The 121,922-nt window shown below is 44.2% G+C and overlaps 12 protein-coding genes across 17 annotated transcripts in view; 11 read left to right on the forward strand and 1 right to left on the reverse strand.

Moving 5' to 3' along the window:
* Positions 1–3,883, forward strand: part of bin1b (bridging integrator 1b) — a 24,677-nt gene extending 20,794 nt beyond the window's left edge. Inside the window, exons 12-14 of the mRNA XM_083937618.1 lie at positions 204–257; positions 1,954–2,055; positions 2,158–3,883. Of these exons, the coding sequence (XP_083793744.1) occupies positions 204–257; positions 1,954–2,055; positions 2,158–2,259 (258 nt within the window). The 3' untranslated portion in view covers positions 2,260–3,883. The remainder of the gene's footprint in view (positions 1–203; positions 258–1,953; positions 2,056–2,157) is intronic.
* A 1,956-nt stretch (positions 3,884–5,839) lies between these two features.
* Positions 5,840–7,587, forward strand: LOC310964785 (tubulin alpha-1A chain-like; the record flags this gene model as incomplete). 2 transcript variants are annotated; one of them, XM_083938046.1, is made up of 4 exons in its annotated part: positions 5,840–5,949; positions 6,074–6,296; positions 6,380–6,528; positions 6,607–7,587. In XM_083938046.1, the coding sequence occupies exons 1-4, from the start codon at positions 5,887–5,889 to the stop codon at positions 7,585–7,587; spliced, it is 1,416 nt and encodes a 471-aa protein (XP_083794172.1). In that variant the 5' UTR covers positions 5,840–5,886. The 2 variants fall into 2 exon arrangements, with proteins under 2 accessions (XP_083794172.1, XP_083794171.1); XM_083938045.1 differs by having other exon boundaries at positions 6,380–7,587.
* Positions 7,588–8,903: 1,316 nt separating this feature from the next.
* On the forward strand, positions 8,904–11,405 carry LOC310964667 (tubulin alpha-1A chain-like). 2 transcript variants are annotated; one of them, XM_083937878.1, is made up of 4 exons: positions 8,904–8,998; positions 9,549–9,771; positions 9,855–10,003; positions 10,082–11,403. In XM_083937878.1, exons 1-4 carry the CDS (start codon positions 8,996–8,998, stop codon positions 11,060–11,062), a joined length of 1,356 nt encoding a protein of 451 aa, XP_083794004.1. In that variant the 5' UTR covers positions 8,904–8,995; the 3' UTR covers positions 11,063–11,403. The 2 variants fall into 2 exon arrangements, with proteins under 2 accessions (XP_083794004.1, XP_083794003.1); XM_083937877.1 differs by having other exon boundaries at positions 9,855–11,405.
* Positions 11,406–12,709: 1,304 nt separating this feature from the next.
* On the forward strand, positions 12,710–15,254 carry LOC310964827 (tubulin alpha chain). Its single transcript, XM_083938108.1, has 4 exons — positions 12,710–12,761; positions 13,612–13,834; positions 13,914–14,062; positions 14,193–15,254. Exons 1-4 carry the CDS (start codon positions 12,759–12,761, stop codon positions 15,165–15,167), a joined length of 1,350 nt encoding a protein of 449 aa, XP_083794234.1. The 5' UTR covers positions 12,710–12,758; the 3' UTR covers positions 15,168–15,254.
* Positions 15,255–17,171: 1,917 nt separating this feature from the next.
* Positions 17,172–31,310, forward strand: nhej1 (nonhomologous end-joining factor 1). Of its 2 annotated transcripts, none has more exons than XM_083938347.1 (9): positions 17,172–17,218; positions 17,687–17,826; positions 18,695–18,908; positions 18,993–19,217; positions 19,996–20,134; positions 20,224–20,282; positions 29,589–29,754; positions 30,613–30,722; positions 30,910–31,310. In XM_083938347.1, the coding sequence occupies exons 3-9, from the start codon at positions 18,723–18,725 to the stop codon at positions 31,021–31,023; spliced, it is 999 nt and encodes a 332-aa protein (XP_083794473.1). In that variant the 5' UTR covers positions 17,172–17,218; positions 17,687–17,826; positions 18,695–18,722; the 3' UTR covers positions 31,024–31,310. The 2 variants fall into 2 exon arrangements, with proteins under 2 accessions (XP_083794473.1, XP_083794474.1); XM_083938348.1 differs by having other exon boundaries at positions 18,700–18,908.
* A 2,327-nt stretch (positions 31,311–33,637) lies between these two features.
* On the forward strand, positions 33,638–43,141 carry LOC310964964 (indian hedgehog B protein-like). The gene is made up of 3 exons (XM_083938304.1): positions 33,638–34,285; positions 38,018–38,279; positions 41,368–43,141. Exons 1-3 carry the CDS (start codon positions 33,986–33,988, stop codon positions 42,048–42,050), a joined length of 1,245 nt encoding a protein of 414 aa, XP_083794430.1. The 5' UTR covers positions 33,638–33,985; the 3' UTR covers positions 42,051–43,141.
* Positions 43,142–44,018: 877 nt separating this feature from the next.
* Positions 44,019–53,847, forward strand: rpgrb (retinitis pigmentosa GTPase regulator b; the record flags this gene model as incomplete). The annotated part of the gene is made up of 15 exons (XM_083937973.1): positions 44,019–44,107; positions 45,501–45,626; positions 45,841–45,933; positions 46,972–47,034; positions 47,119–47,277; positions 47,359–47,508; positions 47,697–47,855; positions 47,982–48,137; positions 49,105–49,229; positions 50,592–50,783; positions 50,852–51,038; positions 51,128–51,222; positions 51,303–51,362; positions 51,862–53,007; positions 53,290–53,847. Exons 1-15 carry the CDS (start codon positions 44,077–44,079, stop codon positions 53,845–53,847), a joined length of 3,300 nt encoding a protein of 1,099 aa, XP_083794099.1. The 5' UTR covers positions 44,019–44,076.
* Positions 53,848–53,995: 148 nt separating this feature from the next.
* Positions 53,996–57,361, forward strand: LOC310964718 (uncharacterized protein; the record flags this gene model as incomplete). The annotated part of the gene is made up of 6 exons (XM_083937974.1): positions 53,996–53,999; positions 55,158–55,291; positions 55,496–55,663; positions 56,055–56,103; positions 56,418–56,503; positions 56,727–57,361. The coding sequence occupies 6 exons, from the start codon at positions 53,996–53,998 to the stop codon at positions 56,904–56,906; spliced, it is 621 nt and encodes a 206-aa protein (XP_083794100.1). The 3' UTR covers positions 56,907–57,361.
* Positions 57,362–61,138: 3,777 nt separating this feature from the next.
* LOC310964657 (dynein light chain Tctex-type 1-like) lies at positions 61,139–64,744 on the forward strand. The gene is made up of 5 exons (XM_083937866.1): positions 61,139–61,278; positions 62,281–62,322; positions 62,695–62,818; positions 62,969–63,046; positions 63,827–64,744. Exons 1-5 carry the CDS (start codon positions 61,243–61,245, stop codon positions 63,898–63,900), a joined length of 354 nt encoding a protein of 117 aa, XP_083793992.1. The 5' UTR covers positions 61,139–61,242; the 3' UTR covers positions 63,901–64,744.
* Positions 64,745–64,850: 106 nt separating this feature from the next.
* On the reverse strand, positions 64,851–74,114 carry cybb (cytochrome b-245, beta polypeptide (chronic granulomatous disease)). Its single transcript, XM_083937863.1, has 14 exons — positions 74,073–74,114; positions 73,255–73,354; positions 72,953–73,045; positions 69,980–70,090; positions 69,815–69,899; positions 69,557–69,705; positions 68,776–68,957; positions 68,560–68,692; positions 68,382–68,474; positions 67,354–67,607; positions 66,846–67,008; positions 66,493–66,639; positions 66,283–66,407; positions 64,851–66,100 (listed from the first exon to the last, which is right to left on the reverse strand). The coding sequence occupies exons 2-14, from the start codon at positions 73,297–73,299 to the stop codon at positions 65,983–65,985; spliced, it is 1,698 nt and encodes a 565-aa protein (XP_083793989.1). The 5' UTR covers positions 73,300–73,354; positions 74,073–74,114; the 3' UTR covers positions 64,851–65,982.
* On the forward strand, positions 68,875–106,288 carry crfa4 (cytokine receptor family, class I receptor 4). Of its 2 annotated transcripts, none has more exons than XM_083937865.1 (9): positions 68,875–68,949; positions 97,273–97,382; positions 99,410–99,548; positions 99,957–100,126; positions 102,513–102,691; positions 102,782–102,935; positions 103,014–103,101; positions 103,184–103,253; positions 104,051–106,288. In XM_083937865.1, exons 2-9 carry the CDS (start codon positions 97,292–97,294, stop codon positions 104,669–104,671), a joined length of 1,512 nt encoding a protein of 503 aa, XP_083793991.1. In that variant the 5' UTR covers positions 68,875–68,949; positions 97,273–97,291; the 3' UTR covers positions 104,672–106,288. The 2 variants fall into 2 exon arrangements, with proteins under 2 accessions (XP_083793991.1, XP_083793990.1); XM_083937864.1 differs by lacking the exon at positions 68,875–68,949 and adding an exon at positions 83,974–84,130.
* A 2,834-nt stretch (positions 106,289–109,122) lies between these two features.
* dusp27 (dual specificity phosphatase 27) lies at positions 109,123–121,606 on the forward strand. 2 transcript variants are annotated; one of them, XM_083938060.1, is made up of 7 exons: positions 109,123–109,168; positions 109,546–109,730; positions 112,356–112,488; positions 113,101–113,219; positions 114,295–114,526; positions 116,183–116,400; positions 118,578–121,606. In XM_083938060.1, exons 3-7 carry the CDS (start codon positions 112,373–112,375, stop codon positions 121,313–121,315), a joined length of 3,423 nt encoding a protein of 1,140 aa, XP_083794186.1. In that variant the 5' UTR covers positions 109,123–109,168; positions 109,546–109,730; positions 112,356–112,372; the 3' UTR covers positions 121,316–121,606. The 2 variants fall into 2 exon arrangements, with proteins under 2 accessions (XP_083794186.1, XP_083794185.1); XM_083938059.1 differs by lacking the exon at positions 109,123–109,168 and having other exon boundaries at positions 109,260–109,730.
* The last annotated feature ends 316 nt before the right edge of the window (positions 121,607–121,922 follow it).

Genomic DNA, 121,922 nt, shown 5'->3' on the forward strand with positions numbered 1-121,922 from the left:
CGGGGGGGTAGGGGGACACGTGCGGATCCCTCACATCCTGCTAAAAGTCACAAACGCCTTCGTCTTTTTTCTGCTTCCACCTCTTTTTTTCTGTTTAACGTGTCCGACCTTCTTCGTGACACATCGTCCCGACGCCATTTAACCATTTCTGTGACTTCCTGGATGATTCACGTGGATCTTCTCTGCTTGTTTTCTCGGTACAGAGTTCGGCGACCGACGCCTCGGACGGAGAACTCCCTCCAGGATTCCTCTACAAGGTTTCATGATTATTCTGCTTTTCCTGCGTTAACGTGACCTTTATTCTTGTCTCTACTTTATATATTTAACAAAAAGTTAATTGTTTACTGTCTTTCTTCACTTTCTGCATTTTATTTAGCAAAGAGTTTATTGTTATTTTTTTAAACCTCCTTTTTCCTCTAATTTTGACTCAAATACACCGGTTTTTAAACGTGGCGTGCACTTTTTAACGAGATTCTGATTCACTGTAAATAAAAAATAAATAAATGCATGAATAAATAAATTATGACGTGCCAAATATAATATTAAAAATAAATGTAGGCATTAATTCATAAATCTTTTTTAAATTTGTTTACCTCTGTATTTATTCACCTTTTTTATTTATTTCCCCGTTTATTTATTTATTTTATTAATTAATACATTTTCTGTATTTTTATTTATTTATTTTTACCTTTTAATTAATACATTTATTTCTGTATTTTATTTATTTATGATACTTAGTTATGCAAATAAGGGGGTGGTTTGAATAAATAATGTGAAAAGAGAAGTATAAAGAAAAGTTCAGTAATAACTAAAAATAAAAATTAATTATCATTAATAATAATAATAATAATTAAAAAGGAAGGTAAATAAATTGGGGAATTAGTACAATTAAAAAAGAAGCTAATCAATTCATTTTAGACAAAATAAATAATTTTTTCATTTATTAAACTAATTTAATTTTTTATACTTATGTATTTTATTTTGACGTGTGAAATAAAAATTAAAAGATCTGATTTATGCCACATTTAATTAATTAAAACCTATATTTATTTTAATTATTTTTGCACATGAAATGGCAATAATAATATAAACCTTTATTTCTGCTGCAGGTAAAAGCGATACATGATTAATTTATTCATTTTCTTTCTTTATGTATTCTTCATTATGCAAATAAGGAAGAAAACTACAGCAATAAATAAAAATAAAATTAAAAAGGAAAGTAAATAAAGTGGGGAATTAGTATAATTTAAAAAAAGAATCTAATCAATCCTTTTCAGACAGAATTTATTGCATTTTTCTTGTTTTTTTCTCTTATTTATTAAATTAATTTAATGTTTTATACTTTTGTATTTTATTTTGACGTCTGAAATAAAAAATATTAGATCTGATTTATGCCACATTTAATTAATGAAAAAACTGCATTTATTTGAATTATTTTTGCACATGTAATGGTCTATTTATTTATTTCTCCTTATTCAATGAAAGCCTTTATTTCTGCTGCAGGTAAAAGCGATACATGATTAATTTATTAATTTTCTTTCTTTATGTATTCTTCATTATGCAAATAAGGAAGAAAACTACAGCAATAAATAAAAATTAAATTAAAGAGGAAAGTAATTAAATTATTATTATTATTAATTATTATTAAATTAAATTGGGGAATTAGTATAATTTAAAAAAAGAATCTAATCAATTCTTTTCAGACAGAATTAATTGCATTTTTTTTGTTTTTTTCTCTTATTCATTAAACTAATTTAATCTTTTATACTTTTCTATTTATTTTATTTGACGCCTGACATAAAAATTAAAAGATCTGATTTATGCCACATTTAATTAATTAAAACCTACATTTATTTGAGTTATTTCTGCACATGTTATGGTTTATATAAACCTTTATTTCTGCTGCAGGTGAAAGCGATTCACGATTAATTAACTCATTTATTTCTGCTGCAGGTGAAAGCGATACACGACTACTCTGCCACCGACGGGGACGAGCTGGAGCTGAAGATCGGAGACGCGGTTCTGGTTCTGGCCTTTGAAAACCCGGATGAACAGGTTCAAACACTTTCTCTCTCTCTCTCCGCGAAATCTAAACGTTTTACACAAACAAAAGTGTTGGTTTCATGGTCCCGCGCTGAACTCTGTGTGCTCCTGCAGGACGACGGCTGGCTCCTGGGTGTGCAGGAGACTCACTGGCTGCAGAACAAAGATATTTCAGTTAAAGGCGTTTTCCCCGAGAACTTCACCCAAAAGGTTTGAGGTTCGGCTCCAAACGCCTCAGATAAACGGCCGAATCAGCACTAAACGTCTATTTACACTTCAAAACGTACAGAAATGTGCACTGACATACAATCTCACTGCATATGACACCAAACGATTTGTTACGGAGGTCTCAACCGACCAAATTAAACAATAAATACATAATAAATAAAGAACTCCATGAAGGAATTAACGTCTTTGCATAAAATGATATTAACAATAAATGTAGACAGTAATTAATTCATCAAATGTGACATAAATTGATATTTCTGTTTTTAATTAATTAATTTATTTATTTATCTTTGTATTATTTCTCCTATTTATTCACTTTCTTATTTAATTTTCCCTTTTATCTATTTATTTTAAATTAATTTTTAAATTTATTTAGTATTTTTAATCCTGTATTATTTATTTTATACTTTATTTAATAATAATTATTATTTATTTTAATAATTTAATAATTTATTTACTTTGTTTGCATCAAGAAATGTTCAAATAAATGTTTAAAGAAATTACAGAATTAAAAAAATAATAATTAATAAATTAAATTAAATTAATAATAATTAATAAAAGGGAAATTTAAATAGGAAAAGTAAATAAGGGAACGAGTACAAAGGTAAATAAATAAAGAAGCAATTTAAAACAGAAAAATCAGTGTATGTCAGTTTTATCAGTTAACGCCTGCATTGATTTTTAATGATAAAGATGTTTTTGGCACATTTAATGTCACATTTATGAAGTTATTATTAATTTACACCAAAAACTCAAATAATTAATGGTGTTTTTCTGATTTATTTATATTCTGAACTCAAACGAAACCCAAAACAACGTGTCAGTGGTTATATTTTAAAAAAAACAAGAGAAATAAGTCATAAATGTACTGTATGAATGTTTTGTCAACAGTTCCTTGCATGAAGCATTTGATTGTATTGTCATTTAATCTGTAACACAACAAACGCTGTGACACCAGGTCGCTCTATGGAAAGTGCAGGTGTCCTAGACTAGAGCCCTGGGGGACACCGCGGATACAAACAGGCTTTACGTTGCAGTATATTACAGTTTCTTGTAGGTTTATCAAAGGGAACAGTAGTTTTTCACTTGTTTTAACGCCATTTTGAGGACATGACTTGATGTGTGGCTTACATTTTCTAATGCACATACACTTATTTTATGAATTACGTTTTCATTAATGGGTGAAATGCAAAACCTTGTCATCAAATGCAGCTGCTTCTTTTTTTTATTTCCTTCATCTTTATGAGTTAACACTATTTATGACTGTTAACCACTAGTTTGGATGTTGTATTTTAAGACAGGAGATGTAAACCTCTAAAAATAATTTCCACTTCACTTCGATGGGACTCTCTAACGCTGGGTCACTTCTGTACGGATGCGTCTTCTTTAGTGTTTTTCAGGTTTAAACTGCACACTTTGAGCCCATGGAGCACAAAACTGCGACGCGAGCAGCGAAATAAGAGACTGAGGCTAAAACATTTAAACCTTTCTAACCAAATATCCCAAATTAAACCCATGCAAACTTGATCTTTACACTGTGTTGAATTAAAGAATAAGGAATCGGTCCATGTGGTAACTAATGAACCTTCTGTTGGATCAAATCAGTGTCATTAAAGATGAATGAAACGTCCTGTGTCCGTGTGTGTTTTGTACCTTTTTACTTGATCCTGATGCTTATTTTTAAAGTTGATTAAGTTCAGCAAACCTACTCTGTGAGGAGGAAAGACAAATAGATAAAATTAAGGATGCTCGATATTGGCTTTTCTGCCGATATCCGATATTCATCCGATATATTGTCCAACTCTTAATTTCCGATACCGATTTCTCAGTTGACTCTTAGAGCGACAACTGTGTGGTTTTTCTCTGTGTCGGCTGTTGCTTCTTTTCATCACTTTGCTGCACAAATGTAGCGAATAACTCCGCATGAATCTTCTTGAGGTGGGTGATCAAATATGATGTATTAAAGGAAGACGCCTTGTTTCCTCCTCTCATAACCGACGCCTTGCAGTCATTGCAAATAGCAAATTCACTGTTAGTAGGTGACACTTGGAAATACTTCCTATCCACGGACATCTCATGCACAGGGCGAGCAAGCTTGTTAGCCACGGTTAGCAACCTACGAGTCTAGCGTGTTGTTGTTGTTATACTGTATGTCATCAATCACGCGCCTGTAAACATCCAATGTTGCATTCATGCAGACTCGGAAATGCTGAAGCCTATAGAACACACATCGGTTGTAAAAACCCGATACCGATAATTCCCGACATTACATTTTTCACTCTATCGGCCGATAATATCGGAGGGCCGATCTTATCAAGAAAAGCGAAGAAATCAAAAACAGAAACCCTTAAAATAGTTGCAACACATTAATGCATCAGTTAAAATATGTTAAATGTAGTATTTCATGTTTTTATACATTAAGAAATACTTATTTTACGTGTTTTACGCTTTTAAAAGCCTGTGAATGTTCTCATTTGTCCAGGTCATCGGTCCAGTCCCAGCCTGGTCCCGGTCCTGGTCCTGGTCCCAGCCTGGTCCTGGTCCTGGTCCTGGTCCTGGTCCAGGTCCAGGTCCAGCCTGGTCCTGGTCCTGGTCCTGGTCCAGTCCCAGCCTGGTCAGATGCGTACATGAACTGATGAAGCCTCTTGGTTATTAGTCTAGGAAGACGTTTTACCTCTTAACCAAGTCCAGTTGCTTTTGACTGAAATTGCTTTAAGGATACGCATTAAAAGCATTTTTTAACAGGTCAAACTATATTTTTAATACATTTTAAGGTGTTTTCTTGATGTTTGTGCACAGATTCTGCCAGCAGGTGGAGCCTTTTACCTGAGTCTAGTCAGTTTTGAAGCAGTTTGTAGTACAAGTGTGGCTTTTCCAGCAGCAGAGAAAACAAATTCATTGCTTCTTGTTTACCTTAGGCTGCGTTACCATTTATGCTCAGTTTCTTTGACTTCTGGAGGCCTCAGTGTGATATCGAGGGTGTTCAACAATAGAATTACGCAGCAGCAGTAATCACACTTTGTGGGGTTGTGTTGCACGGCAGCAGCGTGACCTTCGGTGTTTCTATAACGACAGGAAAACCAATCATGCGGAAAACACAACAGAGCAGCCTGGATGTGCAGGCCTCACAGAGAGGGGGAGGCTGCTGTACAAAAGCCGACCTCCACAGCTCACCATAAAGAAACTAATGACAGTAATCAACAGTTACACATTGGTATTTACAGTTTATTTCGCTTTCTTGATGATTACATCTTAATATCTGGTTGATAGTTGCGTTATTCCGGACACTTTGGGAGTTCCCTGAATCTACTGATTGTTGTGTACCTCCATGGAGACCCCCCAAACAGAGCCTTGCGTTTGTTAATCTCAGTGTACTTCACAAATACTAAAACAATGCTCTGTTTGCTGTGTGCCGTACATTTGTGGGGGGTCCCAGTTAGTCAGGGTTATCCATTGTCTTGGTGCTGGACGGAGGGTTATTGATGTGTGGCAGAGCATGTTTGCATAATGTGTCCCACAGCTGAATTATTGACCCGGTTAACTTCCCTGTTTATGGGCAACAAAGCTTGTTACCATAGAGTTTGGAGGAACTATAAGTACCGGAGAAGTCCTCACATGAGCAGACAGCAGATTTCCCCTGCAGATCCTCGACGTCAGCAGCAGGAATTTATAATCATGGTAAGCTTCGCAACTTTAAAGTGTTACAAAGCATGCAAGGATGTTAGTGTTGCAGCTCATTGTACAAAAGCAGATGTAAACCTTCCTAACTTAACCTCTGTTTGTTGTGCTCTTGTTCCTGCAGCGTGAATGCCTCTCCGTCCATGTCGGTCAGGCCGGTGTCCAAATGGGCAATGCATGCTGGGAGCTCTACTGTCTGGAGCATGGCATCCAGCCGGACGGTCAGATGCCCAGCGACAAGACCATCGGAGGAGGAGACGACTCCTTCAACACTTTCTTTAGTGAGACTGGAGCCGGCAAACACGTCCCCAGAGCCGTCTTCGTGGACTTGGAGCCAACAGTCATCGGTGAGATCAGTGTTTTCTGATGCACCGTGGGTCAAACAGGATTTGTGAATTTCTGATTATATTCTTATGTCTTCTGATGACAGATGAGGTCCGGACAGGAACCTACCGCCAGCTCTTCCACCCCGAGCAGCTGATCACAGGAAAGGAAGATGCAGCCAACAACTACGCCCGCGGCCACTACACCATCGGCAAAGAGATGATCGACATGGTTCTCGACAGGATTCGCAAACTGGTGAGTTTGCCTGCAGTTCCTTCATATTTCAGTTCGGACAATACGAGTCACAAAGTAAAGATTATTGTTTTCCTGCAGGCGGACCAGTGCACAGGGCTCCAGGGCTTCCTCATCTTCCACTCCTTTGGAGGAGGAACCGGCTCCGGCTTCACCTCTCTGCTGATGGAGCGTCTCTCTGTCGACTACGGCAAAAAATCCAAGCTGGAGTTTGCGGTTTACCCGGCTCCGCAGGTGTCCACAGCTGTAGTGGAGCCCTACAACTCCATCCTGACCACCCACACCACCCTGGAGCACTCCGACTGCGCCTTCATGGTGGACAACGAGGCCATCTACGACATCTGCCGCAGGAACCTGGACATCGAGCGTCCCACCTACACCAACCTCAACAGGCTGATAGGACAGATCGTCTCCTCCATCACCGCCTCTCTGCGCTTCGATGGCGCCTTGAACGTGGACCTGACAGAGTTCCAGACCAACTTGGTGCCCTACCCTCGTATCCACTTCCCTCTGGCCACCTACGCCCCAGTCATCTCTGCAGAGAAGGCCTATCACGAGCAGCTCACTGTGGCTGAAATCACCAACGCTTGCTACGAGCCCGCCAACCAGATGGTCAAATGCGACCCTCGCCACGGTAAATACATGGCGTGCTGTCTGCTGTACCGTGGAGACGTGGTGCCCAAAGATGTCAACTCCGCCATCGCCACCATCAAAACCAAACGCACCATCCAGTTCGTGGACTGGTGTCCCACAGGCTTCAAGGTGGGCATCAACTACCAGCCCCCCACGGTGGTTCCTGGAGGAGACCTGGCCAAGGTGCAGAGGGCCGTGTGCATGCTAAGCAACACCACCGCCATCGCAGAGGCCTGGGCTCGCCTCGACCACAAGTTCGACCTGATGTACGCCAAGAGGGCCTTCGTGCACTGGTACGTTGGAGAGGGGATGGAGGAGGGGGAGTTCTCAGAGGCCAGGGAGGACATGGCCGCCCTGGAGAAGGATTACGAGGAGGTGGGCACTGACAGCGTCGGGGACGAAGGGGAAGAAGAGGGAGAGGAGTACTAAGATCTTGACATAAAGAATGAATGTATTCACACAATTATGCCAAAACACTACAAATATTAATTTTACTCTTGAAAGTACCACATGTAAAATAAATCGACACTGCAAAGCATTTGTGTGTTTTATTTGTGTTAAAATCTGTGAAGGTCGTAAATGCTTTCTTGCAACAATGAGAGGCCTAGCAGAAATGCTGCAACCCCCACCTCCCTATTATGTGCTGACAATGAGTTTCTCCCATTGTCTCTATGTGTACTGCCTTGCCTTAAGATCCCAGTGCAAACAAAACCTGAGAAAAGAGTACAGGGAAACTAAATGGGAGGTCGCTATGGCAATCCTGACTCGGCAGATGCAAGCTGCTTGTTGTTACGTCTCCAGGGTTACGTTCAGACGCAGAGGTGAAACCGATAACAGCCACTTGAACTCAAACAACAGAGTGCGTTATGTTTTTGTCTCTAACTAGCCTGAAGAGTTTATCTCTTGAAGGAGGAAACCAGCTCTGAAACTGCATCAGTTGGAGAAAGTGTGTCAATAACAGTCTAAATCTCTTGAGGGAAATTCCTAGGGAGTAATCTTAATCCTTAGTTAATCTCTCACTTTATGTGTTGCATGCATCCAGCTCCTTTTTCTCTAACTTTAGTATAGTAAAACTCAATAGAAATATGTATTGCATGCCCTGTAACCTGCTGCAAAGTCCTTGATCTGGAGAGGAGTGTGCTCTGTTGCCCAGACAGACGCCACCTTTGAATTGCAAATGAATCTCTGTGGTGCAACGGTGATGTGTAACAAAAGCCTATTCAGCTCACTCTGGGGAGGTATCTGCTTTCCTCCCTCTGCAAGAGGAGAATACTGAGGCTCCTAATCAGCCATGTTAACAGGAGTTTTCAAGTTTTAAATTGAACACTGCTGCATTAGAATAGTATTTGTTCCTTGTATACAACTTATTTCAGTCTGGAAACTGAGAGCCTGTGAATTTAATCCAACAGTAAACAGAGAAACCGCCTGTTTAAGTGGCCTTGGGCAAGTTTGAACCATCACCTGTTCACTGCTCAGCAACAACTAACATGCCTTAAATCTAACATGTGAAACTGGAGGAGAGGGCGGACAGTAGTGGGCTCATATTTCACAGCCCCTCTGGTCAATGTTGGTGGCTACTCATCTGCGTAAGAACAGCTGTCATTCCTTCGATCTGAGCAATGGCTGCACCCCGGCTGATTTTCTGTTTTGTGCTCTTCCTCCTCATCTTTCATCAGAGGAGATGGTGTTTGCTTCTCCAGCTCCTCCAGTTACCACAACATGCCAGGGCTGTTGCCTGGTGATGGTGCTCTATAAAGCAGCTTGGCTTCACTTGTAACTAACACAACATCCCCAGCCACTCATCTCAGGTGAACGAGGAACTAAAAGAAACGGAAACATGGTGAGAACCTTTTTATTTGATGGTGAATTTCCACATAAGTAACTTTACATTTGAAGTCAGGTAATGGAAACGTAGGGCACAGATAGACCCGTTTATGGCTAAGTTGGCTCTTGGGGGACTTTTTAAACGGTTCTTCTACACACCTAAAGTGAGATACAGTCTTTGGATTTGCATCAGCTGGTTGAAAATTGGTAAAAGTTTCCTCTTTAGCGTTTGGTTTAGTGCAGCAGCAAAGGAACAGCACTTTTGTTCCCTCAAGCTCTGCCCTCTTCCAAATATAGTCACTTCTGGCTCCAGAATGCCAAGATGGCGACGGCCAAATGCCGCTCTCCTGGCTTCTAAAGGGTAGTCCACAAGACAATTGGTGAGGTCATGTTGTCTGTGTCCATTCCTTTTTACAGTAAAATTGGTTTAACACAGGATCTTGATTTCTTACTTGTTGGAGCTGATTTCTCCCGATGTCTTCCCCCCGAAATTTCTCCAACCCTCTCGTAGCTTAAGGATGATATGTGACTATGTTTTTAAAAAATTGTTCCACTTGTTCCTGCAGCGTGAATGCATCTCTGTCCATGTTGGCCAAGCTGGAGCTCAAATAGGCAATGCATGCTGGGAGCTCTACTGTCTGGAGCACGGCATCCAGCCGGACGGTCAGATGCCCAGCGACAAGACCATCGGAGGAGGAGACGACTCCTTCAACACTTTCTTCAGTGAGACTGGAGCTGGCAAACACGTCCCCAGAGCCGTCTTCGTGGACTTGGAGCCAACAGTCATCGGTAAGATCAGTATTTTTTGATGCACTGTGGGTCAAACAGGATTTGTGCATTTCTGATTATCTTCTTATGTCTTCTGATGACAGATGAGGTCCGGACAGGAACCTACCGCCAGCTCTTCCATCCTGAGCAGCTGATCACAGGAAAGGAAGATGCAGCCAACAACTACGCCCGCGGTCACTACACCATCGGCAAGGAGATCATCGACCTGGTTCTTGACAGGATTCGCAAACTGGTGAGTTTGCCTGCAGTTCCTTCATATTTCAGTTCAGACATCACCAGTCACAGAGTAAAGATTATTGTTTTCCTGCAGGCGGACCAGTGCACCGGGCTCCAGGGTTTCCTCATCTTCCACTCCTTTGGAGGAGGAACCGGCTCCGGCTTCACCTCTCTGCTGATGGAGCGTCTCTCTGTCGACTACGGCAAAAAGTCCAAGCTGGAGTTCGCCATCTACCCAGCTCCGCAGGTGTCCACAGCTGTGGTGGAGCCCTACAACTCCATCCTGACCACTCACACCACCCTGGAGCACTCCGACTGCGCCTTCATGGTGGACAACGAGGCCATCTACGACATCTGCCGCAGGAACCTGGACATCGAGCGTCCCACCTACACCAACCTCAACAGGCTGATCGGACAGATCGTCTCCTCCATCACCGCCTCTCTGCGCTTCGATGGCGCCCTGAACGTGGATCTGACAGAGTTCCAGACCAACTTGGTGCCCTACCCTCGTATCCACTTCCCTCTGGCCACCTACGCCCCCGTCATCTCCGCAGAGAAGGCCTATCACGAGCAGCTGTCTGTCGCAGAAATCACCAACGCCTGCTTCGAGCCCGCCAACCAGATGGTCAAATGCGACCCTCGCCACGGTAAATACATGGCGTGCTGTCTGTTATTCCGTGGAGACGTGGTGCCCAAAGACGTCAACTCTGCCATCGCCACCATCAAAACCAAGCGCACCATCCAGTTCGTGGACTGGTGTCCCACAGGCTTCAAGGTGGGCATCAACTACCAGCCCCCCACGGTGGTTCCTGGAGGAGATCTGGCCAAGGTGCAGAGGGCCGTGTGCATGCTGAGCAACACCACCGCCATCGCCGAGGCCTGGGCTCGCCTCGACCACAAGTTCGACCTGATGTACGCCAAGAGGGCCTTCGTGCACTGGTACGTGGGAGAGGGGATGGAGGAGGGGGAGTTCTCAGAGGCCAGAGAGGACATGGCCGCCCTGGAGAAGGATTACGAGGAGGTGGGCACTGACAGCATTGGGGACGAAGGGGAGGAAGAGGGTGAGGAATATTAAAGCTTTAATAAACAAACCAACAACCTTAACTGTGGAAGGTTATTCTTCTGGTTGGCAGTAACACGTGCTAAATTCATTCTAACCTTAGTCTCCTTTCAGTGCAATGCTGCAAAACCTTTTACAATTGTACGACCACTACAAAAGAAGCACTTGATCAATCAAACCTGTGTACAAATTCCATCATACTGTCTATTTAACAAGCTGTGAATAATCTGCAAATGAAAATATTAAGAGGAATTCATTGTCAAGATATAATTGTTCCTATGTGTCTTTATGTTGAAGCAATAAACTGAGACGTGTTTCTGTTGGTGTCAATGTTGAGCTTTGAACTGAAGTTGCATATTAAATTGGGCCTAACAGCTGGGGCTTCCCAAAGCCTTTATCCATCATATGTTAATGTTAAACTTACTTCTGAGTTTTAAAAAAACAACAAAATTGTCATTTTACAGCTTACTCATCGATGAAAAAGATGTCGAACTGACGAAAGATGTGACCGTGATTGTTTTTTTTGTTTCAACGGAGCATTTGGACCCAGAAATCGTGTTTTGAAAGGGTGTTACGTCACGCTTAACAGACGGATAACCTGCTTAAATAAAAATATGACAAAGAGTCAAAGTGTTTGGTCATTGAGTGGAGTCCAATCCCAACCTTCAGGTCGATGCTTCAGAACCTGTGGAGCGGGGAAATCGCACATGTTCATAACACAACTTGACGGTAAACGCTACCACTTATTTATTCTTTAATTTATTCATACATTCGTACCAGTAAGCCGATCATTGTCATCCATGTTGTGTAAATATAGTAATTTATTTATGACACATGTCTCCCATGCAAATAATATGTTGCATTCATGGTAATGAATATTTTCAGACATATTAAAAACAAACAAAAAAAACATTGAAAAGATTATCAAACAATTTGGTGAGACCCCTGCAGTAACTCTGAGGACCCCCTGTTCAAGACAGGTACACAATATTTACAATATACACACTGGATTGCAATATTTACAATATATACAGTTTATTGCAATATTTACATTATATACACTTGATGCGATATATACAATATACCCATTGATTGCAATATTTACATTTGATTGCAATATTAACAATATATACACTTTATTGTAATATTTACAATATATACACTTTATTGCGATATTTACAATATTTACATTTGATTGCAATATTTACACTATATAGACTTTATTTCAATATTTTAATATACAGATTTGATTATAATATTTACAATATATACACTTTATTGCAATATTTAAACACATTTGATTGCAATATTTACAATATTTACACTTTGTTATATTTACAATATACGCATTTGATTGCAATATTTACCATATTTATGATCCTTGCAACAACTCTCCTTTACGCGATGAGCGTGATAAACACAATAGAGTTATTTGTCAAAAACAAACGTTTGTCACATTCAAGAAAACTTCATTTCTATGCTGACGACCTCCTGTTTTAGACCTCTGCTGTAGGATGTTGAATATTCCGAGGCGCGCCTGAACGCAGCAGCGGCTAACGCCCGTTCCCGCCGAAAGCGGATTCAAACCGCCGGTTAGGCCCCGCCCCCTCAGGAGGGCATAAATAGGGGCGGCCCCTCTCTCTCCTCACTTACTCCCTTCAGCAACCGATTCTTCAACGTCGGAGAGAAGAAGGAAAGAAAAGCGGCAAAAATGGTGAGTTTTAACCATAAAAACGCGTTTAAAAATAATTTTCTGGGGTTTAAAATGTCGCTAAAAAACTAGATTGGCGTTTTTGTCGGGAGAATTTATTTTAAACGTTTTTTTATAAAGAATAAAACGCGATTTATATTTAAAACCCGTGTTTTTTGGTGTTAAATTAGAGCGTGTTGATGTAAATCTCATTGTTCTCGGCGTGTTTTAACGGGGACGTGACGTAGATGGAGGGAAGCTTAAGTAACGGGCGCAGTTTGAGGATGATGGAGGCTTTGCGTCAGTTTAACGCCGTAATTTACGTTAATAATGTTTAAATAAACGGTTCTGAGGCAAAGCGTGTGTCCTGTGGTCGATGCTTTTGTAACGGGTCCGCGGTCTGAGGCTGAAACAACAGAGGAGCCATTTTCTTTAAAGCCTTTGAGCCTGAAGGCGCCATCTGATAAGTTAACGCCCTGTCCCTGAACGCACCATCTGGATACCCTGTCCCTGAACGCACCACGTGGATAACAAAAGGCCTTTTCTTTGCCTCTCCGCCCTTTTGGGTGGTGTTTGCGGCTGCGCAGTGGCGGTTTGGGCGGGGCAGGGGAGCATTAAAGCCGGTGCAGGTCTGCAGTCAGAGCCGGTGACTCAGCAGACGTGATTCAGGGAGAATCACCCCTCAGGCCGGGGATTAGTACACTTCCTGTTTAAAGCCCCTAAAGCCACAGTTATGCACATAAATACCTTTAAGTTTAACGTCTAACGCCTGTTGTTTATTTGCAAAATGGTACAAAAGCACATTCAAGGACACAGAATGAAACTGTTGTTCCCTGGAAACAAATTAACCCGGTCTTGTGTCTGTTCTCTGCAGCGTGAGTGTATTTCTATGCACGTCGGCCAGGCCGGGGCCCAGATGGGCAATGCATGCTGGGAGCTCTACTGTCTGGAGCACGGCATCCAGCCGGACGGTCAGATGCCCAGCGACAAGACCATCGGAGGAGGAGACGACTCCTTCAACACGTTCTTCAGTGAGACTGGAGCCGGCAAACACGTCCCCAGAGCCGTGTTCGTGGATCTGGAGCCGACAGTCATCGGTGAGACACGGGTGTTTTTACAGCGCTGCAGCCGTAAACCGTTAGAGCTCGCAGTGACACTGTTGTTGTTGCTCCGCAGATGAAGTGCGAACAGGAACCTACCGCCAGCTCTTCCACCCCGAGCAGCTGATCACAGGGAAGGAGGACGCAGCCAACAACTACGCCCGCGGCCACTACACCGTCGGCAAGGAGATCATCGACCTGGTGCTGGACAGGACACGCAAACTGGTAAAGCCACCACATAAAAATGCAAAATGACTAAAGATAGATGCTAAAGTTCTCTGCACATGTTTGGAGTTGTGCGTTTCCTGTTGTAGACACTTTTTGGATCCGCGTTGATCTCGTTCTTGTCCTGCAGGCGGACCAGTGCACAGGGCTCCAGGGTTTCCTCATCTTCCACTCCTTTGGAGGAGGAACCGGCTCCGGCTTCACCTCTCTGCTGATGGAGCGTCTTTCTGTCGACTACGGCAAAAAGTCCAAGCTGGAGTTTGCGGTTTACCCGGCTCCACAGGTGTCCACAGCTGTGGTGGAGCCCTACAACTCCATCCTGACCACCCACACCACCCTGGAGCACTCCGACTGCGCCTTCATGGTGGACAACGAGGCCATCTACGACATCTGCCGCAGGAACCTGGACATCGAGCGTCCCACCTACACCAACCTCAACAGGCTGATCGGACAGATTGTCTCCTCCATCACCGCCTCTCTGCGCTTCGATGGCGCCTTGAACGTGGACCTGACGGAGTTCCAGACCAACTTGGTGCCCTACCCTCGTATCCACTTCCCTCTGGCCACCTACGCCCCAGTCATCTCCGCAGAGAAGGCCTATCATGAGCAGCTGTCCGTCGCCGACATCACTAACGCCTGCTTCGAGCCCGCCAACCAGATGGTCAAATGCGACCCTCGTCATGGTAAATACATGGCGTGCTGTCTGCTGTACCGTGGAGACGTGGTGCCCAAAGATGTCAACTCCGCCATCGCCACCATCAAAACCAAGCGCACCATCCAGTTCGTGGACTGGTGTCCCACAGGCTTCAAGGTGGGCATCAACTACCAGCCCCCCACGGTGGTTCCTGGAGGAGACCTGGCCAAGGTGCAGAGGGCCGTGTGCATGCTAAGCAACACCACCGCCATCGCCGAGGCCTGGGCTCGCCTCGACCACAAGTTCGACCTGATGTACGCCAAGAGGGCCTTCGTGCACTGGTACGTGGGAGAGGGGATGGAGGAGGGGGAGTTCTCAGAGGCCAGGGAGGACATGGCCGCCCTGGAGAAGGATTACGAGGAGGTGGGCACTGACAGCGTGGGCGAGGAGGATGAAGGGGAGGAGTACTAACGCCGCCGTGACCACGGGGAACAACAGCAGGACACTGAGCTCCGGCCTCGTTCTGAACCACGCAAACCAATAAAGAAGCAGAACGTCTCTTTTGTCCTGTGTCTCTCTTTCATTTCTTTAGTTTGTTTATATTTTATTTACGGTTCTTTTTGTGTTGCATTCAATGACGTCACTCACCCAAACCTGTTACGTGTTTGGGTTTTATTGTTCTACTTTAAGAGCCTCGGTATTTACATTTAAATAAGATTTAAGATTTATTAATTTCATTAAAATAAGCGCTTCAGTATGAATAATAAAATCTAAAATGAATGGAATTTAATAGATACAAATATTTGTTTAAATGAGACAAAATCTTAATATAGAAAACATATATTTACATTAGTACATTAAAATAATATTAAATGAATGGATAAAGTTTACAAAATAAACATTTAATATAATTTATATTAAGTTTCCCTGACTTAATAAACAACACAAATGTGTTTTATATATAGATGGAATAACTTGCATATATTACAATAATGCTTTAAAATACTATAATTGTTATAAAAATAAATGCTTACAATTTAAATAAATTATATAAAAAATTTCAGCTGTGTTTTTCAGATAAAAACATTCAAATTAAAATAATATAAATGTATAAAAATGCTGTAAACATGTTTTAATGTTTAGTGCCTGTAGTTCCTGCTCGTGTCCACCAGAGGGCGCCATAGATACACCACACCACAGACCTGCAGCTGCTGCATCACATTTACTTCAAATAATATAAAAACTGATTGAATATCACAAAATAAAACCAGAAAATTTAGATTAATTATATAAAGAAATCCTTCCGTGTGTTTCACATAAAAACATTAAAATCAAAATAGTATAATTGTATAAAAAATATAATGTAATGTGTGTTTGCTGCCTGTAGTTCCCGCTCGTGTCCACCAGAGGGCGCCTTTACCCACAGACCTGCAGCTGCTGCATTACATTTATTTAAAATAAAATAATAAAATAATATTAAAACTGACTAAATATCACAAAATAAAATCAGAAAATTTAGATTAATTATATAAAAAAATCCTGCTGTGTGTTTCAGATAAAAACATTGAAATTAAAATAATATAAATGTATAAAAAATAATGTAATGCGTGTTTGCTGCCTGTAGTTGCTGCTCGTGTCCACCAGAGGGCGCCTTTACCCACAGACCTGCAGCTGCTGCATCACATTTATTTAAAATAAAATAATAAAATAATATAAAAACTGATTAAATATGAAAAAATAAAAACAGAAAATTTGGATTAATTATATTAAAAGACTCGCTTAAGATTTTCAGATAAAAACATTGAAATTAAAATAATATAAATGTATAAAAAATAATGTAATGCGTGTTTGCTGCCTGTAGTTGCTGCTCGCGTCCACCAGAGGGCGCCTTTACCCACAGACCTGCAGCTGCTGCATCACATTTACTTTCTTTAAATTAACATTAGAGGAAAAATCACTTTTAATAAAGTCAGTGTATACATTAAAATAACCGAATTACATATTACCATTAAATACATTTTGTATGTATAAAATAAATGCAAAACCACAACTTTATTGCAATATTTACACATTCATCAATATTATTATTAATAATACATTTTGTATGTATATTGAAATAATCGAATTACATATTAACATTAATTAAATGGATAAAGTTTATGAAATAAATGGATAAACATGATTTAAATGTAATTTAACGTGTATTTGCTGCCTGTAGTTCCCGCTTGTGTCCACCAGAGGGCGCCATAGACACACACCACAGACCTGCAGCGGCTCCATTACATTTATTATCTTTAAATTAACACATTATAAACAAAACTGCTGCAATAAAAGTTCAGATAACAATTCATAAATATATATTATTAATATTTTTATGGTTTAATTATTAATAACAGTAATGATGTGAATATGACGCCACTGCCTGTAAGCGGAACCTTTCTCCGCTGTTGTTTGACGTCGGAGTTGAAAGAATCACGAACCGTCAACAGGAACCGGCGGAGGAGCAGCGGCACCAAACAAACGTCGGTGGTTTTTAAGTGTTTTAAATAATATTTCTGTTGTTTTTCTTTATTTTAAAACGTATCCGCGTGTTTTAGCTACATTTATCATTTCAAACACGATGATTTTTGGCTTTTTTAAGATGTTTTGTTCGATTTTAAAGTTAAATTTCCTTATTTTCCTGAAGCCGAATGAAAGAGGAGCTGCTCAGGATGTAAACAGGGTTTTAAATAAAGGCAGTAAACCCTTAGAAATGCGTGCGGGGCTGCAAAAGCTCTTAAATACAGAGCTTTGTGAGCGGACTCTGGTGTGAGGCGCTTTGAACACAGTGGAGCCCTCTCAGCAGCGTTGCATCGCTGCACACTGGAGCTTTAAAGTCACTCATTTGGTATTTTTGCTGTTTCCAAATTGGCCTGAGTCAAACTCTGAAGCGTGCACTTTGTTTTAAAGTCCACTGACGGGAAATACCTCGTTTTATTCCCCGAACACAGCCCCAGCACCGGCCCGAGGAGAGCAGCCGGCCCCCTCTGCGGTCTCCCTCCTGCAGGGTGGTGATTATGCGGCCGGGGCGGCGTCTGTAACCCGGCTCTGACGCGTCTCAGCCCGGGCTGTGGGGCCACATTCTTTGGAGGTGAGTGATTAAGGAGCCAGGTTTGACAAGACAGGGAATTACTCTGTGTTTTTATATTTGGGTTTGGAAACAAGAAAATGCCCCTGCTGCACCTTGGATGTCACAAAGTAACACGTTTTCTAAAGAGTTTGCTTCATCAGCAGAGTTACAGAGTTATAAACATGTTTTTTCACGGTTATGCACAATAATTATACACAGTTCCTTTCAGTAAAGAACTATAAACAACTCTGCAACAAACAAAAACATGTACATTTGGCAAAAAGACCACCACAAACAGGTGAAAAATGACTAAAAATAGATGCAAAACCAGCACAAAAAGATGCAAAATGACTAAAAATAGATGCAAAACCACCACAAAAAGATGCAAAATGACTAAAAATAGATGCAAAACCATCACAAAAAGATGCAAAATGACTAAAAAAAGATGCAAAACACCACAAAAAGATGCTAAATGACTAAAAATAGATGCAAAACCACCACAAAAAGATGCAAAACCACCACAAAAAGATGCAAAATGACTAAAAATAGATGCAAAACCACCAAAAAAAGATGCAAAATGACTAAAAATAGATGCAAAACCACCACAAAAAGATGCAAAATGACAAAAAATAGATGCAAAACCACCACAAAAAGATGCAAAATGACTAAAAATAGATGCAAAACACCACAAAAAGATGCTAAATGACTAAAAATAGATGCAAAACACCACAAAAAGATGCAAAATGACTAAAAATAGATGCAAAACCACCACAAAAAGATGCAAAATGACTAAAAATAGATGCAAAACCACCACAAAAAGATGCAAAATGACTAAAAATAGATGCAAAACCACCACAAAAAGATGCTAAATGTCTGTTCCTGGTTCCAGTTTAGTCCGGTCCTTGTTTCTGGGCGGGATGGAGGCCAGACGAGCCCCCAATGACCTCCTCCTGCAGCTCCCCTGGCTTCCCGTGAGCATCGGCGGCTGCCAGCTCCTCGCCAAGAGCTGGTTTGGGGACACGGCGTACCACATCCTGCTGACGGACGTGGACTGTGTGTGGGAGGAGCGGATGGACGCCGCAGACATCCAGAGGAGAGCGCAGGTCCTCGCAGCGCCGAGAACACGGTTCACTCATTCATGACCCTCTGCTTCTGTGGACGACTTGACCCCGTGTTCTTCCTCCCAGGAGCTGAACAGACGTTTGCGAGCCCCCGTCAAAGCGTTCTTCTCCCACCTGTGTGAAGTGGTTCGGCCCTGTCTGGCAGGAAGTGACACGCACGGCGGCGGCGGCGAGGCGGACGTGTCCCTGACCCGACAGGAGGACGGGAACATCAGCATGAAGCTGAAGAGTGAGCTGGCAGGGCTGCCCTTCTACTGGGAGTTCCTCTGCGCCCCCAGCAACGTCACCGTGGTACGCTGCACCCTACTTCCTCCTCACACTTCCTCCTCACACTTCCTCCTCTCACTTCCTCCTAATACTTCCTCACCTCCTCTCACTTCCTCCTCACACTTCCTCCTCTCACTTCCTCCTCACACTTCCTCCCCACACTTCCTCCTCACACCTCCTCACATTTCCTCCTCTCACTTCCTCCTCTCACTTCCTCCTCACACTTCCTCCTCTCACTTCCTCCTCACACTTCCTCCTCTCACTTCCTCCTCACACTTCCTCACCTCCTCACACTTCCTCCTCCCACTTCCTCCTCACACGTCCTCACACTTCCTCCTCTCACTTTCCCCTCTCACTTCCTCCTCTCACTTCCTCCTCTCACTTCCTCCTCCCACTTCCTCCTCACACTTCCTCACCTCCTCACGCTTCCTCCTCACACGTCCTCACCTCCTCACTCTTCTTCATCTTCTCACAACTCCTCACACTTCCTCCTAATACTTCCTCACCTCCTCACACTTACACTTCCTCACACTTCCTCCTCACACTTCCTCACACCTCCTCACACTTCCTCACACCTCCTCACACTTCCTCACCTCCTCACACTTCCACACACTTCCTCCTCACACTTCCTCCTCACCCTTCCTCACACCTCCTCACACTTCCACACACTTCCTCCTCCCACTTCCACACACTTCCTCCTCACACTTCCTCCTCACACCCCCTCACACCTCCTCACACTTCCTCGCCCTTCCTCACATTTTTCACACTTCCTGACGAGTCAGTTGCACGTGTGTGTTCTCAGGCGTGCGTGCAGCTGGTGCGCCCCCTGCTTGTGATGAGCCGCCTGCTGCAGCGGCAGGTGGAGCAGCTCGCCGCTCTGCTGGGGCGGAAGGACGCCGAGATCCAGGACTACAGAGAGAACGGCGCCGCGCTCAGCAGAGGTAACGTTAACACGTTATAACGTAACGTTTATAAAGTTTTATCATCACAGTTTTGTTCAGAACCGAAACGTTTGTGTTTTTGAATCCAGAGCGGCTGCAGACGGACGCCTTTGAGGAGCGGACCTACAGAGAGGACTTCCTGTCAAAGGTCAGAGGTCAACATACACACACACACACACACACACACACACACACACACACACACACACACACACACACACACACACACACACACACACACACACACAGCCCCTGACGTTTTTACCGTCCTCTCCTGACCGGCTGTGGCGAGCGCGGCAGGAACCACATGATAAAACTCTGCGGCCGTCTCTCTCTCTCTCTCTCTCTCTCTCTCTCTCTCTCTCTCTCTTTCTCTCTGTCTCTCTCTCTCTCTCTCTCTCTCTTTCTCTCTGTCTCTCTCTCTCTCTCTCTCTCTCTCTCTCTCTCTCTCTCGTCCTGACACACGAGACACCGTGACACGCTTTCAGGTCAAGCCCGTGTGCATTTAAGGTCAGCCAATCAGATGAGATTTATATGTATTTAATTTAATATAGAAGTGTTTAGTGTGTGTGTGTGTGCGTGTTTGTGTGTTAAGTGTGTGTGTGTGTGTGTGTGCGTGTGTGTGCGTGCATTGTTGAAAAAATGTCAAGTTTCTGACTTCACGTGAAGGTCGTGGAAGTTTTTAAAGTTGAACGTCGGAGGGAGATTCTTTCTCCTCCGCAGGATCATTCGCGCGGTTTCTCTTTTTTTCGGTGGAGTGGGATGGCGAGCGGACAGTCAGAGACAGAAGAAGAAGAAGAAGAAGAAGAAGGAGAAGAAGAAATAATGCTGCAGCAGATCAAAGTCTTCTCCCTCGTGGCAAATTCCTCCGGGCTGCGTCGAGGCCGCCTCCAGACCAAAGTCCACACTGAAATAAAACTCACCTCGGAAAAATGTCGCGTCAAAGGGTGTGTGTGTGTGTGTGTGGGTGTCTGTGTGTGTGTGTGAGAGAGTGTGAGTGTCTGTGTGTGTCTGTGTGTGTCTGTGTGTCTGTGTGTGTGTGTGTGTGTGTGTGTGTGTGTGTGTGTGTGTGTGTGTGTGTGTGTGTGTGTGTGTGTGTGTGTGTGTGTGTGTGTGTGTGTGTGTGTGTGTGTGTGTGTGTGTGTGTGTGTGTGTGTGTGTGTGTGTGTGTGTGTGTGTGTGTGTGTGTGTGTGTGTGTGTGTGTGTGTGTGTGAGTCAGAGAAAACCAGGTGAAGGCGTTTGGCGTGTGTGTGTAGTATTTGTCTCTCAGGGCAGCGCCTTTTGCTCGTCCAGCCACACGTGTTTGCGTCCGTCTCCATGGCGACACTCAACGCTCAGGTCTTCGTTCGGTTATTATGTGTATTTTAATAAATGCATAAATTAATGTAAAAATGAATTAATACATTTAAAAAATGAATTAAGGTGAAAATTAAATATGAAAGTCAATGAATGAACAGGAAATAATGAATCTTAGTCGTAGAGCTGCAACAAGAATCGATGAGTTGACGACGAAAGTTGAGGCCGTGGCTCTCAGGAGGAAACCGGTGGATTGTTACTCCAGGTAACGAATGAGTCCTGACCCCAAGTGAAGGAGTTCAAGTACCTCAGGATCATGTTCACGAGTGAGGGGATGATGGAGCGTGAGTTTGGCCGGACAATCGGAGCAGCGGGGGCAGAGCTGCAGTCGCTCTACCGCACCGTTGTGACGAAAAGAGAGCTGAGGAAGGCAAAGCTCTGGATCTACCCTCAGTCCTGGTTCCTACCCTCACCTGTGGTCATGAAAGCTGGGTCAGGACCCAAAGAACCAGGTCCAGGTCAGGACCCAAAGAACCAGGTCCAGGTCAGGACCCAAAGAACCAGGTCCAGGTCAGGACCCAAAGAACCAGGTCCAGGTCCAAGCGTGTGAACTGTGTTTCCTCAGGAGGGGGTCTGGAGTCTCCCTTAGAGAGAGGGGGAGAAGTTCAGCATCCGTGAGGAACTCGGAGTAGAGCCGCTGCTCCTTTGTGTTGAAAGGAGCCAGTTGAGGTGGTTCAGGATCATCTGGTAAGGATGAACCCTGGGCGCCTCCCTAGGGAGGTGTTCCAGGCACGTCCAGCTGGGAGGAGGCCTCGGGGAAGACCCAGGACCAGGTGGAGAGATTAGATCTCCACACTGGCCTGGGAACGCCTCAGGATCCCCCAGTTAGAGCTGGTTAATGTGGCCCGGGAAAGGGAAGTTTGGGGTCCCCTGCTAAAGTTACTGCCCCCGAGACCCGACCCCGGATAAGAGGCTGAAGATGAGATGATGTTGTGGTTAAAACGAGATATTTGAGACCAAACAACTAAAGTAGAGTGTCATCGGCGTAAAGTGACAGTATCGCTGCGGCGTCCTCTTGTGTATCTGTGGGTGGGTTTTGTTAGTTTCCTGTCTTTATGCTAAGCTAAGCTAAGCTAAGCTAAGCTAACAGTCTGCTGACATGAAAGTGCTGTTTCATCAAACCCGAGTTTATCCCTCAGATCAGAGTGTGTTTGCGTCCCTTGTTCAGCTCATTTACTCAGTTATTTACGGTTCCCGGTTGCCAACAGAGAAGCGGCGCGGACAAATATCTTCATCTCTCACCGTTTCCACAAGCGTGTTTGTGCTTGCGCCATTCGTGGCGTCCGTTCCCGCCCACACCAAGGGCCGAGCGACAGCGAGAGAGCGAGCCGCTGATGACAGAACCAGCAGCTTTTATTTTCTCCCCTCCCCAGCCCGTCACCGCACAAACACCCCACCCAGCTCAGGTCAACATTTACATGGGTGGAATTAGCATGCGCTTCCCACTGATACACACACACACACACACACACACACACACACACACACACACACACACACACACACACACACACACACACACACACACACTTGGGCACAGGCTGAAGCTGGTCATGAAAAATCCTTCTCGGGTCACATCAGCTTCCCTTTGGACCTAAATTTGGTGTGTGTGCGTGTGTTTGTCCACACAGAGCGGGCTGTGACGCATGCTTTTGGTTTTTCAGAGCCGAGTGTGTGTGTGTGTGTGTCTTTATGCCCACATGCATGACTGTGTGTGTGTGTGAGGGTGACGCATGCTCTGCAGCTCTTGCAGCCGGACGTGCAGCAGCTGTCAACCCCTCGATTGAATCGTCACCGTGCGGGAAACGTCGCCCGCTTCCTGCCTCATGAGTCGGCGGCTTCACAGCTCCAGCCTCATTTTAACGACATCTAACAATTAGTGGCCACGTTTGACCAAAACACCTCGCTGGAGCTGCACGCACGTCACATCACTGCGCCAAACTGTGGCCGTCCAAATGCGGCGTCGCTTTCCCCGAGTTTCCTGCTTAAATCGGAGGTTTTTCAGGTCAGGGTTTGTGTGTTTTTGAGCGAGGAGCTGCTTCAGAAGCAGAGACGGTCGAGTGATTCTGCAGAAATCCTGCACGAGTTAAATCCTAATATCTGTTTGCTTCAACCAGAGGCTCTAAGTAAAGAGCAGGGCAGGAAACGAGCTCACCACAGAGGCGGGTGCATCCAAAATACACACTTTGACTGTGAGCAGCGGCTGAGAGACGCTGCAGATATCGACCATTTAACAGAATATTTACATTTCAGATGATCTGATGATTAAAGTCACAGCGTGACGGAGGAGTGAACCCGACCAGAGCAAAGATAAACAAGTTAATATGCCATTAAATATGTGAGAAATGATATTAAATATTAATGTGAGCAATAATTAACGGATTAAATGTGACTTAAATATGGTTTTGCTTTTATTTTAATAAATATATAATAATAAATATTTATTAATGCATTTCTTCTTTATTATTTGTTAATTATTATTTTAATAAATGCATTAAGTCATGTAAAAATGAATAAATGCCTTTTTTTAAAAGAATTAAATGGAAATTTAATAGGAAAACTCAAAGAATGAATTAATATGCGATTAAATATGGAGGATAATGTTAAAAAAAGGATGTTTTTCCATGTAACTTGGACATTACGGAGGATAATGTAATAACGTGCGTGTATGAAGCGTGTCTGCTGAGAGATGAGACCCGTGTAGACTCAACAGTCACCTCTTGACATCAGCCTTTTTAGATTTACGTCTAAAACACAGGACGTTCTTCAGTTTCTCTTTACACCCTCCTGCTGCGTGTTCCCGTCGCTGCAGCCGTGTTTCGTGTTCCTGCTCTCATGTCCTGTGATGTCTTTGCGGGACGCCGCACTCGGCCGGTCCAGGCTGGGGCTCGGCCCCGCGGCCTGCAGCTGAAGAAGGGGGGAGCGGCCCGGCCACAGAGGGCCTAATTACAGAGCCGGAGCGGGGACAACCCTGTGGAAACTGTGTGCAACTGACGGAGGGTGCACGGAGGAAGAGGAGGAGGAGGAGGATCCGCTGAGTGTAGACGCTGTTTTGTTTCACTCTAATGAACAAGATGATGATTTTCTTTATTTGTTGCGTCTAAAAAACGTCAGAAAACAGTAAAAATGTCTTTAAACGTCACAGTTTACTCAGAGAAAAGCAACAAAACCTCACAAATGTTCAATCTGTGACGAATTTGGTTCAATTTTACGTTGTTTTCTTCTCGTTTAACGGTCAAAATGTACTTTCTTTATCGTAGGTTGCAGAGATATTTATCCAAAAAGCTAAATATTGTGCGTTGGACGTGACATTCATGCCAATGTGTGTGATACTGCGTCTATAAAACATCAAAAAAACAGTTAAAATGTCTTTAAATGTCACAGTTTACTCAGAGAAAAGCAACAAAACCTCACAAATGCGACATATTTAGTGAGTTTTACGTCGTTTTCTTCTCGTTTATCGGCCAAAACGTACTTTCTTTATCGTCGGTTGCAGAGATATTTATGAAAAAAGCAAAATATTGTGCGTTGGACGTCACTTTCATGCCGATGTGTGTGATATCAAACCCCCTCCGGAGCCTCTCCTTCTTCCCACACACACTCTGAATTCCTCAGGTGTGTGAGATAAAGAGTCAATGATTCACGAGGAGACGAAGGAGAAACCGTTCCTCCTCTTCTTCAACTCTCTCTCTCCTTCTCTCATTTACTGTCACTTTACGCTGACGACACTCTCCATTACCAGACTTCATCAACTTAACGTTTATTCATTTATTTTCCTATTTAATTAATTTTTTTAAATGTATTTATTCATTTTTAAATTCATTTAATTAAACATAATGAAGAAAAAATTCATCAATAAATATAAATAACACAGAAATTAATATATTAAAATAAATGCGGAATAAATTAAATTTAGATTAAAAATCATATAAATTAATACATAAATAACATTTAAATCTAATTAATCTAATTAAGTCACATTTAATCCGTTAATTAATGCAAACATTTGTCTATTAATATTACTCCTGGCACGTTTAATCGCATATTAATTTATTTATTGAGTAATTTATTTATCTTTGATCTCGTTTTCCTATTAAATTTCCATTTAATTCATTTAAAAAAAGGCATTTATTCAATTTTACATGAATGTATGCATTTATTAAAATAATAACTTAACAAATAATAACGAATAAATGCATCAATAAATACATAATAATTCATTTAACTCTATAAAGTCTGAGTTATGGATAAGAAAGATGTTTTTAGACGAGGAAGAGTGTTTTGCGGGCTGATTACACGTCGTTGTGAACCCTTAAAAGTGCAATATAGATATAATTATTATTATTATTACAGTAGTAATGAGAACTATGTCTATTTCTCCCAGTGGTGTTTCCTGTTTACATCCTGCTAATGGGCTTGTTTCAGTATTCTGCATTTTTATTCAGGTGTAAAAAGTTAATTTGGACAAATGAAGTCGACTTCTCATGAGAGCCTCAGGTGTAAAGTCTCAGATACGCTTCAAACTTCAGTTCTATCTCCTGCAGCGCCGGAGAAATCAGTTATTTCAGCAGGCGTTGACACAAACGTCGGGTTTTAGGGGCATGTTTTCATCTAATTCTCCAAACGCCTTGAGTCCTTGTGAGTGGACGTGACTGCAACAGGACGTGGAACGACGGGATCTTGAGTTTTTAAACGTCTGATGCTCCAGATCTCGTGTCTCCGCTCCTCCAGGAGACGTTTAATCCAGGTTTTTTCCAAATGGCGTGACCTCCGAGTGCCTCTGCGGGTTCAAACGGGACGTGGAGGTGGAGGTGGAGGTGAGGTCACGAGGAGGAGAGGAATGAGTCAGAGTAAACATGAGGTCAGCAGCGGAGAGAGAGCGAGTGAGTGTGAGACTCTCCGGCACCAGGACCCGCGCCTAAACAACAACAACAACAACAGAGATGTTTACCTGACAATAATAGAGCCGCTCCACCACACACGCTGCTTTACTGTGGGCACGGAGGCGCCGCCACCTCCTCCTCTCTGGACTTTGTTCTCTTACAAGAGCACGGAGGAACTTTCCAGAACACAACGGGCCACAGGTCATTGACCTCGCCACGGTTTGAGCGGCGTGGAGGCAAATAAATAGGACGTCCATGTTGATTTACTGTCTGATCACGACCTCGTTTCTCTTTCACACGAGCAGCGAACGACACGAGAGTCTTTGCTCGGACGCTTTCTCTCTTACCGGGCCGGTTTGGGCGCGGAGTGGCGCCGGGTAAAGGCGTGCAGAGGGGCGTGCGTGACGTGGATGCAGCCTGTTTTTAGTTTGGTCATAAATAAATGAGGCGTTTGCTGTTTATTGAATTTGTGCGATGATTTCAGCGTCTTTGTGTGAATCACCTTCTTCTTCTTCACTGTTGGAGTTTGTTTTGCTTTTCTGTCGCTGAAGCGTGATTTAAACGCCATCAACACGCCCACTCGCTCCCCGTGAATATAATATACAATATACTTTTATTTATTTATTTATTTTAAATGTATTTTTTCATTTTTTACTTTTATTTTTTTATGTATCTTTTCATTTATTTAAATTTATTGTGTCATTTATTTCTTCATTTATTATTTTTTTATGTATTTTAAATACATTTATTTTTAATTTATATCTTAATTTATTTTTAATTCATTGGTTCATTTGTTACTCTTATTTTTTTTAATTTATTTTTTTATTTATTTTTCATTTATTTTAATTTATTTTTCATTTATTTCTTCATTTATGAAGTTTTACTTTATTTTAGATTTATCTTTTAAATTATTTTAAATGTATTTCTGCATTTATTATTATTTCTTTATTTTAAATACATTTCTTTATTTTCCTTAATTTATTTTAAGTGTAAACTTTCATTTATTTTTTCCAATTATTTTCGCTTTTTTCATCTATTTTTAATGTTTATTTTTTCATTAATTTTTCTCTTCATTTTTATTAATTTTAATACATTTTTTAATTAATTTTTTAATTAAGTTTTTTTCATTTATTTTTAAATCATCTATTTCTTAATTGTTTTCTTTTTACTTTTCTTTTTACATTAAAATAATAATAATAATTTATTTTAATGAGCGCCTACTTATTTGCATAATATAGAAGAATTGTATGAAGAAATAAATACATTTAAAATAAATAAAAATGCAAATATATATAAATAAACGTCAATAAAAAGGGGAATCGGTACAATAAAGGTAAATAAATAAAGAAAATATTAATTTATGTCACATTTCTTTAACATATTAATGCCTACATTCATTTTAAATCTTATTTTTGGGTGTTTTAATGTCGTATTAATGTTTTAATTTGGCGGGTCAGCCCTCCACAGAGACTTTAAACTGTTGAATAAGAGCCGGATCCAACCAATCGAAGCCTCAGATCAAATAACGTGAAGTGAGTCTGCAGCCGGAGCGAGGAGGGGGCGTGTGAGGGGGGGGGACGAGAGGATAAGGGGGGCTTTCTGCTGCACATTGCTTTCTCTGTGCCCAAAGCAGAAGCACGCCTCACCAGAGCATTTACATTTATTTTTACGATATTTAAACAAACAAAATAACAAAAATAAATCAATGCGAAACCTCGAGCCCTGACCGACGTGTGTTTAGGAGCCCCTCTGCCCCGACGGCGAGCGGGAGACCACCAATTTCTGCCCGTCAATATTTGAGGAGCTAATTTGGAGAGTTTGTCGTCTCCGTCGGGGGAAGAAGGGTTTAGTGAGGAGCGTGTGTTTTTCTACGCCGTCGGTCGTGCGTTTGCATAATGTCGCCGGAGGTTACACGCACGCTTATCTGTCAGGAGCGGGAGCCACGCTGCTGTCGCTGCTCGCCGCTCCACCTGGGGTCACCTGTGCTCCCCTGTGCTCACCTAAGGTCACCTGTGCTCACCTGGGGTCACCTGTTCTCACCTGGGGTCACCTGTGCTCACCTGGGGTCATCTGTGCTCACCTGGGGTCACCTGTACTCACCGGGGGTCACCTGTGGTCACCGGGGGTCACCTGGGATCACAAGGGGTCACCGGGGGTCACCTGTGCGCACCTGGGGTCACCTGTGCTCACCTGTGCTCACATGGGGTCACCTGTTCTCACCTGGGGTCATCTGTGCTCACCTGTGGTCATCTGTGCTCACCTGGGGTCACCTGAAGTCACCTGTGCTCAACTGTGGTCACCTGGGGTCACCTGTGCTCACCAGGGGGGTCACCGGGGGTCACCTGTGCTCACCCAGGTTCACCTGTGCTCACCTGGGGTCACCTGTGCTCACCTGGGGTCACCTGAAGTCACCTGTGCTCACCTGGGGTCACCTGTGCTCACCGGTGCTCACCTGGGGTCCCCTGTGCTCACCTGGGGTCCCCTGTGCTCACCTGGGGTCCCCTGTGCTCACCTGTGGTCACTGGGGGTCACCTGTGCTCACCGGTGCTCACCTGAAGTCATCTGTGCTCACCTGTGGTCATCTGTGCTCACCTGGGGTCACCTGAGGTCACCTGTGCTCACCTGGGGTCACATGTGGTCACCAGAGGTCACCTGGGGTCACCGGGGCCGATTTTAAATTCATGTTTTCTTCCCTTCACCTTGTGTTTCAGAGGTCACAGCTCTTTTATTTTGAAGGAAACCCTTCACCTTGTGTTTAGGAGGTCACAGCTCTTTTATTTTGAAGGAAACCCTTCACCTTGTGTTTCAGAGGTCACAGCTCTTTTATTTTGAAGGAAACCCTTCACCTTGTGTTTAGGAGGTCACAGCTCTTTTATTTTGAAGGAAACCCTTCACCTTGTGTTTAGGAGGTCACAGCTCTTTTATTTTGAAGGAAACCCTTCACCTTGTGTTTCAGAGGTCACAGCTCTTTTATTTTGAAGGGAACCCTTCACCTTGTGTTTAGGAGGTCACAGCTCTTTTATTTTGAAGGAAACCCTTCACCTTGTGTTTAGGAGGTCACAGCTCTTTTATTTTGAAGGAAACCCTTCACCTTGTGTTTAGGAGGTCACAGCTCTTTTATTTTGAAGGAAACCCTTCACCTTGTGTTTTAGAGGTCACAGCTCTTTTATTTTGAAGGGAACCCTTCACCTCTCTGTCTCTCTGTTCCCATCAGACTCTTCCCGTGCTGTGCGATGAGCAGCGCGGCGCTCTGGGCCTCCACGCCGACCTCCAGCAGCTCTACGCCGCCGTCGTCGCCTACGGAAACACGCGGAAACGCAAACTGTCTGAGGAAGAGGAGGAGAAGGAGGAGGAACCGGACGCCCCGCCCTCCTCTTCAGGTCTGTTTCACGTGTCCTGAAGCCGTTACCGTGGCTCTCCTCAGACTCAGCGATAAAAACAGGGATTTCACCTCGAAGAACGCCATTTAAACATTATCAGTATTGTTATTGTGTGAACAGGTGTCTTCACCTGCTGGGCTCTGGGCCTGACGCACCTCCACCGGTGCCCTTTACGTTAGCCGCGGGGTCATCAGCTGGGGACCACCCTTCACCGATGCTTCGCCCCTTAACCAGAACATCTCCTGGGGGCGGGGCAGTGAACGGGGACGTCTCCCAGTCCCCGTCCCCCCCCCCCCCCCCCAGCCCAAGCCAGACGCTCGTCTTCTCTGCCTCCTCAGCAGCTCTTTGGGGGTCTTGTGTAGCCCCTCACCCCCCAGCCCTGGGTCTTTCAGGAGGCCGGTTGGCCAGTTCGCTCTCTTCCTCTCGTAGGTTCCATCCGTCCCCTCCTCCCGCGGCACCGTCAGCTCCTCATTATTATTATTATTATTATTATTATTATTATTATTATTATTATTATATTATCATTGTGTGATTGTGCAAATCCTCACGTTGTAGAAGCTGCAACCAAAGAATAAGATTTATTTTATATTTTCTATTGATTTTTTCATTTATTTTTAATTTATTTTAATTTTATTTCTTTATTTATTTAATTTTTTTCTTAATTTTTTTTTTTTTAAGAAATCATTCATTTATTTTTCATTTATTTTAAATGTTTCTCCATTTTTCAATATATATAAATATTTTAAATCACAAAATATTGAATAAATAAATAAATAAAATATATTTTCCATTAATTACATTTTTTTTTTCATTTATTTTTTCATTCATTTTTCCAACATTTGCGTTGTGTTCTTTCAGGAGCGTCTGTCGTCATCAGTGAGGGCGATGAGGGCGGCGAGGGCGGCGAGGGCGGCGAGGTGGACGCGGCTGGAGCCAAGATGGCCGACACAGAACAGCAGAAACAACAGGTCGGCCTTTTTTCTTTAAAACAAATGAAAAATTAAACATGAAACAAACTAAAATCATCAGATTTTCAGTTTAAAAGCACTTTTAAAAGTTAATTCTGCAAAGACAAAAGGTTTTAAATGTAATAAAAACACAGTTCCTTCACACGGGTGATAAAAGCTTTTAAAAGTGTTGTTGTGTCGTCTGCAGGCTGCAGCGGTGCGCTCCAACGCCACGGTGCCGTCCAACGCCACGGTGGGCTCCAACGCCGCCGAGCGCCCGTCCTCCAAACCAAAGAAGAAGAAAGTGGGACTGTTCCGATGAGCGCAGCAGTAGGGACGCACACACTCTCTTATTTCAGGCTTTTATTTTGAAAAAGAGTCTTTTATCGTGTTTAGTTTTAGATTTAATCAAACAAAAGGCTTTTAGATTTTAAATACTCACAATAAATCTGTTTTTTTAAAGTCTGGGTTTTAGAAAAGTGAAACAAACTGCAGATTTAAAGATTAAAATGTCATTTTAAGCTCGTTATTAATGAAATAATTCACATTTTGATGGAGATTTGAGCTCAAAAACTCCAAACAGCCTAAAATTAAACATGTTTCTGCCTATTTTTAGTGATTTTTATTTGATTTTTATTGAAAATTAGTGAATAAACTGAGGTTTTGTCCTTGTTATAAGCATTTAAATCTCTTTATTTACAGTTTAGAAGTGCAGAATCTTGCTTTGGTAGATTTTAAATAGTGATAATAAAGATATTTTGCTCGTTATTCATGAAATAATTCACATTTTGATGAAAGATTTGAGCTCAAAAACTCCAAACAGCCTTAAATTCAACATGTTTCTGCCTTTTTTTAGTGTTTTTTATTGAAAATGAGTCAATAAACTGCGCTTTTGTCCTTGTTTTAAGCATTTAAATCTCTTAATTTACAGTTTAGAAGTGCAGAATCTTGTGTGTCTGTGTGTAAAGGCTGACTGAAGCGGCCCGGGGAGAATAATGGGCGGACGGCGGTGGACGCGGGGCTTTTTCAGAGCGCGGTGAGATGTTGACTCAAGGCGTCGCAGCATCTGGGGAATGCTATTGAAGCCTTTCCGATGCGGAGTCACTGTTTGCCCGCGGCATTTCAAGAGTTTCTGTGTGACAAACGTGACGGAGAAGTGCCGAACGAGCCCCTCCGTCTGCTGCGAACGCTCCCGACGGGTTCAGGGAACGACTCTGGAGCAAAACTCAGGGTTTTTAACAAGTTTCCTGCAGAAAAATGCAGCTGGAACGGGCGAGAAAGAGCCGAAATCACTGCGTTTGTCCACGAATCAACAGTTAAAGACAAACATTAGAAGTCTCTGCTCCCTTTCTTGGTCTCATGTGACTCTAAACCTCATATTTTGGGGGTTTATCACAAAAAAACAACATATTTAAAGATAAAAGACACATTTAAAGTAACTTTTAGTCGCGTCCCAGCTGCAAACGCTTCCCTCGTACGCTGTAAAATACAAAAATCTTTATAAAAATGTTTATTTTCCTGCAGCCGAGGCCGCGAAATAACAGAAAAATGACTTTCTCATGAAAATACGGTTATTTTACGTTATTAACATACAGTTTAGTCGTGATTTTAACACGATTTTCATTGTTTTCAGGTTGTTTTTAACGTTTAATTAGAACATAAAGAGGGTAAATGACATTGTAATATGAATATTAATGCTCTTTTGTAGATTTAAACTAAATAGATTAATTGTAATTATGATTTTTCTTTATTCATTACTAATGTGACACAGTGGAGAAATAAATAAATGTTAATAAAATGTTAATAAATGTAATTAAAGTTATTTTTTAATGAAAAAAAGTGTCAATTAACAAAGAAATTATATTAAAATTACAAATTAAATCGTTATTTTACTATTAATTCCTCAGTCATTTTAATTTTTCCTGTTTTTTAGAGTTTTAAAGTTGAATTTTTACGTTTATTCCTTTAAATAAATGAAATATTTGTGAAATTCTGAAACATTTAAAACATAAATATGTATTTCTATATTAAATATCGTGTGTTTTCACAGTCACACTTGTAAAATCCGTCTCTTTTTGCAAATTAAATGTTATTTTAGAGAAAAACATCTGTAAAAAAACTGTAAAATTCTGTTTTATCACAAATTATTTAACAGTTTAGTTCCTGGACTGTTGGAAAATCAGCCACTTTTGCACCTTTCGTCTCCGTTGTGCACAAAAAGAAGCTGTCATTCAAATAAATGATGTTATAAAAGGAAAAGTATGAAGAAAAGTATTAAAATAAACAGATAAATGAAGAAATAAGCACAAAATGAATGAAGGGAACTCAGTTTAGTGTCTCCTCTGTCCTGGAAAAGGTCCTGAGGAGGACATTTCCCTTAAAGAGGATGTAAATCTGCTCTTTTCTACACTTCAGGGTTCAAAGTTCACGCTTTTGTGAGATTAAACTCTGGAAAAGTGAAACTCCCAAAAATGTAGAAGGGGTTTTAAAGTGCGCGCGGGTGTTTGGTGGATCCCCTCCTCACCCTCACACTCTGATCTCTCTCCAACATCTTCCCGAGCAGGGCTGAGAAAGTCTTTACGCGCGCACCTGTGCTCCTGCTCGTGCGTCTCTACTTGGAGACGAGGGTCCAAAGGACAGAGGGAGCGCGCGCCAGCCGCGGACAGTCTCGTGGCTCGGTGTCTGTCTGTCCTCTGGGCTGACAGTAAACAGATGAAGGCGGCCGCGGGGCCCGTGCCACCCCGGAGGGAGGAGAGGACGGAGCAGAGGGCAGGTCCAGCAGGGCGCGGTCTCCTTCTTCTCCCGCGGCACCTCATCTGTTCTGTAGTAGGATCTCTTCCATTTCCATTTCTGCCAACGGCGCCGCGCCACAGGGACGCATTCAGAAGCAAGCCGAGAGGCAGAAACCGCTGCGGGGACACCCTTTGACCGCCGTGCCCAACAGGCGCAGCCAGACTACGCACCGCGCGCCTCCGTGTCTGTCTGCAGCGCTTTTCTCACAGCTCCGACACAGAGAGGCAGCTTTGAACCTGCATGCCAAGATAAACCCACCTCGCCTATTTATGCCCCTGCGTCAGAGGACAGGTTCAGGTCTTTGCAGCTCGGCTCCAGCGGCGCACTGCCCACTTTTACGCGCCGGGAATGGACACTTTCGGGGACTCTGGGCTGAGTCCTGCTCCGTCACCGACACTCTGAACTTATAAAGGGGGGACCCGCAGCTACAGAGATACAGCGGTGACAGTTTGGCCACCCGCCGGGGGGTGACATACCGGCCCCGGGGCGGAATGCTGCTCCCGACGCTGGTGACGTGCCTCGCCGGGTGCGCCTTCCTCCTCTCGCCGGTGAGCGAGGGCTGCGGACCGGGTAGAGGCTACGGCAAGAGGCGGTCACCGCGGAAGCTCGCCCCGCTCGCCTACAAGCAGTTCAGCCCCAACGTGGCCGAGAAGACTCTGGGGGCCAGCGGGAGATACGAGGGGAAAATAACCCGGAGCTCCGAGCGCTTCAAGGAGCTCACCCCGAACTACAACCCCGACATCATCTTCAAGGATGAGGAGAACACAGGTGCAGACCGCATGATGACTCAGGTAACCCTCCCGGACACTCTGCAGCCTTTAAAGCTGCTGTTTAAAGAGCGTTTCCTTCGGTGCCTCACCGACACTGCACTTTGCCCGGTCTTTAAACGCGTGGACGCCGTTATCTGTTCCGCACTTCTTGTTGACTCAAGGTTCGTCACTGCAGCAGAAAAGTGTCTTTACAGAGAAAAGTGTGTTTGAATTTTAACCAAATCTCCCAAAGTCTGTTGTGTCAGAGCCATAAAGGCGTCACTCCCACCCCCAGTCTGATGAATGTCCCTGATTTCAGGTTCTTGGAGGTGGTTGAAATCAAACTTGTCTGCTGTTTGGAGACTGATTACAAAAGTGTTTGCACAACTCGTCGTTGAGCGGATTCCTCGCAGCTGTTGACACACAGCGCGGTGTGTTTCTCCTCCTCTGCCCCGCGCGCTGCTGCAGAGGTTCACTGCGGGCAGCTCGTGCGTAAAAGAGGGCAACCCCGTCTAAAAATGTATGGAAAAGCGGTCGCTCTTAATTAAAACACTATGTCCTCTGTTTTACATCATGTTCTCGGTGGAAAAAGGAGCCAGAGGTCGTGTATGGTTAGAGCCCGGGTCCAGCGCGCCCCGGTGTTTACCGTTTTCCCTTTTAGCCCCAGTGGCCACACTTAACAGTCGCCTTTTGGACTGTCAGAGGCTTTTACGACACCGTCATTGATGTGGCCCCGGCTGGAATTTATTTGACTCCCAATTTCCCCAGGAATAAAGTATTTATATCTGGCTCTTGTGACCGCGGGCTTCCTCTCTCGAGCGCTTATGTCCACAGACCCACGTGGGGGGAATGAAAGCGCGCACTCCCGTCTGGAGCTGTCACCTCGCTGCGCGCACTGCAAGAAATATCCACACTTTAGCCGAGTTTGAGTGGAGAGACGTGCGGGGTGAAGGGTTTAGGTGCAGGAGAGTGGATCAGCACGAAGGGATGAGGTTATTGGAGTTGTTTTAAACCTGATTCAAGAGTTTAAACTTTAGAGAGCGTGACCGCGGGAGAGCCGAGGAGGACCAAATGTGTCAAACGGCTCCAAACTGGGCATTTTTTGCAGCGCGCACCCCCCGAGCCGAGCCGAGCCGAGGCGCGTCAGCGGCGCAGACCTGCACACAATTTATGGGCTCCAAAGCCGCAGGAGACAGCCCCGTGTTTGTCTTTTACTATTCCGTGTTACTTTTTGTTTGTTTTCGCAGCGCACATGTGCAAAAATAGCCCACTTCGCTTGTGTCGAAGCCTTAATTATACGGGTTTGATCCGCTTTTTCCTGGGCGCTGCGCGCTGCACACAGACGCGACTGTTCCCTGCACAGAGCGCCGTGCTCCACATTCACCCGGGCCTCTCTTTAATTCACTCAATTCTCTTTTAAAGGAACGTTGAATTCAGTTGTTTCCGGGGTGATTTCAGGGGTTTCCTGCACGTGAATGGCGCTGATCCTCAGAACAATCTGGGGTCAGGAGAAGAGAGCCCATTCTGTCCCCTCAGCTCGTGAAAACAAGACTTTCGGGCGCCACCTGAGACTCAGTGACCCGTTCAGAAGGACACGTTCTGCCGCGTGAAGGTGCGCACAGGCGCGTGTTGTCAGCCTGCGCGACCAATGTTTGTGCAGCCAGCGGTTTGGTGCTGCTGCAGAGACCCCCGTCCATCTGTACACCTTGAAAGGAAAACCAACAACATGTATCGTCTGATTTATGGAGTCCAGCTCGTGACCGTGACCGCAGAGAAAACACAAGACGTTCAAACCCCACAGTGCACACCGTGAAAAGGCATCTGTGGCCCCCGAGACACGAGCTATTCTTATCACAGCCGACATGGAAAAAGACATTTATAGGGTTTAATCCCACTTTCACTCTTAAATAGCTGAGATTCATGGAGCTCTCAGGGGCTGCAGGGACACACAAGGGGTCCTGTAGTGCTGCAGCTGCAGGGACCTGGACTTTTCCATCTTAATTGAAGCATTTATGTCTTCAGAAGCTCTTAATTGCCCAGTTCAACAGTTGAAATGAAGGAGAAATGTTGGGTTACAGTTTATAAATAGACCCAAACTAAAGAATAAAGTCCAACACGTGGTGGCTTTAATCCAAACAGCCCCTAAATGGTCCACTGATTCCCAAATATATGGATGTTATCCCGTTAAATCAATCCAAATTTGGACCCGCTTGATCTTAAATAATAAATACGTCTTCTTTAATTCACCTCAAACTGTTTTAACGTCACACTGCTTCTCTTTAAACCCATCAAACTTTGTCCTTCTGGCTCCTGAATCTCTGACGTTATCTCAAATTTAGCTTAAACTTTAAAGGTTTGTTCACACGCTAACGTTCCGCGCAGCACGAAGTCGATGCGAAGACGCGAACAGATGCAGAGTCAAACCAAATCTGCATCAAGATAGAGTTCTTTCAATTCGCTTCAGACAGCTGATTCATTTCCACGCAGACACGATTCGTTTCTGCGCAGACGCCGATTCATTTCCGCGCAACACAAAGTCGACGCAAAGACGCGACCGATCCAAACTCTACTGCAAAACAAGTGTTTTAACAGCTGTTCGCCCGTCGTCTCGTGGACGGACGTGGCAAAACATAAATCCAGACTTTTTAGTTCTTTCAGCTCGCGTTTGATCCGTTTGAACAAAGCAGCAACAGCGTAGTTAGTGAAGCCAGAGTTTATTAAAGAGTGTTTTAAAGACTTACCTCCTGGCCCCTGTACCAGCTCCTCTCATAGTAAAGTCCATTACAGTGGAAGGAGCCCATTGGTGCTTTGTTGTGTGTGTAGGGACTCTTCTCATGCTGCTGCAGAGGTTTGCTGTTATTTTCAGCAGCATTAGTGGTTAAAAAAGACCTTTGAATGCCTTCACCGTGCTGCCCAGAGCTAACCACTGTTAGCCACGTACGGTTGTTAGCAACTCCTGGATTTCTCCGTTAATAGTTCATACACGAAAAATGACGGATTATTTGATGCGTGCACGTGAAGAAAAAGACCGTGGGATGATTTTCACGTTGGGATTTCACTGTAACCGCATGATTTAATGTCGCAAAATCAAACAAAACCTGCGAACGTTGAGTTGCGTGTAGGTTTGGTGAGGTAACCGTCCCCCCCAGCTGAAGGCCTGCTACGCCCCAGAGACCTGGGCGAACTCAGCGCCCCCTTCAGGCCGGCTCTCCCCCTTTAACTTTAATTTGAAACCACCACACCGGGTGTTTTTTGAGCCGTTCCGCTGCATAAATCCCGCTCGCCGCCGCCCTGACAATGCGGCCTGGGTGTGGATGAGATTAACGGAGCTGACTGGAGGATTTATGTGGGAGAGCTGCAGGGAGGTGAATGAGTCCTTCAATCGGCCCTCTCACCTTCTGTTTGCTCACGCTGACCAGACTCCGCGTTTAGAGGGGACGCTGAGGACCTCTTGTTCATGTAGCAACCCCCCGCCACCACCCCGTAACCTCACAGCCCCCCCCTTCACCCCTTCACCCCTCTATCCATCCATCCTCTGCTCACCACAGAGCAAACATCAGGCCCAGCCGGGACAGCAGGGGTGCATTGTGGGAAGGCTGAAGCCACAGGCGAGGGGGGCGCGGGGGGTCGAGGGTTGACGGGGTGTAACGGGGATCTGGTGAAGTGGATTTCTCCGCTCCGGCCTGATTGGTTTAAAAGTTCTGAGAAGTTCAGAGGTCAAAAAAACCGTCAGCTGTAAATAAATGTGCTTTTTTTGTGTCTGTCCTGCTTCAGCGCTGCAAAGACAAGCTGAACTCTCTGGCCATCTCGGTGATGAACCTGTGGCCCGGGGTCCGGCTGCGGGTCACCGAGGGCTGGGACGAGGACGGCCACCACTCGGAGGAGTCGCTGCACTACGAGGGCCGGGCGGTGGACATCACCACCTCGGACAGAGACAGGAACAAGTACGCCATGCTGGCTCGGTTGGCGGTGGAGGCCGGGTTCGACTGGGTCTACTACGAGTCCAAGGCCCACATCCACTGCAGCGTCAAGTCAGGTGAGGGGCGCCACGCTGAGTCACACACAACGTTTTAAACACTTTCTGTGCATTAGAAATGTTTCTACCAGGGAAGATCACGTCTGCCGATGAGATTCAGACTCAAAATCATCTAAATTCATCATAAAACACCATTTTTTTGGATCACATTGGCAGAAACGGTCCTCAGTGTCACACCACTGATTTAAAAAACACGTCTTTGAGAGGAAATGCAACTCTGCCTGGACTCAGTTCCTGCAAAACGTTCATTTTGTTGCAACTAAAACGGACGAATGTGTTGCGTTTGTGGAGCTAAACACACGCAGGAAGTAAAACACTCCCAGTCTGGTGCTGGGGCTGAACGGGACTGAGCCGGTACACACGACTAATCCACCTGCCGGCTGTGTGAATGGACTCTTTTGCAGCAGAGCGACATGCTTGACATGTTTCTAACAATGCCCAGCCCTCCAAGTAACACGTGGACGCTACATTCAGACGTCCACGTCGACGCCAAATTCATTTTGTGCAAACTTTCCCTTTCTCTCTCTAACCCTCCTGATGATCGCTAACCTGCATCTGAACTCTCTGTCTTACTCCTCTGTCTCCTCTGCCTCTCACCCCTCAGTCTCCTCAGGGTTCAGCGCTACTACATCCGTCTGACATCTTGCTTCTGGGAGCTTTTTTTTTGCTTTTGCAGCTACTCATCGACATATAAACGACGTATTAAACCTCTGAGATGCACCTGAACGCACAGCAGCAGCGAGTTCTGTGCAAAAATGAGGTTTGAAGTCTTTGTTGGTGAAGTTTACACAACAAAAGGCGACTTTACTGCTTTGCTGCAGTCATTTTTGCAGGTGTAGGTCCATGTTTGAGCCGTGGATGAGGTCCTGCAGGCTGTAAATAAAGACACTTTTAAAATCCCTGCAGAGTTAAAGAGGTAGAGAAGCACTTTACGTCCTTCAGGGATTAAACGTCTGGTTGGTTTTCTGCACTGACGAGAACAAAAGCACAAAAGAAGAACAATGGCGTCTGATTTTCACAGTTAAAAGTCAGTTTGGGATGAATTTGGCGAACGTGGCGCTTGGTTTAGTTTCCCTTTTTCAATCCTTCATCTGCTCTAACCCGCTGAGGCTCATGGGTAGTGTAGTTTTAACACCATCTACACACTCAGATTGTATTTGACACTGTTCAAAAAGCCTTTTCCCGTCCAGAGACGACAGAAAGAACAGATTTCACGTTAATCCAAAGTGGAAAGTGTCTCCTCTTCTTCTTAAATGAGCCGCTGACGGCGTCACGGCTGCACATCGTGTCTCTTTAAAGGCACAGCGTGAAAAGTAACACACACGTGCCGCCCTGAAAGTCACACACTCCTCACAGATGAAACACCCTCCTTACACATTTGACACTGAGTGGTAACTGAGATGTTTCCCTTTCTCTTTCTCCTTTTTCCGGCTTTTCCCTTCCTCTGTTCTCTCCTTCCTCTCCTCCCCTCCCAGATCGGGTTGCGAGGGCCCAGTCCTTGACTTGATCAGAAGGGCAACCAATCAAGTTGGTATTTTTTACATCATGTTCCTATTTTTTTACTTTAAATTCTCCTTAAAAATAACTCAAAACAAGCTGAAGCTGTTGGGAAGACAACAACAAACCCCCCAGATCACTTTGATCACCAGGAGGGGGCGTCGCTGCACCAGGACGGGACGGGAACAGGCTCAACTTTGAGTTTTTCATCAGAAAATCAAAGTATTTTTGCTCATTTCGCTCCATCGTGAACAGTGTGAAGGGATTAAGTAGATTATATCTGAGGTAACAGTGCAGTAGGTTCAGTATCAAAGGATTAATAACAAATTAAATACAAATATAAATAAACAACATGTTCACTATCAGTGTATTTATTTATTTATTAAGTTAAATATATAATTAATAAAATAAAAATCTAAATAAGCATCATGTTAAGTATTAGTTTATTTATGACAAATTAATTAAATAATAAATAAAAAATTAAATTAAAATATAAGTAAACAACATGTTCAGTATCAGTTTTTTTTGACAAATTAAATAAATAATAAATTAAAATTAAATAAACATTAAGTTCGGTATCAGTCCATTTATGACAAATTAAATTAAAAAATAAATAAAAATAAACTACAAATCTAAATAAACATCACGTTCAGCAGCAACATATTTATGACAAATTAAATAATTAATAAAACAAATCTAAATAAGCATAATTTTCCATCCATCATTTATGACAAATTAAATAAAATTAAATAAAAATAAATATAAATAAATAATAAATAAAATAAAATAAAATAAACACCAGGTTCAGTATCAGTATATTTATGACAAGTTAAATAAAAAATAAATAAAAAATATAATAAAAATCTAGATAAACACCAGTTTATTTGTGACAAATGAAATAAATATAAATAAAAATATAAATAAACATCATGTTCAGTATCAGTCCATTTATGTCTAAATAAAAAAATAAATAAATATTAAAAATAAAAATCTAAATAAATAATTCAACCTCCATTTAAATGAAAAAAACTCTCTTTGACATCATTGTTTTCCGAATGATCTGTTCTGTAAAAATGTTTCCGTGTCAGAAAACCCGTGTGCTGACGTCTGACGGCGTCCGATAAAAACAGAGGAGGCGTTTTAACGTCCTGAGGTCGAGTTTCGTCCGTTTGACCGATGATTCACCTGCTGCACGGTTTTCCTGCTCTGCTCCTTCCTCCTTCAGGCCACTTATCTTATCACCTGGGCTTTCCTACCTTCCCCAAATATTTATACACACACACACACACACACACACACACACACACACACACACACACACACACACACACACACACACACACACACACACACACACAGCTTTTATCTGCGTATTGTTCCTTTACGTCCAAGAGGAGAGTCAATATTTAGCCAGAGGGAGTTGAAAAGAGTGTTTTTATGGACGTTCGTTCCCGTCAGGACAAAAAAATCACACAAAAATAAATAATTTAAAGACAAAATAATAAAATAATAAGCAGATTTTTAAAAAGCGGACTGTTTCATCGTCCAGGAGCGTCCTGTTTACCCTCTTGCCTCCCTCCCTGTCCTTCAGATCACTCCGTGGCGGCTAAATCTGGAGGTTGTTTCCCCGGCGAGGCCTTGGTGACGTTGGCGAGCGGCGGTCAGAAGTCCATCAGTGACCTGCGCCCGGGTGAGCGTGTCCTGGCGTTGGCGGGCGGCGACGACGGGAAGCTGGTTTACAGCGAAGTCCTGGACTTCCTGGACCGCGACCCCGTCTCCTGGACGCTCTTCTACGCCCTGCACACAGAAGCCGGAGCTCGCCTCTCGCTCACCGCCGCCCACCTCATATTTGTGTCTGAGGGGAACTGCTCAGAGGGGGCACTGCCGGCCCGTGGCGCCCTCAGGACTGCGTACGCCAGTGACGCCCGGCCGGGACAGTGCGTGCTGGTGTCGGAGGGTGAAGGGGGGCAAGTGCGTCTGTCTCGCATCACCCGGGTCAGCACCAGGGAGAGCAGGGGGGTGTTTGCACCGCTGACTCAGCAGGGGACGCTGGTGGTGGACGGCGTGGTGGCGTCCTGCTACGCGGTTGTGAACCAGCACGCCCTGGCTCACTGGGCCTTCTCGCCGCTCCGCTTCCTCCACAGCTGGACTGGATCCACCGGGAGCCGCGGGGACGGTATCCATTGGTACTCGCAGCTTTTACACTGGCTGGGGAGGAGGCTGCTGGACTCGGGGCGCCTCCACCCGCTGGGCGTGGCTCCGGACGACAGGTGAGGGAGGGGGGAAAGGTGGACGCTTTAATCAGAAAGGAACCTGAACCCCTCGACTTTTAACCGGGAGGATGCAACCCGTAGAGCCGGACGGGACCACGATGGACCTCCTGACCAGGAGGATCCCGCTGAGGCATGATGGGAGTTTTTTTTAGGCGGGACGGCGAGGAGGGGAGGAGGAGCTGTGAACGGACACACGTGGAAATATCACTCAAAAAAAGACTTTGAGTGACGTTTTTCCTTTAAGATGTGGAAGAAATGAACCTGCCAAAATCAAACACACGTGCTTAAAGACACAAATGACTCCATAAATAAGTTAATATAACATTACATTTATTAATTTATGACTTTAATTTTTTATTTTGGCAGTTTCTTTCCTCCATATTTAAACACTATGGGACCCTAAATATCCCCTTAACTCAACCCATAACTTCTTAAAAAGGTCTGAAACATCGTCACGTGCAAAGTATTGATGTTTAAGGGGTTTTTATTTAGTAATCTCAGCTTTTTAAAGCATTTTCTTCATTGTTTTAAGTGGTAAAAACACCTCAACACAACATGAAAACCCTCCTTTTATGTCCAACTTAAATAATTAAGGCACTTTTAAGGTACACTGTATATTAAGGGGTGTTTTCATGTTGTTACGGTGCATTTTACCCCTTAAACGACCCTTAATCTGTGCAGGAAACCCATTAAAAACCCCTTATTATGGTACTATCAGGGAATTTCCCTTTAATCTGGAGTAAGACCTTTAAATATCACACATTTGCACCTTAAAAACACCTTAAATTGATCATTAAATGATGAGTCAGAGGTGTAAAATGGGTTTTTTGGTCAATTTAAAGGTGTTTTACTGCTTTCAAACATCAGATATTAATGTTCCACATCACGGTCCCATGAAAACAGCTTTAAAGGGTGAATAATGTGAGATCTGAAAGTGACGTTTGACAGGATTTAGTTTCACAGTGAAGTCTGAGGGATGTTGTTCTGTTTGTAACATTACTGCTTTAATATGGAGACTTTAGAGTAAATGAAAGTGTATTTAAGTGTTTTTTGTTTACAGAAATCTAATAATGTTTATGTTTATGAAGTTCTTATGGGTGAAGAGATGATAAAGAAAAGATTTATTTTTGAAATTAAATTATATGGAAATGAGTTTCGTGTTGTTTCATTTGTGCCTCGATGTTTTCTTCATTACGCAAACAAAAGGGCGGTCGTACAAATAAGAAATAAACAAAGGAAAAACAGAAATAAACACATGTTTAAATTCATTTAAAAAAAGGAAAATAAATAATAATAAAGTAAAAATAAGAGAAACAATTATTAAAGACGTTAAAATTAATAATAAAAAGGAAAGAATAATTACAATAATAATGAATAAAAGAAAAATAAAAGAAAACAGAAATAAACACATGTTAAAATAAATGATAAAACAAATTTAAAAAAAAGAAAAATGAAATAGGAAAGTAAATGAATTGGGGAAGTAATAAAAAGGTTATTACATAAAGAAGCTATTTAATAGATAAATATCGATTTATGTCACATTTGATCAGTTAATCTTATTATTTTATTATCTTCGGCACTTGTAATGTCATATTTATTATTTAATGTTTTAATTAGTTATTTTAGCAGGTTCAGTCCTTCATGAGTATATTATGGGCTATAAGTTATAACATAATATTAAATGTAGTAATATAATATTTAACTACAAGATAAAATTAAACATATTATTGAATATTTTAAAAAATGCTCTTTAAATAAAGTTTATTTTCAAAAATAATTTTCTGCTGATCACAAAAAGAAGAAACATTTTACATTATCCATGTATTTAAAAATTAAAAAAATATGTGAATAACTTTTGTTGTTCAGCTTCAAAACAGACTTCCTGTCTCTTTAATTCTACGTCATCAACGTCGTCAGCGTCATCACCTAGGAGACGTTTTGTTTACTTCCGGGTTATGAGAGTCGAAAACAAGAGGGGCACAAACGCACCCGTGACCCGGAGCAAAGCGGATTAAAGTCCCGCAGAGATGGCAGGGGAGACCGAGGACGAGATACCCGGTACATAAGGACTTATTTTAACATTTTATACTTTTTAATTCTCTTATTTACCGAGCTAAGATGCTAACTTAGCTGTTAGCACGCCGCTTTAGCTCCCGGCTAACGTAAATAACGTCTTATATCGGCTTGTTCTTCCTCATGTTGATGTTTTCCTGTGATAATATGATATAATAATGTTTCGTTTGGCTTTATTCATTTAGTCATAACATAATTTACACACTTACAACACTTTTAGGTACTTTGCTCATGAATATTCATGCTGCTTTCTCCTTAAACTCCTCTGTGTTTGAAGGAAAAGTGTTGTTTTTCTTCTGAACTCAGTTATTTTGATCACTTTCACTTATTAAAAGTATCAAACAACAGTGTGGATTCACTCTGGGACAAGGAGAAGTACAAAAGTATAAACATCTATATATTAAAAGCACCAAAAGTGCTTTTTATTTCAGAATAAAGCACATTATATATTATTATTTGTGTTGATATATTATTTTTTTTTGTATTCTCTAAAAATGTAATAAAATAAAAAATATATTTAAATAAAACATGTCAATATTAAAATCATTCAACATTTAGATTATAAATGAAAAATTAAACAACATTTAACAAGTTAGAAAAAACATCAATGACATTTAAAATATTCCTGATAAATAAATAAAAACTTAACATTTAATAAATGAAAAATAATGAATTAATAGAAAGAAAACCGAAAACATAGAGAAGTACAAAGAATTCTCTAAAGATGTAATGAAAAAAAAAATAGTTAATTAAAATCAATATTAAAATCAATCAACATTTACATAATAAATGAAAAATAATATTAATAATTTTATTAATATATTGTTATTTTTACTGATACATTATTGTTTAGTTTAGTCTAAATAATCATCAATAAAATAACCCATAACAAGCAGATACTCAGTGGTCAAAAACAAAAAATACAATATTTAAATTTAAATGCAACCTGCACATGTTCCGTCTCTGAGCACTGATCTGCTTCTTTAATTTTAATGTTTTATTTTGTTGTTTTATCATGTTCAGTTGTGTGTTGTTTGTGTTTGAAATGTGACACTTGTGTGTTTATGCTGCTGTCTTTGGTCAGGACTCCCCTGGAAAAAAGATTTTAACTCTCAACAGGAACATTTCTGGTTAAATAAAGGGTAAAAAAACAAACAAACATCAGTCTTAGCTCTTTATTATTCCTCAAATTATTATTCCCCCTTATCCTTAATTCGCTTATTTTGTCTGACCACCAGTGAAAGACAGTGAAGGTAATGAGTTTATAATATTTAAGAAGCTTGTGTGTTCTCTTCACACACACCTGAAAGTGATCATTTAATACTCGAGCTTGTTTCATCGCTGCTGCTTTTGTGTGTTTGCTCTTGTTTTCCGTCAGAGTCAGGAGCAGTTTTTACTTTTGGAAAGAGCAAATTTGACGACAACATCCCGAGTAAATTCTGGCTCAAAAACGACGTCCCGTCAAAGATCGCCTGCGGGGACGAGCACACGGCCTTAATCACAGGTGAGAGACGCTTCTTAGCTTCACAACGTTCACAATAACTGAGATTAGCTGCTTCTGTCTGATGCTGGAGGAGGATTAGACGTTACTTTGCTTCCCATTTATTAAAAATACAAATAGATAATTCTGATTTTAATGATACCAAACCCTAAATTACATGGTGAGCTGAACCTGCCAGAATAAAAACACTTCATAAATGAACGTTTTTTCTCCACAGAAAATGGGAAACTCTTCATGTTTGGCAGCAACAACTGGGGTCAGCTGGGTCTGGGGTCCAAAGTGACCGTGAACAAGCCGACGTGCGTCAAAGGTTGGTCTCTGAACAGCTCTTTGTTTCCTCTTTGTTTCCCTAAAGAAGGGAGAGTGTCGTGTGTGTAACCTGCCACTGACAGCTGCCCTCAGCCTCCTCAACAGGAAGTGAAGAGCGGCGTCGCCCCCGTCACTTTTAAAACACTAAACGTTTTTGTTTTTCATCAGATAATGTGGAAACCGCTCTCAGGCTTTTTACGACTGTGTGTAACCGTTGTGTTGTGTTGCGACGTTGAGGAAAGAAGGACCGTGGTTCTCTTTTCGACCAGCGGGGGAGATTATTATTCCGCGTACTTATTGTTTGCACACCTCTCTCCTCACCATATATCCCAGACTGAGAGAAACGGCGCCACGTGCACAGGATGCTGATGGAAAAGGCAGGGTTTCGTTACCAAAATAAAAGCCCCCAAAACCGAATATTGAAGGAAAAACTAACACTCATCACTCATCTCACTCATCTTCAACCTCTTGTCCCTGTCGGGGTCGCGGGGGTGCTGGAGTCGATCCCAGCTGACATCGGGCGTGAGGCGGGGTACACCCTGGACAGGACGGCAGTCTATCACAGGACACATAGAGACGAACAGAGACAGACAACCATTCACACCTACGGGCGATTTTTAGAGTCATCACTTGTAAAATAAAGTGATTTTTGGTGAAATTAAATAAAAAAAGAACCCATCGGTTACATGTGGGAACTCTTTATTTAGAGCCCGCTGGAGGGGAAACCCCGAGATTTGAATCCCAATCTGGAGCGTCCGTAATCTGGAGCGTCCGTAATCTGGAGCGAGACGGAAAGGCGATTGGACGCTAATCACATTTCTGAGAGACCACACAGAGTTAATGAAACTCAGTTAAATCAAACGTACTCAAAGCATCGTACGAAACATTTGCACGTTTCTGTACTTTGTTAAATATGTCAGAGTGTGACTTAAGTCCAGAAATGATCTGAGAAAAGGACGTCACCTGTGTAACCGCTGCAACATCTCATGAGAGATGTTTGTTACAGATTTAAAACTAACGCACGTTTGTTTCATTTCAGCTCTGAAGTCTGAGAAAGTGGCATTTGTGGCCTGTGGGAGAAACCACACCCTCATCTGCACAGGTGAGGCGCGCTCGCTCCGGTGAGAACGTCACGTTTGAAACGCTTTGCTTTATTAAAAGTGGGCGTTTGTTTCATTCTTCGTAGCTCAGGGGAAAGTGTTCTCCTCGGGTGGGAACAGTGAGGGTCAGCTGGGGCTGGGCGACTGCGAGGAGAGGACGGCCTTCCAGAGGATCGCCTTCTTCGACTCCCGCGGGCCAATCAAGATGCTTGCCGCCGGCTCCAACACCTCCGCTGCGCTCACGGGTGACTCTCAGATACACAAAGGCATCAGTTACAGACGTTAGATAGGATAAAAACAACCTCTTTAACCGCTGTCCTCCACAGAGAGCGGTAAACTGTTCATGTGGGGCGACAACACGGAGGGTCAGATCGGTCTGGGGAAGGAGAGCCACGCCTCGTCCCCACAGGAAGTCGGCGTGGGGCAGCCAATCAGCTTCGTGGCCTGCGGCTATTACCACTCTGCCTTCGTCACAGGTGAGCACAGAGGAACGTTAGCGGCTGCCCCTGCCCGAGTGTAGGTCCTCGAGGCGGCGCTTTGCTGCATGTTTCCCCCTCTCTCACCCCATTTCCTGTCCGTCCTACACAATAAAAGCTTGAAAAACTGCCCAAAAAGAAATAAAAAGCTTCTGTATTTCTTCACCTTTGTGTTTTTTGTGTCCCAGTCGACGGAGCTCTGTACACGTTCGGGGAGCGCGACAGCGGCAAACTGGGTCTGGGCACCGACCAGCTGCCCCGACACCGAGTCCCTCAGCTGGTGAAGAGCATCAAGGAGCCGGTGACACAGGTGGCCTGTGGGGGCGGACACACGGTGGCACTCACAGGTACGCAGCCTCTCTTAAAGAACTACAAAAATGGCCGAAGAGTGTACAGAGTAATAACAGTAAAACTGAATTAAAAGATCAGATGTGATGATTGAACCCTTCGTGTCTTTGTGTCTTCTCTCTCAGAGGACGACGTGCTCACGTTCGGGCTCGGTCAGTTCGGACAGCTCGGTCACGGGACGTTTATCTTCGAGTCGCGGCTGCCGCGGCCAGTCGAGCACTTCAGGAAGGGTCGAGTCCGTCAGGTGGCGTGCGGAGAAAACCACACGGCTGTCATCACAGGTGCCTCTTTAGTCATCTTCAGTCCTCCTTAAGGTTTCAGTGCTCTGGAATATTATTAGATACTTCATACACGACCATATCCTCTGGGGCTGTCCCAAGTTACATGTTTTCTGAGGGCGCCCTCCCACTGTGCCTCCGTCCCGTGCCCCGTGCTTTAGGGTCCTTGTCCCCCCCTCCAGGCCCGTTTGTACTCACACTACCTGGGCCTCGGAGAATGCTTCTTGCTGCCTATACGTCATCACGCCGTAACACGTCACACGCATTGATGACGTCATGGCGATGCGTGGCTTTGTTTCCAGATCTTTCCGTAGACCTCGGAGTTTTTGTGCGTCTTGTCGACTGTTTTTGAATCTTTTCATCGACCAAATCTGCAGTAAACACTCCACCTCCGCATCACACCAACGTGAACCTTTCACCGCCATTGTTTGAAATGTCCGCGCATGGTCCCTCCTTCTTTTTTCTACGTCCCAACAGGCGCACAGGAAATGACCTCAGAACCGCCGTAGGCCTCGTGCTCGTACACGTGCGCACGCTCGTGCTCGTACACGTGCAAACGTGCTTTACTAAAGCCCACCTCTCCCAAACGGGCCGTGGACGGCAAGCGTGCCGCTCCTAGACGCGGTACGGTTGCACTCACACTGGTCAAAGGAACCAGACTTTAGCCGTGACACGCGCTGGGGCACGGTACGGAGGTACAGTGGGAGGGGGCCCTCACGTCTGGTACTGGTAGGGAGGTGATTAGTGGGATTGGAAGCTTGTCCGGAAAACCACGTCTCCCGGCGACACCTACAGGGAAATGCAGACAGAGGGAGACAAACACAGGACGACGCTCTCTTTGGACTCCTCTTCCTGGATGTCTGGTGCTGCGTTCTGGAAGGACACGTGTTTTTATTTATTCCAAATGTTACTTTGCGAGTGTCCGTTCCTGATTAAGATACATTGTTTTTGTGATGTTTTTCATGTTGAGATGGCGGTTTGCTGTACACGTTTGGAGACGGCCGCCACGGGAAACTGGGCCTGGGAGAAGAGAACTTCACCAACCAGTTTAAACCGACTCTGTGTCCACGCTTCCTCAAGTACCACGTCCAGGCAGTGAGTGTTTGACATAATAAAGATTATTATTATTATTATTATAGCTACACGGAGCAGACCTGTCCCATGTTTAGTCCTGACTCTGGGGACACAGAGCCGACCTGACCCATGTTTAGTCCTGACTCTGGGGACACAGAGCAGACCTGTCCCGTGTTTAGTCCTGACTCTGGGGACAGGGAGCAGACCTGTCCCATGTTTAGTCCTGACTCTGGGGACACAGAGCAGACCTGTCCCGTGTTTAGTCCTGACTCTGGGGACACAGAGCAGACCTGTCCCATGTTTAGTCCTGACTCTGGGGACACAGAGCAGACCTGTCCCATGTTTAGTCCTGACTCTGGGGACACAGAGCAGACCTGTCCCATGTTTAGTCCTGACTCTGGGGACACGGAGCAGACCTGTCCCATGTTAAGTCCTGACTCTGGGGACACAGAGCAGACCTGTCCCGTGTTTAGTCCTGACTCTGGGGACACAGAGCAGACCTGTCCCATGTTTAGTCCTGACTCTGGGGACACAGAGCAGACCTGTCCCATGTTTAGTCCTGACTCTGGGGACACAGAGCAGACCTGTCCCATGTTTAGTCCTGACTCTGGGGACACAGAGCAGACCTGTCCCATGTTTAGTCCTGACTCTGGGGACACAGAGCAGACCTGTCCCGTGTTTAGTCCTGACTCTGGGGACACAGAGCAGACCTGTCCCATGTTTAGTCCTGACTCTGGGGACACAGAGCAGACCTGTCCCATGTTTAGTCCTGACTCTGGGGACACAGAGCAGACCTGTCCCATGTTTAGTCCTGACTCTGGGGACACGGAGCAGACCTGTCCCATGTTTAGTCCTGACTCTGGGGACACAGAGCAGACCTGTCCCATGTTTAGTCCTGACTCTGGGGACACGGAGCAGACCTGTCCCATGTTTAGTCCTGACTCTGGGGACACAGAGCAGACCTGTCCCATGTTTAGTCCTGACTCTGGGGACACAGAGCAGACCTGTCCCATGTTTAGTCCTGACTCTGGGGACACAGAGCAGACCTGTCCCATGTTTAGTCCTGACTCTGGGGACACGGAGCAGACCTGTCCCATGTTTAGTCCTGACTCTGGGGACACGGAGCAGACCTGTCCCATGTTTAGTCCTGACTCTGGGGACACAGAGCAGACCTGTCCCATGTTTAGTCCTGACTCTGGGGACACAGAGCAGACCTGTCCCATGTTTAGTCCTGACTCGTGGGACACAGAGCAGACCTGTCCCATGTTTAGTCCTGACTCTGGGGACACAGAGCAGACCTGTCCCATGTTTAGTCCTGACTCTGGGGACACAGAGCAGACCTGTCCCATGTTTAGTCCTGACTCTGACTGTGTCTCTGCTCAGGCTCCGTGCGGCGGTTGCCACATGGTGGTGTTGGCTCGGCCGAGGGATCAGAGCTGCACTGACGTGACTCTGGAGGAGGACGACGTGACGGACGATTACCTGGAGAAGCCGTACGTGGAGCTGCTGGGGGACACGGCCGACTCCTCCGCCCTGCAGAGGAGCCTCTCTGCTCGGGTCCGCAGGAGGGAGAGGGTGGGTACAGAGCATCCACGCATCCACCCACGTGTAGAATACACTCTTGACTAACCTCTCCCCCACAGGAGAGATCGCCGGATCAGTTTGGCATCATGTTGCGCACGCTGCCCGCCTCCACGCCAGGCTACCTCCACCCTCCGCTGCCCGTCTCCAGCCACACCATCCCGTCCAGACTGGCTCCACCTGAGCTGACCCACAAAAAGGCGCTCAATGGCACCCACCGACAGCGGAGCGCAGGGTCGACGCACCAGGGTACCTCCACCTCATGTTTCCTCCAGGAGTTTACATTTGGTTAAATAGCAACTTGAGATTTATTGCCGTCGTGTTTTTTACCTCGTCAGAGCAGACGGGAGGCGAGACGGACAGCGCTGTGGAGAGCCTGACCGACACCGACAGCGTTAGAGGCCTGGGAGAAACCTCCGACTTCCTCAACATGGTGAGGGATCGGCGCAGACTCAGGTGTGACGGAGCCGGGCGCCTGTTGTTCATCGTACTCTTGTTTTTTCGTCCTCACAGACGCACGTGATGAAGCTGGACCCCGGGGATAAAACGCTCACTCTGTCTCCGGTTCAGAAGGTAACTCACTGGTTTTAAAGCTTCCTCCCTTCGCCGTCATTCTCCTCTCCTTCTTTCACAACTCTTCTCCTACACGGCAGCTTCTCCTTCATCAGGTGACGTCTGAGGTTGTCTTTTAAAATGAGGACTTCCTGCTGACCTGGCTGAATACAAGACACCTAAAACAAACCATGATTCAACATAAACAAACTCATTTAAACATAAAAATCTCCCTAAAAAAGGAGCAGATTATAAGAATTAAAGGACTGAATAAATAAATAAATGATTCAATAACAACATTAATGACATTATATGTGCTAAAGTTAGTAAGTCATTTGTTTATTCATGCATTTCTTGTTGCTTCAGTCTTGAGTCTTCATCATAAAAGAAGGAGAAACAAAACAGCTGCAGGGAAGAGTTGTGGAGCTCCCTCACACATTTCTGATTTTCTTCTGTCTCTTGATTTTCCCGCTCTAACTCGCGCCTCTCTTTCACCTTCTTCTTGCTTTCCGGGGGACAGAGGAAGGGTGAGCACGGTAAGACCGCTAAAGGGCCCAAACAGAGCCCAAAAAAGGAGAGAGAGACGCGCAATCAGAGCTCTTTCTCTCCGAGGTCTCGTAAGAGCGAGGCTGTCTCTCCTCGCAGAACAACCGGTCAGAACAAAGAGAATCGAATCATGGCCTTGGAGGAGCTGCAGAGGAAACCCAGTAAGAACAAACCGAGCGTCGGGGACATCAGGAAGGCGGCGTCCAAGCAGCGGCTCAGGCTCGCTCAGGGGAAAAGCCAGCTGATGGAGGTCGGCAGGAAGTCGGTGCCGGACGCCAAACAGAGTCCTGGAAGAGGAGACGCAGTTGCAGTGAAAGTGAAGTCGACTAAAGCTGTCAGAGTTCAAAGCAAAGCCGCTGCGGCGCAAAGTCAGCACGCAGGAGTTGGCTCGCCGGGTAAACGCAGCCACTCCCCCGTGTTTCTTCTGGGTGAGGAGAGCTCAGGGCGTCCGCGGCGAGCCGGCGAAGAGCGCACAGATTTATCTAAAAAGTCTAAGAACGAGAAAAACAAAAAAGAGGCGCAGTCAAAAACAGAAACGTCAAAGCTCGGCCTCCTCGCAGGGGCCGCCTCTCTGGCAGCAGGGTCGGTGTTGATGCATCAGGTGGCGTCCAGAAGCCGTTTGAGCTTGCCGTCCGAGAGCAGCCGTGGCGTCCTGAAAGACAGCGCACTGAGGTCAGGGAGCGAGGAATCAGACGCCGCAGATCTGAGCATCAACGCCGTACCTGAGAGTCCTGAGAGCCGGAGGAGTCGGGAAGGAAAAGAGGAGGAGAGGAAGGACACACAGGAGGAGGAAGAGGAGGAGGAGGAGGATGAAGGGCAGAGAACGGGCGCAGCTGTAAGCGAGGAAGAGGAGGATGTGAGTCATAGTAACGAGAAAGTAACAGAGGAAGAAGACAGCAGCACTCAACCAGAGGAGGAAGAGGAGGAAGAGGAGGAAGAGGAGGGAAGCAGCACAGCAGGAAGTGAAAGCGAAGATGAGACTGAGTCGAAAGAGAGCAAAGGAGGGGACGCAGAAGAGGAAAGCGAGGTAGAGGAGGGGGATCTGGAGAGCGAGGAAGAAGAAGAAGAGGAGGGTGAAAGTGAGTCCTTGAGGTCTTCGGAGGAGAGCAAAGAGAGAGATGTAAAGAGTGAGACAGAGGGAGGAGGAGAGGAGGAAGAGGAGGAGAGTAGTGCTGAGGAGGAAGAGGAGGAGGAGGAAGAGGAGGGGAAAGAGAGAGATGCTGAGGAGGAAGAGGAGGAAGAGGAGGAGGAGGAGGAGGAAGGGAGTAGTACTGAGGAGGAAGAGGAGGGGAAAGGGAGAGATGTAAAGAGTGAGACAGATGGAGGAGGAGAGGAAGAGGAAGAGGAGGAGGAGGAAGAGGAGGAGGAAGGGAGTAGTGCTGAGGAGGAAGAGGGGGAAGAGAGTAGTGCTGAGGAGGAAGAGGAGGAAGAGGAGGAAGAGAGTAGTGTTGAGGAGGAAGAGGAGGAAGAGGAGGAGGAAGAGAAAGAGAGTCGTGCTGAGGAGGAAGAGGAGGAAGAGGAGGAAGAGAGTAGTGCTGAGGAGGAAAAGAAGGAAGAGGAGGAGGAGGAGAGTAGTGCTGAGGAGGAGGAGGAGGAGGAGAGTGAAAATGAAAAGCAGGAAGAAGAGAGTGCAGAAGAGGAGGATGAGGAGGAAGAAGAGGAGGAGGAGGAGGATGAAGAAGAGGAGGAGGAGAAAGAGGAGGAAGAGGAGAAGGAGGAGGATGAAGAAGAGGAGGAGGAGAAAGAGGATGAAGAAGAGGAGGAGGAGAAAGAGGATGAAGAAGAGGAGGAGGAGGATGAAGAAGAGGAGGAGGAGGAGGAAGAAGAGGAGGAGGAGGTCGTGGAAAAGCAAAGGTCTGCTGCAGTGAAGAGTGTGAGGTCAGGGGTCAAAGGTCAGGCTGTGGACGGGGTGGAGGAGTTCTGGGACGACGTGTTGCCGCGGTACCTCGACCTGAAATAACGCAGACACGGAAAATACGCAAACACCTCGTCACTCAGGCCGCTGCCTCTCTGCTCTTTATCCTTTTTATTCCATCATCTCACTCTTTCCTCCTGACGCTTTATTTTGAAAGGCTTTGTTTACTTCCTGTCTGTGGCAGCTTATAAAAATGGGTTTACTGAGTTTACAGAATACTTTTTATTCTGTGTTTGTTTTTAACTTTTGGGTAAAAAAACAACTTTAATTTGTATCTGAACGGCTGTTTTTATTAATTTAAGTATTTACGTTTGTTTATTCCTACTTTCTTTTTCTGTGTTTGTAATAAATTATTGTTTTTTTATTTATTTAAGTTGTTTATTTGCATTTTTCATGCGTTTCCTCTTCAAAACGACAGGAAACAGATGTTTTCTAACGTCTTGTTTTGCAGAAAAACATTTAAAAATGTGTCAAAAATAATATTAAATTCAAATAAATCTAGGCATAAGTATTTATTTCTCTATTTTCTTGTTACATTTCTTGTTTATTATGCAAAAAAGAATCTATAATAACATCTGTAAAATCATTTTTATGTTTTACATTTATGTTTGAATCATTTTATTAATTTCTAAAATGTATTTACTTCTGTCTTTTTTCTTTTTGTGCACCATTTATTATTTATTTGAAAGACACCTCCTTTATTTGCTTCATAAAGAAGAAACATAAAAAGTATATTTATAAATTTATAAAGAAAATTCAGACATAAATGAATAAATAAATGTTAAAAATACATTTTAAATAGGGGTTAGTAAAAAAATGTATTAATTAATAAATGTAAAAACAATTAATTTTAAATAATGGTTAATAAAAAACAAATAAATAAATAAATGTTAAAAGATACATTATAATAGTGGTTAATAAAAAAATGTATAAATGACTAAATAAATATAAAAACTACATTTTAAGGAGTAGTTAATAAAAAATAAAATAAATAAATAAATTATGTATAAATTAATAAATAAATGTAAAGTAATACTTTTTAAATAGTGGTTAATAAAAATAAATAAATAATGTGTAAACGCATAAATAAATGTTAAAAAATACGTTATAATAGTGTTTAATAAAAAAATTAAAATGAATAAATAAAGCATTAAACACAGAGAAATAGGAAATGACACGTGCCAAAAACCATATTCAAAATAAATGTAGGCATTTATTAATAAATGGATATTTCTGTTATAATAAAGTCCATCAGCTGAGTTCGCTGGAGCGTGAGCGTGTGATTGGCCGGTTCCAGGATCAGGTGGGACGTCTCTGTGCTTATGATCCCTTCCCATGATCCTTTGCTGCTGTAGAACCCGCGGTGCTCGTTTTATTCCTTTCCTCCTTTAACCCTCGAGACTCAGACGCTTTTAATCCAGTGGTGTCAAAGAGGTCAGGGGTTTGGAAGTGTGGAGGTGTGGAGGTGTGGAGGTGTGGAGGTGTGGAGGTGTGGAGGCCTGAATCTGACAAAACAAAGAAATAAATAAAACATAAATAAATAAATGACTCCACCTCGTTCACTTCCAAACGTCTGAACTGCCCCTTTAATGACGTCACTCTTGATGCTTTTCACTCTGTCTGTCAGGATCTGACACAAGGGTCTGCTCCGAAAAGGGAGGAAGAGGAGGAGGAGGAGGAGAAACAGGAGGAGGAGGAGGAGGAAGAGGAGAAACAGGAGGAGGAGGAGGAGAAACAGGAGGAGGAGGAGGAGGAGGAAGAGAAACAGGAGGAGGAAGAGGAGGAGGAAGAGGAGGAGATTGAGACGGAGGGAGCGTCCTCCAGTTTGAACGATTCAACAGAGAAGCCGACAGAGGAGACTGTGAGTGAGCAGAGCCGTCTGACGTTCATCCATTCATTCATTCATCCATTCATCCATTCATTCATTTGTTAGTTTATTAATTCATTCTTTTGTTCACTCACTGATTCACTCGTTCACTCACTCATTCACTCACTCCCTGATTCACCCGTTAAACCCTGATTCACTCGCTCACTCCCTGATTCATTCATTAACCCCCTGATTCACTCGTTCACTCCGTGATTCACTCGTTCACTCCCTGATCCATTCGTTCACACCCTCCCTGATTCACTCCGTGATTCATTCGTTCACTCAATCACTGATTCACTCACTCATTCCCTGATTCATTCGTTCACTCCCTGATTCACTTGTTCACCCCTTGATTCACTCGTTCACCCTCCCCTGTTGTTCTCAGACGCCGGTGGAGTCGACAGAAGAGTTTGTTCCTGGTGAAGCTCAGAAAGGTGACGTCTGCGTTTCTACCTTCAGCTGTTCACTCGCATCACGTTCATGTGTTCATGTGTTTACATGTTCATGTGTTTACATGTTCATGTGTTCATGTGTTCATGTGTTCATGTGTTCATGTGTTTACATGTTCATGTGTTTACATGTTCATGTGTTCATGTGTTCATGTGTTCATGTGTTTACATGTTCATGTGTTCATGTGTTTATGTGTTCATGTGTTCATGTGTTCATGTGTTCATGTGTTTATGTGTTCATGTGTTTGTATGTTTATTTATGAATATGTGGATCACCTGAACGTTTTTGACGTCATCAGCTGAAATCACAGAAGGGGGCGGGACCAAACCGGCCAATGGGACGACAGACAGCAGCTCCAGGAGCCAATCAGGATCCAGCAAAAAGGTACCGGAGAAAACTCAATAATACAAACATTTAAAATAGTGCGGTGGTTAAAAGATGAGATAAAGAATGTATAAAATAATGAATATAAATGAAAGTACATAAATTGGGCGCTCAAATCAAAGGTAATTATAGAAAAATGAATTCACGTCACATGTTAATGAATGAATGAATGGCTGCATTAACTTTGACTATCACTGCCACTGCTGCTCTGTCGTGCTCTCAGCTCTCTCTCTTCAGACGCCTCTCCTTCTCCAGGCCGAAGCCGACCACCGACAGGGACCAAGCCCCGGCCGAGGGCGCCGGCCAAACCCCCTCCAGCGAGCCAGAGACGGGCAGAGGCGCAGCTCAGCAAAGACCCTCTGGAGCCAGGGGCCCTCGCTCCGGAGCCTGCGCCCTGCTCTGACCCCCAGGTGGGGTCAACGTCAGGTGGAGAAACCGAACCAAAGGCAGAGTTAAAGTTGCTGCGCGGAGTTTTAAATCCAGCAACCACGCTCAACAGCTCGCAGTCTTCCTCTTCTTCTTCTTCTACGCCTTTGCTGCAGCATGAGTGGAGAATCCCAGGTGTGATACTGTAACTGTGTTTCCTCTCTGGTGTCTCATGAAGCTGCGCGTGCGTTCATCCTGCTCCTTTGTGGGGTTTCAACCAAGCGAGAGACAAAGGTGGACAAACCGCGACGCCATGGAGGACTGAAGCCGCCACTATCACAATAAATACATGAATAAATACATAAATACAGTCATACCTTACCAGATGATCCTGAACCACCTCAACTGGCTCCTTTCAACACAAAGGAGCAGCGGCTCTACTCCGAGTTCCTCACGGATGCTGAACTTCTCCCCCTCTCTCTAAGGGAGACTCCAGACCCCCTCCTGAGGAAACACATTTCAGAAGCTTGGACCTGGACCTGGTTCTTTGGGTCCTGACCCAGCTTTCATGACCACAGGTGAGGGTAGGAACCAGGACTGAGGGTAGATCCAGAGCTTTGCCTTCCTCAGCTCTCTGTTCATCACAACGGTGCGGTAGAGCGACTGCAGCACGAATGACACTTTCCCCGGGTAGAATCCACCCAAACACCTACTTTACCTTCCATCACTATTGCTGGGTGAACGAAAAAGTGAGTTTTTGTTTTAGTAAAACACCCTCAAAGATGTCAAAGACGAAGCTGAAGCTGCAGAGACCAGGACACTCAGATGAACGCGGCAGAATGAAAATCAGATATTTATTATAAAAAACAACAGAGATTTATCATTTACGATCACAGAAGACGAAGGAAACCAGAGGATTTTTTTTACATTTTTCTGCTTGAAAATGACTCAAACAGAAGTGAATTCTCCATAAATCAAATAATCTTTTTAATGAACTTTTCATTTCAGCGTTACAGAAGTTTTTCTGTAGACGTTTGGATTCATTTCAACATCGCACCTCTGTTCACAAGTGACCTGCAGCTGAGCCTCCTCCTGCAGCTGAGCCTCCTCCTGCAGCTGAGCCTCCTCCTGCAGCTGAGCCTCCGCCTGCAGCTGAGCCTCCTCCTGCAGCTGAGCCTCCGCCTGCAGCTGAGCCTCCTCCTGCAGCTGAGCCTCCTCCTGCAGCTGAGCCTCCTCCTGCAGCTGAGCCTCCTCCTGCAGCTGAGCCTCCGCCTGCTGCTGAGCCTCCGCCTGCAGCTGAGCCTCCGCCTGCAGCTGAGCCTCCGCCTGCAGCTGAGCCTCCGCCTGCAGCTGAGCCTCCTCCTGCAGCTGAGCCTCCGCCTGCTGCTGAGCCTCCGCCTGCAGCTGAGCCTCCTCCTGCAGCTGAGCCTCCGCCTGCAGCTGAGCCTCCGCCTGCTGCTGAGCCTCCGCCTGCACCGGTTCCACTCTGGACTCTTAAAGTTTGTGGTTTTTTAGTGTGTGGCACATATTTCCTACTGTGTGTGTGTGTGTGTGTGTGTGTGCTCGGCGTGTGTGTGTGCGTGTGTGTGTTTTAAACTGTGAGGATGTAAATAATCGTATTTATTGTGACACGACCCTTTGAGCACGTTTGCACTTTGTTGATGTGATCTGTCGCCTGTGGAGGAGATGCGTCAGTTTTTATATTTTGACCTGATGATCTCATGTAAACTGACTTTTTTTAATAATAACTTGGATTTTTGTGATATCAGTAAAACATTTTGATATAAAGCTGAACCTGACTCATGTGTTTTTATGTCACATCAGCAGTTTTTACACCTGTCACTTTCAGACACACTGAATTTTTAAATCTTTATCTGTTCTATAAATGTTTACAAACAGGATATTTGATGATTTAATATTATTAAGAAATAGTTTATACACCATCTCATAACATTATTTGCAAAGTTTTACATTCGTTAATGTAATTTTGCAAAAGTTAAACCTCACTTTAATGTGTTTAAAAAAGTTATATATTAAGATAATTACTTAAAAATACCAGAACTGTAAGATGTTTCTCTGTATTTAATGTTTTTAATTCATTTATTTTCAATTATTTACCTTTATTTTCTGCTTTTCTTCTTGTTTTTTTGTGAATGTATTTATTTATATATATATTTTTATATTTACTCCAAAATAAGTAATTTATTTTACACATATTAAGAAGAAGAAGAAGAGGAGCAGCTGCAGAAGAAGAAGAAGAAGAAGAGGAGCAGCTGCAGAAGAAGAAGAAGAAGAAGAAGAAGAAGGAGAAGAGGAGCAGCTGCAGAAGAAGAAGAAGAAGAAGAGGAGCAGCTGCAGAAGAAGAAGAAGAAGAAGAGGAGCAGCTGCAGCAGAAGAAGAAGACGAGGAGCAGCTGCAGAAGAAGAAGAAGAGGAGCAGCTGCAGAAGAAGAAGAGGAGCAGCTGCAGAAGAAGAAGAAGAAGAGCAGCTGCAGAAGAAGAAGAAGAGGAGCAGCTGCAGAAGAAGAAGAAGAAGAGCAGCTGCAGAAGAAGAAGAAGACGAGGAGCAGCTGCAGAAGAAGAAGAAGAAGAAGAAGAAGAGGAGCAGCTGCAGAAGAAGAAGAAGACGAGGAGCAGCTGCAGAAGAAGAAGAAGAGGAGCAGCTGCAGAAGAAGAAGAAGAAGAGCAGCTGCAGAAGAAGAAGAAGAGCAGCTGCAGAAGAAGAAGAAGAGGAGCAGCTGCAGAAGAAGAAGAAGAAGAGGAGCAGCTGCAGAAGAAGAAGAAGACGAGGAGCAGCTGCAGAAGAAGAAGAAGAAGAAGAGGAGCAGCTGCAGAAGAAGAAGAAGAGGAGCAGCTGCAGAAGAAGAAGAAGAAGACGAGGAGCAGCTGCAGAAGAAGAAGAAGAGGAGCAGAAGAAGAAGAAGAAGAAGAGGAGCAGCTGCAGAAGAAGAAGAAGAGGAGCAGCTGCAGAAGAAGAAGAAGAGGAGCAGCTGTAGAAGAAGAAGAAGAAGAGGAGCAGCTGCAGAAGAAGAAGAAGAGGAGCAGCTGCAGAAGAAGAAGAAGAGGAGCAGCTGCAGAAGAAGAAGAAGAAGAAGAGGAGCAGCTGCAGAAGAAGAAGAAGAAGAAGAGGAGGAGCAGCTGCAGAAGAAGAAGAAGAAGAGGAGCAGCTGCAGAAGAAGAAGAAGAAGAGGAGCAGCTGCAGAAGAAGAAGAAGAAGAAGAGGAGCAGCTGCAGAAGAAGAAGAAGAAGAGGAGCAGCTGCAGAAGAAGAAGAAGAAGAAGAGGAGCAGCTGCAGAAGAAGAAGAAGAAGAAGAGGAGCAGCTGCAGAAGAAGAAGAAGAAGAGCAGCTGCAGAAGAAGAAGAAGAAGAAGAAGAAGAAGAAGAAGAGGAGCAGCTGCAGAAGAAGAAGAAGAAGAGGAGCAGCTGCAGAAGAAGAAGAAGACATTAACGGCTACAGAGGTGAGTTTTGACGGTTTAAACACATATTTTTTAAATTCTGCCTGAAAACATGACGTAGTGTTTGTTTGCGTGTCTTTTTTTAACTTTTTGTGGCTGTTTAATCAAATAAACGCGAGTTAAAAAGTTATAAACACGTAAATTAACGGATGCTTCCGGCAGGTGTCAGCCGTTAGCCGTTAGCCTCTTCTTCTTCTTCTTCGCCGCTCTTTAATGGAGTCTGTGTACAGCTCACCGGAAGTCCAGAGCAACTCACCGGAAGTTCAGAGCAGCTCCGTGTTTTTTCATCCAGAAAACTCGAGTTTTCTTCTGTTTTTATACTGAAAATGTCTTTAAAAAAGTCATATATGTTATATATTAAGATAATTAGTTAAAAAATATCACAACTGGAAGATTTTTCTCTATATTTAATGTTTTCTATTCACTTATTTTCAATTATTTACCTTTATTTTTTGCTTTTCTTTTTGTTTGTTTTTGTGAATCTATTTATTTATTGATATTGTTATATTTACTCCAAAATAAGTGATTAATTTTACTCATATATGGAATGAATCAAGTTTAAAAATACAATAGAAGAAGACATTAACGGCTACAGAGGTGAGTTTTGACGGTTTAAACACATAATTTTTAAATTCCGCCTTAAAACATGACGTAGTATTTGTTTGTGTGTCTTTTTTCACTTTTTGTGGCTGTTTAATCGAATAAACGCGAGTTAAAAAGTTATAAACACGTAAATTAACGGATGCTTCCGGCAGGTGTCAGCCGTTAGCCGTTAGCCTCTTCTTCTTCTTCGCCGCTTTTTAATGTAGTCTGTTGACAGCTCACCGGAAGTCCAGAGCAGCTCACCGGAAAACGCGCTTTTTCTTCTGTTTTTATACCGAAAAAACAAACATTGTGACTACTGTGGACCGCCGACAGATGCCAGGAATGGAGGACTTTCATAACGGCAGCGAGGTTTGTCCCTAAATTTACATATTTAGTGATTTATCACAGTAGACGTCAGCTAGCTTAAAGTGGCTAGCTACCTTAGCTAGCCACTCCTAACGTTTTGACTGAGATAATTTTAGATTCAAACGCTGTATTTTGTCTTGAAATCATCATTATTAAGTGTCGCATGTCATATTCTGAATTAGCTAATAAGCTGTTCCTGCTATAAACAAAGGGTTGAAAGTGACATTGTATGAATCCTACAGAGAGTTAAAGGTTAAAGTCTGTGGTGGAGGAAGTATTCAGGTCATTACTGCAGTACATGTACTCATACTGTGCCACACAAAATATTGTGTATCAGTAAAAGTACTCATACCACACAAAAATACTGTGTATCAGTAAAAGTACTCATACCACACAAAAATACTGTGTATCAGTAAAAGTACTCATACTGTGCCACACAAAAATACTGTGTATCAGTAAAAGTACTCATACCACACAATAATACTGTGTATCAGTAAAAGTACTCATACCACACAAAAATACTGTGTATCAGTAAAAGTACTCATGCCACACAAAAATACTTTGTTACACTAAAGGTTTTCAAGTATTAAAAGTATGAAAAGTGACTGATTATGAGTTTATTATGAGTCATTTTTCTGTATGGATGTTTATTTTCTGTTGATGTTCTGATGTTATTTCAGTTTTTTTTTAGCACCAATCTGTTTCTGCAGAAACCAGTGTTCTCTGCAGTGTCTCACCTTCACTATGTTTGTTTTGATGTTTGTTTTGAAGTTTAATTTACAACAAAACATATTTTTTAAACTTTTCCTATGATTTGTGTGCATAAATATGAATTTGTAAAGTAACTAAAGCCGTCAGGTAAATGTAGAGAAGTAGAAAAGTGAATGAAGACTCAAGGAAAATACTTACACTGTTACTTAAACTTCCACTGTTTCCTTATTATTTCCTGTAGTTTGTTTGTGTACAGAAACCTGCATGGACTCATATTTGTCTGCTGTTTTTCAGGGCTCCTTCAACTCTGAAGAGGCTGATAACATTGTCAAAGAGGTAAAGTGAACCCTTTAACATCATGTTTCCACTTTTAAAATGGCTTTAAATGAGTATTTTTACACCATCACATCGCTTCTATCATTTCAGCCTTCTGTAGTTCTCTGTAGTTCTTAAAAGACTATTGTTTATTGTGTCATTAAGTCTGATTTTTGTCATAGTTTCACCTTCAGAGCTCTTTCACGTGTGCGCATGTACGTTTTTACAGATCGTGTGTTCTGGAGGTCGTCAGGATTCACAATAAAGAGAATAATCTGAATCCATCTGGGGTTTTTCAGCCTCCTCAGGCTGAAGCAACACCCAGTGACTCCCACATGACTATAACCACTATGTTGTTCTCTCATGAATGTGCGTTTTGTGTTTTTATCTCAGTGCATCGAGAGCGTCGTCGGTGGTGACGACTACAGCCAGAGTCAGGTGAACAAATGGACCGCCAGCATCGTGGAGCGCTGCCTCACGCAGCTGGTCAAACAGGCCAAAACCTACAAGTACATCGGTACGTCTGCGTCTGTGAAACCTCCTTTTTCGTTCTCTGTCTTTAAAAAGCGCAGAAAACAAGTTTCAGGTGTGACCGTATCCGAGTACAACGTTAAAACTAGAACAGGAAATGGAATAAAGTTCTTACTGTGACCGTTTCTCCGCACAGTGACGTGTGCAGTGATGCAGAAAACAGGAGCAGGCCTCCACACAGCCAACTCCTGCTACTGGGACACCGCCATGGACGGTAAGCAGACCGATGTGTCACAAAAACTGACATTTTGATGCTGAAAGCTCGCTGACATGTCTGTAAGGGCGCACTCCCACTGTGCCTCCGTGCCGTGCCCCAGCACGTGTCACGGCTAAAGTCTGGTTCCTTTGACCAGTGTGAGTGCAGCCGTACCACGTCTAGGAGCGGCACGCTTGCCGTCCACGGCCCGTTTGGGAGAGGTGGGCTTTAGTAAAGCACGTTTGCACGTGAACGAGCACGAGCGTGCGCACGTGTACGAGCACGAGGCCTACGGCGGTTCTGAGGTCATTTCCTGTGTGCCTGTTGGGACGTCGAAAAAAGAAGGAGGGACCATGCGCGGACATTTCAAACAATGGCGGTGAAAGGTTCACGTTGGTGTGATGCGGAGGTGGAGTGTTTACTGCAGATTTGGTCGATGAAAAGATTCAAAAACAGTCGACAAGACGCACAAAAACTCTGAGGTCTACGGAAAGATCTGGAAACAAAGCCACGCATCGCCATGACGTCATCAATGCGTGTGACGTGTTACGGCGTGATGACGTATAGGCAGCAAGAAGCATTCTCCGAGGCCCAGGTAGTGTGAGTACAAACGGGCCTGGAGGGGGGGACAAGGACCCTAAAGCATGGGGCACGGAGCGGAGGCACAGTGGGAGGGCGCCCTTAAAGTTCTGTTCTGTTGAAAGTCTTTCATTGCATTTGTTTCTGTTTTCTTTAGTTGTTCTTCGTTCTCTTCCTGTTTTCTCTCTCATCCCTCACGTGTTTGTGTCGTCTCTGCAGGAAGCTGCACTGTGAGATGGGAGAACCGCACCATGTACTGCGTGGTCAGCGTGTTCGCTGTGGCCATCGCATAAAACCCACTCAGTGTCCCACACAGTAAGAGTGCAGTGTGCTCCTGTGACCAGCAGGGGGACACAAAGTGCCATACGGCTGCGGACGAACCTGGAAGCTCGACCTTTGACCTCTAGAGGAAAAGCTGCAGAACAGAAACCAACAGTATTTTCAGCCTTCAGATGCATGAAGACACCTTCAGCTTAATGTGTTTATCTCCTCTGTCACTGCAGTGCTTTAGTCGTGTCACGTTTAGCCTGTGGAGCACTGAAGCCTCTGAAATCTGAAACAAACGCATGAAAACGTAAATAAATGGCTCCATAAACACATGAATATGACGTTACATGTGCCAGAAATACATGCAGGTGTTAATTAATTGTTAAAATGTGACATAAATTGATATTTCTCTTTTAATTTTCTGCTTTATTTACCTCCATTTGTTTACATCCCCCTATTTATTCACTCTCATATGTATTTTAATTGTTTGTATTTGGATTTAAACATTAGTTTTTTCATTTAAACATTAGTTTTTGACATTTATTTAATTACTTCTGTGTTATCTTTATACATTTCTTTATGCGTTTCTCCTTCAGTTTGAGAATCAAGAGGCTGTCGTTCAAATAAATAATGTAGAAACGTAAACAATATAGAAATAAATACATTTTAAATCAAGTAAATGAATAAAACAGGAGAGTAAATCAATAATAAAGCAGTTTATAACCAAATTTCTGTCACATTTTATCAATTAATTCCTACATTTATTCATATTTGTGGCACACGTCTGTACGGAGTCATTTATTTATCTATGTGTTATTTTTATTTCACAGGTTCAGTCCTCCGCTGTCAACACTCTTCTTCTTCTGTTTATTTTGTGTATCATGTCAACATTTTTGTACTCCAGCAGCAGAAAATAAAGATTAAACAACAGTTTATTCTGTTATCTTTAAATAATAAAGGCACATAAACATTTAAACAAACACAACAGCTTAATTATTCCACTTGTTTGCTGTTTTAAATACGTTATTTAAAGCAGAAATATCAATGTTTGTCACTTTTAATCACTTATTCAGGGCACGTGATGTCATTAATTCATTAATAGAGTCGTTTATTTTTATTTATCTGCACATTTACATAAAAAATAAGCCACTTTTTTGGTTTGGTTTTCTCTGTTTAGTCATTTTTCACCCTAAAGAAACTAAAACAAACCCGTTTAGCATCTGTACGACCCTCCTTCATGAGCGCTGAGCTGGTGCTCGCTGGAGGAGACGCACGTGAACTTTTATTGTGTCGACAGAGAAAAGCAGAAAGCGCTGAAGCAGCTCTACCCGCAGTAACAGACAGAGCTTTAATGCCTTGCTCGAGGGCGATTCATTTCCTTCCTCCCACAGTTTGGGAATTGGAACCATCTGGAATCAAACACGCGGCTCAGAAGTATGTGACCACATGTGCACGAGCGGCACGAGCAGAAAGAAAACTACATGAAAATCAGGAAGGAGCGTTTTGAAAGTTTCGCTTTTTGATGTAACGTTAAAAAGGAGAAGAAGGTAAAGTGGAGAACACCGCACGGTTATTTCCTCCAGTTCTGACGCAACAGCGGCACTTTTGCAAAACGCTTGTGGTGATGAGCTGCCAGGGGTTCGTACTAGGGATGGGAACCAGCAACCACTTACAAAACCATCGATGCACATTACAAAACAAACATAAATCTACGCAGAAGCTTTTCAGGCTTGGTTTGTTCTGTCAGACACGACACACGTGATACTCGGGGGCATTAAAGTGTGGACCTCGTCTCTTGAGAAGGTCAAAATTCAGCTCCAGAGACCAAGAGTGTGTTTTGATGCAGGCTGTAAACATGTTTAACACTTCACCTTATGTTAGCTTTAAAGAAGGAACAGGAAAACATGGAGAAACAGCTTCTCATGGGTGAAGTTTGCCTGTTTCAGACGCTGAAAATCTTCTTTTTCCGCACAGAAGAGTAATAAAGAATCAGATGAGCAGTTCCCCCCCCTAGTGAGGACATTCAGTAACGTGAGATAAGACACGTGTGGTGTTTCTCCGTACTCTCTCTCTCTCTCTCTCTCTCTCTCTCTCTCTGCTGCGTGTCGTTAGAAGTTTTCCTTGTTGAAGATGAACTTGACGTCGGCCTCCGAGTGAGAGAGACTCTGCTTCTCCAGAGACTTGCCCAGCTGCGGCGGGCCGCACAGAAACACCCCCACTTTGGTTCTGACGACACAGAAACACAGAGGAGTCAGAGCTACAGAGCAGAGACATCTGCGGAGACCACCTTTAAGAATCAGCCATCAGTCATCAGCAAACGTGCAGCACTAACGGCACATGTGATTCAAACACAAGAGTAATACGGTGAATGGCTGTTTTGGCGAGGATAACGCGGTGTGCAAGCTCACCCCGGGTGCTTTGAGGCGATGTTGGTGAACTCGTTGTCCCAGTTGGGTTTCCCGTAAAGAGTCTTCTGTTTGAGCCCCGTGATGGGATCGTTCTCCGCCTCGTGGTGAACACGGAAGTGAGCCGCCTGACGAGAGGAAAGACAGAGTTTAACCTGGTTCACATGAAGGAAAAGGCCGCAGAGACGTGTCAGAAGCTGGTGGAGTTCCTACCTCGGTCTCCTTCCAGCGGGTGAGGTAGATGTTGTAGCTGAGGAAGTCGGTCACGCCCTTCTCCGCCATCTGACCCTCCAGAGACTGCAGCAGGTCTGCGAACCACTCGAAGGCCTGCGTCTCCGGACACAACCAGTAGAAGTAGATCTGAGGAGGACGGCAACACGCAGGAGCTCATGTTCACTGCACCTTTTAGATTTTATAGTCCCCAAATATACCTCAACATTAGACAGAAGAGTCCTACAAGTCCAGCTGAAATCACTCTTCTCTGGTTCTTCTCGGGTGAATGAAGACCATGAGAAAAGTGAGTAAGTGGACCTTGAGTGTGCCGCCGGTGTTGGGGCCTCCCTCACCTTCTTGGTGAAGACGTCCTGGTTGTTCTGGATGCGTTTGTACCACACAGACTTGAGGATGGAGGCGAAAGGAGTCACGCCGATCCCCGCGCCCACCAGCATCACCACCTCGTAGCGAAACACGTCCTCACTGGCTGTGCCGAAGGGCCCGTCGATGGCCAGCCTGAGGAACACGCAGGAAATTACAGACAAATGTAAACGAGGACATTTCAAATATCAATGTAGCTACATTTTCCATATTTTCATGCATCTGCAGCATGTTTCTCCCCTTTAATAATCTGACATATTGAGTCATTTGTGTCTTTTAAACACCTGAAACACTGATTTTTCTACGGTTTAAAATGTGTTCAGCAGGTACGGCTGTGGCGTGACCTCGTCTGAGGCTGCGGCTGTAAATGTGACACCCATTGGCAGCTTCTCAAAGGAGCGGCGGGTGCAATCAAACATAATCACGAGCAATTTCAGGCACAGCTCTCCTCTTTTATCAGCCCTGCCACTGTGGCCGTACTTGGGCAGTTTCCAGGCCTCCTGAGGCTCCGTTTTGTCCCCTCCGCAGGCCTCGTACAGCGCCTGAGTCCAGTCCCCGACGATGCGGATGTGGGCGCTGAAGGTGTCCTCCTCGGGGGCGGAGGTGAGGGTGAAGGGGTGCCACTCCAGCCTGGAGACGGACGGACACTGGATGAAGACGTACTGACCCACCTCCATGTGGAAGCCCTTCTTCTTCATCTGCAGCTCCAGGGTCTTGGACGGGTGCATCACCACCTGCGTGAGTACATCATTATAATCCAGACTACACAGGAAAGGACTTTCAGTGAAATCTAGTCCTCCTCCTCGTGTGTGGAGCACTGAAGCCTCTGAAATCTGAAATAAACGCATGAAAACGTAAATAAATGGCTCCATAAACACATGAATATGACGTTAGATGTGCCTGAAATACATGCAGGCGTTAATTAATTGTTAAAATGTGACATAAATTGATATTTCTCTTTTAATTTTCTGCTTTATTTACCTCCATTTGTTTACATGCCCCTATTTATTCACTTTCATATGTATTTTTCTGGGATTTAAACATTAATTTATCTGTTTAAAATTCATTTTTTGACATTTATTTAATTATTTCTGTGTTGTCTTTATACATTTCTTTATGCGTTTCTCCTTCAGTATGAAAATCAAGAGGCTGTCATTCAAATAAATAATGTAGAAATGTAAGAAATATAGAAATAAATACATTTTAAATCAAATACATGAATAAAATAGGAGGGTAAATAAATAATAAAGCCATTTATAACCAAATTTCTGTCACATTTTATCAATTAATTCCTTCATTTTTAATATTTTTGCCGTATTTATTTCTGTTTGGAGTCATTTATTTATTTATTTACGTGTTTATTTTTTATTTCAGGGGTTCAGTCCTCCACGTGACGTCACGCAGCAGCTGTAACGAAGCTAAAAGGCCACTTCCTGTGTGACATTTACGCTCTTTCATCCCAGAACACACACACACACACACACACACACACACACACACACACACACCTTGGTGATGACCACCTTCTGATGCGAGCGGTAGAGGCGGACGAGCCTCTCGCACACGTAGAGGATCATGGGGCCCACCACCCACTTCCACGTCTGCAGAGAAAGGTACATGTGAGATGAAGATGTGTCGCGCTAAAAGTGTTCCCCCGTGCACATCCTGCGGTCTGGCGCAGCTCACCATCGGAGGGTTTCCAGCAAACACCGGCACGGCACACTGGGACCCGTTAGTCCCCCAGTCTTCAAACTGGTCGGCACAAACGTCGGGTTTGTTCGTCTGCAGGCTGGCGGGCGTTTGTCCTCGCACGATCCGCCTGCGGCCATTAAAGGAAATGTGGTTATGATCACATCAGAGGAGGTTAAACGCCGTGGCGCTTGATTGTGAAATCTTCTCTACCCGTAGCCGTGGAACACCAGCCCGATGAAGAAGACGACGAAGAGGTGGTGGGTGTACCAGAACACCTCGAAGTAGGACCTGCGGATGACCTCCATGGACGAGGTGATGATGAGGATGAGGGCCAGCGTGATGGCCACGCCCGTCAGCCCGGCGATCCTGGTGAACATGACCACGGTAGGGTTCTGCATCCAAACACAGACCAACGTTAGTGACGGCGTGGGTCGTAGTCACGGCGTGGGTCCTAGTCACAGTGTGGGTCGTGGTCACGGCGTGGGTCCTAGTCACAGTGTGGGTCGTGGTCACGGTGTAGGTCCTAGTCACAGTGTGGGTCGTGGTCACAGTGTGGGTCGTGGTCACGGCGTGGGCCGTGTTCACGGGGTGGGTCCTAGTCACCGCGTGGGTGGGTCGTGTTCACTGTGTGGGTCGTAATCACGGCGTAGGTCTTAGTCACATGGGTCGAGGTCACAGCGTGGGTCGTGGTCACGGTGCAGGTCGTAGTCACAGCGTGGGTCGTAGTCACGGCGTGGGTCGTGGTCACGCCGTGGGTCGTGGTCACGCCGTGGGTCGTGGTCACGTCTGTTGCCTGACTTGTTTGGACCTTGAAAACTGTAAAGAGGAAGTTTCTCAAATGAAATCGTATCTGAGGACAAACGCCTCCAAAGAGGAACTTTCTCGGATGAAGTAATTCATCTTTTTTTCCTCGTTGACACCATTTTTGGCCGCGGGGACTTCACAGACTTGAGCAACACCAGAAAGTCCACGCGTGAACGCCGCGGCTCACCGTCTCGTTGGTCCTGATGGGGTTCAGGAAGGACGCGTTGTCCGCGGTGCCGATCTCAGACAGGACGAAGGGCAGGAAGCTGCTGTTGCGGTTCAGCTGGGCGTCCATGAAATACTCAAAGTTGAACAAGTGTGCGACGATGTGCACGGCTACGAGAGGGCGAGAGAGGAGAGAGTTCATGAACAAAGTCACTTTAAATAGTCCGAACTGACACGTTTAAGGGATGCTGATGTGGGCGAGCGTAAGAGGAAGTAGCACCTGTGTGGAAGGCGATCATGTACGCCACCAGCTTGTGGAAGGTGAGGTTTCGGTCCAGCTGGCGAGCGGCTGTGCGGCTGCAGCACTGAACACAAACGGGGCAGATGAGATAATAACAGATGCAGAAACAGCAGCAAACAGACGAATGGAGAGGTGTCTGGATACCTGGATGGTGCCGCGGAGGAACGACAGCAGGTTTCTGCACACCGGCAACAGGATGAGCATGCAGTTGAAGTTGAGGCAGGCGGCCGGCGCCCTGGCCCACGACAGAGCTTGCTGATGGGTCAGAGAGAGAGTAATCTGATTACTTTATCGTGCCGTTGAAGCTTAAAGGCTCTGGGAATAAGTTCAAAGCTGCAGCGTTGAACATCGTTCCTCGTCTCTCTTGATTTCTGATATTTGGTCCCGTTTAATGAGGAAAAACACTTTATTTTCAGGGTTAAACGGTGCTGGAAACCCTTGAAAATGCTTGAATTTTACTGTTTCAAGGAAAAGTGCTTAAATTTTGGATAAAATGCTTGAAATTGTCCTAATTTCTTACACAGAGTTAAATCTTTTATCCTTCTGCTAGTACGAAACAATTGTAGTTGTTTTTAACGTGATTTTAATATAATTTAAATATGTAACGGCTGTAAAAGCTTGAAAATGGGCATAAAAAGTGCTTAAAAATTGACCTGGAAAAAGTTTTTTTCGAGCCTTCGATATCAACGTCCTCGTAATTTAGTGTTAATAAAGTTTGTATAAGATGTTTATTATTATAAGACTATATATGTGTCGTTAAATCGTCATTAATAAGCACTTATAAGGTGCATTATTATACATTTATTAACATTTCTTGTAAGTGCTTGTGAACGTTATTGTTTCCGATGCTTTTATTCACACTTATAAAGTCTTTTAATCACATTATAGTGGAAATAATCGTCTTTTAAAGCCCTTTTTACCCGTGAACTAGACTAGGATCTTAATATAAAGCGTCACTGATGCTTTCACTTCTGCTCTCGTGGACGCAGCTGTGCAGACGTGCAGCCGTGCAGTCGTGCAGCTGTGCAGCCGTGAGGTCAGCTGTGCAGCCGTGAGGTCAGCTGTGCAGCCGTGAGGTCAGCTGTGAGGTCAGCTGTGCAGCCGTGAGGTCAGCTGTGAGGTCAGCTGTGCAGCCGTGAGGTCAGCTGTGCAGCCGTGCAGCCGTGCAGCCGTGCAGCCGTGAGGTCAGCTGTGCAGCCGTGAGGTCAGCTGTGCAGCCGTGCAGCTGTGCAGCCGTGAGGTCAGCTGTGACCACAGAGCAAACTTGAGCCCTGACGTCAGACCCGTGGGCCCTTCAGAGGCGCAGATAAGGTGCGATTAGCGCGGGCGTGGACGTGTTTGGTGTTCAGGACGCGTTCAGGGTTTCCTCCTGTGGCGCTTTGTTACATGAATGAATCACACATCTGCACCTTTCAAACACACCAAACTTTACTTTAAGCTCTAACAGACGAGGCCAAACGCATCTAACGTGTCATTTAATTAATAATAATTCATACAAACACAAAGTTTCAGTGAATAACAAGAATAAATCAAACGTGTCTGATACATCTGTCTCCTTTCTCCTCCTCTCTTATTTCTTGTTTGCATATTTTCTCTGTTTTATAAAGTGTTTACAGTTTAGTCTGACAGGCACTTTAAAGCAATTTAATATCTTATATTAATATGAACTAAAAAGTAGTAATAATGAGCATTAATCTGCTGAGAAGCAACGAAGAGCAGTTCAAATAAACACAGTTTTTAAATCGCAACGGAGAAAAATCAGGATCTAAAACATGAGCAGAAGAGTTATTATCCTTTTTTACATTGATTTTTATTTATTTATTAATTAGAAAATGCATAAATAATTAAATATATATATAAATTAATAAATATACATATATAAATATTATTTCATATTATTTTGCATTTGTAATATCATTAATTTATTTATCAAGGCATTTATTTATTAATTAGAAAATGCATATATAAATAAATGTATGTATATATTAATATATATTAATAAATATATATATAAATATTATTTTATATTATTTTGTAATATCATTCATTTATTTATCGAGGGATTTATTTATTAATTAGAAAAACCTTAAATAAATAATCTGTAAATTCAAAAATAATTAAATGTATTAATATATTAATATATATATAAATAAATATTATTCAATATTATTTAGGCATGTGTAATATCAATGATTTATTTATCGAGGGATTTATTTATTAATTAAAAAAATTCATAAATAAATAAACTGTAAATGCAAAAATAATTAAATGTATGTAAATATATATATATATAAATAAATAGAATTTTATATTATTTTTGCATGTGTAATATAATTTATTTATTATTTTAAAAAAACTTAAATAAATGATCTGTAAATGCAAAAATTATTAAATGTATGTATATATTAATATATATAAAACAATATTATTTTGGCATGTGTAAAATTATTAATTTATTTATTGAGGAATTTATTTATTAATTAGAAAATGCATAAATAAATAAATTTACGTATATATTGGATGGGAAAAAGAAATGTTATTTTTGGCATTTATTTATTTATGCCTTTATTCTGTGTTTTGTCATCTTCAGTCCTCCACGTATATAAAGAAGTGTGTTTATCGTATGAACCCGGTGTTTCCACTCTGAGCTCATTCAGGCTTTTCCTTCAGTGACGGTGGAAAACCTCAGAAAATAGGGAACTCAAACAGCTGCTTTCGCTCCGAAAACCCAAATATCTTCAGTTTGATATGATGAAAGACGGAGAAAACACCCAAATATTCACTTTAAATGAACATTTTAGGTGTTTTTTGCTTAAAAAGTGCCTCAGACGATCATCAGGTGATCAAAAGCAGCTGTGTGCGCGCAGAGTTTCAGGGTTTCATTATAATTATAATTAGACAGCACCCTCTGCAGTTTGAGGAAGTGAGAGCGAACCGGGTCCTGTTCTTATTCAAATTAATATTTCCATCTTTAATAAGATGTTTGATGAGTTTGTGGAGAGTTTTCTTGTTCTCTCTGGAGATGAAGAGGACCAGAAGAGAAGCCTTTATACTTTAAACATGAGTCAAAGTTTAAAACAGGTTAAAAAGTGATGAATAAAACGGGGTCGGACTCACCCCGAGCAGGACTCTGGTGTAAAACCACCTCTCCACCAGGAACGCCATGTAGAAGTGCACAAACAGGAACGCGTTGATGGCGAGCCAGACCAGCTGCAGCATCCAAACACAAAGGTTTCACTCCAATAAGTCCCAACTATTCACCTCACTCATGCAGAAATATCAGGATAAAATACCCTTTTTAATTCTGTAAAGTTTAATTTAATGTTTTTATAGGAAACTCAGAAACTCCAGTGCTGTTTGCAGACACAGGAAACACAAAAAAAGGAAATTATTATGGTGTTTTAAAGCAATTTACTCACAATGACGAAGATGGAGAGTCCCTCGTTGGCAGCGAAGTTCCCCATGGTGAAACGTGGAAATTAAAAAGTGTGTGTGCCGCTGTGATAATAGAGAAGGAAACTGTGGAGGAGAAGAATAAAGAGTGCAGCGGACTGATTACTCACTTTATAACCTTTGTTAGAAGCAAATAAGGAAGTGGCCCGTCGTGTCACAGCGAGCGCTTTCTTTTCAGTCATTCCTCGGGTCATAAATCAAGCTGAGCGGCTCCTTATCCACAATAAAATCTGACTTCTCTTGAATCATTTCATCAGAAGTTGATCTGAGGCCAAACACTAAACAATAACGAGCCTTAAAAACAACTTTCAGCTTTAAATTCAGACGTTTTCTGCTTGTAACTGCGTTTAATTTACATTTTTGATGCTTCTTAATAAGCTACTTTATTCTGCTCCTCTACAATAATCTGACAGCTTTTGTCACTTTGCAGATTCAGATGAATAAATAATGACGTAGAATTAGAGGTTAAGGCAAGACTTTATTGATTAAAAAGCTACCCAGCTGTGTATAAAGTCATTTAAATGCTATAATTCAACATTAAAGGGATGCACGCATTAACACATGAGCCGTTCTGCAGGAGGAGTAGGTTTTACTTTTGTACTTTTACTCTGAAATGTTGACTTCAAACTCATTGGAAATGACTAAAATTGTTCCAACTCTGGCAGAAAAAGGCGTTTAAATGGATATATTTTACTCCCAGAGAGAGTTTTCTGCATTTTAAGGAGTAAACGTGAAACCCAAAAAGCAGTTTAACAGCGATAAGAACAAACGAAGCTCCACTTACAAACACGTAAGAGTCCTCAACCTCCCGCCTGTTCAGTTGTGGATGTGCTAACACTCGACGCCAGGTGACCGTTTAGGAGGAACTCGTTCTGCGATGGTGACATCTTCAGTTTTTAAGCGGAGGAAGTGGCAGATTTCTAAACGTGAAGTTAAAAGAGAAGATTAATTGCCACATGGTTCCTGTTTCACGCTAAACAGCAGAAAGGGAAACACCTGAGCCGACTCTGAAACAGCAGCAGAATAGAAAAGCACTCGCCGCATCTCACTATCGCAGGAAGATGGACGGCTGTAAAAGCAGGGGTTAGGGGTAACCTGCTGATCATGAAAGGGTTTCAGGGTCCTTGAATGGTTCCAGAGACCCTCTAGAGGGGTTCAGAGGGCTTGAAACAGATCTAGAGATTGTTGCCAGGCTCCCAAAGGTGATTCACGTTCCCAAAGCTGATTCAAGGACTACTTTAGGGGCAGTTAAGGTTCAGATGTTGTTGAAAAGGTTTCAGGGTCCTTGAAGGATTTCAAAGACCCCAGAGAACGCTTCAGATGTCTTGAAACAGATCTAGAGATCGTTGCTGGGCTCCCAGAGCTGATTCACGGTCCCAAAGCTGATTTGAGGAGTAGTTTAGGGACGGTTAAGGTTCAGATGTTGTTGAAAAGATTTCAGGGTCCTTGAGGGATTTCAGAGACCCTCTAGAACGTTTCAGAGGTCTGGAAACAGATCTAGAGGTTGTTGCCAGGCTCCCAAAGGTGATTCAAGGACTACTTTAGGTGCGTTTAAGGTTCAGATGTTGTTGAAAAGGTTTACAGTGTTCTTGAATCTTTCCAGGGAACCTCTAGAACGGTTCAGAGGTCTTGAAACAGATATAGAGATTGTTGCTGGGCTCCCAAAGCTTATTCACGGCCCCAAAGGGGATTTTAGGACTACTTTAGGTGCGTTTAAGGTTCAGATGTTGTTGAAAAGGTTTACAGCGTTCTTGAATCTTTCCAGGGAACCTCTAGAACGTTTCAGAGGTCTTAAACAGATCTAAAGATTGTTGCTGGGCTCCCAGAGCTGATTCACGGACCCAAAGTTGATTTGAGGAGTAGTTTAGGGACGGTTAAGGTTCAGATGTTGTTCAAAAGGTTCCACGGTCCTTGAATGGTTCCAGAGACCCTCTAGAACGCTTCAGAGGTCTTGAACCAGATCTAGAGATTGTTGCCGGGCTGCCAAAGGCGATTCAAGGACTACTTTAGGGGTGGTAAAGGTTCAGATGTTGTTGAAAAGGCTTACGGCGTTCTTGAACCTTTCCAGAGACCCCCTAAAATGGTTCAGTGGTCTTGAAACAGATCTAGAGTTAGTTGCTGGGCTCCCAGAGCTGTTCCAAGGTCCCAACTGGGAATTGAGGAGTACTTTAGGGGCAGTTAAGGTTCAGATGTTGTTGAAAAGGTTTCAGGGTCCTTGAAGGATTTCAGAGACCCTCTTGAAAGCTTCAGATGTCCTGAAACAGATCTAGAGATTGTTGCTAGACTCCCAAACGTGATCAGGGGCCAAAAGGGTGGTCCTCAAGGTCTGTTAGGAGGTTCTGCAGATTTGTGCGGGTCTTTCAAGACTTCTGGCACGCGTGTACATGATCATAGACACCAACAAACGCACGTAAACCCACATATTTAAGATATAGTTTTATATTTTCCTCCGACAAGACGTTAACAGCGCGGAGACTGACGAGAGGCGACAACTTGCTGTTGTGTTAATAACAGTCTGCAGTGAGAAAAAAGAAAAGGAGAAGAGTAAATGAGCCAGGAGTCGGTTTGAATATGTGTCAACGGGAGGAGCCGTTAGCCACGAGGGCTTTATGTTCAGCGCTGTTTGTTAACACCATCAGCTGCTCCAGGACTCTCTCTCTCTCTCTGGTTATTGTGAGAAAACACAAAGAACACAGCATGTAACACAGCTTTTTTCACTGTATTGTTCATAATATATAGATATTGTAACATGCATCAGGGGGTAAAGGCCCCATTGATGGATTTAAGAAACATTTATTTAGCTTCTTTCTTCTATTCCAACTAAAACCAGCTGCGTGTCTAAAAACCTGTCTGCAGCGCTGAAGCTTTCCGCACAACTGCATGCACTGAAATCCACTCTGGATTATTGTGAATCAGATCACCGGCAGTCTGGAGGGATTACATCGCACCAATTGAAGTTAAAAGGCTGTGTTGTGCAACATCTACTTAAGATCCTGACTGGAGACCTAGAAAAGCTTTAGTTTTTCCTGGAAATAGCCGCCTTGTGATTTCCAGGACCTTTTCCTGCCTGTTTTTTCTACAGTTTCCCCTCAGTGGTGCTTTACTAATGAAGTTTGGTGAAGTCTCTGGTGCAGGAGGATGATTTAAATGACAACAGAAGCAACGTTGGTGTGTTACTGCCACCTAGCAGGCGAACACACAGAGGTGTCTGCTGTGTTTTAGTCCTGTTTCCTCTGCATGAGGTGCACGATCAGTGGAGCTTTGTGCAGTTATTTCACCCTTACCTTGTAAAGACATTTGTGCGCACACATGCACGGCACAGTGTGTTTTATCCGTGTGCGTCACTTCGCGGTTATCGAACGAGCGGACAGATGGTTGTGGAAGCGAGTGGGGAGAATGCATTATTCAGCCTGAACATGGTTGAAGTTTAATTGCAGAGTGACAAACACGAGATGTGACAGAATGAGTCCAATACTGCACACACACACACACACACACACACACACATACATATACAGACGCGCTGCTGGGAAAACATGAATGAAAGCATGCACTTGTCACCCTGTTGTCATAATTTTATAAGCCTTTCTGAAGCTATACGTATTCTTCTGCACACGTCAAACTCTTTTTGTAGTTTTGTTTTAATAAAACATTCATTAATGTCTCAGATCTAAAGCCTAATAATAAGATTCCTTTTTAATCAGATATTCTTAAAGATGCAATCATGCAAAAACTGAAATAATGAGGCAGCTCGTTTAGGGATTACTGTAACAATCTTAAATGAAAGTGAGATTTGGAAACAGGAGGAGAGACAGACCACTGTGCCTCTGTACCGTGCCCTGTACTTTAGGGTCCTTGTCCCCCCCTCCAGGCCCGTTTGTACTCACACTACCTGGGCCTCGGAGAATGCTTCTTGCTGCCTATACGTCATCACGCCGTAACACGTCACACGCATTGATGACGTCATGGCGATGCGTGGCTTTGTTTCCAGATCTTTCCGTAGACCTCGGAGTTTTTGTGCGTCTTGTCGACTGTTTTTGAATCTTTTCATCGACCAAATCTGCAGTAAACACTCCACCTCCGCATCACACCAACGTGAACCTTTCACCGCCATTGTTTGAAATGTCCGCGCATGGTCCCTCCTTCTTTTTTCTACGTCCCAACAGGCGCACAGGAAATGACCTCAGAACCGCCGTAGGCCTCGTGCTCGTACACGTGCGCACGCTCGTGCTCGTACACGTGCAAACGTGCTTTACTAAAGCCCACCTCTCCCAAACGGGCCGTGGACGGCAAGCGTGCCGCTCCTAGACGTGGTACGGTTGCACTCACACTGGTCAAAGGAACCAGACTCTACCCGTGGAACCTGTTTAGGCACGGGACGGAGGCACAGTGGGAGTGCGCCCTAAGGTACAATAGAGGGGCGTTCCCAAAAGTTGTGAAAATGTTTCGTTTTATGTTCTCCACAGTCTCCAACAACATCACATTTTGCATATTTTTAAGCACTCGACCTCCTTTAATGTCACGTTCCTTCTGTTCAGTTTGAACGTATTTAAAGTCGAAAGCTTGTTGTGAGTATCTGAGCATCAACGCTTTAGTGTGTGACGGTAAAAACAGCTACAAAAGAACAGACGAGGTCTCAATAAAACCAGTCTGACTGATCCAGACTCTTCATTTCCTTGGTATTTTTTATCAACAATAATCCAGCGTGCAGACGTGCAGACTAATAAAATGCACCATGAGACAGGACTGAAGCTCAAAGTCACTTCTGTGTATTCAAAACCATCTTAAAGCCTCATTGATTGATTGATACGTGCATGCTCTGCTGCTTTATTTTAATTATTTCAGCCTTCTAATATTATATGTACTTCACCCTGAACTGAGGAGCAACCATGCGTACTATTGTATGACAGTCTTTAGATTATAACCCTTAAATTGTGTATAATCCACGTGCGTTGATAGTTTTTAATTCATGTTATTATTGCTGTGAATTACGTCCACATTGCATGGATTTACAAAAGTACACCCGCGGATTCATATTCACGTCCACGTCAGTGCAGATTGCTTCTAAATGGGATCAATCAGCCGAGTGTCAGGGCCGTCTAAGTGACATTTAATCAATAATCAAGAGTCTCTAAATAGTCCTTTCAGAGTAAAGCGCTCTTGGTTCGATATGTTCAGCGTCTGAGGGGAAAAAAAGAAAAATCCCCCGCGCTGGAGCAGCCGGCAGTGAAGCACGCACTTTATGTTAAAATGTCAAAAGTGAACATATTGTAAAAGATGAAGCCCGGTGCTGCGGGGCGGGGATTAAAGCAACACTCACATGCTGTGTAATTTAGACGAAAGGCCTTCAGGGGATTTTCCCTCCTAATCTCGGGGAAGGGGATTAGATTAACTCTGTTGCATAGCGACTGTGACATTACCACCGACCCATTTCACAATGGATAATCACAACCATCGTCTCCCGAACACAACCGGGGCAGGGACGTTTGGGGACACTTTGAAGTCAAAGTCACCACCAGAAACGCTCGTAAATGGCGCTACACGTTCCTGTGATGTGTGACCTGGGTGTGTGTGATCGTAAGAAATGATTCTGACTGTTTCTGAGTGAAGTCATCAGCGTCTGACTTTGACAACGTCCAATAAACTCCTCGGTTTGTTAAAGAACACCTGGAAATTCATTCATTCATTCATCTTCAGCCTCTTGTCCCTGTCGGGGTCGTTGGGGCTGGAGCCGATCCCAGCTGACATGGGGCGTGAGGCGGGGTCCACCCTGGACAGGACGCCAGTCTATCACAGGACACATAGAGACGAACAGAGACAGACAACCATTCACACCTACGGGTGATTTAGAGTCATCAATGAACCCAACACCTGCACGTCTTTGGACTGTGGGAGGAAACCGGAGAACCCGGAGAAAACCCACGCACACACGGGGACAACATGCTCACTCCACACAGGCCGGGATGCGAACCTGTAACCTTCTCGCTGTGAGGCGACAGTGCTAACCACTACATGAAAAATGGCTGACTTCCTGTTGGGGTTAGGGTCAGACTCCCAAAGGCTTTTTTGTTGGGCTCCTCGTGTTTTATACGCCGACTGATTTCCATTCATCCACCTCTAATTTAGAAGGTGGGGGCTTTAAATTAGGGGCTAAAATTCTGAAACCCATTTTAGATGTCAATGTTCCCCATTTTTTATATATTTCATACGTTTTTGAGCAATTCAGCCCCTCAAAATGGGATTAAGTTCCAGAAAGTCTTCCTTCATGTAATGTGTAACATGGGTTATGTGCTCTAAGGTTCATCTCTGGGTGGGTTTCTTCATTAAGCAGTAAATGATCATGAAACAGACCATTTGTTGTTTGTCGTTTATTCAGTTGTACTTTATTCAGTTGTACTGTCACTTACTTCAGTAAGTAATGCTGCTATACTACACTGTCACTTTATATCACCACTACATCACTTTATTTATTTATTAATGGTTTACTGTAACTATCTGCTGATACACTTACTGTGCTTTAGGACATGCTGCTACATTTCACTGTGGTTTACTGTAACTGACTTAAGTACGAAATGCTGCTACACTCCACTGTGCCATACTGTCACTTAGTTCTGTAGGACATGCTGCTACATTTTTAACATTTTTAACACTTATAACTTATCGCTCCTTCTCACTTATCTAGTTTGTACTTATTTCATTTCAACATGCTGCTAAACTGCACGCTGCGTATTGCTGTATATTGTATAAACCTACGCTTAACCACGACGTCTGTTGCACTCTGTCACACTTGGTTCATTGCTTGATTTATCTGACGTTAGCTTTATTTTGATTTGATTTATGTTTATGCTTATTGTTACTCTGATCCCTTTCCGCCTTTGTATGAAACTGTTGCACAATAATTTCCCTCGGGATAAATAAAGCTTCTTGAATCTTGAATTTTGAATCTTGAATTTTGAATCTTGAATTTTGATCACTATTAGTCGTTGATTTATCGTATATCCGTTCACCTAAATGGATTCACGGGAAAACCATGCATGCATCTTACCCCGAGCTTGGATTCACACTGAATGCATTCAGCGCAGGTTTGCTTTTATTGTGAAGAAGCTACAGGAAACGCAATTTGTGTGTTTGCACTGTATTTGTTGTTTCCATGGTGACAAACCTGATTTAAGAAGGGAACAGCACAACGATTCCTTCGGTGTCAGAGTTCTCAGGCACCATTCTGGAACAGACTTTTAACTCAATCTCATACTTAATTAAATACACTGAACACGTTTCTCCAGGGGAACGTTTCCCCCCCGCAGTAAGTGTCAAGAAAAAGTGTTGAAATGGCAGCGAACGCCCCGAGGTTGGACTGTCGTGTGAAGTCCTATATCAAAAAATGGGAGCTGGACGTCAGCAACAAACTGATGTCCACCAAGACGAAGCTCCTGTCGTGCACCAAACGTGATAGATCCTTCCTGAAAGCCGAGGCGGAGACCCTGGGCGCGGTCCTGGATCTGCTCCAGGGTAAAAGAACCAAAGACATCTGGGGCATCGACCAGAGGGACGAAATTGTGACTCTGAAACTAAAGTTAAAAGCGTCCGAAGCCAAGAAGAAGGAGACCGCCGACAGCCTCCTGGCCCAAAAGCAAATAAACAGGGACTTGAGACACCAGCTGAGGGAAGTTGATGAAAGGTTTGTACTCTGCAACGAAGACATACCTGTCGCCGAGAGTCACATTGAGGCTGCGCTGCGGAACAAGATGGTGAAGATCGCCCGGCTCGAGTCCGTTGTGAAGAGGACCGCGGAGCAGCTGCAGGCTCAGCGCGACGAGGCGACCAGAGTCCTGCAAGAGAGGGAGCGAGCCTGGGCGCAGAGGGTCGAGGAGCTGGAGGTCAGGCTGAGAGAGGAGGGCAGCAGGAGGCCCAGGAGAACCAGCTGGTTCGCCAGGATGATCGCGGACCAATAGATCGAGGGTTCGACCCCCGGCTCCTCCAGGTGTTATTAACAGAACAGATTTCAAAAACCATCCCAGTCTCTATTTCTTGCTTTCATAAATCTTTTTAGTCTTTGGACACTACGCGTACGACGCAGAAGAGGTGAGATTGTGTAGTGGAAACCTTTCTAGACTGGTCAGGATCACTGTTTCCACTGTTTCCATGAGAAATCTTCTTCTTCTTTGGAGCAGAACTTCTTGAGACCTTGATGCAAACACAAGCCTTTATTTCCTGGGTATACCGCAGGGCGTCACCCGCTAACACGTGCACAGGCAAATGTCAGGTTATGGCGCGCAGAACACAAGAACAGGGCGTTTTTATAGGGTTCTAATACGTTGGTGTGTATGTGGAGTACACTTCAGATGATCATGCGCCCAACGTAACACCTTACAGAGGAACTACGCTAGCAGACGTCACACACACACACACACACACACACACACTAGCTGAACAGGCCGTCTCTGCATGTGCTTTCTCAGATGTGCCTGGTACTGGAGAAGTGCAAAAAGAGTTCATAAGGTCACAAGTACACGTCTAAAGGTCGTGCTACGTGCACATTTGTTCCACAGGATGTTGCACAGACGTAATCAGAAGCAAACATGGTTATTAGTTATTTTACAAGCATCACATCTACTTATAATTTCAGCGTTACAGTTGTTCATTGCTGGCGTGGCTGCAGACTAAACTCAAAGTATCAGACGACCACAAGTGTTGTAACATTCACCCTAACTGACATGTTTACGTCGTCGTCTGTTTGAAACCGTTTTTAAACGCACGCCACTTGTCCTGCCCCCCCCCTTCCCCGTCACATCAGCTTGCATTTCGCTGCCTCGTCACCTCGGCGGCGTCCTCCCCGAGCTCCGGATCTGTTTGATGAATCATTCAGAGGACGATGCATCTGAGCTAATTTGAGTCATGCTCCTCCGCTCCGGGGCGCTGAGCGGTCACGCTGCTCTCGTTGGTCAAACATTAGCGAGGAGACAGTAAATGAACACGGCGACGTACACTGGAGGCCGACCCAGCAGACAAAACGCTCTGGACAATAATCTGGTTATTTGTGTCTCGGGGGGGCGGCGCTGATCCTGATGTGAGGCGACTGCTCTTTCACACGGATCATGAGGGATTCATCCTGAAGCTCTGCAGTGTAATGTTCACTATGACTCCTCTTGTTATTGGTTTCACATGTTTTTATGTGACGTACGGTCGGCAACAACAAATGCCATCATGGAACGAACATCGTTCTGTAACAATCACCTCATTCTTTATCGTGGAAACAGCAGCTTCGCTCTCCTTAGTCCAGGGGTCTGCAACACGCCGCTTTTGGACCCTTTATCAGCGGCTCCCTGAAGCTTTGCCAAAAAATTATACAAACAATGTGTCAATAACGAGTTTTTTGCACAGTGGAAAAGGGAAAACATTTGATCTTAGAGTTGAAAAAATATTAGGTACTTCACACGTTTAGGCTCCTAGAGGTCACTTTAACACACGTTTATGCTCCTAGAGGACACTTTAACACACGTTTAGGCTCCTAGAGGTCACTTTAACACACGTTTATGCTCCTAGAGGACACTTTAACACACGTTTAGGCTCCTAGAGGACACTTTAGCACACGTTTATGCTCCTAGATGACACTTTAACACACGTTTATGCTCCTAGAGGACACTTTAACACACGTTTATGCTCCTAGAGGACACTTTAGCACACGTTTATGCTCCTAGAGGACACTTTAGCACACGCTTATGCTCCTAGAGGACACTTTAGCACACGTTTATGCTCCTAGAGGACACTTTAGCACACGTTTAGGCTCCTAGAGGACACTTTAACACATGTTTATGCTCCTAGAGGACACTTACACAAGTTTATGCTCCTAGAGGACACTTTAGCACACGTTTAGGCTCCTAGAGGACACTTTAACACAAGTTTATGCTCCTAGAGGACACTTAAGCACACGTTTAGGCTCCTAGAGGACACTTTAACACACGTTTATGCTCCTAGAGGACACTTTAACACACATTTATGCTCCTAGAGGACACTTACACAAGTTTATGCTCCTAGAGGACACTTTAACACACATTTATGCTCCTAGAGGACACTTTAACACACGTTTATGCTCCTAGAGGACACTTTAACACATGTTTATGCTCCTAGAGGACACTTTAACACATGTTTTGACTCCTAGAGGACACTTTAACACACATTTAGGCTCCTAGAGGACACTTTAACACATGTTTTGGTTCCTAGAGGACAATTTAACAGACGTTTATGCTCCTAGAGGACACTTTAACACAGGTTTATGCTCCTAGAGAGCACTTTAGCACACGTTTATGCTCCTAGAGAGCACTTTGGCATGTGTTTTGGCTCCTAGAGGACACTTAAGCATGCATTTAGACTGCTGGAGGGAACTTTAGCACATGTTTTGGTTCCTAGAGGGCACTTTAATATGCGTTCAAAAATGAGTGGGGAGGCTCAACTTCCCCACGGGCTCAAATGATCCCGCTCTCCCCTAATGATCCCTCCTCCAGCCGGAGGAGGAGCAGGAGGAGGAGGAGGAGGCGGAGGAGGTCGGAGCTCCAGCTGGTGCTCGGGGGACCAGGTGGAGGGAGGTGGTAGAAAAACACAGAGGCGTCAGTGAACGCAACACACGGCTGACAGCGCACCAACAAACAGCTCCTCTATCAGCGCCTCTTCACGGGGAGCTCGCCCGGGATACCGCCTGTTTCCTCCGTCTACCGGCCGCTCCCGCTCCCGGTCCCGCTCCCGGTCCCGGTCCCGGTCCCGGTGTGGGTCTATGTTGGAGGACTCGCTCTGCAGGAGGCTGTAGAGCAGCTGCAGGACACTCTGCAAGCGGGTTATCGACTTGAGGTGAGACGGGCTCATGTTCTCTAATCTGACGCTAGGACGCTGCAAAGTTTGGGGGAATGCCTCATTAATGAAGGAACCGTCGGTTAATTAACAGCATGGCGGGAGAGTCACGCTCATGCAGCTTCTTCACGTCTGCACGAGCCTGAAATAAAGTCATTTACCTGCAGTTTGTTTTCAGACTCGTCTACAGCTGAATTATCTTCCATCCGGAACATTTCAAAGATGAAAACAGACCAAAGAAACTTAAATATTTAACATTTATTTACTGAAATGCAGCGGAAATTAAAATGAAATTAATCAAAAACAGGATCTGTGTCTGAGAGCAACAGTACAGGGCAGTGAAACACGTTACTGCTGCACTAAATTACCTTTTAACTTTTGCATTTGTCCAGTAAATAAAGTATGAACACAGGCAGCCTGACCATGATAAACAACAAATACACCTGTTTAAAGCATTAACGTGTTAGAAATGTTTGGTTATGATTCAAATAGAGTGAATTTAAATGATGTTTAATCTCCTGGGAGCAGCTGAGGGTGGAAATAAGACATGATTGTAGTCTGTGAAGTGTGACTGGTGGGTCCAGCCTCTCTGACATGTGTCCTGACAGATAAGAAAGGCAGGCGTGGGAATCAGACCGCACCTCCAGTCCAGCCGGGTCCAGATGTGGCGTCTCTGGTGTCCTGCACTTCTCCACAGTGTGGTGAAGATCTGAAATAGATGGATTTGAGTTGTTCTGCATGAGGGAAAGTGGACTTTTGGTTTTAATCGCATCCTGCAGGAGACTTTAAAGCACAGGAAGGTGAAATGCACAGTTTGTCTCTTGTGTTTAATATAAAACATGCAAATTAAAGTGAACACAGAACTTTTGGACCCACTCTTCCTCCAACCGTCCGTGCGTTTTCTCTTTTGCCTGTTAACGTTCATTCTTTATATATCTAATGTTGTTAGTACCCGGTGTCAGACAGGAAACCACACACCTGTGCCTCTATTTCCACTTTAAGCATTTGGTATTTGCTTCATCTTGTGACTATTAAGTGTGACTGCAGTTACCTGAGATCGTGTTTCACGTCGAATCATGATTCAAAGACCAAATTAACGGTGTAGTAAATCAAAAAGACATAAACCTTGATCCTTTTGTGAGGTCTTTCTTTGGTGGGAACTAATGGAGCTGCAAAGATCAGATGATGAACACAAAATGATAATCTGCAGCCCGAGCTGAAAGCACTGACATGAGTAGCTGTGATGAACTACTGTGATGACGTGAACGGGTCCTGGTCCCTCTGAGCGGTTAACGTGAAAGCTAATTAAATAAAGTGGACGTGAAGTTTGTGTTTTGGCTTCTATAGGGCACTGTAGCACACGTTTAGGCTCCTAGAGGACACTTTAGCACACGTTTAGGCTCCTAGAGGACACTTTAACACACGTTTATGCTCCTAGAGGACACTTAAACACATGTTTATGCTCCTAGAGGACACTTTAGCACACGTTTATGCTCCTAGAGGACACTTTAACACACGTTTATGCTCCTAGAGGACACTTTAGCACACGTTTATGCTCCTAGAGGACACTTTAGCACATGTTTATGCTCCTAGAGGACACTAACACACGTTTATGCTCCTAGAGGACACTTTAACACACGTTTATGCTCCTAGAGGACACTAACACACGTTTATGCTCCTAGAGGACACTTTAACACACGTTTATGCTCCTAGAGGACACTTTAGCACACGTTTATGCTCCTAGAGGACACTTTAGCACATGTTTATGCTCCTAGAGGACACTAACACACGTTTATGCTCCTAGAGGACACTTTAGCACACGTTTAGGCTCATAGGACACTTTAGCACACGTTTAGGCTCATAGAGGACACTTTAGCACACGTTTATGCTCCTAGAGGACACTTTAGCACACGTTTAGGCTCATAGAGGACACTTTTCCTGCATTTTGACTCCTAGAGGGAACTTGAGCACACGATTTGGCTCATAGAGGACACTATAGCACACATTTTGACTGCTGAAGGGCACTTTAGCACACGTTTAGGCTCCTAGAGGGAACTTTAACACGTGTTTTAGCTCCTAGAGGACACTATAGCACACGTTCTGACTGATGGAGGGCAATTTAACACGTGTTATGAGTCCTGAAGGACAGCGTTGTCTCTGTTGGACGCAGGTTTGCGTCACTCTCTGCAGCTTAGTTAAGTATGAAATCAGAATTAAATGGATGTAGAAGCTGCAGGGATTTTTCCTGTTCCACATCATATGACGGGGCTTTCCTGTTTGACGTACACTACAGTGGAAAACCAGTTCAAACACACACGTTCAGCACTGTACGGCTCATCTTATGACCTTTAACGTCATGTGGATTAGCATCAGTTCACAGAAAGCTGCAGCGTTCGCTCCATAACAGTCACAAGATCCCAAGCAACGTATGTCTTATATGTATGCATTACATTTAAAGGTTTTCCAAAGCAGCAACTGAACAAATAAGTAATAAACGTACGCAAAAAAAAACAGCATCTGATTCTGCAGTATACTGTTTCTGGCTGTTCTGACCCACAATGCTTTGCAGCATATATGAGCCCGCGGGTCACAGTTCAAGGCTCAGTGCTGCAGTAAAAGTACTTAAAGCCAAAGGAGGGAAAACGTCACGTTAAAGGCCGTCACTGTCATTTCAAAGGTCTTTATTGAGAGCACATTGTTTTTGGGCATCAAACGCACGGCAAAGTGACCCAGTCAAGCGCTAAACAGGAAGTAGCCGGACGTCTCTGGTGCTCCTGCTCTACGGGAAACACAGTGAGGACGTAGCGGCGATTAACGGGGATTTACGGGCGCACACGTTGGTATTTTTGTGGCTTGAGCAGCTTTCATAGGAATGAACTAACCTGACTCCAGGAACTCTCCGTTAGAGATCTTTGGGGAAGGGGTGAAAATCCTGGTTTCTGATTGGATGAACCATCTGTCTGTCACCAACATACGGGCCAAACCAACCAATCAGATGACTGAAATGTGTGACGTGCTAACAGCGTGGAGGCAAAGAGTTAACCTTTTTTTTTAGTCATTTTGCATCTTTTTGTGCTGGTTTTGCATCTATTTTTAGTCATTTTTATCTTTTTGTGGTGGTTTTGCATCTATTTTTAGTCATTTTGCATCTTTTTGTGGTGGTTTCGCATCTATTTTTAGTCATTTTGCATCTTTTTGTGCTGGTTTTGCATCTATTTTTAGTCATTTTGCATCTTTTTGTGCTGGTTTTGCATCTATTTTTAGTCATTTTGCATCGTTTTGTGGTGGTTTTGCATCTATTTTGAGTCATTTTGCATCTTTTTGTGGTGGTTTTGCATCTATTTTTAGACATTTTGCATCTTTTTGTGCTGGTTTTGCATCTATTTTTGGTCATTTTGCATCTTTTTGTGCTGGTTTTGCATCTATTTTTAGTCATTTTGCATCTTTTAGTGCTGGTTTTGCATCTATTTTTAATCATTTTGCATCTTTTTGTGGTGGTTTCGCATCTATTTTTAGTCATTTAGCATCTTTTTGTGCTGGTTTTGCATCTATTTTTGGTCATTTTGCATCTTTTTGTGCTGGTTTTGCATCTATTTTTGGTCATTTTGCATCTTTTTGTGGTGGTTTTGCATCTATTTTTAGTCATTTTGCATCTTTTAGTGCTGGTTTTGCATCTATTTTTAATCATTTTGCATCTTTTTGTGGTGGTTTTGCATCTATTTTTAGACATTTAGCATCTTTTTGTGGTGGTTTTGCATCTATTTTTAGTCATTTTGCATCTTTGTATGGTGGTTTTGCATCTATTTTAAGTCATTTTGCATCTTTTTGTGGTGGTTTTGCATCTATTTTTAGTCATTTTGCATCTTTTTGTGGTGGTTTTGCATCTATTTTTAGTCATTTTGCATCTTTTTGTGCTGGTTTTGCATCTATTTTTAGTCATTTTGCATCTTTGTATGGTGGTTTCACGTCATCTCTTCTCATTTCATCACTTAAATCCACCTCTAAACCAACGCTGATGGGTTCAGTCGCTGCTCAAACTTCTCCAGATTTTCTCCGACGACTGATCTAAGAGTAAAACACGACGCAGCTCAGAGATCAGGACGGACTCAGGAGGCTAGGCATGAACGGCGCTCCACCTCCAACGCTGTGTCCAGTTCTTTTCTACATCTGTGATCTCGAGTTAAAACAAACCAAAATGACCTCAAACTTCCTGTGAATCCTCATCAGCAGCACGTCGCAGCACACACACGCGGTGTGACGACACAAACCTTTAGGATGACCTCAGTGAACTCTTTTCTCAGTGTGTTAACGATGTTTCTCTGTCAGCACGCTTCTGATAAGTGTTAATTAGTAACACGCAGGATTATACAACGCCAACACAAACCCCGGCTGGCGTCACTGCGACTGACTGAGAGCATGTGACTCCCTGTGGATCGAATGCTGCTGTCCGCTCAGATCTGTGTTTCCTTTCTGTGTGTCGCCTGAGGCCCCGTGTGTGTGTGTGTGTGTGTGTGTGAGAGTGTGTGTGTGTGTGTGTGTGTGTGTGATGGGTGGATTCTCTGACCAGCAGCTGGTATAAAGCTGCACATCCTTCAGATAAGACTTATCGCCGCTCAATCTGCACATGACGGTTGAAGTCGCGGCCGCATGCATGAACTGCTGCATGAACTCAGACTCAACCACTTTAAATGCAGCTCGTTTAAAGGGTCACGTCGCTGTTCCTGCAACAGTTCAAGAGCATTTCCTTATCCCCACTTTCTTACTTTCCTCACGCTCCTGACTTCTGATAACTGTGTGCGTGAGCGTGATGAAGTAACTTAAATAAGCAGAATTAACTCCTTAATAATACAAAACAAGGCTACGGGACTTTTGGAGAGACATGAAGGACAGTTTTTCATTTTAAACCTGGGGTAGGCTCCAAGTACTGTACTCCAAGACAAGACTTTAGCACACTTTAACACACGTTTATGCTCCTAGAGGACACTTTAGCACGCGTTTTGGCTCCTAGAGGACACTTTAACACACGTTTATGCTCCTAGAGGACACTTTAACACACACGTTTATGCTCCTAGAGGACAATTTAGGACGCGTTTTGGCTCCTAGAGGACACTTTAACACACATTTTGGGTCCTAGAGGACATTTTAACACACGTTTATGCTCCTAGAGGACACTTTAGCACACGTTTATGCTCCTAGAGGACACTTTAACACACGTTTATGCTCCTAGAGGACACTTTAACACACGTTTATGCTCCTAGAGGACACTTTAACACACGTTTATGCTCCTAGAGGACACTTTAGCACAGGTTTATGCTCCTAGAGGACACTTTAACACACGTTTTGGCTCCTAGAGGACACTTTAACATACGTTTATGCTCCTAGAGGACACTTTAGCACACGTTTTGGCTCCTAGAGGACACTTTAACACACGTTTATGCTCCTAGAGGACACTTTTAACACACGTTTATGCTCCTAGAGGTGACTTTAACACACGTTTATGCTCCAAGAGGACACTTTAACACACGTTTAGGCTCCTAGAGGACTCGACAAACTACTGTAGCAGCGTTATGTTGAGTGTGGAGGACTTCTCAGATGTGTTTTAAATTGTGTAATCCTGCAAAAAGTCTCCTAAAAACTCAGAAATAATAAAATACATGAAATAGGATTATCAGTTAATCTCCAGAGTCATTGATTTGTTTATTATTGTTTACAAAAGTTCAGAAAACAGTGAAAAATATCCAAGAATATAAATAACAACGATAGAAAAGCAGAAGGATTCTCCTGAACGAGATCGTTTTGTCTTGAAAAGCGACTTAAACTATTAAGCAATTATCTAAATAGTGATGGATTTCTGTCGTCCACTCAGCGGAGAGAGATAACGGTGATGTGATGTGGGGACACATTTAATTGCAGCTGAATGTCGTTTAAACTCGTTAGAGTTTGAAGCGAGGCCTCTTCTTCCTGTTTGTGTGTCGGGGCTTAATTGGAGTCTTTGTTGTTGAAGGTCAGAGCTTCGCCTGTGGGGACGCCAGCGACAGCGGCGCTCGTTACATACGCGTTAAATATCTCCATTGTTTTAAATTGCTCTTTAAAAGCTGAACATCTAATTATTTATTGGAGCCTCTGACGACTTCAGGAGCAAACGAACGATCATATTTAAATGTAATTAATTAGTTTCATCGACGTGTTCCCAGGAAAAGAACTTCATCACCTGACAAGATCAAAAACTAATTAATTACTAAAGAAATAAATAATAATATGCCATAAAAATTAACCAAAATAATATTAAACATAACTGTTGGCATTAATGAATTAATTGAGTTTATTCCCCTATGTTTTACTTTCCTATTTAATTTAATTAATATGTCAGGAAATTTCCCCCATAATATTATTAAATATGCTTTTATGGCATAAATTAAATAATTTTATTAATTCCCATATTGTTACTTTTCTATTACATTTTATTAATATGTCATGAAATTAACCAAAAATAATATTAGAAATAAATATAGGGATTAATTAATTTGTAGTATTAATTCTCCTATGTTTTAATTTCCTATTTAATTTAATTTAATTCATTTGCCATGAAATTACCCCAAAATAATACTAAAAATACAGTTTTGGCATCAATTAATTAATTGTATTAATTCCCATGTTGTAACTTTTCTATTTAATTTGATTAATATGCCATTTACCAAAATAATATTATTTTTTAATATATTTTAATTAAAGAATTAATTAATTGATTGTCTTAACTCCCCTATTTTTTTATTTTCCTATTAAATGTTATTAATATGCCATGAAATTAACCAAAAATAATATTAAAAATAATTTGAGGCATTTTAATAAAATTAAATAGGAGTTTTTACTTTCCAATTAAAATTATTATCAATGTATTTATGTTTTCATTTATTCTTATTTATTTATTCTTCTTAATTATGCAAATTAGGGGCTAATTAAAAGTGTGTTATTGGGCTTAAATCTGACTTTTACAAATAAATAAAAAATGTAGTAAAAATAAAATAAAAGGAAAAATGAAATTTAAAGGAATCAAAAACAAATAAAGAAAGTTTAAGAAAAGTGAAAACAGGGAAAATAATATTAATAATAATAATAAAACCAAACTGATAAAAATACTAATGAAAATTAATATTTTGGTAATTATTGAGTGTTTTTTTTTGTTTTATTTTGGCGGGTTCAGTCCTCCAAGACTTTGACCGTCCTGAGGTTCATCCCCAGTGTCTCTTCACCGCCGTCACGCATGCACGCGCTCGCTGACTCTGTTAATGATAGAGCGGCGTCAGTTACTGTCCTACAATAATAAACTACAGTCAGTGAGAGGTCGGAGGGACGAGGGCGGCTGCAGCTTTGTGTTTGACTCACAATCATAGACAACTAAATACAGATTCACATGTTTCAGCTCGGGGGAGGTTAGAAATGCGTGCACGGTGCTTCTGCAGCTGGAAAACAGTGAAAAATGGTGGAAAAGGTGGCGCCGACATGCAGCCGTGTCTCCCGCGGGTCAGGAAAAAGGTTCTTTTGCCTTCCTGCAGCAGCGTCACCTCTTCTCTACATCCACCTGTCAGAAAAAGCTCCCCAGCAGGAGCTCGCTGCTTTCAAACGGCGTGCGGGGAGAGTGGACGGATGGAAATTGATCAGCCGCTGTGACCGGGGAGGGGGGCTGGTTGTCAGGGGCAACAGGAAAGCGCTGTGCTGTGATTGGTCGTGAGGATCAGATAGCGAGGGACGCTGCGTTCATGTATCAGATGGACCTTTTAGACACGTGGAGGCAGAACGATGATGGCATTTCTGCTCCGGTTATTAATGTTAATGTTATTTATTATAAAGGTTCACGCCTCAGGAGGATTTTTGTGCAGCTTTCTCTTTTTCTATTTAGCGAGAGGGTTCCTGGTTTGAATCCCGGCTGGGCCCTTCTGTGTGGAGTTTGCATGTTCTCCCCGTGTCTGCGTGGGTTTTCTCCGGGTTCTCCGGTTTCCTCCCACAGTCCAAAGACGTGCAGGTGTTGGGTTCATTGATGACTCTAAATCACCCGTAGGTGTGAATGGTTGTCTGTCTCTGTTCGTCTCTATGTGTCCTGTGATAGACTGGCGTCCTGTCCAGGGTGGACCCCGCCTCACGCCCGATGTCAGCTGGGATCGGCTCCAGCCCCCCCGTGACCCCGACAGGGACAAGAGGCTGAAGATGAATGGATGAATGAATGAGGTTTTCAAAGAAGCATCGCGTTGATGTTATCGTGACGCCACGCTTCGGACCGGTTCTCCATCCTACGCCATGACTCCTTCTCGTGGCGAGTTTCCAGCAGCCTAGACAAAAAAGAGGGGCGGCAGGAGCTCAGTCCATAGGTGACTTGGCTTGGAACTGGAGGGTCGCCGGTTTAAGTCCCTGTGTTGACCTTGAATGGAGCATGGACTGGTGGCTGGAGAGGTGCCAGTTCATCTCCTGGGCACTGCCGAGGTGCTGTTGAGCAGGGCACCGAATCCCCAACTGCTCGGGGCGCAGGTCACTGGCAGCCCCCTCTCTCTGACGTGTGTGTGTGTGTGTGTGTGTGTGTGTGTGTGTGTGTGTGTGTGTGTGTGTGTGTGTGTGTGTGTGTGTGTGTGTGTGTGTGTGTGTGTGTGTGTGTGTGTGTGTGTGTGTGTGTGTGTGTGTGTGTGTGTGTGTGTGTGTGTGTGTGTGTGTGTGTGTGTGTGTGTGTGTGTGTGTGTGTGTGTGTGTGTGTGTGTGTGTGTGTGTGTGTGTGTGTGTGTGTGTGTGTGTGTGTGTGTGTGTGTGTGTGTGTGTGTGTGTGTGTGTGTATTTCGGGCCTGTGTGCGTGTGTGTTAGGTGAATAATAGCGGGACTAATAAAGGAGTTCTTCTTCTTCTTCAATTAACTCGCGAGCGCTGAAGCGTACGGCTCCGGTTCTTCTTAAACTACTCAAATTAGATTAATCAATGGAAAAACTGAAGCAAATGTTGAACTGAGGGCAGAAAATTCAACTGACACATCTAATTATGTTCATTTACGGAACAAAATGAAGAAACAAAGACGTGTTTGGAAGAACAGGAAGTTCCCTTGAATCCGTTCGACTGTTTCTAGAGTTCAAGACCTTTTTCCAGGACTTGTTGATAATTAAGGAAACGACTTAAGTCCCTAAATTGATGAACTGTGTTTTGGGATCTTTTGTGGGACTTCCCCCATCAGCACCACTCCACCCTGCACAGCTGCATGGTTTTAAATTCATCAGCAATAACTGGATCAAGCTCTGAAGCATGACGCTTAATTCAGTTAGAGGTTTGCGTTCGGACCGGATGAAGATAACTCTCTGTGTTAATTAGACGCACAGAGGCCCAGTGTGATCTCAATTATTCTTTTTTAACGTTTCGAAGCAGAAGAAACCGACGTTCAGACGATTTAAATCCTCAATCAGCTGGATTTCTATTAACTGGGTACCACAGGGCTCCATTTCTATCAATAATCTGGGTCAATTCTACGCTGATGACGCTGTCACCTACTGCTGTGTGTCGGCTCGTCTGCAGCCCATTGAATGCTTTCTAATTTAGTCCAGAATACCCTGCTTCAGTGAGGCTTAAACTGGGCTTTTATTTTGAAAAATTAGTTGAACTTGTTGCTTTTAACCTGTACAAGTGCCAGGCAATAATCTTTGTGTCCTCAGGACTTTTTATGTCCTGAGGGCTCGTACGGAAATTTAAAAAAGGGTGTTTGTGTACTTTGCAGCCTCTGCATGGAATAAAACTCATATTTCTGATGATATAGACGAGGTTGTGTCCCGTACTTTGACTTTAAAACTCATATTTCTGATAATATAGACGAGGTTGTGTCCTGTAATATGTTTCAGATTTACTTTAAAACTCATATTTCTGATAATATAGACGATGTTGTGTCCCGTACTTTGTCTTTAAACTCATATTTCTGATGATATAGACGAGGTTGTGTCCTGTAATATGTTGTAAATTTACTTTAATCTCATATTTCTGATAATATAGACGAGGTTGTGTCCCGTACTTTGACTTTAAAACTCATATTTCTGATAATATAGACGATGTTCTGTCCGGTACTTTGTCTTTAAACTCATATTTCTGATGATATAGACGAGGTTGTGTCTCGTACTTTGCTGCAGATTGTCTTTAAAACTCATATTTCTGATGATATAGACGAGGTTGTGTCCTGTAATATGTTGTAAATTTACTTTAAACTCATATTTCTGATAATATAGAGGAGCCAGTGTCCTTTATTATGCTGCAGATGGTCTTTAATCTCATATTTCTGATAATATAGACGAGGTTGTGTCCTGTAATATGTTTCAGATTTACTTTAAAACTCATATTTCTGATAATATAGACGATGTTGTGTCCCGTACTTTGACTTTAAAACTCATATTTCTGATAATATAGACGATGTTCTGTCCGGTACTTTGTCTTTAAACTCATATTTCTGATGATATAGACGAGGTTGTGTCTCGTACTTTGCTGCAGATTGTCTTTAAAACTCATATTTCTGATGATATAGACGAGGTTGTGTCCTGTAATATGTTGTAAATTTACTTTAAACTCATATTTCTGATAATATAGAGGAGCCAGTGTCCTTTATTATGCTGCAGATTGTCTTTAATCTCATATTTCTGATAATATAGACGAGGTTGTGTCCTGTAATATGTTGCAATTTTACCTTAAAAGTCATATTTCTGATAATATACACGATGTTCTGTCCCGTACTTTGCTGCAGATTGTCTTTAAATCTCATATTTCTGATGATATAGAGGATGTTCTGTCCTGTACTTTGTCTTTAAAACTCGTATTTCTGATAATATAGATGAGGTTGTGTCCTCTACTTTGCTGCAGATTGTCTTTAAAACTCATATTTCTGATAATATAGACGAGGTTGTGTCCTGTAATACGTTGCAAATTTACTTAAATCTCATATTTCTGATAATATAAACAAGGTTGTGTCCTGTACTTTGTTGCAGACTGTCTTTAAAACTCATATTTCTGATGATATAGACGTTGTCCTGTCCCGTACTGTACACTCTATTACCTGTACACTCTATTTCACACTGTTCTGTGTTGATAACTGTCGATATCACTGCAGCTCAAGGACTTTGAGGTGTAATAAACGGGTTGTTTTGACGACCTTAACCTGGAATAAAGGGAGAGCACGTACCTGCATATCTCTGAAAGCAGTGATGGAATAGTTTTAACAAACGCACACAGGCCAATAAAACAATATCAGTCTAATTTTCATTTTTACGCTGATGACACTGCTTTTTATTGCTGTGTATCAACACCATAAATACCTTTGAATACCTCTTGTTTATTGTTGCCCAAAGTATTCAGCTGATACTTCTTAATGCGGAGAAGAGCGTGCTTATGTAAACTCTAGGCATAAGCCACAACATATCCCTATCATGGTGATAAAGTTCGACTAACTGAGAAGTGTCTTATTAATGTAAACGGTTATAAAACAGCAGTGACGGCGTGCACAAGGCTCTTTGGTGATGCAAAACGTTTTATTTTTGTTGTGTTGTGCATTTGCAGATGCACCAGGTGGCTAAAAAACGCCCTGCCACTGCAGTTTTGGATTTAAAAATTTAAATTTAATCTTGTTCCCGAGTGAGGGGACGATGGAGCGTGAGTTTGGCCGGAGAATCGGAGCAGCGGGGGCGGAGCTGCAGTCGCTCTACTGCACCGTTGTGATGAAAAGAGAGCTGAGGAAGACAAAGCTCTGGATCTACCCTCAGTCCTGGTTCCTACCCTCACCTGTGGTCATGAAAGCTGGGTCAGGACCCAAAGAACCAGGTCCAGGTCAGGACCCAAAGAACCAGGTCCAGGTCAGGACCCAAAGAACCAGGTCCAGGTCAGGACCCAAAGAACCAGGTCCAGGTCAGGACCCAAAGAACCAGGTCCAGGTCAGGACCCAAAGAACCAGGTCCAGGTCCAAGCGTGTGAAATGTGTTTCCTCAGGAGGGGGTCTGGAGTCTCCCCTAGAGAGAGGGGGAGAAGTTCAGCATCCGTGAGGAACTCGGAGTAGAGCCGCTGCTCCTTTGCGTTGAAAGGAGCCAGTTGAGGTGGTTCAGGATCATCTGGTAAGGATGAACCCTGGGCGCCTCCCTAGGGAGGTGTTCCAGGCACGTCCAGCTGGGAGGAGGCCTCGGGGAAGACCCAGGACCAGGTGGAGAGATTAGATCTCCACACTGGCCTGGGAACGCCTCAGGATCCCCCAGTTAGAGCTGGTTAATGTGGCCCGGGAAAGGGAAGTTTGGGGTCCCCTGCTGGAGCTGCTGCCCCTGAGACCTGATCCAGGACCAGAGGCTGAAGATGAGATGAGATGAGAAAAAATCTATGTATAGACTGTGAAAAAACGTGTTTTTCAGCACAAATTGAACAGGACGACGTGGGTGTGACTGAAACGTCGGTTTGATGGACAGGAAGCGTGTGCTCTGGTGGTGTTTTCATGACAGTTTGACCTCCACATGCTCAGAAGTGTGTGACAGCAGTTCACTGGACTAAGCTGATTAGAGTAATGAGCTTTCAGCCGAACCTAAAAAGCCCAAAGATCCCCGTGTCACTCACAGAGGACTATTTTCTTAAAGGTGTACAAGGAATCTTCACAGGAAGTCACAGACACACCAGGAAGTGTTTAAAGTGGATAATCAAACACACAGGAAAACATTTATTCAGCTGATTGCCTTTTTTTTCAAACATCACATGCACTTAAATGTAATTCTAGTATTGGCAGCCACTCACTTCCGTACTACCGGACCGGTTATGAGGACTCTTTTCACCCCTGCTGTCTGGGAATCAAGTGGGGGGAAGTCCCTGCACTCCACGGAAATAGTCTTTCTATTTTCTGCTCCGGTTGGAAGCAAATGAACGGCCTAATTTTAAGGAATGCGTGAGCTTTTAGGGGGCTTTGTTGTTGTTTCTGATTTGATGTTGGACAGAAGGGAGAGATGTGTCTCATGACCGGAGGAACTTTCTCCTCCTGCGATCACTCTGCCGCTGCCGCTGCCCCCTTTTAAAGATGTAAACGTCCAGTTGTCTTTGTTCCTGCTGGTTTCACATGTGAGTGAAGCGCTGCAGAGCCTCGTCTGACCCGGGCTCGTGTGTTTACGTTGTCCGCAGGTGGACAGAAGGCTGCAGGATGCTGTGGCTGCTGCTCTGTCTGCTTCCTCCGGCGAGCTGCAGCAGAACCGGCGCCCAGGACGTCACTTATAAAGAACGGCACAGCCACGGTGAGTCAAGCACCTCAATGTTGCTTTTTGTTATTTGTTTTCTAGTGAAGCCAGACTTTAAGGGGAAATAATGCATTTAACAACAACAATCCTCCACAGGTGTTTGAAAAGTCCAGTTATGGCTTCTGTTTAAGTTTCTTCTTCATCTTCAAAGTTCAGTCTTTCATGTTTGTAAGTGATTAAATGTGACTTGATCATCAAAGCGTGTGTTAATGATGTTCTTGTGACGCCTTAAATCAAAACCAAACCACAATAAGCAGGTTAGCACAGGGTCAGCGGGGCATCGGGATGAATTTGATGCATTAAAGCACCGGTGAAACGAGATGAAATGACTATTAAACCTTTTTATCTTGTTTAACTAAACAACAGGTTTGGATTTGTGCGTTTCTGCAAACCACAGCAACGTTGATATGAAGCGCTTTTGCCTCCACATCCTCAGGCTGTAGTTTTGATTCCTTAACCTCAGTTTTAATAGTAAAAGCCTCTGTGTGTGAGGAGTAGGGAACGAGAGGTCGCAGCGACAGTCGTCATAGACCGATTCAATATTATCGTTTTGTAGGTGGATCAGTATCGACTGATGCGTTCACAGGCAGCTCCGTGTCGCTGGAGACGTTCCTTTTATAAAAAATGGAGACCTGTAACATTTGTTTTCATCATTGTGTGATTTTTATGATGTAAATGAAAGGAAGCAAAAGTAGAATCAGCTCCAAATATCAGGAAAAGTCCATACGGGTTGATCCCTCGCCCAAATGTAAACATGCAATAAAAAGGAAACGACACGAACTGAACAGAAATATATAATTTATTCATTGACACTGAAAACTCCCCTCCATGCCTCATGGTTTGCAGAAAGGTGTGACCACCGGGGGGCACACACGCACAGGAACACGGGCTCAGTAAACCGTGGAGGACAGGGACAACATCACAGTGGTGACTTCATTTTTAAAACCGTCTTTCAGCCTCGGCGCGGACTCCTTTTGGCGCTGCTCCGGCGCGGACGCACACATGTTAGTGTGCTTTATGTCCTGTGGGATCGGAGCTGAAGATGATGATCGTGTGTCTCCAACAGTGTGTGAGATAAAAGGATAAATATAATTAGTCCTGCTGCGTCATGGTGCATCCTGGGGTGCAGCCAGCTGTGTTAGCCATTTTATTTCCGCTCAGCTGGAAGTGACGGCAGCTCGTCGATATCTCCAGCGGGGAGTTATCGACCAGCTCAGAGCGTCGCTGATGACTCTCTCTCTTCGTTCACAACCCGTCCTGAGCTGCACGAACACGCCCCGTACGCCCCTGTGCTGAGTCCCTCACACTCTGGCCAATCAGATCTGTTGCAGGTATGAATTGTGGCGCCCAGCGTGCGGCCTTTTCTTGCTTGATTTTCTGAGAAGTGGAGGTTGATGATTAGAAAGTCCCCGCAGCGGCTCGCTGAGCTCCTTACTGCAAAACACAGCGGGCCTTTGTTTCCACATCCATGCATTCTCTCACGGATTAGTGCCCGCCTCCCGCTGCTGTGATCTGCGGAGGGCACATGATGTCTCGCTGCTTTACAGCACGCTCAGGGACTTTTCTTTTACATGATTTACATGAGTCTTTGTAGTGGCGCCCGAGGGACGCCAGCTTCAACAGACACTCACAGGCTGCAGCGTCACTTTTTAGAGTGAGAAAATGACTACAAATGAAATGTGTCTGTGTGTGAAATGAATTACATACACATGAGCAGGTTAGCACGCAGGAGCGCTCAGACGTCCTGCTGCTGTCAGACGCCGCTCCATTTTCTGCTGCTCTAAATCACCGTCATGGGATCAGCAGCGTGTCGGACAGATTTGATTAGATAATCAAGTGTGTGTGGAAGTGAGCCAGAGCTGTTTTGTTGTTTGTTGTCCCGTCAAGACGACGCAGCGTTGTGTCGAGTCAGAAAGACAGTGGAGCTCCTGGGCTCAGATTTAAACCTGTTAATAAATCACTTATCAGTCGCCTTCATCCCTCCGTTCATCCCTCCGTTCACAGCCTTTTTCTTTCTGTCACAGAGGAGGTTGCCGTGACGTCGAGGCCTCACATCTACTACTGCCGCTCGCCCAACATGGAGGACTTCACCTGCTGGTGGCACCCGCTGGACAACCTGACGGACGGCGAGCAGGTCACCTACGTCCTCACCTACACCAAAGAGTACGTTCACCGCCGGACACGTCTGAATCTTCTACGTCGAAGCAGTTTATTATTTCTTTATTATTCAGATTAAAATACGCAGTATTTAGATTTCCTTTCACCTGAATTCTGGGAAAAGCAGATGGAAAGTTTCTGGGTCATTGATTCGTCGTGCTGCACCTCGGCGAGAAGCTTTTAACACGTCGATTTTTTCTCCACAGCCTCAGAATCAAGACCAAATTGAATTGTGTCTTTGACCCGATCTCGTGAATCTGTCATGATGTGATAAGAAAAACAACAGAGAATAAACTGCAATAATAGCAAATCAGGAGAGTTCATGGCCTCAGTGCGGTTTTAAAACTCCGTTCTCATCATTTAAGTTCTTCAGATAGAAATGAAAAATGCAAATGACCTATCCCTCGTTCACAGTAAGGGGCCCAAACACGAGTGTCCGGACTACGTGAGCGCCGGCGCCAACAGCTGCCACTTCGACAGGAGCCACACGTCCATCTGGAAGATCTACTGCTTGAGCGTGACGGCCTTCACCGCCCACGGGAACTACACCTCCCAGGAGCACTGCCTGGACGTGGCAGAGATAGGTGAGGGGACGTTACGGCTAAACGCTCAGGTGTGAAGTGTGGATTCAGAGTCAGTTTAGGTTAATTACCAGACTCACACAGAATCGACACAACAATTAAACCTCTAAAATACATAAAACAACAACTTGGAACAATTAAAATACCAGAAAAGGAATTAAAACAAACATCACAGGTTGAATGAATGCTGTGGCGTACAGAACACAGCAGCTTTAGATCAGTTTGATTTAATGTATGACTTCATAAAGCTGCTAATCCTCATCCATCCTGATCCATCTCAGTAATAAACTGTATAAACGTTCGCTCTTATGTGCCTCCTCTTTATCTCAATATGATGCTGAGTGGAGCCGGGATGTGCTGCCCTCTGAAGAACATGTGAAACACTTCATTTTAGCAGCTTTACTGCGACTTCTTCACACTTAAATCCAGCAGTGACAGGGTCCCTCCTACGCTGAGTGATGTGTTCTGAAGATGCATTTAGGAGGTGAACGCAGTGAAAAGCACTGAAGCACTAAATGTCATTTACTGTGACATTATCCAGAGACGCTGCAGACTCAGTCCACTTCCTGCTTGTACTTGCAGTATATATATATATGACGTTTGTGTGATCGGAGCTCACATGTGTGTGTGAAGCAGCCTCGTGTGTGCGTCCATGTGACTGCCACGGTGCTCCTTTGTTCAGAGGAGGTCAGGGACTACGCTCTTATCACGGCCACGCAGGGACTCAACCCACGCCTAAAGACTCAGCACAGAGCGCCGTCACACCGTGTAAGGTCGTGTCTACATGAAATCCTCTCAGAGGCTTTTCAAATCACTGCGTTTCATCACCAATCGATAGGAAACGAAAGGCAACAGTGAAAAACTCTTTAAATATAAGACTATTTTTAAATGATCAGAAGGACAGAAGCAAAATAAAGAGAATACAGCAACATTTCTGTATTCTTATCTTATCTTGTCCAACTTTATCTTTCTAACACACACAGTGGAGGCAAAAGGACTGAGAAAATGTGCAAAAGGATTTAAAAATGGATGCAAACAACTACAAATAAATGCAAAATCTCTAAAAACACACGCAAAAAAACTAAAAACAAATGCGACACAGTTAAAAAACCTGCAAAAAAACTAAAAACAAATGCGACACGACTTAAAACACATGCAAAATTTCTAAAAACAGATGCAAAATGACTAGAAACACACGCAAAAAACTTAAAACAGATGCGACACGACTTAAAACACATGCAAAATTTCTAAAAACACATGCAAAATTTCTAAAAACAGATGTGTAACAACTAAAAACAGATGTGTAACAACTAAAAATTGATGTGTAACAACTAAAAATTGATGTGGAATGACTAAAAATTGATGTGTAACAACTAAAAAATTGATGTGTAACGACTAAAAATAGATTCAAAATTACTAGAAACACACGCAAACGACTAAAAACAGATGCAAAATGACTAAAAACAGATGCAAAATGACTAAAAACAGAAGCAAAATGACTAAAAACTGATGCAAAATGACTAAAAACAGATGCAAAATGACTAAAAACAGATGCAAAATGACTAAAAACAGATGCAAAATGACTAAAAACAGATGCAAAATGACTGAAAACAGATGCAAAATGACTGAAAACAGAAGCAAAATGACTAAAAACAGATGCAAAATGACTAAAAATAGATGCAAAATGACTAAAAACAGATGCAAAATGACTAAAAACAGATGTGTAACAACTAAAAACAGATGCAAAATGACTAAAAACAGATGTGTAACAACTAAAAACAGATGCAGAAGAATGAACTAAAAATGCAAAACCACTGAAAACAGATAGGAAATGATCTAAAACGGATTAAAAATGGACAGAATAGAGTATTGAGATGAGAGGATGAGACGGCACTTTAACTGCGCTGGCATCAGGAGTCGAGTCTGAACACGCTGAGTTTCATGAGTGAAAGAATAAAAACACGAGTCGGATTAAAGATGAATGAGCTCCGAGAGCTGGAACACATGAATATGAGAGGAACAAGAGTGTGTGTGTGTGTGTGTGTGTGTGTGTGTGTGTGTGTGTGTGTGTGTGTGTGTGTGTGTGTGTGTGTGTGTGTGTGTGTGTGTGTGTGTGTGTGTGTGTGTGTGTGTGTGTGTGTGTGTGTGTGTGTGTGTGTGTGTGTGTGTGTGTGTGTGTGTGTGTGTGTGTGTGTGTGTGTGTGTGTGTGTGTGTGTGTGTGTGTGTGTGTGTGTGTGTGTGTGTGTGTGTGTGTGTGTGTGTGTGTGTGTGTGTGTGTGTGTGTGTGTGTGTGTGTGTGTGTGTGTGTGTGTGTGTGTGTGTGTGTGTGTGTACGTGTGTGTGTGTGTGTGTGTGTGTGTGTGTGTGTGTGCGTGCGTTTGTCCACAGTTCAGACCGAAGCTCCGGTGAATCTGACCTACGCGCTGACGGACGCCGGCGGGGACGAGATGGGCCACAAGGCGCTGCTGTCGTGGACGTACCCGGTGCCCTCGGACCTGCAGTACGGCTGGATCACGCTGGTGTACGAGCTGCAGTACAGACGTGTGACTGAGCCCGACGGCTGGAAGGTACGCGCTTACACGCACTCCGCTTACACGCTTACGCGCCGCGCACACGTGATTTATTAATGCTTATTATTAATATTCATGTGTCTCCAGGTGAAGCACCCTCTGCGGGAGCCTCACGTGGAGCTGCTCGGCCTCCCCGTCGGAGACTACGTGGTTCGAGTCCGCTGCCGCTCGCACAACTACGGCCTGTGGAGCCACTGGAGCTCCCCGCTGCTCATGAGCTTCCCCGCCCGGCGGCCCCCAGGTACGGCAGCGTCACGGTGAGCGCGCCCGCACACTCTGGGAGGGGTTGTGTCGCACTAACGCTCTGTTGAACCTGCAGGTAAACTGATGATGCCCATCCTGGTGACGGGCGTGGGCGTGGTCGCTCTGCTGGGGATCGCCTTCGGGGTCGTTCCACAGACTAAGAGGTGACGGAGAGACCCGAGTGTGAGATGAAGCCGTGTCGGCGTGTTTTCCTTTTAACTTCCTCTCTTTTGTTTTCCCCTTCAGAATAAAAGACTACTTCCTGCCGCCCATTCCAAAGCCACGCATCAGCGGCATCGACCCGCTGCTCCTGAAGGTAACACACACACACACACACACACACACACACACACACACACACACACACATTATTTTCCATCCTTCATCCCTTTGTTTTTCACTTTCTTCAACACCTCTTTCTCTTTCTTTTCCTTTCCCTCCTTCATTTCCTCCCTTCTCCCTCTCCCTCACCTCCATCCTTCCCTCCCTTCTTCTTCTCCCTCCCTCCATCCTTCCCTCTCTCCCTCACCTCCATCCTTCCCTCCCTTCTCCCTCTCCCTCACCTCCGTCCTTCTCTCCCTTCTCCCTCTCCCTCCTTCCATCCTTCCCTCCCTTCTTCCTCACCCTCCCTCTATCCTTCCCTCCCTTCTTCCTCTCCCTCCTCCATCCTTCCCTCCCTTCTCCCTCTCCCTCCCTCCATCCTTCCCTCCCTTCTCCCTCTCCCTCACCTCCATCCTTCCCTCCCTTCTCCCTCTCCCTCACCTCCGTCCTTCTCTCCCTTCTCCCTCTCCCTCCTTCCATCCTTCCCTCCCTTCTTCCTCTCCCTCCCTCCATCCTTCCCTCCCTTCTCCCTCTCCCTCCCTCCATCCTCCCCTCCTTCGTCCTTCGTCCCTTCTTCCTCTCCCTCCCTTCTTCCTCTCCCTCCCTCCATCCTTCCCTCCCTTCTTCCTTCCCTCCCTTCTCCCTCTCCCTCACCTCCATCCTTCCCTCCCTTCTCCCTCTCCCTCACCTCCATCCTTCCCTCCCTTCTCCCTCTCCCTCACCTCCATCCTTCCCTCCCTTCTCCCTCTCCCTCCTTCCATCCTTCCCTCTCTTCTTCACCTCCTCCCTTAGAAGGGGAACTTGGACGAAATCAACCGTCACTTCAGTAACTTCCACAGCTACAGACCTCCGAGCTACACGGAGGAGGTTTGGGACCAGGTGAGCGCCAACAACGTGTATCTGCCCACGCCGCACAACGGCAGCGCCCAGGGCGGCCCGACGGACCCGGAGAAGGACGCCACGACGGTTCCGTGTGACCGGACGTCGTACATGCAGAGCCTGCCGCCTTACTGCTCCCCGCCTCCCGACGCCTTCGCCCCGTCGCTGGACGTGGCGTCTTTGTGGCCACGGCCGGAGATCGTGTCTCTGCCGGGGACGGAGTACAGCGTGATGGGACACCCAGGCCTCCCCATCGCAGCTCCCGCCTCCAACCGCTCGGCGCAAGATTTCTACACCTGCGTGCAGCTCATGAATGACAGCGGCAAGGTCCACCTGGTGCCGTGTCTGCCGCCGGCGTACTGCCAGGAGTTCCCGCCTCTCCTGGGCGTCGATGCGCTTCAGAAAGAGGAGGAGAAGAAGAAAATGGCCGACAGCCAAGCCTGGACACATTACGTGGGGAAGGACGGCGGCGAGGCTGAGAGGAGCGAGGCGGCGGTCCCTCTGCTGCCCGTCGCCGTGGACAACCAGCGCTGAAAACGTGCTGTCAAACTGCTGCCGTGTTCAGTGAGAACAGGAAGTGAACCCGCAGGACTCCGGCCTCTAAAGTCTCGACTTTTCAACAAACGCGGTGAAAAACGGACGAAACGTTTCAGGTGCATAAAAACAGCGTTGGCGCCGTCTCCGGAGGCAGGAGGTCACTGTTAAAATCATCTTTCCTCGCTGAATTTTTAACACGTTTTCAAGCAGTTTGGTTTCATTCAAAAGTGTATTTATGTTACAGGAAAATGTGTGTTTTCAAACCAAAATACCGTCTCCTGCGTGGACGCTGCGGCGCCTACGTGGTCATGCGTCTGCGGCACCTCAACCTCGTTCTGTTTATGGTAACTGGAGCTGCAGCTGATGTAAACAACCACCTGTGAGAGGAATTCAAAGCTAAATTCAAAGCTAAATCGTGCTTCTCCGTCTAGAAGAAGCTGCACTTTCTCACGGGTTCCACATTAAATGATTTCTGGGTGATGGAGTCGGACGTTCGGAGCGTTCGACGTCGACAGGCGCAGCTGTAAAAAAGAAGAAAGTGACTCAAATACAGTCCTAACACATGCGTCACGGTCAGGATGTCACTCAGTTCTCTGTCCGTGCTCCACATATTCGCCTTAACTCATTTAGATAATAAGCTTCTTTGCACATTCTTTCATTTCCCGTCATATTGCATTAATACACACGCGGCACATCCTGCACATGAAAGGAATATTAGTCTCATTAAGTGTCTCTGCAGGGTTTAGAGCCCTGCACGTATTCAATCTGACGTTTAATAAACACACATTTATATAAGGAGTCCATCTCTGATCTAAAAACCTGTTTTTATACATGTATAACGGCTCATTTTAACACATTTAACACACTAATTAAACGTTTTGTCCTTGTATTTCTGACGCGTTTCCATCGACTGTAAAAAAAAAAAAGAAAAGTTGAGTTTTGCATCTTATTGTGCGATAATTCGACATCATTTACCGTCGTTTTGTGATTAAAATCATATATTCACACATGAAACGTCGTCTAAATGAGTAAAAACGACTGCGATGTCTCAGAAAAGCTCAGTTTATATTTTAATATATTGAGAAAATCACTATTATTTAAATGTGCCGTGGATACACACATGAGAAAAAGTCAAATAAACACTGAAATGTGTATTTTCTGTTGAAAGAACTAGAACTTAATGGTGATTTTTAGCGATTTTGGACACTTTAAAAAGAAATATTTATATTTATATACATACTGTAACCACCGTGTTGATATACCTCCAGTCTTGAAGTGCGTGTTGATGACGTCGTTGGATCCATCGGGTCGTAAAAGAAGCTGTACACACGTGTGGTGCGCGCTGCAGCGTAGATAGAAACACGTAGACGCTGCGTTGTGTGCTGCTCTGAACGCATGCGTGTCTGTGGAGACGCAGAAGCAACGTCCACGTGTTTGTATTCAGCAGCTCTACTCGCTGGACCTCTGTCACTGATGTTCGATGTCGTGCTGTTCTCTCTTCTTGTGCCTTTCTTTGTCACACAGTGGGATTCATTTCTACCTAAAGTCGCCTGGAGTTGCTTTAATGTGAGGAAAATGGTTAAATGACTGTGTACATATATAAACATGCACGTGTGCGTCACCTTTTTATTTTATTGTGACAAAACCACTGAACTTTCTTCTTGTCAGACAAACAAAAGCACTTTGGATTTGATGCAATAAAAAGTGAAAAGGCAGCGGAAAGCGTGTGCACGGTTCGTCATTTACCGTAAAGTCCCTCAACTGGTCATCGGTAAAGTTTACCCCCCAAAGAGTAACTCACTCTTCTGAACATTCAATTTGAGTTGAATTGTCTTTACCAGAACAACAAAATGTACAGTACAATCCCTTAAAGTGCGGAAATAATTAGCATCAAACCGGGGGGAGGGAGGTTGTGGGGTGTGAATTAAACAGGAGAAGGTCATCGGCCTATACGGAGAGTTTTTGGACCCGGCCAAAACGAGCGATGCCTTCAAACTCATTCTGGTTTCTAAGCCAGACGGCGAACGGCTCGATGGTTATGTTGTAACAACAAGGGTGAGAGTGGGCAGCCCCACGCCTGAGGGCGCCCTCCCACTGTGCCTCCGTCCCGTGCCCCGTGCTTTAGGGTCCTTGTCCCCCCCTCCAGGCCCGTTTGTACTCACACTACCTGGGCCTCGGAGAATGCTTCCTGCTGCCTATACGTCATCACGCCGTAACACGTCACACGCATTGATGACGTCATGGCGATGCGTGGCTTTCTTTCCAGATCTTTCCGTAGACCTCGGAGTTTTTGTGCGTCTTGTCGACTGTTTTTGAATCTTTTCATCGACCAAATCTGCAGTAAACACTCCACCTCCGCATCACACCAACGTGAACCTTTCACCGCCATTGTTTGAAATGTCCGCGCATGGTCCCTCCTTCTTTTTTCTATGTCCCAACAGGCGCACAGGAAATGACCTCAGAACCGCCGTAGGCCTCGTGCTCGTACACGTGCGCACGCTCGTGCTCGTACACGTGCAAACGTGCTTTACTAAAGCCCACCTCTCCCAAACGGGCCGTGGACGGCAAGCGTGCCGCTCCTAGACGTGGTACGGTTGCACTCACACTGGTCAAAGGAACCAGGCTTTAGCCGTGACACATGCTGGGGCACGGGACGGAGGCACAGTGGGAATGCGCCCTGAGAGGGAAACACGCTAAACGGACGCCGTAAGTGTCCAAAATATAAAATAGGAAGCCCCACTCCACCCGGTCGAAGGCTTTCCCCGCATCCAGCGCCACTATGACCTACAACCCCCCCCCCCCCCCCCCCCATTTATCTATTTTTTGTTGTCTTTCTCTCTCTCTCTGTGTGTGTGTGTGTGTGTGTGTGTGTGTGTGTGTGTGTGTGTGTGTGTGTGTGTGTGTGTGTGTGTGTGTGTGTGTGTGTGTGTGTGTGTGTGTGTGTGTGTGTGTGTGTGTGTGTGTGTGTGTGTGTGTGTGTGTGTGTGTGTGTGTGTGTGTGTGTGTGTGTGTGTGTGTGTGTGTGTGTGTGTGTGTGTGCTGCATTTCTGAGGTTATAAATAGACGTCAGCTGATTGTAGATAAACACTCCAGCAGCGTTCAGACTCAAGTTAAAGTCGTTCTTTGAGATCACAAACAAACATCAACAGGTCTCCAACAATAACAACAACAATATTATATATTAATAACAACAATAATAACAATATTTATAACAATATTAATGATAATATTAATAATAATAATAATGTTTTTTTCACACCCTGCATGAAACGAGCAACTGAGCAAACACAGGAAAAGGATTGAGCCAGAAATAAAAGGACAGATTGGGAAGAAGGAAAGTCAGGAAGGAAGGAAGGAGGAAGAAGGAAGGATGAAGGAAAGAAGGAAGGAAGAAGGAAGGAAGGATGAAGGAAAGAAGGAAGGAAGAAGGAAAGTCAGGAAGGAGGGAAGGAAGAAGGAAAGTCAGGAAGGAAGGAAGGAGGGAAGGAGGAAGGAAGGAAGGAGGAAGGAAGGAAAGTCAGGAAGGAAGGAAGGAGGGAAGGAGGAAGGATGAAGGAAAGTCAGGAAGAAAGGAAGAAGGAAGTCATGAAGGAAGAAGGAAAGAAGGAAGGAAGAAGGAAAGTCATGAAAGAAGGAAGGAAGGATGAAGGAGGAAGGAAGAAGGAAAGTCATGAAGGAAGAAGGAAAGAAGGAAGGAAGGAAGGAAGAAGGAAAGCCAGGAAGGAAGGAGGGAAGAAGGAAAGTCATGAAGGAAAGAAGGAAGGAAGGAAGGAAGGAAGAAGGAAAGTCAGGAAGGAGGGAAGGAGGAATGAAGGAAGGAAGGATGAAGGAAGGAAGGAGGGAAGGAAAGAGGAATGAAGGAAGGAAGAAGGAAAGTCAGGAAGGAAAGAGGAATGAAGGAAGGAAGGAAGGAAGGAGGGAAGGAAGGAAGAAGGAAAGACGGAAGGAAGGAAGGAAGGAAGGAAGGAAGGAAGAAGGAAAGAGGAATGAAGGAAGGAAGGAAAGGAAGGAAGAAGGAAAGAGGAATGAAGGAAGGAAGGAAGGAAGGAAGGAAAGAAGGATGAAGGAAAGCCAGGAAGGAAGGAAGGAGGAAGGAAGGAAGGAAGGAAGGAAGAAGGAAAGCCAGGAAGGAAGGAGGAGATGAAGGAAGGAAGGAAGGAAGGAAGAAGGAAGGAAAGCCAGGAAGGAAGGAAGGAAGGAAGAAGGAAAGCCAGGAAGGAAGGAAGAAGGAAAGTCAGGAAGGAAGAAGGAAAGTCAGGAAGGAAGGAAGGAAGGAAGAAGGAAAGTCAGGAAGGAAGGAAGAAGGAAAGTCAGGAAGAAGAAGGAAAGTCAGGAAGGAAGGAAGGAAGGAAGGAAGGAAGGTAAAGAAGGAAGGAAGGAAGGAAGGAAGGAAGGTAAAGTAGTCAGTTCCCTGCAGCTCAGGTGTCGGGTGTCAGACTCTGCAGGAGGGTCTGACTTTAGTCTGACCGCCTTCAGCTCCAGACCACCGCTGAGGTAAAGAACACACACACACACACACACACTCTCACACACAACACACACAGACACACACACACACACACACACGTATTTTCTGTGTTTTAAACGTGTTGTCGTCGTTGTTGTTGTTGTTGTTTTGTGGTCGAACGCTCGGAGCTGTGAGGCCTTTTCCAGCTCTCTGAGTCCTGACAGGCGCTCAGGCAGCTGTCACACCGCTAAAAATACACACCGGCCTCATACCACACACACTCACACACACTCACACACACACACACTCACACACACACACACACACTCACACACACTCACACACACTCTGAGCAGCAGCAGCGCTTTGAAAACCTGCTGCGTTTTTCTGTTTTTCTCTCACACGGGTGGATTTACTGGAACAGGGACGGCTCAGATATTGAGAAGAGCGCGTGTGTGTGTGTGTGTGTGTGTGTGTGTTTCCTGCTGCAGATTTACGTTTTCACACACTTTTACACATCGATGAGGACGGAAGGAAAGGGACAGAAGGCAAGGAAGGAAAGAGGACAGAAGGAAGAAGAAGCGCGTTAAACTCAAAATACTGGACACTGGTGAGTAGTTGTTAGTGCACGTCGACACTTAAACACAGGAACACACGATCGTTTAAACCAACAATTAAAGGTCAAATGAAGGACTTAAATACATCGTTACAACTGCAAACATAAATAAAGTTCGTAAAAATAAGGAATAATAGCAAACATCTAACTAAAATGAAGTAAAATAGACCGATTTTACCCATTTCAACACTCGTTTATGACAAAAATAGTGCAATAAATGGTCTAATCCGTGTCATTTAAAGATAAATTCACAGTCTAACTCTTTTAAGAGCTTCACACCTTTAAACAAACAAATCAAAAGTCCCCAAACCTCCTCAAAAACGTCTTTCTTTCTCTTTACGTCGTTCGCCTGAGAATGAGACTCAAAGACAACGCAGTTGATAGTTTTTCATGTAAAAGACAAACATCTATGATTATTTATTAACCTCGGTGCGTTTGTGACGTCCTGGAAGGAAGAAAACCGGTTTTATAACAAGATCTTTTTTAATTTCATCCCTGAAAGCTTTGACCTTAGTGCCAGGGCCGGATAAAGGTGGTGAGGGGCCCCTGGGCTACTGTTTGTTTGGGCCCCCTACATTATTAATCACGTTTTATCAGATAAAAAACCCCTGAATGAGGAAGGAAGGAATCAAAGTTGAGGAAGGAAGGAATCAAAGTTGAGGAAGGAAGGAAGGAAGGAATCAAAGTTGAGGATGGAAGGAAGGAAGGAAGGAATCAAAGTTAAGGAAGGAAGGAAGGAATCAAAGTTAAGGAAGGAAGGAAAGAGGAAGGAAGGAAGGAATCAAAGTTAAGGAAGGAAGGAAAGAGGAAGGAAGGAAGGAATCAAAGTTGAGGAAGGAAGGAAAGAGGAAGGAAGGAAGGAATCAAAGTTGAGGAAGGAAGGAAGGAAGGAATCAAAGTTAAGGAAGGAAGGAAAGAGGAAGGAAGGAAGGAATCAAAGTTAAGGAAGGAAGGAAAGAGGAAGGAAGGAAGGAATCAAAGTTAAGGAAGGAAGGAAAGAGGAAGGAAGGAAGGAATCAAAGTTGAGGAAGGAAGGAAAGAGGAAGGAAGGAAGGAATCAAAGTTGAGGAAGGAAGGAAGGAAGGAATCAAAGTTGAGGAAGGAAGGAAGGAAGGAATCAAAGTTGAGGAAGGAAGGAAGGAATCAAAGTTGAGGAAGGAAGGAAAGAGGAAGGATGGAAGGAATCAAAGTTGAAGAAGGAAGGAAAGAGGAAGGAAGGAAGGAATCAAAGTTGAGGAAGGAAGGAATCAAAGTTGAGGAAGGAAGGAAGGAATCAAAGTTGAGGAAGGAAGGAATCAAAGTTGAGGAAGGAAGGAATCAAAGTTGAGGAAGGAAGGAAGGAATCAAAGTTGAGGAAGGAAGGAATCAAAGTTGAGGAAGGAAGGAAGGAATCAAAGTTGAGGAAGGAAGGAATCAAAGTTGAGGAAGGAAGGAAGGAATCAAAGTTGAGGAAGGAAGGAAGGAATCAAAGTTGAGGAAGGAAGGAAGGAATCAAAGTTGAGGAAGGAAGGAAGGAATCAAAGTTGAGGAAGGACAGAGGGAAGTTGAGGTTTATGTTTGTACTGTATTAGTTTAGCTCAGCTGCTGTGAACCGACGTAACTCCTCGTGTTTGCTGTCACAGCTGATCACACCTGACTGCTGTCACATCGGTGCGTTAAAGCACGGTGCTGAAAAAGCTCGTTAGACGTTTATTCTCCTCTAAACTAACGCTGAGTTTGGTTCTGACCCGCTGGGACTCGTCCTGATCGAAGCTGAGAGTTAGAGCGCCCTCCCACTGTGCCTCCGTCCCGTGCCCAGTGCTTTAGGGTCCTTGTCCCCCCCTCCAGGCCCGTTTGTACTCACACTACCTGGGCCTCGGAGAATGCTTCTTGCTGCCTATACGTCATCACGCCGTAACACGTCACACGCATTGATGACGTCATGGCGATGCGTGGCTTTGTTTCCAGATCTTTCCGTAGACCTCGGAGTTTTTGTGCGTCTTGTCGACTGTTTTTGAATCTTTTCATCGACCAAATCTGCAGTAAACACTCCACCTCCGCATCACACCAACGTGAACCTTTCACCGCCATTGTTTGAAATGTCCGCGCATGGTCCCTCCTTCTTTTTTCTATGTCCCAACAGGCGCACAGGAAATGACCTCAGAACCGCCGTAGGCCTCGTGCTCGTACACGTGCGCACGCTCGTGCTCGTACACGTGCAAACGTGCTTTACTAAAGCCCACCTCTCCCAAACGGGCCGCTGGCCGCAGTTATGCGCGGAGCGGTTGCACTCACACTGCTTAAAGGTTCTAGGCTTTAGCTGAAAAACCGGTTTTGGCCCGGGACAGAAGGACAGTGTGAGTGCGCCCCTAAAGAAACTGGAGTAACATGTTGATTTACACACAGACGATCAAACTGAGACGGTTTCTCAGGTTCTTTCATCACGATTTGACGCTGTTCACGTGGAAACAGACGTAAACAAAAGCATAAACATAAATAAAAAGCATAAAACTAAACTATTAACCATAAAAATACAAAGTACATTTATGTGTTTAGACAAGTGATGCAGGAGTTAAAGTTCACTGCAAAGTAACATGAATTAAACTGTTTGTTGTTGTTGTTGTTGTTGTCAATGGAAGGAGGGATCTTGGTTGCCATGGCGTCGCCCAATGAGAGCGGAGCGAGCAGTGACCAGACGGTTCCTGATGGCGAGGAGGAGGCGAGGAGCGTCCAGGGCGTGCAGTCTCGCTACCTCCGCTGCCCCTCACCCAGGTACCAACAGCACACACACACACACACACACACACACACACACACACACACACACACACACACACACACACACACACACACACACAGACACACACACACACACACACACTTAATACAGAAATAAATAAATACATTAAAAAATGTTAAAAAGGGAAAATAAGCAGAACTCTTAGAATACTACATTTATGTTTTATTTCATTTTATTGTTTTTATTTTTACATTTTGTGCAAATAAAAACATTTTCAACATCAAACTGAAGCAAAACTTTGCAGCAAAAATCTGTTTTAATGTAAATAAAAAAGAAATAAAATGGACAAAAATAAATCTAACTAAGGAAAATAAGCAGGAAGTGAGTGAATGGTGGAATTTAATAAAGGCAAATACATTAAGAACATTATAAATATTATTTTATATTATTTTGTGCAACATTTCCGACGTCAAACTGAACAAAACTTTTTTCTGTTGCAGCAGAAAAAAGTTTAATAATGTGAATAAAATGAAATAAATGCAGATTAGAAGACTAAAGAATGGAACCTGTGATATTTTTAGTGTTTATTATTATTATTATTATAATATTTAGTGATATTTGTCGTCACGTCTCCTCCTGTGCAGCTTCTCGATGGCGTCCGAGTCGCGGTTCTCTGCGATCTCGGGTTCAGACGCAGCGAGCATCTTCATGGAGCCGATCCACCTGTCATCAGCCGTCGCCGCCAAGAAGATCATCAGTGAAGGTGAGACGCCTTTAGTATTCATCCATTCATCTTCAGCCTCTTGTCCCTGTCGGGGTCGTGGGGGGCTGGAGCTTATCAGCTGACATCAGGCGTGAGGCGGGGTCCACCCTGGACAGGACGTCAGTCTATCACAGGACACATAGAGACGAACAGAGACAGACAACCATTCACACCTACGGGGGATTTAGAGTCATCAATGAACCCAACACCTGCACGTCTTTGGACTGTGGGAGGAAACCGGAGAACCCGGAGAAAACCCACGCAGACACGGGGACAACATGCTCCACACAGAAGGGCCCCAGCAGGGATTCAAACCAGGAACCTTTTCTTTGATTGTGTTTGTTGCAGAACATGAATCAGACTCAGACAATAAAGACCAGTTTGTCATTAAACTGCAGATGTTTCAGGTTATTAACAGTTTATATTAAAACGACTCTGACGCTGATGACTCTGACTGAACTGAGCTTCACAGGAGCTCAGACGTGTCCTCCACACATCAAACGCTCTAACGTGCTCGAGCACTCTTCAATCAGGGTGCGTCCACGCCTCGCCCCCTCACCCCCTCGCCACCTCGCCCCCTCGCCCCCTCGGCTCATCACCGCGGAGCAGCGAGGGCCCTGATGAGCAGATGAGCTGCTACGACACACACATCCTGTTACGGCTCTAATGCACCGAACAGGACGAGCACGCTGCATTAATGAGACCAAGGGTGTGTGTGTGTGTGTGCGTGTGTGTGTGTGTGTGCGTGTGTGTGTGTGTGTGTGTGTGTGCGTGTGTGTCTGTGTGCGTGTGTCTGTGTGTGTGTGTGTGTGTGTGTGTGTTTTGGAAATATATGTTTCCTTTAATTTGACCTTTTATTGATTAATTAAATACAATTTAACATTTATTTCCCTCATTTGTTTACATTTATTGTCATTTATTAAAAGTGTATTTTTTATTTCTATATTAATTTAATTAATTTCTGTATTATTTAAATTTTATTTGAAAGAAAAACTCTTTTTTATTGGACACAAAAACACAGTTAGATAAATAAATAAATAAATAAATGTCCTAAAGGTGTGATCTTCCCCCTCAGAGCTGCCTCCGCGTGGCCCGCGGGTGGAGTCAATCCCAGAGTCCATGCGTGAGAGCGCGGAGCAGCTGATGGTGGAGGACCTGTACGAGCGGGTCAGGGAGCTGATGGACGACCGCAGCCCCTACAACACGCCCTGCGTGCTGGAGCTCCAGAGGGCGCTGGTGCAGGACCGCCTGGAGGCGCCCTTCAACGCCGTGGACGAGGTGTGGCCCGGCATCTTCATCGCAGAGAAGTGAGTCCACGAGACCACCTCACTTAACGGTCACCTTTAGTTTCTAAACTTAACCGTCACCTTTAGTGTCTAAACTTAACCGTCACCTTTAGTCGTCTAAACTTAACCGTCACCTTTAGTTTCTAAACTTAACCGTCACCTTTGGTTTCTAAACTTAACCGTCACCTTTAGTTTCTAAACTTAACCGTCACCTTTGGTTTCTAAACTTAACCGTCACCTTTAGTGTCTAAACTTAACCGTCTCCTTTAGTCGTCTAAACTTAACCGTCACCTTTAGTTTCTAAACTTAACCGTCACCTTTGGTTTCTAAACTTAACCGTCACCTTTAGTTTCTAAACTTAACCATCACCTTTAGTTTCTAAACTTAACCGTCACCTTTAGTTTCTAAATCTAACCATCACCTTAAGTTCTAAACTTAACCGTCACATTTAGTGTCTAAACTTAACCGTCACCTTTAATTTCTAAACTTAACCGTCACCTTTAGTCGTCTAAACTTAACCGTCTCCTTTAGAGACTAAACTTAACCGTCACTTTTAGTTTCTAAACTTAACCGTCACCTTATGTTCTAAACTTAACCGTCTCCTTTAGTGTCTAAACTTAACCGTCACCTTATGTTCTAAACTTAACCGTCACCTTTAGTGTCTAAACTTAAACGTCTCCTTTAGTTTCTAAACTTAACCGTCACCTTATGTTGCTAAACTTAACCCTCTCCTTTAGTGGTCTGAACTTAACCGTCTCCTTTAGTGGTCTGAACTTAACAGTCACCTTAGTCGTCTAAACTTAACCGTCTCCTTTAGTCGTCTAAACTTAACCTTCACCTTTAGTTTCTAAACTTAACCGTCACCTTTAGTCGTCTAAACTTAACCGTCACCTTAAGTTCTAAACTTAACCGCCACTTTTAGTTTCTAAACTTAACCGTCTCCTTTAGTGTCAAACTTAACCGTCACCTTAAGTTCTAAACTTAACCGTCACCTTTTGTTGCTAAACTTAACCCTCGGTCTCCTTTAGTTGTGTAAACTTAACGGTCTCCTTTTGGCGTGTAAACTTAACCGTCGCCTTTAGTGACTAAACTTAACCGTCGCATAAACTTAACCGTCACCTTTTGTCGTGTAAACTTAACGGTCTCCTCTTGGCGTGTACACTTAACGGCCTCTTCTTGGCGTGTAAACTTAACGGTCTCCTCTTGTTGTGTGAACTTAACCGTCACCTTTTGTCGTTTACACTTAACAGTCTCCTCTTGTCGTGTGATCTTAACGGTCTCCTCTTGTCATGTACACTTAACGGTCTCCTCTTGTCGTGTAAACTTAACGGTCTCCTCTTGTCGTGTACACTTAACGGTCTCCTCTTGTCGTGTAAACTTAACGGTCTCCTCTTGTCGTGTACACTTAACGGTCTCCTCTTGGCGTGTAAACTTAACGGTCTCCTCTTGTTGTGTGAACTTAACCGTCACCTTTTGTCGTTTACACTTAACAGTCTCCTCTTGTCGTGTGATCTTAACGGTCTCCTCTTGTCATGTACACTTAACGGTCTCCTCTTGTCGTGTAAACTTAACGGTCTCCTCTTGTCATGTACACTTAACGGTCTCCTCTTGTCGTGTAAACTTAACGGTCTCCTCTTGTCGTGTACACTTAACGGTCTCCTCTTGCTGTGTGAACAGGTCCGTGGCGGTGAACAAGGCTCGTCTGAAGCGAATGGGCATCACCCACGTGGTGAACGCGGCCCACGGCACCGGCGTGTACACGGGCGCGTCCTTCTACGCCGGCCTGAGCGTCGGGTACCTCGGCGTGGAGGTGGACGACTTCCCCGACGCCGACATCTCACCGCACTTCCGCTCCACCGCCGAGTTCCTGGACGAGGCGCTGCTCACGCACAAGGGTGAGAGACGCCATCTTTCTTTCCTCCGCCATCTTTCTTTCCTCCGCCATCTTTCTTTCCTCCGCCATCTTTCTTTCCTCCGCCATCTTTCTTTCCTCCTCCATCTTTCTTTCCTCCTCCATCTTTCTTTTCTCCTCCATCTTTCTTTTCTCCTCCATCTTTCTTTTCTCCTCCATCTTTCTTTTCTCCTCCATCTTTCTTTCCTCCTCATCTTTCTTTTCTCCGCCATCTTTCTTTTCTCCATCTTTCTTTCTTTCCTCCTCCATCTTTCTTTCCTCCTCATCTTTCTTTTCTCCTCATCTTTCTTTTCTCCGCCATCTTTCTTTCCTCCTCCATCTTTCTTTCTTTTCTCCTCCATCTTTCTTTCCTCCTCCATCTTTCTTTCCTCCTCCATCTTTCTTTTCTCCTCCATCTTTCTTTTCTCCTCCATCTTTCTTTCCTCCTCCATCTTTCTTTTCTCCATCTTTCTTTTCTCCTCCATCTTTCTTTTCTCCTCCATCTTTCTTTTCTCCTCCATCTTTCTTTTCTCCTCCATCTTTCTTTCCTCCTCCATCTTTCTTTTCTCCTCCATCTTTCTTTTCTCCTCCATCTTTCTTTCCTCCTCCATCTTTCTTTTCTCCTCCATCTTTCTTTTCTCCTCCATCTTTCTTTTCTCCTCCATCTTTCTTTCCTCCTCCATCTTTCTTTTCTCCGCCATCTTTCTTTTCTCCGCCATCTTTCTTTCCTCCTCCATCTTTCTTTTCTCCGCCATCTTTCTTTCCTCCTCCATCTTTCTTTTCTCCTCCATCTTTCTTTTCTCCTCCATCTTTCTTTCCTCCTCCATCTTTCTTTCCTCCTCCATCTTTCTTTTCTCCTCCATCTTTCTTTCCTCCGCCATCTTTCTTTTCTCCTCCATCTTTCTTTTCTCCTCCATCTTTCTTTTCTCCGCCATCTTTCTTTCCTCCTCCATCTTTCTTTCCTCCTCCATCTTTCTTTTCTCCTCCATCTTTCTTTCCTCCTCCATCTTTCTTTCTTTTCTCCTCCATCTTTCTTTCCTCCTCCATCTTTCTTTTCTCCATCTTTCTTTCTTTCCTCCTCCATCTTTCTTTTCTCCTCCATCTTTCTTTTCTCCGCAAATCCAGAAGTAACAGAGCTGTTATTTATTTACCTTTTTATTTATTTGTTTATTTAATTTTATATATTATATAATCTTTATTTATATATTCATACATTTCTTCAAAGTAAGAAAATATGAAATTAATTAGTGAATTAAAACAAAATAAATAAAATAAAATATAAATAAATGCAAACATGCATGAAAGTATTTAAAATTCTATATTTAAAATGAATAAATATGGAGTTCATAAATAAGGGAATTAAAACAAATGAATTAATTAATTCACATTTTATTTTTAATATTATTTTTAATTAAATTTGTTCTAATTTTCTAAAGAAAATATTTCAGAAAATATTAAATTATATAATTAATTAAAATGTAAATAATATTTAATTAAAAAATAAATTCAAACAAATAAAAATATTTAAAATTCTATTAAAAAAATAAATAAATAAATAAACGTAAAGTAAATAAATTGGGGAATTAAAACAGATGAATTCATTAAAGCCCACATTTATTTTTAATGTATTTTTTTGGTGCATTTAACGTGATATTAATGAGTTGATCAGGTCGTTGAATTGATCTTTTTCTGTGTTTATTTGTTGTTTTTTCCGGTTTGTTCCTCCAGAGTAAACATAAAAGAGCTTTTGTCTTCATTTGTTTGGACGTCGTTTCCTCAGAGTGAAGAAGAGTCTTTGTGTTGTTCTGTCGTCGTCACGGTGACTCATGAGCTTTCTGTTTATCCAGTTATTTAATCTTTCACGGGGACGAAACACAATCCTTCCATTTCAGCGGACGCCGCCTGCAGCCAATTCCTCTCTCGGCATGTTTGTGATGTCGTCAAAGAAGCCAAACTCCACCGCTGCGCCACTTCTGAGAAATGCTTTCAGGACGTTTACGGTTCCTGGAAGAGGAGCGTGCCGCGGATTCACCGCGTGTTGCCTGGAGATGTTGTTTCCCTGTGCGATGACGTTGTTCTTTTTACCCCAAATCACAAGTTCATCGTATTTTAGTCCGTTTTACGTCCGGTTTCTGCTCAAATCTACAATAAACACATGATGAAACTGTTGTTTTGTTGCAGGGAAGGTGCTCGTGGTGTCCATGATGGGCGTCAGCCGCTCCGCCGTCCTGGTGGCGTCCTACCTGATGATCTTCCAGCACATGAGCATCATGGAGGCCCTGACTTCCATCAGGAAGAAGCGCGCCATCAACCCCAACGAGGGCTTCCTGAAGCAGCTGAGGAACCTCAACGAGAACCTGATGGAGGAGCGCGACGAAGACGACGACACGCTCAGCCAGTGCTCCGTGATCGACGCGCGCGCACGTGCTCGCATCTTCGGCGAAGGCGGGGACGACGACAACGACGATACAGACGGAGAGGAAGAGCAGAGTATGATCGAGGTGAAGGCGCACTCCATCATGATGGAGGAGGAGGAGGATGGAGAAAGCGTGATGAGCAGCGTCGCCTCCTCTGCAGCCGCGGCGGCGCTCAGGAGCGGCGTGATCGGAGCACAGAGCGGGCTGAATGACCAGGGTTCGACACACGCTCACGAAGAGCTCGTTCTACCCGAGCAGGAGGACGGAGAGGACGACGGCGAGGAGGACGGCTTGGACGCCATGATCCGCGAGTGGCAGCGGAGGAGCGAGAAATACCAGAACGACGACTGGTGGGAGGCGCAGCTCAACAGCGACGGCGAGGATGAGGAATCTCCGGGATGGCCGAAGACGTCGAAGGAAGGGGCGGACGCCGATGTGGAGAGCGTCACCAGCGAGGACGTGCGAGCTATGAAAGAGCGGTTGAAGCGTCGCCTCAGGCGCCCGCCCTCGGACGCCATGTCCACCTCCAGCTGCACGACTTACTCTGATCTGTGGAAGCAGCGGTTGAGGGAAATCGAGGTGCAAGCCGCCGCTCGCTACCGCAAGAAAGAAGACGACGAAGGCAGCGAGAGCGCCGCCACGGAAGGCGGAGAAGGCGGGAAGAAGAAGATTGACGCGGAAGTGGAGAGCATCCTGTCCGACAGCAGCTCCATGTACAACTTCTGCCAGAAGAACAAGGAGAAGATGACGGCGTTGGAGCGCTGGCGCGTCAAGAGGATCCAGTTCGGCTGGAACAAAAAAGATCGAGAGGACGCAGAGAAAAGTTCCGTGGGAGACGGCGGGGACGGCGAGAGCGAAGCCAGGACGCCATCCTTACAAGATGTCAACCTGACGGCGTATCAAGCGTGGAAGATGAGGCAGCAGAAGCGCCTCGGCGAGGAAAACAAGGACGAGATTATCGAGATGAGTCGGGGGGAGGACTCTGCGACGGTGAAGCGGCGGCAAAGACGCGAGGAGATCCTGGAGCGCTCGAAGAAGACGCTGGAAGAGAGTCAGTCCATGTGCGGCTGGGAGAGCGAGAGCTGCGTCAGCGCCGGGACGGTTCCTCTGTCCGCCTTCTGGGCCGGAGCCGGAGTCACGGGCCCGCCGAGCGTCGCCAACGACGACAACATGTCCATGCTCAGCGGCAGGTCGTCCGTCATATCCTCAGTTTCGCAGCCTCGCAGTTCGAGATCGGCACAATTCGCCAATCAACCCGTGGCGCCGGTTCCTCCCATCCTCCCCGTTCCAACTGTCCAGGGCCCCGGAGGCGAACCCATGGTCAACCTCGCCAGCATCCAAAACTGGATCGCCAACGTCGTGTCTGAAACGATCAAGCAGAAGCAGAGCGAGATGAGCCTCCCTCCTCCGTCACGTGCCGGATCGGAGTTTAGCTTCGGCGGGGCGGCGAGCGTGCTTTCGGGCCGCGGCGTGGACGATGACAAAGCATCCCTGTTGAGCGGCGCTTCCTATTCCAGCGCTCTGTCGCAGAGTCGAGGCAGGGCGGCGTCGGTCCTCTCAGGCGGAGGGGCGAGCGGCGTCTCCGGGCTCACTGGAAGAAGCTCCGCCCTCGGCTCCGCCCTCGGCGCCAAGAAGAACAAGATCACCACCACCAGCGTGCCGCTTTACAGCCTCTTCCAAGACCAGGTGGACATGGGCAAGCTGGACGCCATGGACAAGGACATCAAGTCGGAGATGAGGGGCAAGATGGCGACCTACGAGAAGAAGAAGATCCTGGAGGACAACAAGCGCAGCACCCTCTACAAGAAGAAGAAACCAAAGGACGACGAAGACGAGGAGGAGGAGGAGGAGCGGAAGAGGAAGGAGGAGGCGTTTCTCGAGGAAACCAAGAAAAAGGAGAAACCGTCGGCGAGGACTTTCGGCCTCTCCGGCTGCCTGAACCTCAACCCGGCGCTGGAGAAAGACAAGAACACCAGCATCGACGACTGGCTGACCAGCGTTCGGCCTCCTCCAAGGAAGACGGCGCCCGGAGCGGACGCCGTCCCGTCAGAGGATCCCTACGACGACCTGGACGCCTCCGCCTCCGAATTCGACTTCTCGAGCCGCGGCGAGGAAGACGAGGAAACGTACGGCTCCAGATACAGAACGAGGTTACGTGAGGATCTATCGAGCGAGGACGCCTGCGACGGGTTCACGCCATCCCACAGCTACAGCCGGGCGGGGAGGTCGCACGCCGCCTACGAGCAGAGCGACGAGGGGAACCGCGACGATCTCTCCACGAAGAGGAAGTTCACCCGTACGTGCTACGAAAGCAGCGAGACGGAAGGGAGGAGGAGCAGGAGGGAGGACGACGACGAGGAGGACGACATCGCCGCCTTCATCGCCCAAACCAGGCAGAGGGTCAGAGCTCGCGCCGCCAACGCCGACCTGGAAAGCGATGAGGTGCTGGAGGCGTGGAGGGCGCAGCAGGAAGTGAAGTCACGCCGCAGGAGTGAATCCTAGAGGAAAGGAAGCGCGCCGCTGCTTTTTTATGGACTTTAAAACGAAATATTCACTTAAAAACACGTGAAACGAACGCGGCGAGGCGCGGCGAGCACCTGTTTTACGCACTTTGGTTCAAGAAGCTCCGTAAAACCGTTCAGATCAACTTCAGTGACGATGTTTGTCACAGAATCAGAGTTTTGGTTGATTTAAAACATATTTTCATAAGTTAATATGACTTTAAATCTGCCAAAATAATATTAGAAATAATTATATAATATTATTAATTAATAAAATGTGACATTTCTGTAAATTGGCTTCGTTATTTATTTACCTTTGGATTCATTTTTCTTTTTATTTTGTCTCCTTTTATTTATTTTATTGTTTTATTCATGTAATTAATTTGAATTTATTTATTTTATTTAGACATTTATTAATTTTTATTTAGACATTTATTTATTTTATTTAGACTTATTTAGTTTATTATTTTATTCATGTAATTAATTTGAATTTATTTATTTTATTTAGACATTTATTTATACATTCACTGGTTATTTTAATACAAAAAAATATTAAATACATTTTAAATTGATTAAAAGGTAAATGTATGAAGACTTTTATTATTATT

The sequence above is a fragment of the Echiichthys vipera genome, assembly GCF_963691815.1.
Source record: "Echiichthys vipera genome assembly, chromosome: 23".
Lineage (NCBI taxonomy): Eukaryota > Metazoa > Chordata > Actinopteri > Perciformes > Trachinidae > Echiichthys > Echiichthys vipera.

Excerpts from the sequence above, each read along its gene's own strand:
- LOC310964667 (XM_083937877.1), top strand. Across the intron at positions 9,772-9,854 it reads CTTGGAGCCAACAGTCATCG|ATGAGGTCCGGACAGGAACC; the intron begins GTAAGATCAGTA and ends TTCTGATGACAG.
- LOC310964827 (XM_083938108.1), top strand. Across the intron at positions 13,835-13,913 it reads TCTGGAGCCGACAGTCATCG|ATGAAGTGCGAACAGGAACC; the intron begins GTGAGACACGGG and ends GTTGCTCCGCAG. Across the intron at positions 14,063-14,192 it reads TGGACAGGACACGCAAACTG|GCGGACCAGTGCACAGGGCT; the intron begins GTAAAGCCACCA and ends CTTGTCCTGCAG.
- nhej1 (XM_083938347.1), top strand. The coding sequence starts at position 18,723 with ATGGAGGCCAGACGAGCCCCCAATGACCTCCTCCTGCAGCTCCCCTGG. Across the intron at positions 20,283-29,588 it reads GAGAGGACTTCCTGTCAAAG|ACTCTTCCCGTGCTGTGCGA; the intron begins GTCAGAGGTCAA and ends TGTTCCCATCAG. Across the intron at positions 29,755-30,612 it reads CGCCCCGCCCTCCTCTTCAG|GAGCGTCTGTCGTCATCAGT; the intron begins GTCTGTTTCACG and ends GTGTTCTTTCAG.
- LOC310964964 (XM_083938304.1), top strand. The coding sequence starts at position 33,986 with ATGCTGCTCCCGACGCTGGTGACGTGCCTCGCCGGGTGCGCCTTCCTC. Across the intron at positions 34,286-38,017 it reads CAGACCGCATGATGACTCAG|CGCTGCAAAGACAAGCTGAA; the intron begins GTAACCCTCCCG and ends GTCCTGCTTCAG. Across the intron at positions 38,280-41,367 it reads CCACTGCAGCGTCAAGTCAG|ATCACTCCGTGGCGGCTAAA; the intron begins GTGAGGGGCGCC and ends CCTGTCCTTCAG.
- LOC310964657 (XM_083937866.1), top strand. The coding sequence starts at position 61,243 with ATGCCAGGAATGGAGGACTTTCATAACGGCAGCGAG. Across the intron at positions 61,279-62,280 it reads ACTTTCATAACGGCAGCGAG|GGCTCCTTCAACTCTGAAGA; the intron begins GTTTGTCCCTAA and ends GCTGTTTTTCAG. Across the intron at positions 63,047-63,826 it reads CTGGGACACCGCCATGGACG|GAAGCTGCACTGTGAGATGG; the intron begins GTAAGCAGACCG and ends TCGTCTCTGCAG.
- cybb (XM_083937863.1), bottom strand. The coding sequence starts at position 73,299 with ATGGGGAACTTCGCTGCCAACGAGGGACTCTCCATCTTCGTCATT. Across the intron at positions 70,091-72,952 it reads ACACCAGAGTCCTGCTCGGG|CAAGCTCTGTCGTGGGCCAG; the intron begins GTGAGTCCGACC and ends CTGACCCATCAG. Across the intron at positions 69,706-69,814 it reads CATGATCGCCTTCCACACAG|CCGTGCACATCGTCGCACAC; the intron begins GTGCTACTTCCT and ends GCCCTCTCGTAG.
- crfa4 (XM_083937865.1), top strand. The coding sequence starts at position 97,292 with ATGCTGTGGCTGCTGCTCTGTCTGCTTCCTCCGGCGAGCTGCAGCAGA. Across the intron at positions 102,692-102,781 it reads CTGAGCCCGACGGCTGGAAG|GTGAAGCACCCTCTGCGGGA; the intron begins GTACGCGCTTAC and ends ATGTGTCTCCAG. Across the intron at positions 103,102-103,183 it reads GTCGTTCCACAGACTAAGAG|AATAAAAGACTACTTCCTGC; the intron begins GTGACGGAGAGA and ends TTTCCCCTTCAG.
- dusp27 (XM_083938060.1), top strand. The coding sequence starts at position 112,373 with ATGGCGTCGCCCAATGAGAGCGGAGCGAGCAGTGACCAGACGGTTCCT. Across the intron at positions 113,220-114,294 it reads CAAGAAGATCATCAGTGAAG|AGCTGCCTCCGCGTGGCCCG; the intron begins GTGAGACGCCTT and ends CTTCCCCCTCAG. Across the intron at positions 116,401-118,577 it reads GGCGCTGCTCACGCACAAGG|GGAAGGTGCTCGTGGTGTCC; the intron begins GTGAGAGACGCC and ends GTTTTGTTGCAG.